Source organism: Sardina pilchardus, chromosome 12 (genome assembly GCF_963854185.1).
Source record: "Sardina pilchardus chromosome 12, fSarPil1.1, whole genome shotgun sequence".
In the NCBI taxonomy this organism is placed as follows: Eukaryota; Metazoa; Chordata; class Actinopteri; order Clupeiformes; family Clupeidae; genus Sardina; species Sardina pilchardus.
Genome location: NC_085005.1, coordinates 1,280,180 through 1,393,479, shown reverse-complemented (window position 1 = coordinate 1,393,479; position 113,300 = coordinate 1,280,180). Strand labels below are relative to the sequence as shown.

The 113,300-nt window shown below is 40.6% G+C and overlaps 1 protein-coding gene and 1 long non-coding RNA gene across 2 annotated transcripts; one reads left to right on the top strand and one right to left on the bottom strand.

Annotated features, from left to right (window-relative positions):
- Positions 1–16,111: 16,111 nt before the first annotated feature.
- ptchd4 (patched domain containing 4) lies at positions 16,112–56,384 on the bottom strand. Its single transcript, XM_062551579.1, has 3 exons — positions 55,959–56,384; positions 30,742–31,219; positions 16,112–18,055 (listed from the first exon to the last, which is right to left on the bottom strand). Exons 1-3 carry the CDS (start codon positions 56,382–56,384, stop codon positions 16,392–16,394), a joined length of 2,568 nt encoding a protein of 855 aa, XP_062407563.1. The 3' UTR covers positions 16,112–16,391.
- Positions 19,691–24,228, top strand: LOC134097889 (uncharacterized). Its single transcript, XR_009940959.1, has 3 exons — positions 19,691–20,335; positions 21,368–21,514; positions 21,673–24,228. It is a non-coding gene; the product is annotated as an uncharacterized LOC134097889 (long non-coding RNA).
- Positions 56,385–113,300: the final 56,916 nt, after the last annotated feature.

Sequence of the window (113,300 nt, the reverse complement as noted above, 5' to 3'; positions counted from 1 at the left end):
GTTCAGCAATGACAATGTAGGACCTCGTAAGCACCTCATAAGCAGTAAATTAACTTATAACTCACCTGTTTACTTCGATAGAGGTGTCGAAGTGTGGAACATAGGAGGATGTGCTTTGGGAGTTTCCACTTGCTGTTAGTTGCTGCTCGACACACATCTTGTGTAATCGAATAGACCAGCCTCTGTGTCTTCTCACACTTGTCGCCATCAAGTGTCCCAGTCACTCCTGAGCTCAGAAATTGTACAAGATGTTCTGGAAGAAGCACGTCCATCTTCACAGCATCTAGTTCCTGTGCTGCAGGGGGCCATGGCAGCTCCTTTGACTCTTTGAATGCCTTTATAATGTGAGAATGGAGGGTGAGTGCTGCTTCATCTACAGTAATAATGCTAGAGCTGTATATGAGGTTCGACTCAATACACCCATGGTGTTGTACCTTGGAGAATGTGAGTTCATGAGAGCTGTCTTTGTCTCCTTGTAAGTGTCTTGCCAATTTCTCACTGCGGAATTCAGGATTAGGAAAACCTTGATTTTTCAGTGTCTTCATGTACAAGTTGCACATGGATCTTAGCTGGACAACCTCTTTGCGTTCGATCACATTCCTAATAATGTAATCCTTTACCACACAATATGACTTCTTGAGTCAATATCACCATAAGGTGCCTTTGAGACTTCCCTATTTCACCAAAAAAAGCTGAGTTTTTCCATTGAACTTCATATTCATTGTATTAAGTACATGTTATGCTGTTAGAAATGCATATTGGTCAAGCTCCCACACTTTTTTATAAATTAATTGCAAGCAGACAATTTACATGCAAACCGCAAAATATGTCCACCCTGTCATGGACAATTTCAAAGCAGAGCAAGTACACATTGTAATTACATAGTGATTGTAAAATGTACATTTTCAGCAAGCTATTTAGTCCCTTTCTCAAAAATATATTTTAGTTAGTGGGAAAAATATTCAGATAATATTGAAATTATGGCAAACTACTTGTTTTTCTATAAAATCTACGAAATTTGCACTTTCTTTTCTAAATAAAATCTAACAACAGAGATATCTGGTCAAACTTTCAAGCAATACTATTTGGCCCTCATTTGTTTATAAAGGAATCACACAAAAGACTTTGTTAACTTTTGAAAATAATTTGTTTATTTTCATAAAACATGAACATGACAGGGTGGACAGTGACATGACATGGTGGACCCTGGGCATGGCAGGGTAGAAATGTGAAATGTCATACACTGTAAAAGGTTGTTTAGTGCTATTGTCCATATGACTTAATTTTAAATGTTTGAGTTAACAATAAGTAAAAAGTGTGAATATACTCATAACTTAATATTGTCTATAATAAAATTAATTAAATTGACTTACACCATACTTCACCATAAATTGATTTTACAAAACTCATTTTAATGGCCTCATAAATGCAAGGAACAATGCAAGAAAATTATCCCATGTAGAGGAAATTCCCAGTTGAACAGACTGGTTTTGATCCACTCAACCTGCATGCAGCCACTGAATAAAGATGCCCAAAATGAGACATTAATGTGGCCTTCTAGCGTTAAACTTTGTACATCACTCTGCACATTGAAAGTAAAACATTTAACTGTAGAACAAGAAGACGTTTTTAAGTGAACAGTTGATTTGAAAAAAGTAGAAAGATCACTTGGACACATCTCCAAACAGTCTCCCTTTCTGGAGAGACATGGCTCATTTCTGCAGTTGCTGTTCCACATACTTCCATGCAGACACTTCAATCTGTACAGAGCGCTTATTCAGAGCCTGTGGTTCTGGTATTAGGCAAAGTACCTGCCAGTCATGGTACCAACAGATGTCGTCCCGAAGACTTGGCCAGCGGAACTTGTTTATGCCATGGCGTTGCATGCACTTAACTTTCACACTGTGTCCTTCTGCATCCATGATGACACCTGGGTATGCTTCATTGTCATAATTAACGACGCACCAGTGTGCTTCACCTCGATCATTTCTGGTCTCCTCGGATTATCTTGTGTCTTTCCACATGCTGAGGACGTGTCAGATGAAACAGGAATATCTACTAGAGTGACCTCTTGAAGGTTAAAGCAGGGGCAGTCCAAAACACCTTCCTCCCTTTTACACAGACATGAAATGTCTCTGTATTTCATCTGGCCGGGTGTCACACTGATAGCTTGGTGGATTCTCATGGTGCCTTTTATGGCAGCTATTGCAGGTACCTCAGGCTTTGACTCAATATCCCCCTCTGGGATGAAGAACAGCTCAACAGATGTGTCCAGGCTTTTCAGCTTGTTATACAAGCTCTGCGCATCAGGAATGTCTTCTCCATGGGCTACGATCCGGTCTGCTGACCTCTTGAGGGCCCCACCCACACCATCTGGTGCCCCCTTCCCATGATTAGCCTCAAAGAAATTCCACGTTATTTCTTTGAAGCCATACTTGTAGGGTTCTGTTGAGAGGTAGAAGAAGTTTCCCTTTTGACGGTACTGCGTTGCAGGCCCATCGCTGAAAAAATGAAGTGTGCTGACTTGAGGGTGTCGTTCTCTCACTACCTTCAGAACAGGATCAAGGTGGGCCCATATGGCCACAGGGTCATGTCTTCTGGAGGGTGATATGGAGCAGAAGGTGTGTGGTGCTTGTTCACCAGTGGTGTAGAGCACTCCAGTGTGCAGACTGGCCTGCTTGTGTGAGCCTCCAAAATGCACAGATAGAATTTCTTCACCGTACTTACATGAGTAATTCTCACTGAAGTCTATATGGATGAGGGATTCATTGTCCTTCAGACTCCTCCTGAGCACCCTGTAGGCCTCAAACTGCCATTTGATGTTGAAGACATGGCTCCTAAAATGGAGAAGCCTCTCTTGAAAATCTGTGTTGAGTTCACTCTCTGTTGTTTCTATCTCCCTCTTTACTGTTATTGTTGAGACCTTCTCATCTTTTTTGATTTTCTCTTGTCATCCACTGAGATAAACGAATGTTCTCTTCCCCAGGGGTTTTCTGCATCAGGTGACACGTTAGGAGGCATTCACGGCACTCACCATACGCACAGACCTTGGCTTTTGGGTCACACATCGTTGCTTTGGACATTTCCTCAATGCTTCTTGAGGAGAGTAAAACCTTGGCTCTGCAAGGCATTGGCAATGAATTGCAAATTCTCATGTTTTTTGCAAAGACATGTGTCACGGTCAGAGGCAGAGGGGGTTACCACCCAAAAGGGTTTGAGACGGCAAAAGGAGGTGTATGACATGTGGCCAATGTGCTCAGAGAGAAACCTCCTATGCAAGTTCTTCATTGTGTCACTAAGCAACCTCTTTTGCATCTTTTTCTTCAGCCGTGTGACTGTTTGTTTGTGGCCAGTTGTCATTCGACTAACATCATCCCGTAGAAAAAATGATGTAACTTTCTTCCTAATCTCATTTCGACTGACACACTTCCTCCCACAGTAGGTCAGATCCACAGGATACTTTGCTGTCTTCTTAGAATAGCCAAAAGCAGTCTGGGCATGCTTTTGGAGCTTATACTTCTTTAGAATGTTTCCACTGACCACTTTTGCTATCAGCTGCTTCTCTCTGTTTGTTTTTGCATTTTCATATTTTCTTCTAATATCTTCAACCAGGGATGTATGGAATAGAAGAGCCCTTTTGATGGGAGAATTCACTTTTTGACCAGCCAACAAAGCATTGACTTTTGTACGTGGTGATTTGGACGCACTTTCTTTCTTGGCCCGCTGGTACCTCTTCCTGTATTTCTCAGTTTTACTTTTCTCTTTTGTGAGCTGTGCCTCTAATATTTTGATATGGTTTTTCAGTTTTCTCTTCGAACTTCTTTGAATGCTTTCCCCGTGACGCCGTTGCCTGAAACACAACATATTTGTAAGGATTTTCTAAAAGATTTTAATTTCTTTAATTTTTTCAAATGCACTATATTGCCAAAAGTATTGGGTCACCTGCCTTGACCCCATATGAACTCCAGTCACATACTATTCTTAATCCATAGGGCTTAATATGACATTGGTCCACCCTTTGCAGCTATAACAGCTTCAACTATTCTGGAAAGGCTTTCCACAAGGTTTAGGAGTGCTTTATGGGCATTTTTGACCATTCTTCTAGAAGCACATTTGTGAGGTCACACACTGATGTTGGACGAGGCGACTGGCTCTCACAGGGGGGCTACACCAGATGCGTAACTGAAGCGTTCCGTTCGCGACGCGTATGTTGCAGCCGGTCGTAGCAGTTAATAATCACTGTAGTCAATGGAAGTAGCTACACCAGACACGACAGTGGGACGTAAGTGCCGCGTAAAAACACGCTGAAAACGCAGAAATAGACTAGTCTTCTCTTTTTTTTTTACGCGAGGTATGCACAGTTCTTTCACAGTAGGCCTAGGCTACTAGTTTTAGGCCTACATAAAATAAATTAGCAAGAATTAGATTAGTTTGAAGCATAGATAGCGAGCGCTCGTTGATTTAAGGACTTGTTGCCATGGCGATACAATCTTTCAGTTGGTGTTACAGTTGGTGTTTCATTTATCAGCCTGACGTTAAAGATGGATGAACATACTGTACATTAATTGGCGAAGTGGAACAAAATCCTTTGTTGTATGACCCAAGTGACTCATTATACAAGGACAACCTAAAAAAAGACGCAGTATGGAGGAAAATTTCACTGGTGGTCGGAGCTTCAGGTGAGTGACAATTTCAACATGTCTTTAATTAACGTTATGTATGCTAATGTTCGCATAGAAGCTAGCGGTCAGTTTTTTTGAGATGGGAAGCAAGGAACATTACCTCGAAGATAATAGCTCTTCATATATATGTTTAACTTGTTGTTAACACTGTGCCTCCACAACAAAAGCAGTTACATTGTGATTGTGTACAGGGAAACCAGCCATGAACCTAAGCTATTTATTGTAATTGTTCACTGTTAATTTAATTTGTCCTGTTATTTATTTGTGTCGCTTTGGACAAAGGCGTCTGCTAAATAACCATAACCATAACCAACCATAACCATTTACAACGGCAGATCAATAAATAACTTATCGCCAAAGAGAGCCTACCTGCAGCGTCACCGCGTCTCCCCAGAAATGCTACAGTTACAGTTATGATGATTAGCAGACGCCTTTGTCCAAAGCGAGTGAACAAGACAACACAATTTCAATAAACTTTAGCAGTTGATCAGACTACAGAGTCATCTAAAGAGAATAACAACATAAACAATAAACAGTGTCAATAAGGAAAGCTAATGAAACAATGACTAAAAGGGAGAAAAGCCTATATGAGAAATACACGAGACACTAAACCTTTCGGTTAACAGGGTGTTTTTTTTATTCCATATGATGCAAGAAAACGATCTGGTGATAATTTGATATTTACATGTCATTGGTTATGTGCTGACTATACAGGCCTACACACTTCCCTCAGGGGAGTTGACGAATTGACACAGCAGCTCTCATGAGATGCTTCCCTAGATCCTCTATTTCCTCCCATGTTCCTCACACCTTCCAAACTCTCCCTGTTTCCCTGTCTCTCTGTCTGCTGTCTTGTCTTTGCGTACCACCGCCGGTCAGTTGGTTTTAGGAGGTAGTTATGGAGAATACATGCTGCCATCACTACAATGTCGATGTGACATGGCAGCATACAAATTCTGGTGTAGAACACCCTCCACCATGCGGCAAGAATGCCAAAAGCACACTCAACCGTCATCCTTGCGCTTGACAGTCTATAATTGAAGTGTTGCTTGGGCTGGGACAGATTGCGGCCAGGATAGGGTCTCATCAAGTAGCGTCTTAGAGGAAAGGCAGCATCCCCCACCATAGTGAACGGCACATCACCATACTGAACAGTTCCAGGCAAGGGTCCGTCCTTCGGTACATGCAGAGTGTGATCATCCATTTTCCTCCCCAGTGCTGAATTGGCAAATACGCCACCATCACTGGTTCGGCCAAAATCCCCAACCTGAATCACCCTGAAGCGTGAATCAGCATCTACCAGAGCCAATAAAACAATTGAAAAGTTTTTCTTGTAGTTGAAAAACTGGCTACCGGAGTGCATTGGTGCCTGTATGGTTACATGTTTGCCATCTATGGCCCCAATGCAGTTTGGAAATCTCCATTTTTCCCAAAAACCTGCTGCGATCTCCCGCCATGCTTCCTCTGTTGGCACTGGAATGCAGATCTCCATCATTTGAGTGATTATTGCTCTAAGTCATGTAGACTGAGTCTGCCACAGTTTTCCGTCCAAGCCGGAAGGCAAAAGCCAGGCTATTGAATGACTCTCCAGTAGCTAGGAATCTGTAAGAAAAGTGCTAAATCTTTAACAGGTGTACACATACAAAACTACTATTAATTATTTTAAGTCTGTGTTGATAAAAACAACAACAACAACAACAACAACAACAACAACAAAACAACCAATTTTGTCTCAACAGCTGAGGACTGCCAAAAACGGTGGAAATACTTAAGAGACCGATACGTTCGGGAGAGGAAAAAGACACCAAAAAGTGGATCAGCAGGAGGCTCCCAACGAGAATGGAAATATGCTCAGGCAATGTCATTCTTGCTTCCCCATATACAGCCGAGAAGGTAAGTTTGTCAGTACTAAATTAATGATGGCTCACAGAAAACGACACACCATTTTACATTCAACCTCTTCAAGTTTTAGGCCTAATGAAATGGTTGTCTGATCCAAGATTTTAGAACTGTTGTGAATTAATGTACATTTCATTAACTTCATTAATTAACTTAGATTTACCATAACAGTCTCATTAATTGCATATTTCATTTTATGTTATAGCTCCTGAAGTAGCCTGGATGCTGTCAGTGATGACTGGGAAGTGATGGACTTGAGCATCGGGATGGAGGATGTTGAAGAGACATCACCAGATTTAGTGCCATATCAGTGCCCCCGATCCGACACTTCCAGCACCCGACCAAACACTTCTAGTAGTACCCAATCTGATAAGCCAACCAGTAGAGAGAAAACACGTAGGGGGCCTTCGGTGACCTTCGAAGACAGGCTTCTAGCTTTGGTCCAGGAGCCTCCGGCCCAACCAGCACAAACTCAAATACCGAAGGAGGAGGATGAAATGTATTATTTCGCCCTGAGCTTAGTCCCTACTTTGAATAAGCTACGCAGTAGGGGAAGGTTAAGGGCTAAACTTTCCCTTTTAGAGGCATTAGAGAATGTTTCTGAGCAGGACCAAGTAAGTCAGCACAAACAGCCTTCCTTCAATGCTCAGGGGCCAGGTCCAGTGATAAGGCAGTGGGACCAACAACCATACCACCACAACCAAGCCTTCCATCCCATGACTTCGCCCTTATCTGCCCCTCGCTACACTGAGTTGTAGTAGTGTAACAGAGTGCAATTGTATTCCTCTATTGTTTATAATTACACAAATATGATTTTATTTTGACACACCGAATATGTACATAGTCTTCTTCTTCTTCTTCTGGGTATCTATTCAGCTTCCTGCCCCCTATCCCCCTCTAATATTTCCTTCGGTTACATAGGCCTACTACTTCCCCAAACCTTATAGTAATATGATATAGACTATAGCAGTTTAAATGTGTCTATTTATTAATATTTTATCATTATTACTATTGCTACTATTACATTAATGCTACTCTTGTTGTTGTTGTTGTTGTTATTTGTATTACTGTTGTTATCTGTTATAAATAAACATGTATTCATCACGGCTATACATTTTATTTGAAATATTTAGGTAAATATATTAGAAATGCATAAATCATGTCGATTTCTGGACACTTCAAAGTGACTTACCTCAATGTTATGGTAAGCCGTTGTTTAGGCTCAATAGAGTTCCTGTAGTTAGTGTTTTGCCTCTGGAGTTTTGAGCCAATGAGCGATAGGATGTGGTCCATTTGTTGTGGGGTCATTCTAAAAAACCTCCGATGAAGCTCGCTGTCTAACTGCAACTCTGCAGCCAATTGGTAATATACTCCTTGTTGTTTCCTCCGTTGATTTATCTGAAGGACCCACATTCGCTTCTTCCTCTTTTTCATTCTGTTCAAGAGCAGTAGTAGGGCGAGTGCCTTCCTTCTGTTTATAGCAGGCACTGCAAATAATAATTTCGCTAACGTTAGCTAGAATCTACATGAGAAAAAGTAGGCTAACATAAGCATATCAACTTCGAAATAACATCTAGCTTCTATACAGCATTAACCTGATACAGAACTGTGTAATAAAGTAACATTAAGCTAGCCTCCAATGTGACATTGCTAACTGAAGTTCTTAACGATAAGTTACTTATTGCTACTTATTTCTCAATGAATGGCAATTTGTTAACTCACTTGTGTAGACTTCTAGGCAGCGTTTCTTTGTATCAATTAACTGTCAGTTGATGGTTGCTTAGCAATGATCAGTGTTGGGCAAGTTACTGAAAATTAGTATTCAGTTACAGTTACTAGTTACTTGTTTTTGAAAGTAATTGAATTACTTGCCCAGTTACTGTATATCAAAAGTAATTAGTTATTAAGAAAAGTAACTTTTAAGTTACTTTTATGTCTGCGCTTTAGATGTTAATACGAACAGTACTGAACAGTCAAACACAATAAACATATTTGTTTAGACCTAGTGGGTCGTCAAACACAATAAACATATTTTTTTAGACCTAGTGGGTCACTGACTCAACAGTTGACAGAGGATGCATGTCATCGATAACATACCTAACGGTATGGACACGGTTATAGTGACCTATCATTCACAGCAGTGGCAATCCTAGTCTGCTCAACCCACAGAAAATGGCTCATCTTGTTTCTATTTCATATTTTGAATTCATAATCATAAACTATATATATTTTGTTAACAGTTAATAGTACTTTAGCATCTGCATAATTACTTATAGCTAAAAATAATCAGTAATTTGAATAGGCCACTTCATGTTGATTACACTTGTCTTTAATGACATTAGCCTACAGGAGTGGTGTGTACAGTAGGTCTCATTGAGTGACTGTCACTTTAAGAGGTACGTGAATGTAATTAGGTTTCATTCGGTTTTAACGGGGAAAGTCATGCATAGTTCACTGACATGTTTTCATTAAATAAAATGAATGTTAAAAAAATGAACATGGTAAAGAGGATATTTCTGGCGTCATAGAAAAGATAAGTGTCTTGCTTCTATGATTTAGGTAGGTTGAACTCTTAGATGTGGGGTCTTTGCACCTGCACATAGGCTATTTTACAACTCACCACTACGTTTCTGCCTTTGATTTCGACGAGCGAAAATGAATGTCCATACTTCCAGGAGAGAAAGCTCATCTTATTCGCACTGTCGGCCATGATGTGGTTTAATGCTCATTGATTGATTCGATTGGTGTGTGTGCCACCCTGCGACGTCAGGTCAGAAGTGAGCCTCTTGTCTTCTTGTCTGCAAGTGTTCGATTTTCACAAAAGAGAGTAACACGAGTAACGAACTCATTTAAATTTCAGTAATTGTAATTGCGTTACCTGATTTTAAAAAAATACTTAGTTACTTGCTCGTTACCGCTAAAAGTAGTGGAATTACAGTAATACGTTACTTTGTAACGCGTTACTCCCAACACTGGTGGCCACCATGGATACCCCACCTTGTTAGCATAGTTAGCATTTTTATCATTGCTGCTAGAAATCATTAGCTAAGTTAACCAATCGATCTGGTTATCATTTTTAGCATAGTTAACATTTTAACATACCTGTTAGAAATCATTAGTTAAGTTAGAACTGGAATGTGTAAGCTTTAAACTGTCTACCTTCACATTATCAACTCTCTTTAAATTATGCAACCACCATGTTTACCCTAGCTACACCTTAGTAGCCATATCTACATTATCTATCTATTTTTGCATTTTCATGCACTGGTAATTCCTTGGAATTGCATTTCTAGTTTAAGTTCATATGTGAGTCAAGCTTTATATGACAACTGTTTGCTCATTTGTCACCAGAGGCACGCTAGAAGTTTGCCATTACTGACTGTGGCGGTCACAGTTGCAAACTTGTCATTGTTGCCAGAAGTTTGCCTCTAGTGGTCAATATTTTCTAGTGAACTCATTTGTTTGCCACAAATCACCCACAAACTTGCCGCTTGTTTTTTTTTAAGGAAATGAACATATACAAATGAAATAGACACAAAATACCTTTTTCTTTCAATCAGGATTTTTATTTTTTTTTATTTTACAAATCTACAGTAACAGCACAATAGTGCAAACAGAAATTCACAGTAAATACATAGCAATTGTTTATGTTCTGAGTACATCATTTGATTGAATCTGGTATTTGCATTATTATAGTGCTATATTTTTTATGAGATTGATATTTTGGCCCAATTTGTCTGATTAATATTATAAATAAGTGAAGAATTTAACCATCCACACAAACTACACCAGATTTAACAGGGTGTATGTCTAATAACTGATGTTTACCTATCGTTGTATATCTCTAAAATGGCAGAATATATCCTCACTCATAATAACAGCTATTTCCTCTTCAGTGCACATCTTATTCTCCATCAGAACTTTGGCATTTCTTAGCTTCTAGAGGACCCTTTGTGGTTTCTTATGGTCAGCATGTTCCTTCTATACATGCATGTGTGCACTAACTGGCAAGTTCTAACATTTCAGATAAACCATTTATTTGTATCTTAAACTGTAATGTTAGCTCAAACCTACTGGTGGCTACTGGATGAGATTAACCTGGATAGAGTACAATGGATTTAGAAAAAATCTGATATCAGAATTGGAATAGAAGGGTTATGGTTGTCTGTGGGTAAAAAAAATGCCACTGAGATCATAACTACTTGAAATTGCATAATATTATTGCACAGCAACATGGAAGACTAGAACAAGCAAACATAAGCATGCTGGTGTATGTTTCTGACATGAATTCTCCTTCAAAAAAGTCTCCTCTTTCCCATACTGATTCCGTTTTACATTAGGCTATGCTTCTACTAATTTCTTCAAATGACCTTGAATAGAATGTGATTCAAACTCAATGCATAACACAAGTCTTTTTTTGTTTAACTACAGTATATTACTGTTTCATTTTGTAAGTTACTTTGGACAAAAGTGTCTGCTCAATTCCATAACTGTTACCATAAAGAAATAATGAAATCAAATTTCCTGATGACATTACATATCAGAAGTAACCTTATACATTTCTTATGTGAAATTCATATATCTGTACCTAAGCACTTTGTATTTTGCTGAATTTATAGTTTCATTATGGGCATCAGATGTCATCAATATCTATAGGTTAATTTGTATGCTTATATGATACTATTCATGTAAACAGTGAAAAGACAGCATTGGATGAGTAAATTCACTGCACATACAGCCACTACTGTATTGACATTCTTGCAGTGTCAGAGCCACTGTCATGGGATAGTGTCATGAGTTGTTCCCCTCTAATCACCTCATGGAACCAGAAGGGACACTGGGGAAGGTCAGTGTGCTATAATGATTGATAAACATGTTAGAACTGCACTGCCAGATACACTCTTTAAAGGTCAGGTTTCTCCACAGTGAGGCACCTCTTGAATTTTTTCCAACCAGTTTTCGCCCTGGATGCATGGTCACGAAATGTAGACGTGTTGATGTGGACACTAACAACACTTTTTAATCACATAATTGTTTTCTGTTATATTCTCTACTATCTTGGTCAGAGTTTTTGTTACAGTACTCTTGCCTCTCTTTAGATTGACTTGTACTAACACACATGCTGAACTGACTCGTTCTCTTATGGTCCTCTCTTTTTTTTTTTTTTTTAACTCATTTTGACTTGCCTCAACAGATTCTTTCTGATTTTACCCAGGAAGAACAAATTTGCCCAACATACAACCGGAATGAAGGAGAAGTGAAATCTGCTACAATGGATTCTGTTCAGTAGCATTCATTTTAATGAAATACACATATTGGGCCAATACGATCGTGTCTGATATATGCTGATATTATCTTTTGTGCATTTTTTTAAAAAAAAAAACATGTTCCATGAAAAATGCACAAACAAACACACATCTCTGTGTGCATATGTATAATATTAGTTGTCCAAAGTGTTTGTATTAGAATGGTCCATCGAATGTTATTGAATAGAGGGTAGTGTAATTACTTCATACATTTGAGCATGCCCTTAAATCAATCATACACATTTAAGGTGTGTACACATTTGATTTTAACCACAATTGGCTCAGACTGTCACAGTATTGCAGGTTGCTCAAATTGAATAGTTTCTATTCAATTTGCCATTTACTGTAAAGTAAATCATAATTTGTTTGGTATCTTTGTAGAAACAGCATTGCATGTAGTTTACATGAGGATGTACATTTTAGGACTCATAGTGGAAAAGCTGTGCGAAAAAAAAAAAAAAAAATCCTCTTGTAAGAAGGCGCTGCAGCTTTACACATAAGGTTAATATCAATGTACACTTATACAGAAGATGTACTGGGAGTCTGTATCACTCTTTTATTATGTTTTGTTAATCATGTTCTTGGTAACTATTTTTGGTCTTTATTGCCTTTCTAGTAAACATTTTCTACAAAAGTTTTTTTTTTTTGCCTTAAAAACAAATACAAAATAATAAGAACAATTATTCTACGAACTATAATGCCATAACAAACAAAATTATACCAGTTATGCACAGACATCATATAAGCAACCTTGCAAAGTAAAAAACAAAACTTGATGCATACATACAATATGTGGCATGCATAAACAGTCATTTTGGAAAATATCTGACCTTGCAGTTTATTTCTCAATGAAGTATACTTTCATGCTGTATACACAAATGACATCACAAATTGTGAGGATAAATTTAAGTGTCATCACATAAATTGTGTCTCACAGATTCTGCTACAATGTCTAGATAAAAAGGTGTTCATATGAAAGGTCTTCTTTGCTGTTAAGATTATGATATTTGTCTGATTTATATACAAATAAAATAGGAAGCTTTCACCAACTCTGACCATTTAGCCTGAAAAATCCTGAATTTTCAATATTCTTGAAATATATCTGGTGTTGTACCTCATACAATTCCTCTGCTTGAAAATGCTGCCCCACAATATATTTTTTTTCTCATACTGTGACACCATAAACACGATTAAACTTGTTATAGCATAATACTGTAAACAAGGTGAATTATAGTTTTGGATGATTTCTCGAGACAGCAATTAAACGAAGTAAGTGATCACTCTATTTTTCAAAACATTAGCAGTTACTTTCTATCGGTTTTTCATTTCCTTTAGCAATCTGAACATGCAGTCATTGCAGAATACCCTTTTGAACCTGACAAATCTCCATTGCTCAGCAGTGTGAAACAAGACTTTAAGATGACCAGCTGTACCACTAGAATGAGAGCAGTAAACTCTTAGGAATTTTAAACGTATATGCAATACAGTAAATGGTCTCAATTCTGACATTTAAAATGCCATTTGTCTTATCACTCAGACATAGAGCATCGTGCTTCACACATAACAAGCCGCTATTTCTAAGAATAACTTATAAGGAAATAAAAATGAATTGGACCAACCAAATTGCTATTTTTTTCAACCAATGGCTAGATTGCTGATTTGTCCTCTTCCAAATGTGTCAGATCCATTGAAGGAAGTTGTGTGTATGTCCCTTTTTAGAAATGTATTGTTCTCCTTTTTGTGATACACTCATTTCAATTTTAGGCCTTTTGTGATACACACAGTTATATTATCAGGCTTATGCCCTTGTTTGTTGTAACTACACTCTCAAATTCAGTTTTATATTGTGTAATATGGTGTAATAATGAGTGACACACTGATACTTTGATTTATCGAATTCTAAGTTTAGGGTAAGAGCTGTCACATACTAATAATGCACATTTTAATTAATTAACTACGATTAGTACCTAATGAATACACTGATCTAACCAAGTGTAATTTATCTTATATTAAGACAATTGTTTTCAGTACAATGAGACATACCTAGTGCTTTCTCATGAGATCATTTTGACTGTGTTTAATAAGAGTTTTACTTATTTTAGAACAACTTATCAAGACAAATTTGCTTAAAGGAGAAATCAGGCGATTTTTCACATACATCTCCATTTCTGAAGGTCACTGAGTAATGTCGGTATGAAAAAAAACAACAACAAAAAAAAACTATCGGTTTGAGCTAGTTGCTGCAGGCAACAGTGGCACTTCCAGGCAGCTACAGTGCTACATTCTGGGGGCATTCTCATGATCATGCCCCCAGAGTGCAGTGCTATAGCTGTCTGGCAGCTTTGGCTGTTGGCTGTAGCAACTCGACTAATTGTTTTCTTTTTTCCCTAATGACAGTACTCTGTGAACTCGAGAAACGGAGATCCATATGAAAAAACGTGGTCTTTAATGCCCTGGCAGCTAAATCTGCTTGTTTTCTTGATAAGATGTTAAAAATAGTCAAACTCTTATTCAATTAAGTCAGATTACTTTACGAGAAATGTCAGTGTCCTTATACTAAGTCTTTTTTTATTATTATTTTTTTTATTATTATTTATTTTAATGTAAAATTAACTCTTGGTTAGACAAGCAGTTTTGCAGTGTACGTTGTAATTACAATGGGCTCTGTAAAACAAAATGGTTCCCAATTCTTCGACATAATGAATATGCATAAAATATAACATAATAAAAGTGTGGACGAACTTCATGCCAAATAGCTACAGCTCATATTTCACAGTAGAATTTGTTCTTTACTCTATTGCATTGTATCCTACCTCTCAAGAACTTCAAGCCATAAGTTAGGCAGTTTTTATTTTCCATTGTACACTCACACACTGCTCCATAGTCAGTGTTTTGACACATTACTGCGATAATAGTGCTATATATGTTGATCCTAAATTTGAGTTATACCAGCAGTTATGGGACATAATATGCTATACTCCTTAGATCTTAAGACAATACTTGCAAATATGATATCAAACACGTGCAAGTACTCTTTAAATACTAATATACCTAGTTATGAGGGGCATGGAAAGCTACAACACAAAGCAGGTTCATTCGGATCCCTCTCAAATTATTCTTGGTGTTCAGAATTTGTATTAATTATCTACTCAGTTTTAAAAAGTACCAATCATAATTGATTTTATCACACTCCCTTCTTGACTTGCATGTCTGCCAAAATGACTACATACTATGAAACTTTCTATTATGACCTGAACATTTGTTTGCCTTAATTTCACCCTTTTTGAGGGCACCAGATGTTGTTTTGAGTTTAAAAATATCAAGCAAATGGTCAAAAGCAGGATTTAGAAGATCAGCATTGTTTTACTGATTTCTCTGCTATTAACCAAACTATTGCTTGCTACCAACTGCTGCAAATCTACAAACAACTGCTGCAAGTCATATTTCAGCGATAATTAGTTGAGACACTCTTCCATTATTTGATAGTATCAAAACCAGATGGGCTACAGTCTGATGTGATGCAGAGGCAGTGTGGGACATTGAGCAATTCCCCTGCTTCCATGACTATGTATTAGAAAACTTACCAACATACCAACAAAAGGGAAACAAACAGAAAGGCATCAGGCCGACCACACAAAATGTTTGACTTGCAATAGTAGGGCAATATTTTTGATGTAATAGCTTTGTCATCCTCACTCATATATAAGCACACTGTCCCAATGTGCTACATTAAGTAAGCCTACTGTTACAGACATATATCTGCAGGTTGTTAGCCATAATGGCCAAATCCAGGATTCGTTGCACATGAGATGCAATTAAGCCTTCATACAGGACACTATTTATGCATGAATTCCTGCTGGTATCACCAATGCTAACATCATATTTATCTATAAAATTCAAGGCAAGGCCACACTTTATTTCCCTTTTTGGCTTCAACCAAGCTGAACAATTACCTGAAATGATGTCATCCTTGCTTGTTAAAGGAAAATGTGACCAATGGTAGTGAAACCTTTCTTATTGGTTGATCGATTGAGTGTGTAACTGTGTAGGACATTCAGCTATCAGAGTTACAATATTATTAGAGACTCAATCATTGTTGGAATTTAACAACACTTTCTTTACATACTACAATTGTTAACCCTTCAGTGTGAGGAGGCACAATAACATTGAATAATTTGATATCTGCCTCATACACAATTCTGAATAGTTAGGACCATGAAGTACTATACTAAATATTGCTTTTAAACAAGTTCCAAGAGGACAGCAGTACAGCTACATTACATTCACTATGCAGAACAGGAACTAGAATGTGTCTAGACATTATACACTGCTCTGGAGAATGTAGTGCACAATGGAAAACGTCTGTATTCAGGTCAGCGTCGCTGTTTTTGCATGATGAGTCATCTTTCTCTTACAGACCAAGCTCTAGCAACTATGGACTTATGGAGCTTTAGGCATCTTGTTGTACCGAACATGGCCCCTGTCATTCATCTGTCCTAAACCTTCAGACATTAGTCACATGGTCAGGGTTCTCCCTGACTTCGATGCATTCCATTTCTTCCCGTTCCCTTTCCCTCTCCCTTTCCCGTTCTCGCTCTTTTCGTTTTGCACGTTTCTTTTTCTTATGTCTTTTTTTTGATGGAGGAAAAAATGTCAAAAACACAGGCAATATGACAAAACAATGCAGCACTGTACAACCAGCAGTCAGCAGAGAGCACTTGAACAGTGTGTAGGTCAGATTTGAAGGCACAAACAGCAGGGGCAACATCCCAATTACAAAACACGAGGCATTTTGCAAAATGGCTGCTCCATGCTCCTCTAGTGAGATCTTGATACACTGAGTCCTTGTATGCTCAGTGGCAAGTACAAAAGTGTAAAGATGGGGCGCACAGTGATCCATTGCAAAGTTGAGAGTGTAAATAAGGCACAGTATAGATATGCTGTCCATGTCTACATTCCATAAAGTCATCAGACCAAGCACTCCCAACTCGACAGAAGTGACGGTCAAAATCAACCAAAAATTGCCTAATGGATTGATGACGAGGAAGAACGTGAGGATGAGAATGGTTAAAACACTAAAACCTGATGTCAAGATGGGAGAGATGACAGAAGAACTGTAGCGGTCCATGAACACAAATGTGGGATTGAACACAATGAACTTGATGCTGTTGATAAGAGAGAGTGGGCGTAGTCTCTCAAGAAGTTCCACAACTTCCTCCCGGGTCTTTTCTGTTGTCCGTGCCACCAGATACATTCTGGACGCAATTATATCATACTCATCCCCATTTTTAGAAAAAATTATATCATCAGTGAAATGCTTATATTCTGGACTCCTAAGAAAAGAACTTTTAAGGATGTTGATGAAATCACTTTTGGTTGACGCACTCACATTCACCACCCTCAAATAATGAAAGTAATTGTCAATCCATGAAATCTTATTGAAACCATGGCCCAGGGTTTTGAGGTGCTCTTGAACAGTAGCGTTCCAGTATTCTATGGGCTCATAAATGTAGAATCCTATCACTGGGCTGTAATTGCTGAAATACTTCTGCTGTGTAAGAGCGTATGACACACTTGGTGAATTACTGGCTAGAAGGTTTACAATGTTAGATCCATCACTGATTTGTAAGCATCCCATAAAAGAAAAAGAGGCATAAATTAGGTAGAGGATGACTACAAATGGTTTTACATAGGTATTAGTTATCCACTCTGTGTAGTGCTCTCGCAGAAAGTGCTGAATGAAATGGTTCTGATAGGGTACACTGTCATGGTGTGTAGAGAGGTCGTGTCCATCACTCATCATGGTCTTGAACCACGCAGGCTGTCGGTCTAAGTACTCTACTGATGGTATCTTGCAGCAAAACACGCTGTGGTATCGGTTCTGCTCCAGCTGTCCTGCGAACACTAAGCAAGACCCATAAAAGGAGAACACGTAGAAGTAGTTCACCAAAATGGCCACACACATACTCTGGCAAAAAATCTTCACAGACTCAATATTGGTAAAAGGACTGGCACCCATTCCAAATGTGATAATATAGAGAGAACTTGTCATGGTATAGCACACCATAACATCAGCAAAGGCATCAGCAACTCTCTCCTTGAATGGCAGATTCTCTCTAGTTCTTCTCCAGCCAGCCAGGAGCTCAAATACTCCTTTTGTTCCATGCCCTGAAAAAAAAAAACAGAAAGACGAATCTTAGGCAGGAGTTCAGAAAAATAACTTTTACAGCATGATGGTTCTTTGCTTTGACATGTTAAGTAACACCCCGAGGGTTCTTTGCAGCAGTGGTTTTATTCTCCATATGTGCTTTTGGGCCAAACAATTCTAGGGAGTCACTACTAGGACAATATCAATGTCCATGTAAACGTAGCCTATTCACTGAGAGGAACAGATCACTTAAGGGCTCTTCCAAGAAAACTCAATTTCTCAATTCGGTAGCACTTTATAATAACCATCCGTTATAAATGGTTAATTGATGCTTTATTTTGCAACTATAATTAAACATTTAATAACTTAATAATCATAAATTAATCATTTGTAGATGACAATCAATGATTACTAAACACATAACTTACACATACTTTTTTATCAGCTTATGAAAAAAGAAACAATTTATTTATATATAACATACTAAAAGATATCTGTTTAGTGATAACTTGATTTCAGTTTATTTTATATTAGTAAGTTACATTATTATTGCAAATATCATATTATTAATAATGATATATTGAGTTATTGTTAATGATTATAATGTTGATTGTAGGCCTTTCCATAGCCATATACACAACACCTATGCTTATTACATAGGTCGATTAACTATTGAACTATAAATGATGTTCTATGGATTAACAGCTAGTTAGAAAAACAATTACAATATCTGTTTTTCAGATGGCTATGATAAAGTTGGGTCTTAGTTTTTTACTTGTTAGTAAATCATTTGTAAACTATCTAAAAATGTAAATATCATTCATTGATGGGAAATGACTTGCATCAAACCTTTTTTGGAGAAGAATTTGGATGGCTATTATAAAGTTGCATCTTAGTCTTTTACATGTTAATAAACAATTTGTAAATGATCTAAAAATGGCAATCAATAACTCGAATGCAAACCATCTATGAATACAATGTTTATTTGAAGTTTCACCAAAACATTTATGAAAGTTGACAAAACAATGATCATGAATCAAATCAAAATGGACCATTTCTGTTTACATTTCTTGGCAATGTTGTGGAGTAGGCGACCCATTGCTATGTTTTCTGGCTAGCCATTCATTCAGGCTAACAAGTCTTCTCCTCTGCAACCGCAATCGTCGTCGATAGGGTTACAGGCGATTTAGTTTCACCATCTAGTTTCCTGATCTTCCCCCGACCTTGTAAAATGTCTACTTTTTCTTTTTGATATTTCGTGTCTGAGATAAATGACAATGAAATGTAATTATATTCTTATTTTCTTCTTATAAGTCCACATACTTCGAGATCATATCACTAGCAACTTGTTAACAACATAACCTGACGAAAAAAGAAAGTTTAGTCACCCTCGGACGTAGTTTCCTGAATTCATTGACTTCAAAATAAGAGTTTGAGATCCCTCTCTTTGGGCTTGCAACTTGCTAGGTTGATTTATAATTTGTACATTTTATAATTCATAGCATATTACTGGAAACCAACCATGGTAAATGGAGGCTGATAAAATTATGGCAAGACAGTGTAATCGGTCAATGCTTGTATTTTATATATTGACGTTTCCCTCCACCCCATTGCTGCTAGCTTCACAGCTACCAATGCACTTCTGTTCTGGCGCGTATTTTATGGCGCAAACTGGACAGAGAAATGATATTTCCTTATGGAATCAAAATGCCTGGTTTAGCAAGGGAGGTGCAACTAATTGAAAGTAAAAAGAATTTAAAGAAGCTTATGAAATAGCTGCAGAGGAGAAGACTGATTTAGAAAGATTAAATGCAACTGGCTGGTGCGTGTTTTGGATGCTCGGTGTGAAGCACAAAATATGTCGTCTGTTCTAGTGGCAAGAAGGACAAGACAAGCTGGTAACTCTCATCGTCCACAACATTAGAACAGGGACCTCAGTTTTAAGTGATGAATGGCGGTGAGCCTATCGTCAGCTAGGCTACTGCCTGCATTTGGGTAGAAGTAGGCTATGTGAATCTGGCACACAGTCAAGCATTCGTCAATGCAGATAGGCTACAGGTTTCCACACAGCACATCGAGAAGGCCTGGCGGAGTTAGCCTACATGTGGCGCCTTTCCACTACGGGGTAAAACCCCGGTGTTTGGGGTAAAGCCTCGGGCTTGACGTCTTTCCATGATCGGGGCCGGCCCAGGGCCGGGGCTGAAACGGCCTCAGTCCGGCCCCGGAGTTGGGCAGGGCCAGCCGAGGCCAGACCGAGGACTTCGAACGGGAGTGGAAATGGAATCAAACGTAATAATAAGGTAAGTAAAGAAAAGAATTTAGCCTAGCCAGCTACCGTTATTTCAGTTATTTATTTCGAGAAAACAAAAAGGGAGATAAAAATGGACGCTAGTTTTCATTGGAGTGAGGAAGAGGTGCAAGCTTTGTTAGCCGTGTGGTCCGATGAAAACATACAGGGTGCATTTGGCTCTTCGGTTTATACAAATGCAGCAGTGTATAACGATATTAGCAGCCGTCTGGCTGAGCTAGGTTATAGGCGGTCGGTCAAACAGTGTCGGGAGAAGCTAAAGAAGCTAAAATCCCAGTACAAGGAAGCGAAGGACCACAACAAGAAAAGTGGCAATAATAGAAAAAACTTTAAGTGGTTCGACACTATCGATATTGTCCTAGGAGATCGACCTGCCACCCAAGGGGGTGTCACTCTGAGCTCAGTGGAGCTTCTTGAAGCAATGGTGTCTGGTACTACTCAGGGTAGGCGGAGCTTTTTTTTAATATAGGCCAATAAGCTGTGAAGGGCACTTAATATGGTTGTTTGTCTGTTCTGCATAAGCTATTATGTAGTCGATGTTAATGTCATAAGTATGAGAGAACCGGAGCGATTTCAACTGCATGGACTAGGCTACATAGAAAAATGAAAGTTATGCTTAACTGTGCTCACATGAACGGCCATAAACTAAGCTTTCCAACTATATGTATATAGAAGGTAGCCTATTACAGAAACTATCGCTAGAGAACTGCATCCAAAGTTGACATGGTTCTCCTGTCACGATATGTCAGAAGATAAATCAACTTTTAAAGCGGCGTGGACAACGGGAATGACACGCGACTGATTGTACTTTGCAGGGTAACATTTTGGATAGGCTATGAACTGCAGTAGCCCAGCCTATTAAGAGATATAGCCTACATCTATCTACCAAATAGTTTGATTAGGCTATGTCTTCTCAGCACAGACTTAAAATAGCCTATTCGACATCACAGAGATGCATGCATGGTTGCACCATAGGAGAGTGAACTACATAGCATGACCTAAAGTGTTATATGTCCTATTGCAGGTTCAGATTGTGAATCTCAGAACTCTTCACTTCAAGAGAGTGACATTTCTGGAGTCCTGGACCTTGACACCATCGAACCTCAATCTAGGCCTTCATCTACCCCTGCCCCCAGCACATCCACCCCTGGCCCATCTTTCTCTTTGCCAAGTAAGATGTTCAGAACGGTCTTATAGCTGTTTTCAATTAAAACCTCTCTCCATTTCATAGGATAGGATGAATATCATCAGATTTTGAATGTACTTTGGCACATGCATAATCCCGAAATTGTCCTGTAATAAAATAATTTAAAAATCTTTTTTTTTCAGAGAAAAGGCGAAGGGGGTCGGACGGAGTTGCTGATGTGCTGCGAGAGGTGGAGGAGAAAAATCGAGAGGCTAATGAAAAGCTGCTTGAGGCCCAACTCCTCCAGAGAGAGAGGCAGCTGGAGTTTTTAAAGGAGTGTGACGTTGCTGAAAGAGCGGAGAGGGCAGCTGAGAGAGCAGCAGAGTTGGAGGAGAGACGTGCAAGGGAGGCAGCAGAAAGGGAGGACAGAGAGGAGAGGGCCAGATTCAATGCCAGTTTTTTGGACATTTTTGCCAAATTAGTTGACAAATTGCACAAATGAATCAAGAGGGCATTATTTACAATTTTAACTGTATTTATTGATGTTTTTATTTGTGTTGTCTTTAATTAATTAAAATGTGTGTTGAGAAACAAACACAGCTCAAAGATGTTATGGTGTGGTAAAATATTGCAATAGGCAATCACGGACAGCCCTTCCACCCTGTCCCTCCCCTTGGCAGTTCAGGTTACCATTTTCTCTGTTGTCTGCTATGGCATCGGTCCACTCCTCACTGAATGGCTCTCCATGTTGCTCACAAAGATTATGAAGTATGCAACAAGCCATGACCATGTGATTGATTTTGTCCAGATGGCAATCATTTCTTTTTAGAAGACAACGCCACCTTCCCTTCAGTCTCCCAAAGGCATTCTCAACAACACAGCGTGCCCTGCTGACAATTCTGTTAAATCTTTGTTGATTACCATTAAGGTGACCATTATCCTTGAACGGTTTGATTAGCCAGGACTGCAGTGGATAGGCCCCATCCCCCAATAGGTAATAGCCTATTTCTTTCCCACAGATGTGTTGTGTGTGTGTGTTAAAGTAGTGGTTTTCAGCCAGGTTCCAAACATTGGACTGCCGTAGCACTCGTGCATCATGGAGGCTACCTGGTGCTCCCACATGCACATCCCAAAACATCCCCCTCCCATCCACAACTGCTTGAAGGACCACAGAATGCCACCCCTTTCTGTTGAAGTAGTCTTGATGGTACTGACTTGGTGCAATAATGGGAATGTGTGAGCCATCAATTGCGCCCACACACTGCCTCATGCCCCATCTCTGTTCAAAAAACTGAGTGATGTCATACAGTTTTGCAGGGGTGGGTGTTGCTAGGAGATCTTTACCTAACAACTCGCATACAGCAATACAAAATTCATGTGTGCAGCGGCAGACTGTAGCTGTGCTGACACCAAACAATTGTCCGATACTTCGGTATTCTGAGTTTGTGGCCAGCTTCCACAGAGCTATTCCTACTCGTTTGGGTAGAGGAACACACTCCCGAAAACTTGTGTTTTGACGCTGCAACCTCCGGCCAAGCCTATTGCACAAGAATTGAAAGGTTTCAGCACTCATCCTAAAATTGGCAATCCATTGTGCTTCAGTGTAGAGTGGCACTATGTTCTCCCACCAATAGGCATTTTGTGGATAGGCCCATACAGCTGGTGACAACCGCTGACGATACACTGTGATTATCTGAAGTTGAAATGTAAAAAAAAGGAGGAAAAAAAAAGATAATTTCTGCTCTTCAATCAGTCTGATCATTTTTGTTAAATAACATAGCCTACACCTACAACTATACATCTCTATGATAATATCAATGTACAGTAGCTCATACACTTTAGGCTACTGTAGTGAATAACCTGCTTTGTTAAGGCTTATACTGCCACCTACTGTAGGCTAGCGTATATAACAAGCGCTATATTTCATTGTCTTGCCTTTTTTATCGATGAATTTCTATTTGTGAGTTGATGCTGAAACCAATCAAGATCGCAGTCGTCACATTCGTCGAGTAGAGCCATCACTCTGCGTTTTCTTGCGACCCTACGCATCCTCCTCTTTTGCCTGCGAGAGGCCAACATTATTTGATACCGCTTGGCACGTTTTGTTCGTCTCTCCTCATTTTCGCGGAGAAAACAAAGACACTTGTGTATGAACACGAACAACATGAAAAAGTTTTCCACGTCCATCTTTCAGCAGTAGGCTAGGTTAAGGTTATTTCACCAACGTTTTTAACGTATTTTGTCTTTGTATTTTTACAGAATGTTATGGGATTGTCAGCCTTTATGACAATGTTATGCAGAACCATGTAGGCTACCGTTGATATTAGGCATAGGCAGGCTACGTTTTAGTTTCAGCACCAATGTCGGAAGTTACTTCTGCTATGATAGACGGCGATATGCATCTCTCCCGGGAAATTAACGTAGGCTATTACGTTTGTATAGTAAACATTCCAAGTTCACGTAAAACCCCGGTGTTTAACTCGGTAGTGGAAATACAACACTGGGGCTAAGCACCGGTGTTTAAGACCGGGGTAAAGCCTGGGGCCGGCCCGGGGCCGTAGTGGAAATGACCCAAAGGAGAACATCTCAAGACGCAGGGGGAATCGGACAGCTGACTTGCTAAAGATCACCTTAATTGAGTGGAATGATCACAATGGTCCACTCTGGGTCGCCTACTCCACGACATTGCCAAGAAATTTAAAAAGAAATTGTTCATTTTGATGTAGGCTAATGCTTTCCATTATCAAATTGTCATGATCATTTTGTTTTGTCAACTTTCAAAACTGTTTTGGTGAAACTTCAAATAAACATTATGTTCATAGATGGTTTTCTCTCATTGATTGTCATTTTTAGATAATTTACTAATTGTTTATTAACATGTAAAAGACTAAGATGCAACTTTATAATAGCCATCCAAAAAAGGTTTGATGCCGTCATTTCCCATCCATTAGGCTAATGATATTGACATTTTTAGACAGTTTACAAATGATTTACTAACAAATAACAGACTAAGGCCCAACTTTATCATAGCCATCTGAAAAAACAAATATTGTAATTGTGTATCTAACTAACTGTTAATCAATAGAACATCATTTATAGTTCAATAGTTAATCAATCTATGTAATAAGCATAGGCGATGAGGATATGGCTATGTAAAGGCCTACAATCAACATTATAATCATTAATAATAACTCAATATGGCATTATAAATAATACAATATTTGCAGTAATAATGTAGTTTATTGATATAAAATATATTGAAATCAAGTTATCACTAAACAGATATTTTTCTGTATGTTATATATAAATAAATTGTTTCTTATTTCATAAGCTGATAATAACGTATTTGTAAGTTATGTGTTTAGTAATCATTCATTGTTATCTACAAATTATTAATTTATGATTATTAAGTTATTAAATGTTTAATTATAGTTGCAAAATAAAGCATCAATTAACCATTTATAACGGATGGTTATTATAAAGTGCTACCCTCAATTCTCAACTCAATTTCTGTTTAGCCAATAGCAATGCTGATGTAATATTTAGCCAGTTCATGACAAGAGCTGTTGTTTGGGGGCCTTTGTGGATAGTTAGCTTTGGTTAACATACTAACAGACCACAAGACTAAAATTACTCTGAGAATGATACAATTTAGAAAGAAGATACTTCCATCTCTAATGTGTGATCAGAAGGCCAAATGGGAGTATATCAGGAATTTTCTGTTGTTCTTAAAACAAGACTTCCACTTACTGTATTCACAGTGCCCCCATGCATAGAATGGTATTAGGCATACCATGGAATAGTCACAGTTTAATTGACCTGCATTCCTTAGTACCTTGTTACTTGCTTCAAACTCGCTCCATTGTCATAACAGCACCAGGGGCCTATGTTGAAAATGGCTGGAGATCTCCTTTCAGCTTTATGTATCAGACTGATATTATTATAGACCTGTTTTTAAATATATCATACTAACAATATATTTTATCTTTGTTTTTATTGCTATTAAACAGCAAACATATAGATAGGAAAAAAACAAATAAACATAGACAAAAAATACACTGCTCATGAACACTTGTTCATAGGAGTATAGCATCAATCCAGTAACACTTGTGGAATATTGATCTGGCCAGTTATGTAACAATTTCAATTTCAATTTAATTTTACTTATAGAGCGCCACAACATTACACATGTCTCATGGCGCTTTACAGAGTGTTAAACATTCAAAGAGAGCCCATGAGTAACAGGGGCAAGGAAAAACTCCCTAGAATTGGAGATACATATAGGAAGAAACCTCAGACAGATCCACGACTCAGAGGTGGTTGTGAATCAGGTTCACCTACTTTGATGTCAACACAATTTACTACAGGTGTACTAGAGGGCCAACTATGAGACGACCCCCAAAACAGGAATGGCTTTACAGGCGGTGGCAACTGGTAATTCTTCCATCTTTATCCTTCTTGACTGATTTTTCACTAGTTTTGCATTTGGATAGGGTCAGTGTTGCTACTGGTAGCATAAGCCAGTATCTGGAGCCTAGAGAAGTTGCACAGGTAGTCTCCTCCAAAATGGAACACCAATACATTCCATTGCCAGAAAGACTGCTGTGTCTCCCAGCGCAGTCTCAAGAGCATGGAGGAAATTCCAGGTCACAGGCAGTTGCTCTAGGAGAGATGGGTAGGGTCCGACTCCTTACCCCAGCAGCAGGACCAGTATCTGCTCATTTATGCAACGATGAACAGTAGGAGCCCTGCTAGAGCCCTACAGAATGACCTCTAGCAGGTCACTGGTGTGAATGTCTCTGGCCATACCGTCAGAAACTGTCTTCATGAGAGTGGCCTGAGGGCCCAATGGCCTCTAGAGGGACCTGTGCTCACTGCCCAGCACCATGGAGCTCAAGACATTATTTCACAGATGAGAGTAGGTTCACCCTGAGCACATGTGACAGACATGAAAGGGTCTGGAGATGTTGCAGAGAACATGATGCTGCCTGGAATATCATTCAGCATGACCGGTTTGGTGGTAGGTCAGAGATGGTCTGGGGAGGCATACCCTTGGAGGGATGCACAGACCTATGTGGGCAAGACAACGCCACCCTCACTGCTCTAAGGTATCGGAATGAAATGTTCTGACCCTGTACTGGTGGAGTGGGCCTTGGGTTTCTCCTGGTGCACAACAATGGCCACATGTGGTGAAATTGTGCAGGCAGTTCCTGAAGGATGACAGACAACAGCTGCAGTGCTTTGCAAGACAAACAGCCAGACATCTAGAAATTCTACCTAGCCTTTCCAATTCACTAGAATTGGACTGTCGTCGTTTGAAAACAGCTGAGAGGGGAAGGACATTTAAAACTGCAAGTTTCGTTCGGTGTGAGCAAGCGGAATTAACAGTAAAAGTGTTTCACACCCTTTTGAACAATCAAGCTGCGCCGACGAGAGGGGGTGGGATCAGAACGAGTGGAGCTCCTTATAACAGCGAAGCACCTCTGAGTTAATCCGAGAGTGAGGTAGGAGTGAGGTCCTGACATGCAGCCGTCCTACCACATGCGCGTTGGACCTTACCGACGAACCTGCTTCTGTCCATCAGCCCGACCATCACACCAGCTATCACATGTGTGATCAATGCCTCCCTAACATCCGGCACGTTCCCAGCAGCGTTCAAAGCGCCCAAGGTTATACCTCTATTTAACACTAGAAGCGCTGTGCCGTTCTGACCCACTTATACCTAGAAGCGCCGCGCACCGGTCATTTGACCGTTTTGACGACCTACTAGAAGCGCCGTGCTGGTGTGAACTACTTAAAGCGCGGCGAGGCGGTCAAAAGACCGCTGAGTCCTTAGACTGGGAGGCTGTTACTTACACATAATGGTAGCTAGATGGCGCTTCGTGCACGAATCAAATCGTTTGGTCATACATTTGTCAGACCGTGTTGTTGCTAGTCTGTGGTTGTTTCATTACATACAGCACGTTTGAGTTATCTGTTCATTTATTTGTGTTGATTTGTGTTGTTTGAGGTAAAAACTCTGGAAGAGTTCTTGAACAAACCTTGAGCAAACTTGACTTTCAACTTTTTCATAGTATTTCATTTTTTATATTTCGTTTTTACATTTTGTATGCTACTTAGAAATGTTGCCTATTTTACAACGGAGGCATACGCGTTCTGTGATTAGGAGCCTGACCCGACGGGAGGGGAAAGATGAAAAATGTCGACCCAACACCGGTGTTGTTGGATCTCGAGATCCGTAACCCGCAGTTCGGGTTTGGGCAGATAATCTAAGCTCTAAAATGAATGGGTGGCTAGTTCTAATTCACTCCCCAAATTCACTTCTATTCATTTAATAGGTAGCCTATAGGCTATGCTCGCACCGCCGAAAATGACGGACCTGGAACAAAGAGCCTAACCTAGTCTGGTTTCAATTACACAGTAGCCAGGATTTCATGCCGCATTTTACAGGCTACCGCGGCTACTTTCTAAAACAATGTTCATTCATTTAGGGAGAAGCATCTTGTAGGGTCTAGCTACCTCGGAGGGAGGGAGATACAGAGAGTAGAAATGCTGTGCAGGCATAGGCGCGAGAAGTAGGCTAATTAAAAATGATGAGTGAAAAAGATATTCTCCGTTTTGCGAATGTGTAGGCTATGTTTCAATGTCTGCTGAAAAAAAGCTATAGGCCTATTGTTTCTACAATTTAAGCTAACTTCTATGTGAATTTGTGATTGAGGATTGTCACACACATTGTCATCGTGGGGAGGCAGAGCCGTAGCCCACTGGTTAGAGCTTCAGTCCCTACGCCCAAGAGTTGCTGGTTCGATCCCCGACCTGTGTATGGCAGAAGTTCTTTTGAGCAAGGCATCAATAAAGTATATTCTATTATATTATTTTCTATTCACACAACTACACGCACACTGGCGAATTCGAACATTCTAAAACGCGCATATGCGATGAAACATGATTGCGCATTCTTCCACGAGTTGCATGTAAACAACAAACAGCCAGCCTACAGCCTATGCAGGAGGAGGCAGAGAGAGAGGTGGTGGTGGGGAGGCAGTTGTCAATGCAGCAGTGATGTCTGTAGCCTAAGATCATGTCCACACGTAGCAAAACGACCCCCCCCCTTACCCCCCTCCGTGAACTGGTTAGACGTGTATGGGGGAGGGAATGATCGGTTTCAAATAGGCTATGTTTGCAATGGATAGTGTCTTATGTATAGACCCCGAAGCCATTTGCTTTGAGACTAACGGCTGGCTGATGAAGTTAGTGGCTGGCTAGCTGGCTCAGCCAAAAGCTATATGCTGCTGCAGCCGCCAAAGTTTTCATGGCTGAATGATAATGGCTTTAGTTGCCACTTCATGTCTACAGAACATGCAACTGAGTCCTGTGTAGCCTATCGTAGCAACGAGCACAATACTGATGTGGTATATCCAGTGGGAATCGTTTATAAGCTATCGTTTATTTTATTTATCGCGTGTCTCTATGATATAATTATTTTTAGATGCAAAAAGTCTAACTGGCTTAGCCAAAGTTTATCAGATGGCGGCTCAATTTGGCTTAGAAAATTATTGGCTGGCGAAATTATTTTTCGTTAATGGTAATCAGTATTGTGATTCATCCGTTTCTTTCAGATAGTTTGTTATTAAAAACCATGAACAAAAAAATAATTGTTCGTCGACGTTGAAAAATAGTCAAAGAATTCAGTCAATGTGAGATACAACGTGTCGCTCGTGCTGAGTTGCGAACCCAGGTCTCCTGCGTAGCCGTCAAGGGAGTTAACGCTGCGCCATTACACATTACATACACTGCCGATTTGGAAATAGCATAGCTCTTTGACGCGATGTAACTCAGTCAGTCCAGCATGTAAGAAAATGCTTATACATTAGTCTGAGCTTTAAAAGATAGCCTACAAATAGAAGATAAGATATACAACTATGAATGTACGTAGGCATACGCGCCCTACGTACATAAATAGGCTAGGCTATGACGAATTTCAGCTGAAAATATTTTTTATACATGTAGGCCCGCGCCTAATAGAACAACGTCGTAACGTTTTCAAAACAAACTCGCATTTTACCACTGTAAATCGCCTCCATGGACTATGCCATGTAAATGAAAAATAGTTATTAAAATAAATCACATACATAATACATATCGCACATATATAAACTATATATTTTATGGTAAAATATTATTCTCATGCCCGACTGACAGGAAACCCTTGCGACCTCTGCTGTGAGAAAAGAGAATAGCAGCCTGGACAAACATGGCCGAACGCGAGACAACATAGTGTTGTCACATAAGTGAGCGCAAAATAGCTCTAAACTAGCTTGTACCGGTGTGCTTTCGATCATGTAAAAATTCTGGGTGACAAAACACGCGTATTTAGGAAAAGTCGTGAACGTAGGGGTCCTGGAATTTAATCGAGTGAAAATTTTTTGTTTGTTTTTTGTAGTTCTAGGTATATCTAGGTCAAACCCACACGGCGCTTCTAGTAATACGCGTCAGCGGTCAAATGACCGGCGCTTGGCGCTTCTAGTGTTAAGAAACTTTCATTCAACCTGGCTAGAGTTGAGAACTACCGTCCTGTCTTGCTACTGCCTTTCCTATCCAAAGGTATAGAACGAGCAGTTTCCAAACAAGTCTCTGAATTCCTTTCACAGAACAATAATCTGGATCCAAATCAATCTGGGTTCAAAACCGCCCACTCCACTGAAACAGCTCTGCTGCCTGTAACAGGCTTGACTTATCGGCTGCCTTTGACACGGTAAATCACAGCATCCTTCTCTCTTTACTCTCAAACATGGGCATCTCTGGCTCAGCTCTTTCCTGGTTTTTCCTCACAAGTCTTACCTAGAGTAGGTTAGGGAAAATGGTAAACAAACCCTGCATTCATATTGTGATGTCAAAGACATTGAGTCAAGAGTTCATGCAATGAAAGAAGTGGCATTTAGCAAAGACATTTAAAGGGATATTCCACCATTTTTGGAAATAAGCTCATTTTCCACCTCCCCTCGAGCAAAACAATTGGTATTTACCTTTTTCCCGTTCATCCAGCCATTTTGTGAGTCTGGCAATACAACTTTGCACCGCCAGACTCACAGAATGGCTGGATGAACGGGAAAAAGGTAAATATCAATTGTTTCGCTCGAGGGGAGGTGGAAAATGGGCTTATTTCCAAAAATGCCGTAATATCCCTTTAACACAAAAACATGCAAATGCAAAAGGCTCATCCTCTTTGATCAGTGTTAAATAATAGCACTATAGAATTTGGAGACACTTACCCATGGCAAAGAATGGGATCCCAATAAGTGTAGAATTAAACTTTCCATCAGAAATAAAAAAAATCCCTGCTGCAGTCACATTGGCAATGCAAATAGTCAAGACTCCAAGGAGACCTAGGAAGGGTTTTCCTCTCAGGCAGTCTCTCATGGAGCTGGAGATGGTGGCTGCCAAAAGCACCAGGACAAGGCTGACCAGTACCTCACTCTTGGCAAGTACTCCTGTTTTTTGGAAGTCCCTCAAAAGGCTATAGGATGTGAGTGACTGGACGTGCAGATCCTCACTCATAGTGGACAATCGATGGATGAGTTTGCAGAATTCATTTTCCCACTTTTCAGCTATAACATCCTGTACTGTTGGCCCATTGTTGCGGAGGTAGTAAGTTATCTGTATAGCTCTGGCAAACTTCACCTGCTGGTCTCGGCTGTTGGAAATTGATACACCACCAAGCTGATGTCCGATGAACGACACCCTACCATCCTGGAATGCAAACAATAGACTAAAGTAAATGTCACTCAAGTAAAAATTTGTGAAACTGTTAGACAACATTTTTTTGTTACTTGAAAATTCCCACTGTGAAGGTAGACCTGCTTTAAAAATATGATGATAATAGGGAAATACATACATTTTTCAGCTATGCATTCAATAATGCTTTTAATAAACATACAATGAGCATAATTTCACACAGTTCAGCATAAACACTTCTTATAGATCAAAAGTTTTGAGTTAGGAATTTAAATTATAAAATGATTACTGACAACCACATAGATGTAATGTGCTTCACTGAAACTTGACTTACACCTCCTTCCTACAGTATAACACGCCACACTGGCAGGGGAGGTGGGGTAGCTACAATTTATTACTCTATTCTTCTCATATCCCCCAAACCCACACATCAGTTTAAATCTTTTGAAGTCCTAGTTCTCAATCTTATACATCCAGATTGGAAAACTAATCCGCCTGTAACTGTGGTCACACTGTGTAGACCCCCAGGCCCCTACACTGATTTCCTAGAGGAATTTTCTGGTTTCCTTTCCACTTTAGTGGTCCAAACAGATATTGGGTGATTTTAATATCCATATGGATAATGTGAATGATAGTCTCACAATTGCATTTCAATGTCTAATTGACCATGTTGACAAAATGTTCACTCATCCACATATCGTCATAACCATACTATTGATGTAGTCTTGTCATATGGCATAAACATAGAGCAGTTAACAATCTTACCACAACACCCCACCCTAACTGACCACCATCTACTCGGAGATGCAATTCTAGTTACTTTTGAAATTACACTGAATTCTGTAGTACCTACCTCCAGTTACTACTTTAGTCGCGGCCTGTCTGAAATTAATGCAGGCTTTTTAGAAAATAATCCATTTACCCTTTCCACATTCTTGCCTCGGGATGTATCAGAGGGTCCTTCTCTTAAACCAGAAGGCCCTTCCCTTAACCCAACAGAGGTCGATTTGCTAACTGATAATGTAATGAACACACTACACTCAACCCTAGACTCTGTAGCACCACTCAAAAAGAAAATAATAAATCAAACAAGATGTGCTCCATGGTATACCACCCAGACTAAAACCCTCAAACAAAATACACATAAACTGGAGACCGGAGTGTACTACAGAATGGAGAAGATTTGGAGTTCACACACTGCATGACTGACTATCTGAACTTCTGTATGGACGTTGTTGTTCCCACAAGAACTGTGCGCTGCTTTCCAAACAACAAGCCTTGGATATCCAGCAATGTCAAGACCCTTCTAAATAGGAAAAAGATGGCGTTCAGGGAGGGGAACCAGGCAGAGCTGAGGCGCGTACAGGGGGAACTCAAAGTCAGACTGAAAGAGGCCAAGGAAGATTACAGGAAGAAGGTGGAACAGAAGCTGCAGGAGAACACTGAAGGAGATCTGGGATGGAAAGAAGACCATCACTGGCCTGGGGAAGAGTAGAAGCTCTGTGGAGGGATATCTGGACAGGGTAAACCAGTTAAACCGCTTCTACAACAGGTTTGACTGCCCTGCCCCAGCTTCAATGGACGTGGTCTGTCGATCACCCCCGGACACTGCTTGCTTCACTGCCCAAATCACACCTCCCCTCTCACTCTCAGTGCAACAAGTACCCCCACCAGGTGTATCCCTCCCCCACAGGAACAATGGTAACCCCACACAGATGCTCCCCTCCCCCCTCTCCTCCTCCCCTCCCCCTCAGGGTGACCAAGACTAGCCTGGCACGCCCTCCCAGTGACGTAACACCTTCGGCTTTTCTTGTCTCTGGTCTGGTCAACTGCTAATCGGGAAGGATTTCTGAGTTCTTGAAAACTGCGGAACTGCCCCCTTTTGGTCGAGAACCAATCAACTTTGAGCAGCCCCAACTGCTCTGGGTAGAGGCGTGTTCAAGGCAGAGGAAAGAGTGTTGTTATTGGTTTAAACTCGGCAAACCGCTTTCTGACATCGACCAGTAGCAAATTGAGGCACTTAAAGGAGGCGGGTCAACCAGCGCTTGGAGAAACCGTGTTAGCACAGGCTCTTGGTCAGACTAAAGTCTCGCAGAGCCTTTGAAAGTCAATGGTAATCAGGCTAGACCAAGACCATATTAACTCCACATCCCCTCCCCTCCCCACTCATCATCACGGCAGATCAAGTTAGAGGACAGCTGAAGAAACTCCATCCCAGGAAAGCAGCCGGGCCTGATGGACTGTGTCCAAGACTGCTCAAGGCCTGTGCTGCTGAACTGGGAGAGCCACTGGAGTACATCTTCAACCAAAGTCTACGTCTCAGGAGAGTCCCAACACTGTGGAAGACATCATGTCTCATCCCGTCCCCAAGAAACCACACCCAAGTGAGCTGAATGACTTCAAGCCAGTCACTCCAACATCACACCTGGGCCCGTATTCACAAAGAATTTTAAGGCTAAAAGTAGCTCCTAACTGGCGAATTTAGGAAAAACTCCTAATAATAATAATGGGCGTGTCACTCCTAACTGTAGGACTCCTCATTTTTTCACTAAAAGTTATTCACAAAGCATTTTAAGCCTAAAAGTGGCTCCCAAGTCTAGGAAAGCTTAAAAGAACTCGAGAGGACTTCTTACTCACTAACGGTACAGACACACTTGTTCGCCACTTCACTCTGTCGTGTCGTAACCCGCTATTTCCCTATGGGTGACGTCAAGCGACTATAACGGACCCGCAAAGCATTCCGGGAAGGCAGCGCTGCATTTGAAAACCTGTCGCGCGACAGAAAAGCTGGCCGATGCCCAGCTCTATGCAAATGAGTCCGTTGAACGCGAGGCGTCTGTCCAATGAAAGCACGAGGTAGTAGGTCCGTTTTTGTACCACATCAGTGCCTGTGAAACTTGGTTCCGTATACAAGACAAATGCATGTTTTAACAAACTCCTCCATGACCAGCTAGTAGTCCATAAAATAAACGAAACTTGGATTTGGAGAAATACATTGACTGTTGGTGTTTCTGATGAGGATTTGAAATTGCATTGAGTAGTTTAAATAAAACAAGATTTCAAAATGGCTTGCATAGTTTGTGTAGGCTATTAATATTTTCGTATGCTGTTAAATACATGCCTAAAATGGTGGTCTATTTGTGAAAAACACTTGAGACAAGTTAAAACATACTGCTTATGAACTGCTAACTGACCATTCAAACGAAACGCCCACTCACGACAAACGTGGGGAAGACGTGCGACACGTTCCGACACATATGTCGCGCAAGTGTGTCCGTACCGTAAGACCTATTCACAAACTGCTTATAGTGGCATTTCACGTCGCAATGTTTTGAAATAAATGCGTGGTTAGCTGTCATGCAAGGGAATAATTGTGCATTGCAACTAAGGATTTGAATGCAATAATGGCGACAACCAAAACCACCATTGCATGTAAACTAAATGTAACGTCTCATTGTGCCTAAATTAAATCGTTTCTCCTCTTTGCAAATATAGGCTACGTGTTTTCATACAGATTAATTTAAAACATGTTGCAAAGATACTGCTCCAGTCCGTAGTGTTTCATTATGCCTAGGCTATTTGCTTTACTCTTTATTCATTTAGGCTATGTCTATTTATTCATCATCTTCCATCTTTCACAGTCCGACATAGCGCACGCATTCTCACCAGCTAAGACCTGACACCTGTCACTCAACTCGTCATCGTAGGGGAGGTTTTTGCCATCATTCCCGCGTTATCATCATCAGCCAATCAAGGTGGTCACTAGGTCTGAGAGGCTTTGCGAATAACTTTTAAGAGTCATTGCATGAGAAAACCAGGCAGAGGTCGTAAGATGGGGGTCGGCCAAATCGGCTCATACTTTGTATGTGATAAGTATGTGGAACAATGAACAGCCATATAATTAAAACCCTCCAGCTTTGTTTTGTTATGGAGTTCTGGAACCCCTCTCAGAGACCCTCAAAAATCCAACAATGAGAGGGGTCCCAGAACTCCATAACAAAATAAAGCTGGAGGGTTTTAATTATTATTAAAAAAATGTAATCGCATACTTATCACATATATAAAGTATGAGCCGATTTGGCTGACCCCCATCTTACGACCTCTTGCTGGTTTTGCCTGGTTTTCTCATGCAATGACTCTTAAGAGAAAACTCCTAGCTAAAATCTTTTAGGGCGATTTAGGAGTACTCTTATACCTCTTTGCCACCAGGGCCGTGCCGGTTCTGGCGCCGGTGCTGACGTTGAGCTGGTTCTAGTAAAGCACCGGCACCAGCACCGGCACGCATTTCCATAGGGTTCAGTACTGAACAGAATGTTAATTGTGTTACTAAGCCGACGTAGCATACACTTCAAGCTGCCTTCTACCCATAATCCTTTGCGGCCACGTCTGAATCAGCTGTGAAAACAAAACAAACATGGCTGCCGATATCGGTAAATGACTGCTGAATCGGTTGAAATGTCATTTGTGTGACGTTATTTAGCCTGGATTTGTTGAAAGTAGATTGAAAATAAACGATTTACTATCTGGTTATAGCATTGTTTTACCCACTAATAATGTCTGGTCTGATATATTAGCGGTCAGTGAAACTATTTTACCGTTAGCCTGCTAGCTTACATAGGCTAATTTAGTTTAACGTCAGGCTTTTGCAAGTTTACGTCATACCGTAGTGTTAACCAAAGATTCTAGAGTGCTACGCTCATTTTTAAACGACAGTTCAGTATATTTACTGTTGGCATGGTGCCACGACCCTTATTACGTAACGGCCCCAACTCTGGGACCAGAGTTGTTCGGTCGAAACACGCAGAACTAGTTTGAGATTGGGCACCGGCACGGCACCAGCACCGGCACCGCTGCGGTGGAAACGAGGTATTAGTGCTAAGATAAAAATCTTTGTGAACACGGGCCCAGATGAAGACCTTGGAGAGACTGGTTCTGGGGATACTTAGGCCACAGGTGTGCCATGCACTAGACCCGTTACAGTTTGCATACCAGGAGAAAGGGGGCATTGACGATGCCATCTCATACCTCCTACACAGGACACACTCTCACCTGGACAAGGGGAAAAGTGCTGTGAGAATCATGTTTTTTGACTTCTCCAGTGCTTTTAACACCATCCAACCCCCCAGACTGAGTGACAAGCTCCTGCAGATGGGTGTGGATGTTCACCTAGTATCCTGGATTAGAGACTACCTGACAGAGCAGCCACAGTTTGTCAGACTGAAGGACTGCCTCTCTGACACTGTCATCAGCAGCACCGGAACTCCACAGGGAACAGTGCTCTCTCCAGTCCTGTTCACCCTGTACACGTCTGACTTCGGCTACAACAAGGAGTCATGCCACATGCAGAAGTTTTCAGACTACCTGACAGAGCAGCCACAGTTCGTCAGACTGAAGGACTGCCTCTCTGACACTGTCATCAGCAGCACCGGAACTCCACAGGGAACAGTGCTCTCTCCAGTCCTGTTCACCCAGTACACGTCTGACTTCGGCTACAACAAGGAGTCATGCCACATGCAGAAGTTTTCAGACAGAGGGGTGTGTGTGGGGTTTTTTTTTTACTTCAGTATCAGACAAAAGGACCCTGAACAAGCTAGTCAACATCCTGGACTGTCAATGGACTGGAATGACTGTCATCCACTCCACAGCACTATCATACAGCAGAACGGCTTGATCAGTTGGAGACTGCGCTTCCTGACATGCACAACAGACAGACTGAGGAAGTCATTTGTACCCAGGGCCATACACTGCAAAAAACTGCTTGTCTAATAAAATCTAACCAAGTGTTTTAATCTTATATCAAGATAAACTAGAAATGCAATTCCAAGGAATTACCAGTGCATGAAAATGCAAAAAAGTACAGATAGATAATGTAGATGGGTGGTTGTCATGACATGGCCTTTTTTTGGTCCAGAGTGTCAAACTGAAGTAAAGAAATGTCTAATCTGCAAATAAATGTGGTTATATTGTTCAGAAAAACCTGCTTTATATGAACATATGGACCATTCATGCCAGTCATATTCCTATTTCTCAAAATTTTCAGCCAAACCAGGAAAAGCTCATATGGCGTGACTGTCCCGAGCCCATTTCATAAAGTTTGATTTTGAATAAAAAAAAATCTAATTAATATATTTTCCCATTACTTAAATACAATGAATACTAAAGATGTCTACTTGTAAGTCTGTAGTGTTTAAAGTCCAGGCATAATATTTTTGAACAAGCCATAAACAAAAACATTTTGTCCCAAAAATCTATATCATATGGTGTGACCCTAAATTATGTTTTTTAAATGTGCAATTGTGTGGAGACCTTTAGGGATAGGGGGTCCTTCCTCATTCAGGAAGTATAATAACTTCTCAGAAGGACATTGAAAGTTTACGTGTTGAGTTATCTCTCTTATTTCTTTCAATAAATCAAGTATTTCCAGCACTCCTATCTCAGTTCCACTTTTCGCTGTCTTTTGGTGTGACCCATTTTTCAGGAAAATTTCAAAAGTAAATAGTTTTTTGGTCAAAATTACCTTTACATCTATGTTACCATGTTAAAGTGAGCATATGATTTTGGTCCTAGCATGTAGCCTCAAGACTCATTGTTCTGCTAAGTACATGAAACCTCATATGGAGTGACCCCATATCATATGGTGTGATGGGGTTTTTCTGTCACACCATATGATTTATTTGTCACACTATATGATATAATCTGTATTTTCCTACATAAATAATGTTTTTTTCAAACATATGTTTAATTAATAGTTTAGTGTTATACATATTTTAACATATTTAACATTTTGTTAACATTTATTATTTAATATGTGGCACCTATTACCCAAGTGCTATACAATATCTGGTGGAATTCTGTTTTACAAAGTTCTGAGTTTTTAACAGTGATCCTTTATGTGATATATTTGTCTTAAACTGTGATTTATTGTTTGTGAAATGCATATATTCACATTTTTGCGTTAACAGATTGTTATTTGGTGTAATTTATCATATGGTGTGACACCATATCATTTGGTGTGACATCAAGAAACATCAAGAAATTATGAAAATAAAAAGGCTTTCGGAGTCTAAATCATACAAATCTGAATGTAACAGATAGGAAATAGGGTCAGCAAACATTGTATGCATTTAATTTCTTTTGTATCAAGATATGTCCAAATTAATATGAAGTTTATTGAAAGATTAGGGACAAATGCCTTACTTTGTGTATTGATGAATAAATATACTGTAAAATATAATACTTTTCCACAAGGAAATGCTAGATCTTGATGAAGTAAAGATAGAAGATTATGATACACTGACTCACATAAAAAAATATATACCCCATCATAGTTTTACACACAATAACTTTCATGTCACACCATATGATAATTTTAGTCACTAACACAAGACATTAGTGAATAAATATGAATTCCAATACAAATTCTAAAAGATCATACATATTTTGGGAATGGGAGAGTTAGTACAACAGGGCTATTCAATTAGTTTGTAATAGGGGCCAGTTCATGAAAAGTATCACAACTGAGGGGCCGGAGAAATACCGCTTGAAATATGAGTAATCACGTACAAATGATACAATAAACTACAACAGCACATGGGTGTTCAAATGTTACATTTTGTAAATGCATAATATCATTTTTTGTTGGTTATTTGTGTTTTGGGAATATTTCTGCCACAGGCCCAGCCTACCACAGTGGTTGGCCAACATTGGGAAGGTGACACTGGATCTATACTTCATATATCTATACTTGCATTTTGTAAAAGCATAATAGCGTTTTTTGGTGGTTATTTGTTCTATTTGTGTTTTGGGAATATTTCTGCCACAGGCCCAGACTACCACAGTGGTAGGTCAACATTGGGAAGGTGACACTGGATCTATATTGCTAATATGTTGCATTTTGTAAATAATAATCTAGTTTTTTTGGTGGCTATTTTGTTGTATTTGTGTTTTGGGAATATTTCTGCCACAGGCCACTACCAGCATTGGGAAGGTGACACTGGATCTACAGTACATTGCTAATATGGCTAATATGAAATCTGTGATAACATTAACAGCAATGATATCTGAGCTTTGCGCAGTAACTGCTAAGTCCATACAATTTCCAATGGGTACAAACAGGTTTCAAACGGTGCTCAAAAGAAATGAATGTGCGTAATCGGTCGCATATTTAACTCTTCTCAACATACGTGTACATTTAACGTTCCCACCATTTAAATTGGATGAACGTGTTCACAAATCAATGTTACTTACAGTGGACTTGACATCAACCCAGCTAACAATTTCTGGTTAGGAGAACGTTTTTAGAACGTTTTTTTCCTGGTTAGGAAAACGTTGCCTGAAAGTTGCGAAAGTTGCCACAAGGTTCCCCAGGAAAGTTTTCTTGACGAAAATACTACGTTTTTTTCTGGTTGTTTATTTTGGTTAGCAGAACGTTCTCCTACCCTTTAGGGAACTTTACTATATTTGGTTGCATTAACGTTCCCCTAACCTCCCAGCAACAAAGTGTAAAGGGGGAAAAAATATGTAGAATTATCGTGACATCCTTGCATGGCTCGCTGCACGGCTCGCTGCACACTCGCCGTCTGCGACGACAGCCTATCTGTAACCTGGGAGAGCGAACATCTCTGATGGCTAAGGCAATGACTAGTATATGAATCTTCACTTACCATTAGCTGCTTGCTGAACTGCGACGAATACGACCCGTTTATATAACAATGTGTCAGCTAAGTCTTTAAATGCGGTTAGGTCTAATACTTTCTTGTCTACGGTGTCTTTTCCTATAGGCTAATAAACGATTAGTCAGATCAAAACATAAGCAGAGCAGGCGCTAGCCTAACACACTGTTTCAACATTCAAAACTGGCTGTTTTTATTGCATCGTATGCCATTAAAAGTCCTCGGTTCAGAATTATGATGGATTTTGGTTTATTTTGTTTTAAATTGGGACTGGGAATTGTGGGATAGGCTGAGTGAACAGCACAATAACATAGGCTATAACTTGGACTACGTGAACATTGTGCTGTTTAAGATGCAGTCTCAACGTTTGAGAAATAATTCATTGGAGTCCTCATCATCATATTTTCATAAAGCTTTAAAAACATGAATGCATTTCAGGTGCCACTCTAATCGATTATGGATTAATCCAAAACTATTCGTCAGATTAGTTAGCATGAAATCGTTGTGTGCCTGCCTGGGACTATGGCTAGCTAGCTCTTCCACCCGGTTTACCCTGTACAGTGTTTTTTAAAAGCCTGTTGGACTTAATGGAACAAGTGCAAGGAGAACGATGTGAAGAATGTGATCGATACCTATACAGCCAGCCTACGTGAGTAACTTTATCTCTGTGTTATCCAAATGTCTTAAAGTTAGCGAGGTTGAGTCTGCTGAAACACCAACACCCCAGAACTCACGGAGATGAAAGTTTCTCAACATAGCTTCTCGCGCTGGTCCCTTTAGCTGACGGGCTGGCTTTGGTCGGCCGAATATCAATCCAACAGAGGGGGGAAGAATAGAATAGGGCTATATGTCGATTTTGCAACAAATTATTCCGACTTTGCAGTGTGGCTGCTGGCCGTGTTCAATTGGAAACTCATAGAAACTCTGGGGCGATTTTCATCAATCAACCCCACGCACATAACCAGAGAATACCGATATGGTTATACAAATAAGATACCTAAAAACAACTAAGTAGCAACGTTGTGTGAAAAGTGAAATGCAACCAGAATATAACGTTTTTTTCTTTAGTTGTAATAACGTTCGGGTAACCTGGAGCTAACGTTCTCTCCAGGGTATTAGAAGGTTACTGATAAACTAACCACAGGAGAACCAGCGGCTAACGTTATTTGCTTGCTGGGATTCAACCAGAATATAACGTTTTTTTCTTTAGTTGTAAAAACGTTAGGGGAACGTTATTTGTTTTGACAACCTGGAGATAACGTTCTCTAAACGTTATTAGTAGGTTGCTGAAAAACGAACCATAGGGGAACCAAAAGCTAACGTTAGTGAAAGTTAGCAGAACGTTAATTGTTTGCTGGGAAGGCGATGGATGTGTATTAGTTTCACAGATTCACACTGAATATTTGCGTGGTCAAACCCGTTAAAATGTTTGTAGCTTATATACTCCAACGTAGTGGCAATTTACCTTGAAACTAAGCTAAAATGGAACTTATATTCAACTCGTTCTAAACATTACGTGCAATTGGCTGAGGTGCAGTGGCTGCAGGACTTCCGAGCGAGTGAGCCAGGGCTGTACGCTTAGCTTTTTCACTAGGAGCATAGGTGCTCCTAAATGAAAAAATTTAGGAGCACAGAAAAAAATTTAGGAGCACTATGAAATTTCCTTGAAAACCTTATTGCCTTAAGCAGGATACAGATCATTCACAGCAGTGGCAATCCTAATCTCTGCTCAAACCCTGCACACACACAGAAAATGGGTTGTCTGGTTTCTATTTCATATTTTGAATTCAGAATTTGTATACATTTTGTTAACAATTCATAGCATTAAAGGTTCTGCATAATTACTTATAGCTTAAAATTCAAAGTAATTTGAATACTTCATATTGATTACACTAACACAAGTTGTCTTTAATGATATTACAGGGGTGGTGTGTAGGTCTAATTGAGTGCCTGTCACTTTAAGCAGTACCGTAGCCTACGTGGACATAATTAGATTTCATTCGGTTTTAGGAAAATATAAACGCATAGTTCAAGGATAGCCTACATGTTTTCATTCAATAACATGAATGTTATATATTCAAAAATTCAAAATACTTACAACGGGAAAGACAAATATTTCCGGTGTAATAGAAAAGATGAGTGTCCAGCAATGTGAACTTCGATGATTTAGGTAGCCACCGTAGCATGGCATTATGAGTTGTCCGTTCACTTTTTTTTTGGTCATCTTTAATTGGCTGGGTGCTTAACTTACTCTACCATCACTTGTCTTGGAGTCTGGTAGCCTTTATATGTTATAGGCTATCCAATGAGTGACAACCAGTGCTGAAAATAAAACGTTACGGTATTCTCCTCCTGATAACGTTAGTGGAATGGATTTAATGTGAATGTAGCCATAAAAAGACGCAGAGTGGCTATATATGATACAGCGCATATTTGCGATGAATATGTTCCGCCTTTTTAAAGCTTTTAGACAACTGAATCAGGATACCATCTTTGTTTCATAGAAGTCTACTAGGCCTATGTCAAATGCAGGCTTGGGTGAAGCTGGGAGGAATTTAACGCACGGTTTCCACACCATGTTTAGCTATATCAACCGTGATAATAATAGCCTATTTGAAATGAACACGGTAATTGTTACACTCAACATTATTTATCATTTATAGCATTTTTACCGTTTCACCGGTAATCGCATAGTCACCAACTGATTACGAACAGATTGAAGAAAAAAGAAGACTGGATTTGGTGTGACATTTCTTGCGAGGTTGATGCTGAAAGCATGAGTGTCTAGCCAGGTGCGTAAGAGTTGTCAACTCTGAAATTAGATGCGCGAAAATTGTACTATACTTTCATCCACTTGGTGTGGATTCATTTTAGGAGCAAAATGCGAATGAAAGGGTTGAAATCAGTACTCGCACGTGTGCGAGCATTTTAAATTTTATATTCGCACTAATATATATTTACGCGCAAATGCGACGACCTGCTCGCAGTGTACAGCCCTGGAGTGAGCGCATGAAACAGTAGCCTACTGATGCCACCAAAGTTAAACTTTTAAACCGACTCCTATTTGCCTCAATAGCTACATTACGAGTGGCGAATGCTTTCGCGAGGATATGCTTGGACTGGAGAGGCACACTATACCGGTGAGATTTCATGCACCAAAAATGCTTCATGCTTTGAGGAAAACAACTTGGATTTGGCGCGCGTCAACATGTTGGTGACGCTGCGTAAAAACGAAGCAAGGTACAAGTAACGTCTTTGAATAATACCCAGAAACACAGCCTACAACGGCAACGCACCACACAGAACATTATTTATAGGCGCAGTGTAGCCTATCGCTGTACCTCGTTGTGTTTTCCACCAGCTTTTTACGTCTCTACCGAATATGGATTTGCTTATAACATCAGCCAACACTTCAAGGGCCACTACAAAGTATCTCGGGGGCCGGATTCGGCCCGTGGGCCGCTAATTGAAGAGCCCTGTAGTACAACATAACTAAGTGATTTCCATGCATAATATCTGAATTTTTTTTCAAAACCTTTTTTTCGGCCTAAAACGTCAACCACCCAGATATGGTTACTAAGGTGTAGCTAGGGTAAACATGGTGGTTGCATAGTTTAATGAAAGTTCACAGTGTGAAGGTAGACCGTTTAAAATTTTAATGTGTACAGCTTAAACGTTCAACTTCTAACTTAACTAATGATTTCTAACAGGTATGTTAACAATGTTAACTATGATAACAGTGATAATCAGATTGATTGGCTAACTTAGCATTTTTAACGTAGCTGCTAGAAATTATTAGCTAACAATGTTGAAAATGCTAACCAGGTTGATCAGCTAACTTTGCTAATGATTTCTAGCAGTTGTGCTAAACACACTAATTATGCTAGCAATGTTAAATGCTAACTATGTTAACAATGCTAAAAATGCTAACTAGGTTGACTCGCTAACTTAGCTGATGATTTCTAGAAGTTATGCCAAAAATGCTAGCTATGCTAACAATGCTAACTAGCTAACTTGCTAGTGAGGACTTTTATTTTGAAACAGTAGTTGCTAGGGTATCCATGGTGTCCACTATCAGGAACTAGATGTACCGCAAAGCGATACACAATATGACCGCCGCTCAGTCCTGCACATTCTCTCCGCAAATATCAATCACGCTTGTGTTTCCATCGCCTACTCCATCCCTACTGCAACTTTTATGTATGTAAATGAGTGTGTGCATGTGTGCGCTTGCTTTTGTGTATGAGTGCTTCTCTGTCTAGTGTGAGTGTGTGTCTGCTTGTGTGTGTGTTTAATGTGTCTCTGAGTATATGTTCACTGTGTTCTCTGCCGTCACTGTCACTCCAATATCAGATAACACACACACACACACACTCACATGCGCGCGTGTGCACACACACACACACACACACACACACACACACACACACACTCGCACACACACACACACACACACACACACACACACACAAACACACACACACACACACACAGAGAGAGAGAGAGAGAAAGAGAGAACACACACAGAATACACACAGATAACACAGACACAGAGAGAGAGAGAGAGAGAGAAAGAAAGAGAACACACACAGAACATGCACATACACACATATACACACATGCAAACACACAGATGGGCACACAGAAACGCACCCACACACTATAGTACATCACACACACACTCACTTCTCAGCTCCGGTGGTCTCACAAAATGTACTCAAAGATGTGTGTGTGCATGAGTGTGTGTGTGTGTGTGTAGGTGTGTGTGTGTGTGTGTGTAAGGGTGTATGTGTGCATGCGTGTGGGCGTGTTTGTGCATGTGTTTGTATAATGTTTTATGTACATGTGTGTATGTAGTGGTGCGTGTGTGTGTAGGTATGTGTGTGTGTGTGTGTATTTATGTGTGTGTGTGTGTGTGTGTGTGTGTGTGTGTGTGTGTGTGTGTGTGTGTGTGTGTGTGTGTGTGTTCCTGCATGTTTGTTGCACCCAGAGCAACCATTCTCTTTTAAAACATATTTGGAAACTAGTTGATTAAAGGTTTCTAATGGTGTCACTTATATGTTTCTAGGACAAAAACTAGCAGAGATTGAGATGTTTGGAACAGTTTTTGAAATCCCCAGGGGGGGATTTAGACTCCAGATAATACCACCATCTACTGGCCGATGGGTATACAGTCCTGAATGTACACATAAATCCATTTATTTTATAGCCCCCCATGGATGAAATTCCACAAAACTTGGCTTACTCCCAGAGGGTGTCAGGTTAATCATACACATGAAATTTGGTGCAGTTCATAACATCTCATCTGAAGATATGGGCAATTAAAGCAATATTACATTGCATTTTCAATTTTTACGATGGGGGGGCAAATCACAAATGACTGGTTATAAGCTAAGTTGATGCAAGCTCTAGAGAACAACATACCATAAACATTTTGTCATCCTCGGTGCCACGGTTCAGGTAGTTATGTAGGAAAAACTGTCATTTTTGGGCTTCGGGCGGGGGCAGCGCGGGGGTGGAGTGACCCCCGGGGACGAAACGAAAATTTTCCATAGAACTCTACTGGGGCTACATGCCCACCAAGTTTCATGCGCTCCGGTGTTACGGTGTCCCGGGAATCGTTGACGAAAAATGACGGGAAAAAAGAAAAAAAAAAAAACTTTGACAACAACTATATGACCGCTTCGCTAGCTACGCTAGCGGCGGTCATAATAAAGAAGTTACTGTAGTATAATCATGTTGGTTGCAATTGAAACTCATAAACGCTTAACACTAGAAGCGCCAAGCGCCGGTCATTTGACCGCTGACGCGTATTACTAAAAGCACCGTGTAGGTTTGACCTAGATATACCTAGAACTGCCGGGCTGCGGTCTTTTGACCTCAGTGATTACAAAAAAAAAATTAATCTTTTCCCTCGATTAAATTCCAGGACCCTACGTTCACCACTTTTCCTAAATATTTGTGTTTTGTCACCCAGAATTTTTACATGATCAAAAGCACACCGGTACAAGCTAGTTTAGAGCTATTTTGCGCTCATTTATGTGACAACACTATGTTGTCTCGCGTTCGGCCATGTTTGTCCAGGCTGCTATTCTCTTTTCTCTCAGCAGATGTCGCAAGGGTTTCCTGTCAGTCGGGCATGAGAATAATATTTTTACCATAAAACATAGTTTCTATATGTGCATTATGTCATATATATGTGATTTATTGTAATAACTATTTTTTATTTACATGGCATAGTCTATGGAGGCGATTTACAGTGGTAAAACGCGAGTTTGTTTTGAAAACGTTGCGACGTTGTTCTATTAGGCAGGCCTACATGTGTAAAACATATTTTCAGTTGAAATTCGTCGTAACCTATTTATGTACGTAGGGCGCGTATGCCTACGTACATTCATAGTTGTATATCTTACCTTCTATTTGTAGGCTATCTTTTAAAGCTCAGACTAATGTATAAGCATTTTCTTACATATTTGCTGGACTGACTGAGTTACGTCGCGTCAAAGACCTATTCTATTACCAATTCTAAAAGGTAGTCTACAAACCGTAAAGTGGCGCAGCATTAACTCCCTTGTCTGCTACGCAGGGGGCCCTGGTTCACAACTCGGCAGGAGCGAAATTTTGTAGCTCATATTGACTGAATTCACTGACCGTTTTTCAACGTCGACGAACAATTATTTTTTGTTAATGGTTTTTAATAACAAACTTTCTGAAATAAACGGATGAATCACAATACTGTTTACCATGAACAAAAAATTATTTCGCCAGACAATAATTTTCTAAGCCAAATTGAGCCGCCTCTGACAAACTTTGGCTAAGCCAGTTAGACTTTTTGCATCTAAAAATAATTATATCATAGAGTCACACGCGAAAAATAAACGATAGCCTATAAACGATTCCCACTGGATACACCACATCAGTATTGTGCTCGTTGCTACGATAGGCTACACAGGACTCAGTTGCATGTTCTGTAGACATGAAGTGGCAACTAAAGCCATTATTAGCCATGAAAACTTTGGCGGCTGCAGCAGTATTTAGATTTTGGCTGAGCCAGCTAGCCAGCCACTAACTTCATCAGCCAGCCGATATTCTCAAAGCAAATGGCTTCGGGGTCTATACATAACACACTATCCATTGCAAACATAGCCTATTTGAAACTGATCATTCCCCCTCCCCCATACACGTCTAACCAGTTCACGGAGGGAGGGGGGAGATCGTTTTGCTACGTGTGGACATGATCTTAGGCTACAGACATCACTGCGGCATTGACAACTGCCTCCCCCACCCCCTCTCTCTGCCCCCTGCATAGGCTGTAGGCTGGCTGTTTGTTGTTTACATGCAACTCTTGGAAGAATGCGCAATCATGTTTCATCGCATATGCGTGTTTCAGAATGTTCGAATTCGCCAGCGTGCGTGTAGTTGTGTGAAAAGAATAGAATAGAATATACTTTGCCTTGCTCAAAGAACTTCTGCCATACACAGGTCAGGGATCGAACTAGCATCTCTTGGACTTAGGGGCTAAAGCTCTACCCAGTGGGCTACAGCGCTGGCTCCCCAAGACTTTAAAACGTGTCTCAATGCTAAATCACGAATTCACATAGAAGTTAGCTTAAATTGTAGAAAAAATAGGCCTATACCTTTTTTTCAGCAGACATCGAAACATAGCCTACACATTCACAAAATGGAGAATATCTTTCACTCATCATTTTTAATTTGTTATGGCCAAAACATTCACGGCAAGCGAAACTTCAGTGGGGGCAGGGAGGTAGACTTTGTTGTTAGACTCCCCTAAAAGGAGTGTCTAAAGGTCTAAAGCTGCCGTTCAAAAACAATTTACGATTAGATAGTTGTTTTATTAAACTGCATCATGTGTAAAGCTTGATATTATTGGGAGGAATTATTAACCTTATTATTAGCCTTCCAAAGCACTCTTCCCTCGGAAAACATCGCAGAAGCCCGCTACTTCTCTCTCCCATGACTCCAAAACAAAACTGTTATCTGTCACAGCAATAGGCAAGTCAATTTTGAATCACAATGGTCAACGTTTCAGCACTTTTTTGGATAGTTCTGACACATCTGGTACATTTATGACTAGGTGCAACGACTTGATTATTTTCAGCCGATAACTGAATGTTATAGACTATTCGTAGATTAACTGCACTCAAACTACCGTGTGTGACATTGATTTGATCATCTTTATAACAATCTCCAAAATATTGAAAACTAATATTCATATTTATTAAAAAACTAAATATATATAAAAAAAATACTACGAAAAAGTTGAAAGTCAAGTTTGCTTAAAGGAATATTTCGGTATTTTACACTTTAAGCCCGTTTTCTGCATTGCCTAGCATGAACACGAGTGTTTGACACCGAAATATCGACGATTGAGCCTGTTTGTGCATTTCGGCACCTTTAGAATGTTCTCTGTATGGCGTTAACATTGCTCCCTATGTGCATAAACGATTCTGTCCTTAAAACACCCCTAAACGTTCGTTTTTAAAAATGTGCAGCTCACCGAGTGGTTACTGGTCTTCAATGATCTTCTATAGCAAGTTTCGCAGTGAAATTCAAATTCTGTTGTGTTATATTAGGCAAACACGGTTGTGAGTTATCTGAAAAATTACTTCCGGGATTTCGAAAATCCCTGATAAACTATGACTGAAGCTACATTTCGCTGTCAAACTTGCTATAGAAGATCGTTGAAGACCAGTAACCACTCGGTGAGCTGCACATTTTAAAAAACGAACGTTTAGGGGTGTTTTAAGGACAGAATAGTTTATGCACATAGGGAGCAATGTTAAGGCCATACAGAGAACATTCTAAAGGTGCCGAAATGCACACACAGGCTCAATCGTCGAGATTTCGGAGTCAAACACTCGTTTTCATGCTAGGCAATACAGAAAACGGGCTTAAAGTGTAAAATACTGAAATATTCCTTTAAGGTTTGTTCAAGAACTCTTCCAGAGTTTTTACCTCAAACAACACAAATAAATGAACAGATAGCCTACCTCAAACTTGCTGTATGTCATAATGAAACAACCACAGACTATCAACACGGTTTGACACGAATGAGACATGGCTTAGTGCAAACGGAATCTATGACCAAACGATTTGATTTGTGCACAAAGCGCCATCTAGCTATCATTATGTATAAGTGACAGCGTCCCAGTACTCAGCGGTCATTTGACCGTCTCACCGCGCTTTAAGTAGTTCATACCAGCACGGCGCTTCTAGTAGGTCGTCAAAGCGGTCAAATGACCGGGGCGCGGCGCTTCTAGGTATAAGTGGGTCAGAACGGCCCGGCGCTTCTAGTGTTAATTATAATGGTTGCTATGTTGGTTGCTAGGTACATGGAGGTTTCATATAGTTGACTGGAGGCATAGTTGATGATAACTGACAGGTAGAATGGTTAAACTGTTAAACTGTTTCCTCTTTCCACGACCGTTTCAAAATTAAAGTCCTCACTGCAATAATACACTATTAAATCATTTAACCATTGAAACTACTCAACTATTTAACTGTTCAATCATTCCAACTGTCAGTTATCATCAACTATGCCTCCAGTCAACTACATGAGACCTCCATGTACCTAGCAACCAACATAGAAACCATCAAAATGAAGCGTTTATGAACGTTTCCATAGCAACCAACATGATTTTACTACAGTAACTTCTTTATTCCTGATAGTGGCAGCCATGGATACCCTATCAACAAATGTTTCATAATAAAAGTCCTCAGTAGCAAGTTGGCTAGTTAGCATTGTTAGCATTTTTAGCATAACTATTAAAAATATTAGCTAAGTTAGCTAATCAACCTGGTTAGCATTGTTAGCATAGTTAGCATTTTTAGCATAACTGTTAAAAATGATTAGCTAAGTTAGCTAATCAACGTGGTTAGCATTGTTAACATAGTTAGCATTGTTAGCATAGTTAGCATTTTTAGCATTACTGCTAGAAATCATTAGCCAAGTAAACCAATCAACCTGGTTATCATTGTTAACATAGTTAACATTTTAGAATACCTGTTAACTAATGATTTCTAAGTTAGAACAGGAATGTTTAAGCTTTAAAATGTCTACCTTAACACTATCAACTCTCTTTAAACTATGCAACCACCATGTTTACCCTAGCTACACCTTAGTAACCATATCTACATTATCTATCTATAATTTGTTTTGCATTTTCATGCACTGGTAATTCCTTGGAATTGCATTTCTAGTTATTATTCTCCTAACCAGCTCTTATTCAGCTTCAACCGTTTAACGTAGAAACTTGGTTCAAACTTTATTACGTAGGTCTTGAAAATAAGACTAAGTCTATGTATATTTCAGTTCTGTAAACGTGATACTTTTTGAGATATTAGCAAAATATTTTTCCCCATTGACTTTTCATAGACCTCTGAAGTTCGCCTAAAAAGGATCCAAACCCATATAAGGAGATCCGGGAGTTAATTGAAGCCAACTGCCTATGGCAAGCTTTTTTGTAGGCGAACTTCAGAGGTCTATCGCCATGGAGGTATTATAAGAACTGGAGAAAGTGAACAAGTCCCGCCCCCATTCATTTCAATGGGAATGCTAGGCTAGTGAAAATTGCCAAAATTGAACGATTTTTTCAGGCTTCAACATGGCGTTTCAAGGGGCTTGTTTCCGGTGCCGTTTTACTTAGCCAATTAAGTGCCAGGTTACCGATTGACGTAAGGTACAGAAGGAGAGCTCGTGCCCACACTAAGCTCGTGCATGAGCTGAGAGTGGAACAGCCACCAATCAGCATGAGGAAAACACAGGAAAAACGGCACCGGACATGATGTATTTCTGGAAAATGGCGACGAGGAAGTGCTTTGCTAATCGGCGAAGCTAATCAGTCAAATCCTGACCCCCTGTCTATCGCGCTGCACAGCTGTGACATCACATGCTGATTAAGCTGATTTGCACCTGTGTCAAGAGCCAGCTGCTCAAGGCCCTATCAAGTTTAATTGACAGCCAGTTAAATTGAACCTGCATTATACAGCTCTCTGCTCAGACCTACCCATTCACTCATCCACACACACACACACACACACACCTCTGACTGCAGCACTTCATATACCACACTTCTCCATGCACTCCACAACATTCTCACCTTAACCTAACTCCCCCATTTCACTGCATCATAGAAAGCCACACTCCTTACATCCACTTACATCCACTCACACACACACACACGCACGCACACTCAGAGGTGGAAAAGTCAAGCTTCAGAGAGTAACCCCGCATTCACACTGTCTCCGTCCGTCAACGGATCTCATTCACTTTGCATGGGGCGGACTCGAAATGCATTGTGGGTCCGTCCGTCGCTTCAGCTCCGTTGCCTCCGTCAAGAAAGTTGAGAAATGTTCAACTTTTCAGGCAGCGACGGATCCGTCAGCCAATCAGATCACGTGTATGCAAATACACATACGGCAGATCCAACCTCCGTGATCCGTTGACGGACGGAGACAGTGTGTACGCGGGGTAAAAGTCCAGTCACGTATAGACCTCTGAAGTTCGCCGACAAATAGGATCCAAAGCTGCCATCTTTGCCCATATAAGGAGTTCCGGGTGTTAATTGACGCTAACTGCCTATGGCAAGTTGCATTGTAAGTTAGCTCTGGGGTAGCAAAGACCAAAGTGTGCCATTTTCACCTACCAAAGACCACAGTATCCACTTGAAGGCAGAGGACAAAACTTTGTAGCGCAAAACGTCTGCATGTCCAATTTGTTCATCCCCGTGAGAGTTTAACAGGTGCGAAAATTCAAAATCCCCATGTTATTTTCCCATAGAAAAAATCTCAAGATACCGGATCTCCTTATTTGGGCAAAGATGGTGGCATTTTTGTAGGCGAACTTCAGAGGTCAATAGACCTCTGAAGTTCGCCTACAAAAAGGATCCAAAGCTGCCATCTTTGCCCATATAAGGAGATCCGGGAGTTAATTGAAGCTAACTGCCTATGGCAAGTTGCATGGTAAGTTAGCTCTGGGGTAGCAAAGATCAAAGTGTGCCGTCTTCACCTACCGAAGATCACAGTATCCACTAGACGGCAGTGGACAAAACTGTGTAGTGAAAAACGTCTGCATTTCCAATGTCATCATCCCCGTGAGAGTTTAACAGGTGCGATAATTGAAAATCCCCATGTTATTTTCCCATAGAAAAAATCTCAAGATACCGGATCTCCTTATTTGGGCAAAGATGGTGGCTTTTTTGTAGGCGAACTTCAGAGGTCTATTGGTTCTATCTGTGCACTTAACACAGGTGATATCACCAATTAGCTGCTCTGCCTGGCTGAAGAGTTGTACTAATTAGAATCAGCTGGTTGGTTGGACTTTTCCACCTCTGCACACACAGCCCTTTAAGCCACATACATACAACACACTGCCTTGTCCTGTCCTGTTCACCTTCCTCTGTCCACAATAAAATCTATCTATTTTTTATTTTTCGATAAGTCAATGTAAAACAGCAAATAATCAAAATTGTGGTTTATATTAAAGGGATAATCCGGAGTGAAATGCACTTTAGATAAATTTTTCGACTATTGGGAGTACATACGTTGAGTTGACACCAAAATCATGTCATTCGGATGTATTTTGAGAAAGTTCGAGTTCACCGTTTTTAGCCAAAACTCGTTAGCCTGTAAGTGACCGGGGCAGGTCCTTTCGCCACTACAAAACGCTATTTTTATACCTCTTCTACTGTTCCAAACAACACTACATTTACGTGGTAGTGAGTAGAGGGTCCCTAAAGCCAAACCGAAGTATCCCCATGTCTTTATGTGGTCGGATAGAGAGTCCAGAATGAATTTAATCGAGTCAGTACCTTTCCGGAAATGTTAGTAAAGTGTTGTTGAAGCGTTGCGCAGCTGCCGCAGCGACATTTCCGGAAGGTACTGACTCGATTAAGAGTCATTGCACGAGAAAACCAGGCAGAACAAGCAGGAGGTGGGAAGAAGGGGGTCGGCCAAATCGGCTCATACTTTGTATATGTGATAAGTATGTGGAACTATGAACAGCTAAGAACAAAAATTAAGAACAAAAATTGATCTAAAGTGCATTTCACTCCGGATTATCCCTTTAATGGGAGAATTTAAAAAATAATAATAATAATTTACAATAAAGTTTGTTTGTGTAGCTTGGACGAATCATTTTAGCCCCTTGTAATATCGTCACAGGCAAGCGTCAATATGAGTCTTTCCCTCAAGCATTGAGTGTAGCCGTTGGTAGCTCAGTAATGGAAAGTTAGTTTAAACAGTATCCTACGTTTTTAAGATAGAATGGCACAACAGTCTATGTTTAAATACTTTAAACGAGTCAGCAACGAGTCACTGCCTCAACAAGAAGAGGACGATGACCCAGGCGAAGGTCCATCTTCTTTGCGCTTATCACCTCGCTGTAATGAGAAATAGTTTTGTAGTGCGGTTTGCTGATGCATTCAGCCTGTTTAATAGGCTTATATATTTTTTTTTAGCATGACCGTAAACCGAGTCGAGTTCAGTCTGCATTTGAAGTGAAAAGAAAATCAGTACCCTGTTGGTGTGTCATGGCAATGTTCTTGTCAGTAGCTAATGACACAGTATTCACGAAATAGCCTTTGACATGATTTGAAACAAATAAAAACATAGGCTCCATGTTCATTAAAGGTATACTATGCAACGTTTTTCAGTTAATCAATTCGTTCCATACTGTTATATATGATTAAATGAGTCATTACCGGTCGAACAGTGTTTTTTTTTGGCCGCTCTAGTGGTCTGTAGCGGTAGAACCACACTTGCAACTTCAGGAGACACCGGGCAAATATACACGCTAAAGCTGTAGGGGAAGCTCTGCAGAGAAATATGCAAGCATAAAACGAGCGAAAATGAAAAGTGAAAGCGAAACCGGCGATGAAATCGCCAATCCTGCATAGTATACCTTTAATCTTTGTCTTTCTTGTCGAGGAATGTTGGGCTTATAGCTATTTTGCGCAAATTCTTATGACACTGGGACACAGAAAAAAGAATTGAAATTAGATAAGCCTCTCCTATTTTTATGTAAAGTAGCCATCTGTAAAAACCAAAACATTATGGCTTTAGTTGTAAATACAGAAATAGATTAAAAATTCTAGACTGTTCAGATGGAGCTCATGCTGCATGAACCAACATTAATAACGAAAGAGATGGGACGCAAGGAAGAAATAGGCAGGTAATTCTGACAGAATTTCTAAAGTAGCCTTTGCTTATATAGGCATGCAAATCATCGCCAGGTTATTCAAACGCATAACATTTAGCTGCGACATAGTTCACAGATTACTTACGATATCAGGTTTGTCTTGCATCATTCGCGCTGAACGATTACGCTATTATAAAGGGGCGGATGTGTTTGATAGGCCGTCCAAACTCCTGCCAGTAAGATGCCTCTGTGCGTAAAAACGCACGACAGGTTTTCTCATTACCTGGCCCAGCCATATTTGGTCAGGCCCACCCAAAATGAAAATCCTGGCGCCGTGGCTGCTCTGGGTTAGAATGAGCTGAAGACTCGGAATACGATTGCATGGTCATTCCGTTTGCAACCTCTTGTTTGTAACTCAGTAACAAATTGAGAAAAACGACTTTAAGCAGAAATGGAACCATAACTGTCTTGAATTATGCTTAGCTAGGCCAACAGTGTCAAACTGGGTTATTGCACACACAGAGGGCAAATTAGTTCATTTCCCAAAGTTTTGATTTAAGAGGATGCTATCAGGGTGCCCCAATACTTCCCATAAAAGGCCAAAATTAACCTGATGGGCGGGTCAAAAATAAATGTGTTGTGTCACAAATAGCCTACCATATTTGTATCAGTAGGCCTAGGCCTATGCCACTGCCTCAGATTCATGGTGACCCTGTCCACTCACTTTGGTCATGGGCCTGTTATCTGCTGACAGGAAATCCACAACCACCCAGCCCACCCCCATTGCTCCGTTTAAAACTGTGGTCAGATAATGAACTGCAGCTAACCCTTCAAAAGCCATTTTGACAAAAATGTCCAGTGGCTGACATATGTTTAGGACAAACGAGGCGGTCCAAAAAACAGAAAACGGGCCAAATGTGGCTGCAGCCCCCATATTGGGCACCCTAGTTTGGAGTGATGGTTTGGCTGAGACACAAACTCTCAACCTGATAGACAGTATCAGTAGGCTATCAGTATCAGTGACACCAATATTCTTAAATTAAAAACTAAGACGGTGTCCTAAGAACAGACAACTGGTAGGCCTATTGCTTTTTAAACAACCTAATAGGCAACACTAACAAGTAGGCTAATTTGGTAGTGTGATGTTCTGCAATATGTGTTCAGTCCGCCTGTAGCCTAGGCTGTGTCCCAAAATACAACACGATTCCAATATCGTATTCCTATCGATTAGCCTACTAACATGTTGTTTCCTAAAATATTAGATTCCCTATTTTTAGCAAGGACACCACTTCAGCAGGCAATTTCATTATTCAGTAACTTGCGTTAGTGCAACGCGTCGGCCTACATTAGATCCGGCAAAAACAGCCTGTCGTCTACAGTCCGAAATAGAGCACGCATCTGACAGCATCCGCTGTGCTACACCTCTGTGCGCTTCGGTAGCTTCGCTGTTTCTGTGTTAGGAGAGCATACATCAATAAAGCAACCTTAGCGTGAACTCGAGAGTAGCCAAGGCTATGTTGATCACTCGAGTTGTCATTCATCGACAACTTTCGCTGACGTATTCTCTTTAAAATGACAGGTTTAATTGTATGAATTGAAAGGAGGCAAATGATGTTTCCTCAACCCATCCATTCACAGCCTACAGCACCAAAACCTGAATAGCCTACCTTGCTGCCCCGTGGTAGCTCAACCTAGTCAGGGTGTTTTATAAGTAGCCTAGGCTATCCATGGGTTACTTGACATGTCTTACCTTTAATGTTGTATTTGGATAACTCAATGACACCTTGGACAATGTGCTATTTGATAGAATAGCTAATCGGATATCTTCGAGTATTGCAATTACATCATCCAAAACACATCTCTTGTCCCGATGGCTCATGACACAAAGATGAGCGAAAGAATAGTTAAAACCCTTATAATTAACTCGCAAATCCAGCACTTCCTTATGGACTTGAAGGACTTGGTCGGCCAATTCCAGAACGCTTCCGCTAGATTTTGGATGCAGGATAATCCTGCCATATCTGCCGGGAGTGTGTAGGTCAGAATATAGCTTGTTCTTGGACTGGTCGATCGGGAAAAGACTGTTAGCGAGACTCCGTTCTATTTTAGCAAGACTGTGCGTTGGAGCAACCAGGATCTCGAGGTCTTTTTCTGGTTTAAATCTGCTCAGTACAGTGGATCCAAATATGATCGTTAAGACTGCAGGGACGGTGAGGAAAAAGACAGGGTGCCTGCTGACAAATAATCCAAGCCAGTAGAAAGAAGCTTTGAGCCCTCTGTGTATCACTTGCCGCAGCATCCTCCTCCAGATCCAGCTTGCAGATGCCCCGTTTTGTCCTGAGAAGCACATGTGACACGTGGCTCCGATGCCCAGTCCATATGAGAATAGGATACAATGAATAGGAAATTCGCAACTAATTTATCGAGGGATTTTCTTCTCGTCAATTTGACTTCAACCTTCCTCTCCTCTATGTAGACACGAAAGTCTCACTAGTTAGGCTATACTGCAATGGCATATGATATTTTCCCAGGAGACTGTAGTGCTAACTGCTCCTACGCTTGCGTCGGATTTATGACCATAATCATGTGCAGCATTAAGGAAGGACTAGAAAATGCTGATGTGGGCTAAGGCTCTGATCAGGTGCTCCATGGTTGTAAGTGCAATATTAAGCATTTTCATATTGAATTCATATAGGAAAGCCAATTACAAATTTGCTAGCATGGCCTTTCAAATTCTAGCATTGTCTTTAATAGCCCAGGCCTAAATAATATGAGAATAAGCATTTTATGTTTAGGATGCGCTTTTGTCCAAAAGAGACTTCTACCAATAGGCGCTACTATCAATAGGCTACATTACAGGCTAGGCCCACTATTAATACATTAACATTACAAAATTATCAGTTTAATCAAATAGCCAAAGAAATACTATTTTATTGTGATTCTATTCATTCCTTTTTTTATTATTGGATTTGTTTTTTAGTCAAGTCAAGTCAAGTCATTTTATTTGTATAGGACTAATAGTGGATGTAGCCACCTTCTACACAGTTGAAGAAATTAATTCACTATTCTCTCAAATAAGCAGGGTGTCCGCGGGGTCTTAAAAAGTCAAAAAAAAGTCTAAGATGACACATTTTCAATTTTAGGCCTAAAAAAGTCTAAAATATAGAGATATTTTGCACTGTAAGTCTAAAATTGAGTTTGAGTAATTTAAGACCTACGTTTTTTGTTTTGTTTTACGTCGTTTTCCACGCCGTTCTGTTTTTTTCTTTTTCTGTTGTGCCAGTTATGGTCCGTGTAGTTCTACATGACATGTTGCTGTTAGTGGAATGTAATAATACAACTCTACAGATGTGAAACAGAAATGTAATGTCGTCACAGGATGCAGTAGTAAGTATTTTGATTCTCTGTGTGCGAGCAAGGCGGGAATAGTTATGAAGCGTCTGAATGGCAGGGGATGTATACATGTTTGTTTCATTGACAATAAATGTCAATTGACCGCAATCTGGCTTCGTTATGTCTTTTTTCAATACTTCGTGAAGGTCTTAAATTTAACCCAGGATGGTCTAAAAAAGTCTAAAATTGCACTTGTTAAAACCTGCAGACACCCTGAATAAGGCTAGTCTATTTGTATATATACGTGACAGGACTGTTGGTGGTTAGGAATTAGCATGCAGTATAATAATAAACAAATGTAAAACTGCCTAAAGACTGTACACATGCTTCAAAACCTTTTTGTAGGCTACACTAGTGTAGGCTATTTAGTGTGACAAGTGTGGCAAAAAAAATGACAAAAGATGACCAGTTTAAATCATGACAGAAATCAATAAAAATCACTTGTGTTAAATGGACACTTTTTATGTGGTGTTTTATGTAGAACCCCTATTAGATCAGATTAAAACATGGGGCCTCTTGAATTTTGCCCAAAATCATATGACCAAACCAAATCTAGACATAAACTTGTCCCGCTACTGCCCATGTAACCTGCATTGTGTTGAACCAATCGGTTTAGCCCTAACACCCGGACTTGAACCCGCAACCAGCAGCCGGCAGCAGCTAAAAGCCCAGGCTGCTAGCTTTCATGCCAGCACTACTCTTAAAGCGTCAGGAGAGTGATTTACCAATGTTCATCATGCACAGTTATGCTAGCTGACATTCATTCTTTATACTCAACCCCCTAAATCTCACTTCTGGACTTTTATCAACAAATTTAATGACTTTTAAGACCTTTTTAAGACCTCTAAGAATAAAAATTAAAGGGATAGTTCGGGTTTTAAGACACAAAGTTATATGGGTTCCCTGTCAGCAACGTTGTGCATCAGCACTGACTTACCCCCCGACAGCGTCCTGTGAGCCGAGATCCAGCCGGTTTTTGATCGTTTTTGATGCCGGACTATTTTCTTCAGCAAGTTTCTGGGGTCACGAAAGTAAAGTGTTTTTCTTCTCAAAACCATATGCGTTCAACAGAGTGATATATTTGCACCACAAAAACGTTGTCCAGCTGTCAGTAGCGCGCAGTGATAGGAATCGCGAAAAATAAGTAAGTGATAACGAGGTTTGAATTTTTCCTGGACAACGTTTTTGTGGTGCAAATATATCACTCTTTTGAACGCATATGGTTTTGAGAAGAAAAACACTTTACTTTCGTGACCCCAGAAACTTGCCGGACTACTTTCTTCAGCATCAAAAACCGGCTGGATCTCGGCTCACAGGACGCTGTTGCGGGGTAAGTCAGTGCTGATGCACAACGTTGCTGACGGGGAACCCATTAAACTTTGTGTCTTAAAACCCGAACTATCCCTTTAAGACTATTACCATGGCAAAAATATATATAAAAACTACATTCTAAGCTGTTCAGTTTAACAAAGCACATATGTATTTGATAAACAGTGCAAATAGTCGGTACATATTTACCAACAAAGTGCATGCCAGGCAACTGCCTTCTTACTACAACAATACTGCTGTAAATAACGTACAGCACATAGTGCATAAACAAATCAAATTGCAAATGACAAGTTAAACACAGTTAAAAAAATGGTTGGAGTCAGGGCTCCAGACTAACTTTTTGCATTGGTTGCACTGGTGCGCCAGCCATCGGCGTAATTTGCGGGGGGGTTACAGGGGTCATGACCCCCCCCCCCCCCCCCAAAAAAAAAAAAAAAAATCATATCAGCTAATATAACCCCCTCAATATCATCACATAATTCAGATTACACTGAATATGAAATATTCTGGATGAATATTTTTTTGTTCGTTTTCTTTATTCATTTCATTTTCCAGCAAGATAGTATCATGTTTTAAATATTCTGAAATGTACCCCCCTGCTCACCGACTACTTGGTATTACCCAACCTGCGTTCTCTACCGAAAGTTTGTTTACTATTTTGCGCATTCGCTGGGATGAATGGTTGGAGAAAGCTCTCAACTCAGGTGGGAAGATGAAAAAGACATTGAAAGGCAGCCAGACAGCATTTTTTCCATTGTTGGTTGACGCCAACCAAAAATAGGAAAAATCCTGACCAAATGGAGGTATGCCCCTATTGCTAAGTTTGCTGTTAAATTAGCTGATGATTTGTTGACTGGAGTTGGCTGGCTAGCCCTATGAGCCCGACGGACGCAAAGTGCGTCAAAAACACACCCATTCTTCTCTGTTACTGTACATTGCTCAGGGATAATTAATCACAGCGAGATGAGACCTATATTGCACGAAAGAGCAAAACCGGAGCTTACCAACGAGACTAGACACTTGTCTGTACGATCAAGTTTGAAACTAAAATAAAATCATGTTAAATCAAAGTATATCATATTTACAGTCTATATTGCTCTGCATTCACCAAGGCATTCAGCACTCTCGCTTGAATTACTCACGCACCCGGCATCGCACAGACACGGCACGCATATCAAATGAAAGAGGAGAAACAGAGCTTTCCATTAATACCAAAGACATCGATCCTTTTGTGTTATGAAAACAGACAAAGTGACAAACAAATCATAATGTCATATAGCTTCGGCTACCATTACTCTCGTTTGATTTACTGAGTAAATCAGAAATTAGTGTTAATTTCGTCAGACGAGACTAGACTAAATATGTTCGTCAACGACCTTTTTTTCCGTGACGAAGACGAGACGATGACGAGACTGAACCAATTTCCTGAAACACTGACTAAGACTATAATAAAATGCATTACTGTTGACGAAAAAAGACGAGACTAAAATGTTTTGCATGATATAAAAAATAAGATAAAATCTCTCTTCGTTTTCGTCCACAAAATGAGAAGACAGAATATCTACCTGTTAAGCGTTCAAAATAGTCCAAATTGAGTTCATGCACAGAAGCTTTCCTGTAGGCTACGCACTGTTGCTGCAACAACAAACTACATGCAAGCACACCGGAGATTTCTGCCAGAGTTAGCAAGCTAACTACAATGCCACAACACGACATATTCATAAGTTGCAGCTTCTCTCATACATATACAAATCAACATCCCTACGAATATCCATACGAATATATTCAGCAAGTAATGTAAACTATTTAACTAGTTACACTGATGATGCAAAGTTCGCTAGCAAGAAAGCTAATGAAACTAATATGGAAATGTTTGGGGCTGATGCAAAGTTCGCTAGCAAGAAAGCTAATGAAACTAATATGGAAATGTTTGGGGCTGTATGCTATGGCGTTTAGGCTTTATATAGGCTATCTATGGGCATCCCACCGAGGGCTGCAACAAACTTTCAGTTTTGCACCTGTGGGCTGCGGGACTGCCATCAGGGGTGTCCAAACTACGGCCCCCGTTGCACTTCAATACGGGCCGCCGAGCATGCAAGTTTATCATAAATCCGGCCGGCCACGCATCATTGTCTGTTCGTTATTTTTTTCCCAGCAACGATGTTGTGGTTAACATAAAGTAATGCTTTACACTATTCTTAGAGAACGTTTACATTTACAATGTCAATATCAAAACAGCATGTTACAGAGCTGATAGGCTACTCTTTGAAATCTCTGCAGCAAATCTAATTTGAGTTAGGCTACTAATAACATAACTCATAACGTATTTGGGAACGTGTTTGAATGCGCATGAAAGGGAGAGAGAGCACTAGCTGGCTTGTCATTGTGATAACTGATATCTCCTTTTTATAAGAAACGTAAAAGAAAAACGCAGAGACAACAGTAGTTAGGCCTACACTACTGAAAGGTAAACTCAGAGTCTGAGTAACTGTCAGAGTCTTAAAGTGACAGTGCACCATTATAAATGAATTAAACAGCATCATATTAACCGTATTTCTTAACAAATGTATTTTCTACAACAAAATAACTTTCTCATTATTATCATTTAAATAATTCTATATGTTAATAGATTAATATTTAATGGGTGTGGAGAACGGGGAAAAAAAAGAATGTGGTGGTGGTTGGGAGGTTCGGGGTATTTGAGTGGTAGGCTAATGTTATGGGCATGTCTAATTTTGGTTAGAATGGCTAGTTGAATTTCTGATTGGCTAGTAAGAAAAAATATCTACTAGCCAAGTTGGCTGGTGATGAAAAAAGTTAATTTAGAGCCCTGTAGTAGCCTATTTAAAAGTAATTTGTTATACAAAAAAGACTCAAATGTTTTGACTAAAACTTGACTAAGATACCTTGAGTTTTCTTTCGACTAAAACGAGACTAAAATTATGAGACTTTTAGTCGACTAGAACTAGACTGACAAAAAATGATATTTAAATGACTAAATATGACTAAGACTAAAAAGAACATTTCGTCACATGACTAAGACTACGACTAAATTAAAAATAGGTGACAAAATTAACACTAATTTACTCATGAAACCGCTATCAGAACGATATGGCACACATGTCAGATGAAAGAGGAGAGCTAGAGCTATCCACAGATACCACATACAACCGTCTAGGCCATAAAACAGACGAAGTGACAGCAAAATAATAACTTCATTTAGCTCCACTTACCCCATGTTTTTGTGTGACATAATAGCCTATGTTCATAATCCAACGTTATCATGTGTTTCAGTTTCTCTATGGCAAGTCACGTTCATAATACGGTTTTGAGATCCTAGCAAACTCCTGTATGGTATCCAATTCAAGACTCATATTGCATCCAAATTTGTTTGACAAATAAACACTTTTTTTGCCTTTACTTTGTTCATTACAATGCAGTAAAAAATATTATAGAGAATCATCATCTGTGCACGTCATGTGTGCTACCACGCGAAAAAGTCAGGTCAGATCAGCTAGTGTCACAAATCTGGAGCACAAAAAGTGTCAAAAAGTCATTTCTCATCACTAAATAAAAATTGCCATTTATTTCTGGAAGGCACACACCACATATTTCTGTAAATTGCTCAGCCCCAAAGTATACCTCCACCATGGTTCTTATATTGTAATGGTGGTGAGATACATGTGGTGAGATACATGTCAAAATGTAAGAATTTGTATAGTATGCTTTTTAAATTTGTATTAATTCAATGCAAGTATTAATACATGTGGTAGATCTGGGTAGCCTAGACTGTGCTGAAAAAAAACAATATGTAGCATGTGTGAATGGCACTTACAATGACCAGGATAAATGCTTCTAACTAGAGGTAGTGAAAATGCCCTTAAAACAGCCTAGGGCTCATAGGGCTAGTGCAGGCGCGCACTTTATACATAGGCCTACACACAAGACGGTCCATGTGAGCACACTGAATTTAACTACTGTGTCATTATGGCACAAACAGTCAAGTGAACAGCTGCATTCACGTTAAGTAGCCTATATAGCCTAAATCATCATGATGTATTTCTAATAAAGGAACGGCAAATTAGCATGTTACCTTTTGCACAAGAAAATTATTCAATAAATTAATAAATTGATAAATATGCCGCAAGTTTAACCCCCCCAATAGTAGACCCAAAGTTACGCCCTTGGCGCCAGCACAAAATGTAGGTGCACCCACGTTTTTCATTGCAATGCCTTTAATGGCAAAAGGTCACCTTTTTATCTCTCTCCTTTCATATAATGTGAATTATTTTTTAACAATAAGGTGTAGGACAACAACTTTGAAACACAATATATAAAGAATATATATATTCTATATACTGAAATTTCGGATATTCATGACAGCACACTTTATGCAGATTATAGCCAATTATTCATATTTCAACTCCACAAAAGCCTGTCGGGATGCTAATATGTCCCGGTTTTCACCAACCACTATTGAAATGTGGTATAGTCCGATCACTACCTAAACCCATGTAGATACTAGCATAAAGCGTCCGACGTATGATTTGTGTGTGTGTGATCGTGTGCCAGCCATTCGCAACAGTCTGCACAATCTTTGCAGTCAACGTTACATTGTTTCATTGCCTCGTTTTAATGGCTAGCAGGTTATGCTACGACAATGCTGAAGAGCAAGTCATCATTCTCAATAACCTATTAGTCCGTGAGCCAGAGGGGTTGGTCGTTACCAAAAAGGTGGCAAACCATACCTTTTCTGAAAGCCTGGAATCTCAACTTTTCAATTATGTATAACGGCCATCTGACAAGAGTAGCTGTTTAGAGTTATCACACATAATGTAAACTAAGGTTGAGAAAATAATATGGCTGGTTGGATGGATGGTTTCGTTTTCAAAAAATGTTTTCATGCATAGGCTATCTGGGTAATAGATGAGGAATGTTTAGGAGTCAGACAGTGCAGGCCCTAATCTCTGACTGAAAGTGCACAGAATTTGTGCATTTACGCAGCAATATTTAAGAAATCTTCTCGAAGACTGTTGCGAATGACTGGCACACGATCACACACACACACACAGAAAAAACCCCACTACCGTTTGGGCTTAAGCTATGGAGGACGGCTATGAAAAAAAAGTTGAACCTGTCGCATGTTGATGTTACATTTAATTACGCACAAAGTGTCCCGGTTTTACTTCAGAGAGATCTGGTCACCCTACCATTGAGTGCGCATGAGAGGGAGAGGGTCTACAATGAAAACTTGCGAAAGAAATGTATGCTTTCACCTAGATTTTTTTCAGTCAGCCCTGGTAGTAAGAGTCCAAAAAACAGCAAAGAAAGTCATTACTTACACGGGTGTAACATTAGCGTTTGTATTTGCAGTAGAGACCGATGCTGCAAACTTCTGAATTGTTGCTTGACTGTCGGCATAGCGCTCGTATTCCGTCTATCTCATCCTCTTGTCCAGTCAGTTATCATTATGACCGCCGCCATAGCTAGCGTAGAGGTCATATAGTGATTGTCAAAGTTTTTTTTTCTCGTCATCTACTTCCTGAATTTTTGGTCAACAATTCCGGGGAAACCGTAACACCGGGGCATATGAAACTTGGTAGGCATGGAGCTCCAGTAAACTTTTACAGAAAAATGCAGTTTTTGCTAAATAACTACCTGAACCGTGGCACCTAAGATGACAAAATATTTATGGTATATTGGTCTCAAGAGCTTGCATCAACTTGGCTTATAAACAGTTTGTGATTTGCAACCCCTGGTAAAAAAATAAAATGCAATATTATTGTGAAGTCTGTGTACGTTACTACGCTGGCGCCACCCAAACTGGCTATGCACTCCGGCAAGAGAGTCGCTGCAACTTGGTTTAGTTTGACAGATTTATTGGTTTCAGGTCCAACAGAGGATTGTTGCTTCAATAACATGTGTGTGAATGTACTGGAGTGTAGATGTATATGTTTGTGTTTGAGTATGAGTGTGTGTGGTTTTCTGTAAATAAAGGAAATACAGAATATCAATATGAATTGTACTGTACATACATAAATAATATAACATAAATATACATGAATATATAAATATGTATGCATGCAGTACAGGCCAAGAGCATGTAACAATAATAGCTCTGAAGTTTAAGTGATTACTTTGCAACAACACAATGCTGAGTAACAATGAGTATTAATAGAACCCAATACAAAAGAAGTCAGCAGTTACACCGTGTTATACCAACGTTGACCACTAGATGGCGCTCTAAGACCACAAATGAAACATGTCACTAGCATTAGTATCTAGTAATCACGTGATAGACTAGTGGCGCGAATGAAACCACGAAATGTGTTTAATTAAGTTAGCAACAGCAACGATGGATTATTATTCAGACTGTACTTCACAAATTACAACAAAGTAATGTCTTACTATATGTCAATTGTCCCATTGGTGTACTTACATGGTCGGTAACGCACACAGCAACACAATATGAAAGTAAAACCGAACGGGAGATATTAACAACTCTACAGCTGCTGGACTCGTGTCGGCAGTGAACTAAGCTCCTAGAAAAAGGACGTAATTGCGCATGTGCGCGAATAGGTGAATCAACTGCGTGACGTATGCCCTCGTCCAGCAGGGAGTTTTCCACAGCCGCCCCCGGATTCGTAGGACGAATGCGCAGTCACAGGAAGGTCGCTGCTGGGCTAGGGAGCGCTGATATCTCCGTCGTCGGGCATCCTCGGGAGCTCTATCAGTTTGGCCACGGGTCGTGTGTAGGATTTGCCCTTGATGTCGATCTCTGCAGTGCGGACCTTGCCATCGTCGCTGTGGATGATCCGGGTGATGCGTCCGACAGGCCACAGCGCTCTCGGGAGCTGTGGGTCAACCACCAGGACGACGGCGTCCACGGCTAAGTCTGATGTTGGGTTCCGCCACTTCTGGCGTGGTTGGAGACCAGGGAGGTACTTGCGGGTGAACTGACCCCAGAAATGGTCAGTACCTGACTGTGTCTCCAGCGACGGCGTCCTAGCAGGTCACTGGAGCCGTACACAGCTTGAGGCAGCGAAGCATCCCGCCGCCCCATGAGCAGAAGGTTAGGCGTCACGGGATCAGGATCTGCAAGATCCGATGACGCATAGCCTAACGGCTTGGAATTGAGAATTCCCTCAATTTCAATGAGGACGGTCAGTAGGACCTCCTCAGGGAGGGACTGGTCTTTCAGGATGGTTTGGAGAGATGCCTTGACAGATTTAATTTCCCTCTCCCACGTTCCACCAAAGTGCGGAGCCAGAGGGGGGTTAAATCTGAAGGTGATGCACTGTGTTGCTAGCTGTTCCTGTAGCGATGGTTCAAGTGCCTCAAACGCCTCTTGAAGCTCCTTGTCCCCACCGCGGAAGTTGGTGCCTCTGTCGCATAAGATCTCGTAGGGTTTCCCTCTTCGCGGGATGAAGCGACGGAGAGACAAGAGAAATGAATCAGTGTCCATACTAGGCAGTAGGTCGAGATGAACACACCTGGTAGTGAGACACTTAAACACAATGCCCCATCGTTTCTCCTGACGCCGTCCTATCTTGACCATATACGGGCCGAAACAGTCCACACCAGTCGACCAGAAAGGGGGCTTGTTGAGTCGGAGTCGAGCAGCTGGGAGGTCTGCCATTTTAGGGATCACCGGTTTGCTGCGCCACTTGCGACACTCCACACACTGCCGCTGGTGTTTCTTGATGGCTTGGCGGCCTCTGAGGATCCAATAGGTCCTTCTGATCTCTGCGAAGACTCGCTCAGGACCTGGATGAAGCAGATGATCGTCATAGTCTTTCACCAACAGCTGTGTTATAGGGTGATCAGGTGCAAGAACAATAGGATGAACAGTATCCTCAGGCAGATCTTCAGCTTTTCGGAGACGACCCCCAACTCGGATAAGGCCCAGAGTCTGGTCGTACTCTGGCGAGAGTGGACTGAGACGGCTGGTAGGCCGAACAGGGTGAGAATGCTGCAGGGCGTTGAGTTCTTCTGGGAAGCTCTCGCTCTGTGCTCGCCTGAGAAGGACTACCTCTGTGTCTAGTCGGTCGGAAGCAGACATAGGGAGCGCTGCCGCCCCATGAAGGGACTGGTGAGTAGCCTGTAATAGGTCAGACCAGGTGTTGTACTGTGTTGGATCAGGAGCAGATGCATCGGGGAAGGTGAGCTGACCACAGAATGTAGATTTCCTGCGCTCATCTGCGTCTTCTGAGGTTACTATGTGAGTAGCTGGCCATTGAGCAGGATTGTCGGACAGGAAATCAGGTCCGTTCTTCCAGCGAGTAGGTTGAGTCAGCTGCTGTAGTGACTTCCCTCGCGTGATGTCATCTGCCGGGTTCTGCTCAGAAGGGACGTACCTCCAGCTAGCAGTATCTGTGAGCTCCTGTATTTCGCCTATACGCGTCCCAACAAACACCTTATACTGAGACGAATCAGACTGGATCCAGCTGAGTACGGTCGTAGAATCTGACCACATTGTTGTCTGCCTTATAGATATGGTGAGCTCAGTCTGTAGCAGTTTGACCAGTTGAGCTCCAGTCAGTGCAGCACTGAGCTCCAAGCGAGGCATGGAGAGCTGTCTCCGTGGAGCAACGCGAGATCTGGACATAACGAATGACACATGACCGTGTCCTTCATTGTCTTCAACACGCAGATAGGCTACAGATCCGTACGCCTTCTCCGAGGCGTCACAGAAGACATGCAGGTCCACAGGAGAGTGATCGGGATTGACACCAGCTGGCATGTAACACCGTGGCATGTTAATGTGATGGAGGTGAGATAGCTCGTTCTCCCATGCTTGCCATACGGAGAGGAGTTCGCCTGTGATAGGCTCATCCCAGCCTTGCTCGTTCCTCCAAAGAGCCTGGATCAAGACCTTAGCCCGCGTGGTGTAGGGGATAATGTATCCGAGTGGGTCGTATTGAGATGCCAGCACTCTGTATACATTCCTCAGTGTGGACTCCATGGCTACTGATTGGCGATGCTTGTAGCCGAGGGTGTCAGATGGGCAGTGCCAACGGAGGCCTAGAGTTGACTCCTGGGGATCAGCTCTGTCTGCGGTCAGCCACAGCTCGCAGCCCTCTGACCTTGCCTCTGGGGGGAGATGAGCGATAACCTCTGGTTGGTTGCTCGCCCACTGTCTCATATCAAATCCACCAGCAGCGAGCAGGACTCTCATCCTGTCAATAAGCTGTTTTGCCTGTGATGGGGAACGAAGAGACTGCAGGCAGTTATCTACGTAAAAGGCGTTGATGACGGAGTCCAGTACCTCTTGGTTGTCAGAGCTGTTATCCTTGGCATGCCGTTGCAGTGCGTATATAGCACAGCATGGACTGCAGGCAGTGCCAAAGGGTAGCACACGCCATTCGTAGATATCAGGGCTACGCTCTCTGTCCATGTCCCGCCAGAGGAAGCGGAGAAGTGGTTGATCCTCAGGGAGGAGCCTGATCTGATGGAACATCCCACGGATGTCCCCGCTTATGGCAACTGGATACTCCCTGAACCTGAGGAGCACACCCAGTAGTAGTGAACCAAGGTTAGGCCCAGGAAGCAGGATGTCATTGAGGGCAAGTTGCTGGTATTTAAATGAGCAGTTAAATACCACTCTGGCCTTTCCGTTGTGGTGAACGATGTGGTGAGGAATATACCACGATTCATCGGATTGGTTTGCCTCTTCACTACTGATCTTCACAACGTACCCAGCCTTCACCAACTTGTGTATCTCCTCATTGTAGACCCTGGCTAGATCTGGCCTGCTGGCCAAGCGCCGCTCGGTAGCTCTTAGGAGAGGCATCACTGCAGCTGGAGGAGCATGTAGCCTGGGTGCTGCAGCTTTGCGTAGAAGAGGTGTAGCGTAGCGATCTACTCCGTCTACTGTGACCCGACTGGTTTGCTTCTCCAGTGTGTTGATGGCTACCTGGTCCTGCTTGGAACGCGTAGCCTCCTTTTCAGATCTGTATGGCAGGGTGTCGATTTGCCACAGTCTTTCGACGTGCTGATACAGGTCGTGAGCAGGAGACAGGAATGCTGTGTGCAGGCAAGAGGCCGCTCTTGTGGGGTTCTGGAGGAAGTTGGTAGGTCCCTGAATGGCCCAGCCTAACAGTGTGGATATGGCCACTGGGCCACCTGGTGGTCCCATCTGCACAGGGCACACTGGAGTGATCAAATGAGGATGGTCGGAACCAATGAGGAGCATAGGCTGTACTCTATTGAATCCATGAATGGGTACTCCACTCAGATGGTCGTACCTCTTCTTGAGGGACTCCACTGGACATGACTGGTCAGCAAGACTCAGTTCATCTGCAGTGAAGGCATGGTGGATATGATATTTCACCTGTGTGTTGGCCTGGGACGACACCTCAAACGATACAGAGGCACCTTTCAGCTTCACAACATCCTGTCTGATGGTCCTCAGAGGCAGTACTTCCTCTTCCTTGTAGAGACCAAGATGTTTGGCAGCAGCTGGCAGGATAATGGTTCGTTCAGAGCCGTCATCCAGTACGGCGTGTGTATCCAAGGTCTTGCCTCCATTGTGTAGCTGAACGGGAACGACTTTCAGCAGTACACGACTGGACTGGCTAGCTTGGCCTACGTACACCATGCTGGAGGAAGTGCTAACTGTGAGGACGCTCTGATTGGCTTTGAGTGCAACCTCATGTAGGACAATGAGGTGTTGCTCGTTACAGGTGGAGCATGGCTTTTTTAGGGTACATGTCTCTGGTTTGTGTCCACGGCCACATCTCCAGCATTTGTCCTTCTCCTTTATCCAGTTAGCCTTCTCAGCTGTGTTGAGCTTGGCAAATTCAGCACAGGCACTGAGGTAGTGTTCCTGATTGGAGCAGTAGGGACAGTATGGCTTAAAGCGCTCTCGCTTCTTTGTAGAGAACTGGCCTGGCTTGGGATTGGCTGTGGAGGTGTCAGGGCTATGAAGGGGCTCAGAAGTCTCCGGTCTGTTGGTGATGTAGACACTGGCAGACTTAGACTTCTGCGGCCTTGTTGCTTTGTCCTTACGCTCCACCTGAGCAGATTCCGTCCTGGCTGATTCAGTAGCTCTCCTCGCCACCTGTATGGCTTGTGCCTTTCTCTCCAACCACACAGCGAAGTCGGGAAGTGTGTATGTACGATCAGTGCCACTTCGGATGATCCCCTGAGATATGCAGTACTCAGCGAAGCGGTCCCTGTAGTTGGCAGGCAGCTTGCTCAGCAGAGTGTCTACGTGAGAGCCACATCTTAGCTCGGCTCTGGAGGGACCATCCATAGTGCCCAGCAGGCCCACCAAGGTACTAACAGCTGATGAGAAATCCTCAAAGGCTTGTGCATCACTTGGCTTGATAGGAGGAGAGTTGAGAATGGCCTTCAGCTCTCCCTGAACAAGCTGGCGTGGCTGGCCATATCGCTGTTCTAGGGCTTGCATGGCGCTAGTGTATGGGGTTGGATCGTTCACATACCTCTTCGCCACCTGATAGGCATTTGGCAGTTTGAGGAGATCAAGTAGCACCTGGTACTTATAATCTTCTGATAAATGCTTGTGTGGTCCAAGAACACTGTCTAATCCTTTCTTCAGCATTATGAAGTCGCTCTCCTTACCAGTACTGAATGGGGTCAGTTTAGGCTTTGGAATGCCATATGAAGAGGCGATGGCCATTTCCAGGATGCCTGGGACTGTAGGACCTGCTGGTGGCATGGCTGGCGCATAAGGCGCAGCTGGCTGCATCGGCAGTGGTTGCCCTGGCGGAGGTGGCACATACGGTGGATAATACAACCCAGCTGGATAAGGAGGATAGGCAGAGTAGGGTTGGTACTGTAGCGGTGGAGGAAGAGGATACTGATGATGCTGAGGGGGAGGATTAGGAGCCTGGAGATGAGGCCGAAGCATGTCGGGCTGGGCAAGCGGAGCCTGATGTAGAGCAGGCTGTGGCACAGGCCGTGGATGCAGAGCAGGATCCTGGACAGGATGAAACGAATGCAGAGAGGTGGGGGGAGCAGGTGCAGCATGATCAACAGCTACCCGTGGCCTGGCCGTAAAGGCTGGCAGAGTATAAGTGGATTGGCCTTGTCCGTGCTGTTCTCCCACCTGTGCTGGAACATGGTCAGGCTGCTGTGACAGGAGACCCAGCAGGGGTTCTGACTGCTGAAGGGGCTCTTGGACGCCTGAGGTCGTGTTCCGCAGGGGGCTGTGAACTGGACTACCAACAGGGCTGCCTAACTCTAGCCGAGGCAAGCTGGAGTACTGTTGAGGGTACTGAGGGTAATGTGGAGGATAAGATGGGCAGCTTTGAGGGTAAGGCATGTGTTTAGCACTGTCCATCGTGATCTGCAGTTCCTCCAGCTGTTTACTCATGTCCTTGTAGCGGGCTTCAAGGCGCTGCCAACGTTCATCTTCGCTAATCCTACGTGGACTGTGGTCAGGTGTGGCGAGGTCGGCCTGGGCTTGGTCACCACTCAAAAGGCTCGCAGTAACCTGCTGGAGGGGTCCCTTGAATGGATGAGGCTGTTTGGCTGGATAGCCAAGCTCGAAGTCCGCAAGGTACCCTGGGAACTGCCTGAGTCTGCTGGGACGAGCTCGGACATCTAGCTCTCTGTCATAATCCTTGGAAGTTGCCATAGCGCAGCGGGGGGCGACTCCGGCTCGAAGGACCACTTGTGAAGTCTGTGTACGTTACTACGCTGGCGCCACCCAAACTGGCTATGCACTCCGGCAAGAGAGTCGCTGCAACTTGGTTTAGTTTGACAGATTTATTGGTTTCAGGTCCAACAGAGGATTGTTGCTTCAATAACATGTGTGTGAATGTACTGGAGTGTAGATGTATATGTTTGTGTTTGAGTATGAGTGTGTGTGGTTTTCTGTAAATAAAGGAAATACAGAATATCAATATGAATTGTACTGTACATACATAAATAATATAACATAAATATACATGAATATATAAATATGTATGCATGCAGTACAGGCCAAGAGCATGTAACAATAATAGCTCTGAAGTTTAAGTGATTACTTTGCAACAACACAATGCTGAGTAACAATGAGTATTAATAGAACCCAATACAAAAGAAGTCAGCAGTTACACCGTGTTATACCAACGTTGACCACTAGATGGCGCTCTAAGACCACAAATGAAACATGTCACTAGCATTAGTATCTAGTAATCACGTGATAGACTAGTGGCGCGAATGAAACCACGAAATGTGTTTAATTAAGTTAGCAACAGCAACGATGGATTATTATTCAGACTGTACTTCACAAATTACAACAAAGTAATGTCTTACTATATGTCAATTGTCCCATTGGTGTACTTACATGGTCGGTAACGCACACAGCAACACAATATGAAAGTAAAACCGAACGGGAGATATTAACAACTCTACAGCTGCTGGACTCGTGTCGGCAGTGAACTAAGCTCCTAGAAAAAGGACGTAATTGCGCATGTGCGCGAATAGGTGAATCAACTGCGTGACGTATGCCCTCGTCCAGCAGGGAGTTTTCCACAATTATATTGCTTTAATCGCCCGTATCTTTATGTTATGAACTGCACCTAATTTCATGTGTATGATTAACTCTGGCAGCATGCCAAGTTTTGTGGAATTTCATTCATGGGGGGCTATGAAATAAATTAATTTATGTGTACATTTACTGACTGTACACCCATCGGCCTGCAGATGGTGCTATTGAGCGAATGGTTGCTGGTTAAGAATGATACTGTCACACTCAGACACACGCACAGACACACACAAACACACACAAGATATTGGAAAGTTAACAAGCGTAATTTACAGCATTTTTGTGGAGAGAATGTGCAGAACTGAGCGGCGGTCATATTGTGTACCGCTATGCGGTACATCTAGTTAAACCTACACTTGCCTCTTGGCTCACGTCTGCCACTCTGAAACACTTTCTTCGTCTGTTTCTATGACAGGCCTACGGGGAAAATACTGCCCCCCTAAATATGTGATGCCTGTGCTCTGGGCTGTACGCTTAGCTTTTTCATTAGGAGCACAGGTGCTCCTAATTGAAAAAATTTAGGAGCACAGAGAAAAATTTAGGAGCACTAAGAAATTTCCTTGAAAACCTCATGCCTTAAGCAGGATACAGATCATTCACAGCAGTGGCAATCTCTGCTCAAACCCTCCACACACACAGAAAATGGCTTGTCTTGTTTCTATTTCATATTTTGAATTCAGAATTTGTATACATTTTGTTTACAATTTATAGCATTTGCAATATCTTGAATACTTCATATTGATTACACTTGTCTTTAATGATATTACAGTGGTGGTGTGTAGGTCTAATTGAATGTCTGTCACTTTAAGTACGGTACTGAACATAATTAGGTATCATTCGGTTTTAGGAAAATACTAGTCACACATAGTTCAAGGATACATATTTTCATTAAAGAACATGAATGTTAAAAACATATAAAAAACTAATAAAGGTAAAGACAAATATTTCTGGTGTAATAGAAAAGATGAGTGTCCAGCAATGTTAACTTCTATGATTTAGGTAGCCTACCGTGGCATGGCATTGTGAGTTGTCCCGTTCACTTTTTCCTTGGTCATGTTGGCTGGGTGCTTAACCTACTCTTACTTAACTTACCATGACTTGTCTTGGAGTTTGGTATAGGCTATCTGTTATATCCAATGAGTGACAACCAGTGCAAAAAAAAAAACCTTTACGGTATTCTCCTGATAACTTTAGTGGAATGGATTTAATGTGAACGTAACCTACAAAGACACAGAGTGGCTATATGATACAGCGCACATTTGCGATGAAAATGTTCCGCCTTTTTGAAGCAGGTGTAGCATCGAATTGTGGTTAAATCCTTCATTTAGACGACAGAATCAGTAGGATACCATTTTTGTTTCAAGTCTACCAGGCCTATACTATGTCAAATGCAGGCTCGGGTGAAGCTGGGAGGAATTTAACATAGCCTACGGTTTCCACACCGTGTTTATCAACTGTGATAATAATAATATTTTAAATGAACACGGTAATATAGTCAACATTTGTATCATAGTTCACCGTTTCACCGGTAATCGCTACATATAGTCACCAACTGATAACGAACAGATTGAAGAAAAAGAAGAATGGATTTGGAGTGACATTTCTTGCGTGAGTGTGAGAGCGCGAGGTTGATGCTGAAAGCCTGAGTGTCCAGCCAGGTGCAAGAGTTGTCAACTCCAGAGCTGTCAACTCTGAAAGATGCGCGAAAATTGTACTATACTTTGATCCACTTGGTGTTGATTCATTTTAGGAGCAAAATGCGAATGAAAGGGTTGAAATCAGTATTCGCACGTGTGCGACAATTTATTTTTTTCAATTCGCACTAATTACTCGCATTTGCGACGAGCTGCTCGCAGTGTACAGCCCTGCCTGTGCTATAGGCATATATTACACAGGGAAGTGCTGGTTAGTGCCCTGTGTGGGCCTATTATCTGGGCCTGAGCCCGGCCCTGGACCGAGGGGGTGGAGCGCCTGCCCGGCCCGGACCGATAGGTTTTCAGAATTCTCAGGCCCGAACCCGTATCAAGCCCGATACGGCGTCGTGGGGTGGCCCTCACCTCCTAGTCTCTGCCGGGGTCGACGTCCGTGGGCCCTCTCCTCCCTGTGGTCGTCAGGCGCAGGCGAGGAAGGGTTTGGCCAGCACGAGCCCAAACCTGGTTGATCCTGGGTGTCTCCAGGTCCACCTGACGCTGCTTGTTCAGCTCCTTCAGGTGTTCCTGGAAAACTCCCAGGGACCAGGGAAAGGGAGTTATAGTCCTCGCCCTCCTCTAGGGTTCCCCACCCATCCCCTGGCGCTGCGTGTCCAGCTCCTCCAGGGTCAAGGCAGTTCGCCCCAGGGGAACGATGCGGACTGCTATGGAAGGGATTGCGATCACCTCGATAAGGAGCGAGCCTATCACGGTGGAGGACCACACACCGCGCTCCAGGTCTTCTACGGATGCGATACGTCACTTCCCCAACTCTCTCCACCACGTAAGCGGGCCCGTCCCCTGCCGAGTCGAGCTTGGGTGACCGTCCTTTTTTTCGTTTTGGCCCATACACCCAGACCAACTCACCCACAGTGAAGTCCCGCCCTGCACTATGATGGTCATATGCTCTCTTTTGACGAATTCCAGCTTGAATGGCTTGGTGACACGCAAAATCATGAGCTAGCTGAAGTCGGTCCTGCAGTTGGTGGGCATACTCAAGCCCTGGTGGAGCATCTGGAGCATCAGGGGGTAGGCCCATGAGGAGTGAGGGTGGGGTCCGCAGCTCTCTACCAAGCATCAGTAGCGCTGGAGTGCAACCTGTGGACTCTTGGACTGCAGTACGGCTTGCCATGAGGACCAGGGGAATCTGCAGGTCCCAATCTCTCTGATCCTGCTGCACACACAAGGCCAGCTGCTCGGCAAGGGTGCGGTTGTACCTCTCGACAAGGCCATCACTTTGAGGGTGGAGAGCAGTGGTCCGAGTCTTTCGAATGCCCAGCTGCTGACAGAAATCTGCAAAGGTGCGTGACTCAAAGTTCCGCCCTTGATCGGTATGGAGTTCTGCCGGCACACCAAACCGAGCAAACATGCCTCCAAGGAGCACCTCAGTGGTAGTACACACATCTTGACTCGACACCGCATACGCCTCGTGTCACTTGGTGAAATAGTCCACAGCCACAATGATGTAACGGTTTCCCCGGGGTGTCAAGGGTAAGGGCCCCATCACGTCCACAGCTATACGGCCCATCGGATAGCCTACCCTCCTCTGTTGAAGTGGAGCATGGGAACAGCCCATGGGTCCCTTACGGGCAGTGCATGCGTCACACTGGCGGCAGTAGAATTCCACATCTCTCCTGCACGTGCTCCAGTAGAACTGTTGCCTCACACGCTTCAGTGTCTTATTCACCCCAAAGTGACCCACTCCAGGCTGTCCATGCATGGCTGCGAGGACCAATCCGCAGCTAAACTTTGGGACAACAGTCTGCCATGTAGGTAAACCCGTTGCAGGCTCCACCCAGCGTCTCTTCAGCACCCCGTCATGTAGGGCCAGCCCATCCCGCATGGACCACAGGCCCCTCACTGTGAGTCCATAAGCAGCTATATCTTCTAGGGGTGTCAACAATAATCGATTCGGCGATGCATCGCAATGCGGGGCATGCACGATTCAGCATCGATGCGGCAACGTGCCATAATCGATTATGTAAGGGATAATCAACGACGCGCCGTGCGTTTATAGGAAAATAATGCACGTTCGAAGTGGTAATAAGGACCCGACGCCGCAGGCGGAGGGGACTTTACACTTCGATAAGTGCATTATTTTCCTATAAACGCACAGGGCGCGGAGTTGATTATCCCGCTTATACCACTGCTACTATCATTTTCGTTTATATTGCCGCCGTCTTAGATACAACATTGCTGTTTTTACCGTTACATTCACATTGGCGAATTAATATTCAAGTGTAATAAGCCCAAAAGAAGGGAACTACTTCATAGCCGTGCGGTATATAGAAAAATAATGCACGTTCCAAATAGCGCATCACAATAGGAAATTTGACCAAGCAGTGGTATAAGTCACTATTTATTTTCTGGCCTCGAGTACAGTATAAAGTTGACGTTTCCATTCATTCCGGTGGCATTTCCAGAGCAATGTTGCAATGACATGCGCCGCCTGGACAGTGTTTCCCCACACATAGACTAATTTGTGGCAGTGCACCACAGATTCAACACAGCCGCCACATATGCGTTCTGTTATTCATTATGTTTTTAACGCAATTTAAAACACGCATCGTATTAGTAAAGCTGCATTTCTTTCCCCTACTCCCCCTTCCTCTCTTGCTCACACACACAACCACAGCCCCCCCTCTCCGTGCACAACGTGTCTGTCTCCATGAACGATTTCCATTGTAGACTATGCGTGCAACTTTACCGAACAGTATAAGTAAAGCCCCTCTCCGCACTTTTTTGGTAAACAAGCCTAGGTTACTCATAGCGCTTTAATGTAGTCAGATCTTTCCATAACACTTGTTGCAACGCTAATAAGACTAGCCTAAGCTAGGCCTACATAATGTCAACATTATTTTTTATTTAAGCCTATAGGTCAATAAGAAAACCTAACAAATGTGTTGTTGTTTGTGTAACCCAGACATCAGCAACTTTCATTTTACGACCAATCACTTCTCGTGGCAGCTCCCTCACGGCTGCAACTTGTGCACTCGCTTGTGATTTTTAGCGGTATGTTCATCAGGTCACAGAGCTGCCTGAGCCTCTACGTCAACAATGAATGAGAAAGTATTATCGCGCAAGTAGGCTATGCTACACACAATTCCCCCCTAAACACACAGGCAATGAGAAGCCTTGAATTAATAGTTTTTAATCCCCTAAACATACAGGCAATGAGAAGCCTTGAATTAATAGTTTCTTAATGTATCAGACAATTTTTCGGGACAATTAGGGCAGGATTAGGGATCGGGACAATTGCTTGTATTTCATGACTGTCCCGATTTTTTTGGTCACCCTAAGGAAACTGAACAGTCCAACCAGTAGACTGTGGTAAGCTAGCCAACTATGCTACTGTTTACAATATTATTTTAAGGCTTTAAGCAGACAGCTGAATTAAAGAGGTGTAGTTGTAATATGAACATAGGCTAAAATATGCATAACGTGAGCTGTCATGAATATCAGAATTTCAGTATTTTCTCTTTATATCAGGATATGGGTTAATATAATACTCCAAGGTTTAAAATGTTATTTCATACAATTTCAAGGTCCACCGTCCCCCCCACATAACAGCCAATACAATCTTTAGTTCAATATGACTGCTTGAATTGCCTGTCTGATGACAAATTTGCCTTGTTGTGTGCAGTAGAATTTTGATGCATTGCAATGCATCGCAATGCATCGTAGAATCGAATTGAATCGAATCGTTACCTGGTGAATCGTAATCGAATCGAATCGTGAGGGCAGTGCCAATGCACACCCCTAATATCTTCCCAGGATGGACGCTGTCCGGCTTACACCCAGCTGATTGCAACCTGGAGCATGTTGGAGGCCGGTAGTATGGCTTGGCACTGCACAACTAGCCTTTCCTCTGCCAACCTGTCAGGCAACATGCTCTCAGCACTGCCAGGCAGACAGCTGCACTGCAGACATGAAGCTGAACAGCTCCTCCTGGACAGCCCATCAGCATTCTGGTGGTTTTCTCCCTTCCGGTGCTGAATCTCGAACTGAAACTCTTGTAGCTGTTCTATCCAATGGGCGACTTGACCCTTCCGGTGCTCCGTAGCAACCCCCTCTCCAGATGGGCTGGGCGATATGGAAAAAAAATGTATCACAATATATTTTTCCATATTGAACGATCTCGATTCTTATCACGATATGTAGTTTTTGCAGATACTGCCAGTGTGAGGGACACCCTGAAGCTTGAAGAAACAAGAGATTCACTAAAACTTTATAATAAAGGTTAATAACATAAAAATTAAATAATATTCCTTCCAATAATGAGCACAAAATGCTTTCGCTCATACAGAGTTTTATATTCTTTCAAGTGCAAACTAGTAAGTGACTTTTCACAATATTTATTTTTTTTTTGATTTTGTAAACAACTTATTTAAACAACTTAAAAAATATATATTAAATAATAATAATTTCAAATGTTTGTCGAGGCAGCATAAAACCAAACTAAGTAAACATGTGGGTCAGACCTCTGACACATTAAAGTGCTGAACAAAGGCAAAATAAATGTAAAAACTAAACCACTATAATACTATTATACTGGTTTCCCTCCCAGAGATTTGTTTGAGGTATTGAAAAATGGAAAAATAAAAGGTTGTGCACATAATTTGTAGTTGAGTCATCTTCCTTTACACAATAATACAAGCGTTTACTTATTGAAACATTGTATATAACAGCTGTGACAACTATCACATCAAATTGCTCTGGCTGGACAGTGAACATCTCAAGAACAAAAAGAGTAAACATGGCCCTGGCACAAATACTACCTGAACGATTAAGCTAGATCTCTAGAAATGTTTTATAAGTAGAACGAAATCTGAGCCAATATTGCACAATAGTAAACCACAAGTCACAGTTATTTTACATCTTGTGCACTAGTGAACATCATTTCCCCTAATCTAGGTTTTTTGCAAGAAAGACAAGTCTGTCCACCACATCTGGCTTTAAAGCTGCCCTATGGCAGGACACAATATTGCCACTTGTACTAAACACACGCTCCGAGGGTGAGCTGGTGGCAGGAATACATAGATACCGCTTTGCCAGGACGCTCACTCTGGGGTATGTTGCGCAGTGGGTTTTCCACCATGCCAGGGGGTTGGTCTCACCGTCTGCTTCTGGAGCTAGCAGGTAATAGTTCAGTTCAGCCTCAACATCCTGCTCATCTGTTAGACCAGAGGTAGAAACAGAGTAGGACTGCCCAGTGTCTTCTTCTGCATTTTGGCTGGTGGAGCTGAAGCTGTAGCAGTAGCTGTAGCTGTAGGTGTGAGAGTAGACTGTGGTGTGCTCTGACAGTCAGCCAGAATCTGTGCCACAGCTCTGGATTTCACAGCCTCTACCTTGTCATCTTGGATATAGCGGGTCTTGAACCGAGGATCAACAAGGGATGCCATGTTGAGAAGGTCATCAGTGGCAGCATCATCATACTTTTCATTCAAATATGTGGTGATGGTAGTTTTGATGGCCTTCGTTAGCTCTGTCTCATCCTCTTCTGGCTTCAGGACCTCTGTATTGAACAGCTGTAGGACAGGTTTCACACAAGAGACACTGACATGTGTTTCACCAGAGAGGGCATCAGTGAACTCAACAATTGGATTAAGGGCCTTGTGTACGGACTCCAAGACCTCAATGTCTTGCCATGAGGGAGCCAGGTGCCTTGTTTTTCTATCAGCAGATAAAACCTGTGAAACGGCCTTCTCCTGCTCCAGTAATCGTGCGTTCATTGCATAGCGAGAACCCCACCTGGTAGATGATTCTGTTATCAACCGGTGATTAGGTAGGTCGAGCTCCTTTTGTGCAGCTGCTAGTTGTTTTTTCTTCTTCCATGAGTATGAGAAAGCACTAACCACTTTTTTGCTCACACCCATGGCTCTCTCTATTCTCTTGTCTTTCACACTTCGCTCTGTAGATGACAAAAAGGTAAGCATAAATCATAATTCATAATATTGTCATGACATCCTTGATATGAAAATCAATTAGACTACACAGTACACACATAAAAATATTTCTCCTCAATTTAAGTTGAGTACAGTGATACAATAAACTCTTAATTCAAATACATCTTAGATGCAAAATGTTAGTAGGCCTAATAATCGAATTATCACCTATCTAGTTGTTATAAAGTGATAGCCTGTACATTGGTTTATTGAGGCATATAGGCTAGAATGTAGGCTACACTGTTACCATTAACGTTGAAATAATTTTGTTTTCAGATTCCTATTTTTATTCCAATTTATACACATCACCAGGAGCAATAATTACATAGGCTACTGAGTCCCAGTTACCAGTTTTGAGATACTATCAAGAACATATCACATTGTCACTATCATTTCATGAGAAGAGGTAAAAATACACATTTTATTCCAACTTATGGACAACAGTGTATAATACGAATCATTATACTGAGCTACTAGCCTATTAGAGCTAAAAATGTAGTGTTGGCATACGTCTTTTAACCCTCTAACCGCCCAGGTTTTTTTGGGATTTTTGCATAAAAATTTCAAAAGGCCATGGCTTGAAAGTGGTCAGAGATAAAGTCCTACTGTAAATGTGAAAATCATTGAGTATGAACTAAAGTTTATGAAGGGGGTCAATTTACTCATCTAATTTGCATATTATGACATCACATGATGGCAATAACGTCAAATTATGCACCTTTTAGCAAATACTGGTGAGCAAACACATTTGAGCAGTTTTACTTTGATTTTTGTAATTTCTCCTACATAAAAACAGGACCACAGTCACATGTAAACCAACAATAGTAAACTATTAGTATTACCACAATCCCTATGTTACTATACAATAAAGTAGCCTGGTCAAATCAGTTCCTATTGCGGGTGACTTTGTAGTTCTCAAGAGCCCTATTTTTACTAGCCCTGCTGTCTGTACCATGTCAATTACAGACACTATCATCATGATTATCACTGGCACCTAGCACACCATGCGTATTTGAACCTTCTGGCCGATATTGCTGCAGGCAGACACTGACGTACACACGCAAAGACGCACCTCCATTCACAGACGCATCTTCACTGTCACTGCAAATGGACGACCGATCATAATCTCCAAAAGGCAGATATTCTCCTTCAGAATCAGAGTAGGTGAATGGCAGACCCAAGACTTCATAACACATGAGTTTGTTTTTTAACATTTGCCGTTTTTCTGCCGTTTTTCTGCTTCAATATGTGCATCACGATCGCGAATTTTACTTCCGCGTTATAAACAGGAAATGAGTCTTCTTCTTGTGTTTCTCGCGAGTAATACAGGCACTTTCTGAAAACTTTGTTACTCAAGTTTGGGCTTGAATCGAAGTTCTGGATGTCTGCCAACTAGTGGAGAGTACAAAGGAGATTTGTCACCCTACTCGGATCTACCGGCTGTTTTAATCAGTGACGTTGCTTGTCGCCGTACGGCGCCTTGGGCGGTTAGAGGGTTAAGTCTTTCCTTTGATATCATCATGAACTTTTAAAATATATATCATCATGAACTTACCAATGGCCAGGTGCAGCCGATGACCAAAGCATTGCAGCCGGGACCAGCCTTTGAGGGAAACAGCCTTGACAATGTTTGCCCCGTTGTCTGTTGTGATGCAGGTCTGTCGGTCCTCCCTAAGGCCCCATGATTTGAGTGCATCCTCCAGCCCCTGGCTGATGATTTCCCCAGTATGATCCTCTGGAAAGTATGCTGTCTGTAAACATTTGCTTTGTAGAGCCCACTCCTCGTCAATGAAATGAATCGTGAGACTCATATAAGGCTCAGTTGTGCGGCTAGACCAAAGATCGGTGGTGGTGGCGGCAAAGTATTTTATATCATTCAAATGCATTTCCACCTTACGACGGCATTCATCATAGACCTGTGGTAGCGCCGTCTTAGAAAAGTATTTTCTACCAGGGAGCGAGTACCTGGGGTCTAACACTTTGATCAGATGCCTGAAGCCTGCGTTTTCCACTGTGTTCAGGGGCATCATATCTTTGGCGAGGCAATACGTGACAGCGCTCGTTATCGTTTTGCTCCGCTTTGAGTGTTTTTCATACGGGGCAATGGCTGCAAAGCAGGACTGAATGGATTGCTGTTTGCTAACGGGCGGCGTTTGTGGTGTTGTGCCAGCTTGAGCCCGAAGTGTCACACTCTCGGCGTAATCACTGGGGTGGTGCCGTTTCAGGTGAAGGAACAGATTTGTTGTGTTTCCCGTCCTGACAGGTACTACTCGCCGGCATATTTTGCAGACGGGCTTCTCTTGCTCCTGGTCGCTTTTGGCATATCCAAACCATGTCCACACAACTGACGTCGTGTGACCATTTCTATCCACAATCTCTTCGAGTGAGGTAGTGATGTCGCTTTCACGTTCGCCACTAATTTCACTGTCTTCAGTTTCGCTCATTTTGCTAACTACTTCCACTTTCTTCCTCTTTCTCATTCTCACTCTAGTTGCAGCCATGCTGCTTGCTCGTGGGCGTGTCCTTCCGGCATACGGCAGCCGGAAGGACACGCCCACGCCTACTGGTGTTGTTGCGCCAAGGCCTACTTTTCAAATGTAATATCGAATAATGTGTCCCACGCATATTATCAAAATCGATAAAAAATGTATCGCGATCCCGATTCGAGATCGAATTATCGCCCAGCCCTACTCTCTAGTCATGTCGTGTCCAAGGAAGGTGACCGCGTGTTGCATCAGGTGCCATTTCTCTGGGTGTAGCTTCAGGCCAGCTTGATCTATTCTTGTGATGACTATATCCAGATTACGCAACGCAGACTCAAAGTCCTTGCCGTGTACGAGCAGGTCATCAAGATAAACTAGACACCTTTCTTTGGGAATTCCCTGCAGCACACACTCCATCAGGCGCTCGAATGTGGCGGGCGCATTGCAAAGCCCAAATGGCATGGTGGTGAACTGCCACAACCCTGTCCCCGTAGTGAATGCTGTCTTGGGTCTGGCATCAGCAGCGAGGGGCACCTGCCAGTAACCAGATAGGAGGTCCAAAGAAGAGAACCACTTCGACCCACCCACCTGATCCAGGGACTCGTCAATCCGGGGTAATGGATAGGAGCCCTTAACAGTCACCTCGTTGAGTCGCCGAAAGTCAACACAAAACCACCAGCTGCCATCTTTCTTTGGGACCAATACAACGGGAGAAGCCCAGGGGCTGTCAGAGGGCTCAATGAGTTCAGCGGCCTTCATCTCCTCCAGTCACTGTTCTGCAGCCAGCTGTCGAGAATACGGCAAACGACGGGCACGTTGACGAATAGGGGCTGCATCACCAGTGTCAATGCTGTGTTGAATCAAGGGAGTCCTGCCAACATCACCTGGGGTTGCAGCAAAAACAGCACAATGACGGTCCAGTACAGCCCATAGCATCTCCTACTTTTGAAAATATATACAGTGGGATGAAGTTCCAAAAAGAGGATGAGTTATTTATAAATTGCCTAAGCCAGTTCATTTTAAATGTGTTGTTTAGAGACATGAAGTCAAGCAAGTTCATACCTCCACATGCATTGGTGTTCATCAGGACAGTCTTTTTAATATAATGTGTTCTATTTCTCCATAAGAAGTCAAGTAACATCTTGTCAATTTTCTTGGCTAGAGGGTTATCAACATATATAGAGAGGGCAAGATATGTTAGCCTAGAGATCCCTTCAGCTTTTGTTAGCAGAACCTACCTCCCTCCTACAGTTTTTTTTACAATCGCTTTGCTACTATTTTCAGAACCTTGATGTCATTTTTCACAACTCTAGACACAAAACTCACAACCAATGATCAAAATGCACAGTTTTCAAAACTCTAACCCTTTTCTCAATTGCTTGGATACAATATACATACAACTTAGATCATTTGTTCATTCAACAAACTCACCTGTTCAATATGATACAACTTAACATCAAAGTACTACTATTTCAAAAGGCAATTCACAGTGGTTGATTCGCTGTGGTCCATTTGGTTCGGGCCAGAAACGATATTCGCCTCACGGAAATTCGCCAGCATATCTTGAACAATGAAGACCTGTTCAATAATGTGGACTCCATTAGTTTGCCAACTATTGCTCGCACACTGAAAAGACACCAGGGGCCTCATGTACAAAGCTTGCGTACGCACAAAAATGCTGCGTATGCTAACTCTCACGCTCACGTCCGGATGTACAAACACTGACTTGAACGTGAGAATGTGCGGTCTAAGCATTCACATTATTGTTGTCACACTTGTGCAAAATATAGGAATATGATCCAGAAATCATCGCGGCAAAGCCTGGATCAACTTCTACTATGGGTGCGCGATGCGTGTTCTTACTCGGACACGAGTGATTTAATGACCTTTTAATTATTGCAGTTATTTTGTAATGCTTGAAATGCCCACCAAACCGCGTTATGTGAACCTAGTCACTTGCAGACTGACCAATGACTCTGCCACGGTCTCTGACCCTTGTGGCCACTGCCACGCTCTGCCTCTACTGTTTTTTTTGTTATTAATTACAGATGATAAAGACTTAAGTTACTGTGTCTTTACCGTGTTGTCTGATATGAGCACTTCTACCTCGCAATCGCTGGTAATACACTTTGAAAACTTTTTCGATTTGATTATATAAATTATTACATTTTGTAGCAGGTTCAAAAACGGATGGATCCACAAATGATTTTTTACTCTTATTAATATTGTGGGATAAGCCATTTTGCCTTCGCGGAGGTCTGAGTTTTCGAGTGGCCTTCTAGTTAGCATATTAAAATGAGTGTGATTGAGGGAGGAGAGAGGGTGGAGTATAATGCTTGTGCATGTGCGCTTACTTTAACGTTATTTGGGATGTACAAAGGAAAGCTGCGTGGATTGCTGCGTACGCATGGTTTCATACATCTGATTTTTTTTGTGCGTACGCTTCTTTCCAGATTTTCGCGTACGCAATGCTTTAGTAAGTATTCCACTCAAGTCTTTGTACATGAGGCCCCAGGTGTCTATGAAGCAACTAGACCGTGTGCCTTTCGAAAGAAATGCTGACAGAGTGAAGCAAATGAGGACTGAGTATGTTCAGGTCAGTTCAGTTTCAATATGGCTGTTGTAATAACATTCCCAAAAGTTCTACATTGTACAGTAATCTCAATCTCTTTCCAAAATGTATTTTTAGAGGGTGATGGAGCTGGATGCTGATGACGACCATCACAAATACATATATTTGGATGAGGCAGGTTTTAATCTGGCCAAAACAAGGAGGAGAGGTCGGAATTTCATTGCGCAGCGGGCAACCATACAAGTGCCTGTACAACGTGGGGCCAACATTACCATGTGCGCGGCCATATCAGAAGATGGTGTGGTGGGACGCAGACCTCATATTGGACCTTATAATGCAGCTCTCCTCGTCACCTTCCTAGATGAGCTAGATCAGGTTTGCAGAGCTGAAGGTGTGACCTATGTCATTGTGTGGGACGCTAGGCGCGTTCAAGATGGCTGCACAGCACAAAAACTGCGCAGCACAAGATGCACGTGGTTAAAAATCTGTCCACGATGGTCTAGATGGGTGTGTTTTCGACTCGGCAGTCGGTATCACATGTCCTCAACTTATCGCGGGAGCAAGGCGTGGCCAGGCGGCTGCTCAGCAGCGGAGCAGCCGCTCTAGAGGTACTGCGGAGCGCAGCGGAGCCTAGACCCTGCCTTCATGACGTCAGGACTTTGCCCTAATTGGCTTTTACATCCCTGACGTATGTGCAGGTGTTTAGATGCCTCTTCATATCCACAAGGGTCCGTGCGGGTCCGTGCCTCATGTTTCGTCACATGGTCACATCTAGACCACGGGAAGTAGAGAGTGTACAACTTCATAGCAGCGTTTGTATCTCCGCCCCTGCTGCCGCCGGCAGATCTCGCTGGAGGTCAACTTGAACGCGCCAAATGTCAGGTTCCATCATGCTCATGTGGTGCAAGCATGGTTTCAGGCCCATGCACAATTTACCACCCTGTATTTACCCCCATACTCTCCCTTCCTTAACCCTATCGAGGAATTTTTCTCCTCATGGAGATGGAAGGTTCATGATAGGCGCCCTCATCAACAAGTCACTCTTCTCCAGGCCATGGATGACGCCTGCAATGACATCACAGCAGACCAGTGTCAGGCCTGGATTCGCCATGCCCGAAGGTTTTTTCCAAGATGTTTGGCTAATGAAAACATCCATTGTGATGTAGATGAGAACCTGTGGCCAAATCCACAACACAGAGTTGATGAAAATGTATAAGTACAGTAATCACTCCTGTTTTGTGTCTTACAGTACAGTACAAGCAAGCAAGTTGAGGAACACTGCATTTGATGTTTTACAGTAGCCTTGTGTCTTTTCTTTTCTATTTGTATAGTACAAGCAAGTTGAGGAACACGGCATTTGATATTTTACAGTAGCCTAGTGTCTTTTCTATTTGTATAGTACAAGCAAGTTGAGGAACACTGCATTTGATGTTTTACAGTACCATCTTTTCTTTTCTATTTCATAACTAATTACTACTGTATTTTTGCTTTGATTCAAATAAACCTATGTTGTGATCATACTGTGGTGTTTCGCATCAATATACAAACTTTGTTCAATGATTCCACTGTGTCTGCAGTATTCTCTCTACTACTACAGTACTTTTACAGAGATGTATTTACTGTACTGTTCATGTAGTACCATAATGAAACCTGTATCACCTATTTTGTTCTACAATATCTACTGATTGTACGAACAATGACACAATCTATCTATCTATCTATCTAACGTTAGGTTTCACAAAAGACGAGCATGAACTTTGCAAGATTGGTTCCCATTGTCAACTCAAATTGGTGAGGGTTCTGTTACATCTGCGATCAAGTGATTTGAAACAGAGAAATTATTATAACGATTAGTCTAGTCTAGTCTTTGACTTTTGAGTCGTTTTCCAAGCATCTATGCCGTGCCGACTAAGGCATTCCATTCAGATGGCTACCACAAAGGGCTCCGAAATGGGCAGCAGCAGCACTGGGTGAGAGCCATTAAGTGTTGGAAGCGAACTGTACCATCCCCCCTCTGTGAGCTGACCTCTGTGCCTTAGAACACGAATTAAAAAATCCCCCACCCCCCCAAGAGCAGTTTCACACATCATTAGCAATCTTTTGTTGAGTGTGCGTCTGCAACAGTGAGCCTACTCCTTTTCGGCTTTCGGAAACAGCAGCATCATTTTCGCCGGGGACCGGGTAGCATACATGTCTCCACCACTTTTTATGACAAACTTTTTTGTCCCCACCACTTTTTAAATGTTTACCAATTCATCAAAAAAGTTAGTGCCCACCAGTGATGCGCGGGTACGTGTCTGAACGGCCCGCCCCGCCCCGCCCCGCCGTTTACAACTAACTCGACCGCAACTCGGACCGCAAAAAACAACTAGAAATGCAATTCCAAGGAATTACCAGTGCATGAAAATGCAAAAATAGATAGATAATGTAGATATGGTTACTAAGGTGTAGCTAGGGTAAACATGGTGGTTGCATAGTTTACAGAGAGTTGATAGTGTGAAGGTAGACAGTTTAAAGATGAAACGTTCCAGTTCTAACTTAACTAATGATTTCTATTCATGTTAAAATGTTGATTAGCTAACTTAGCTAATGATTTCTAGCAGTTACGCTAAAAATGCTTATTATGCTAGCAATGCTAACTTTACTAAAAATGCTAACCAGGTTGATTAGCTAACTTAACCGATGATTTCTAGCAGTAATGCTAAAAATGCTAACTATGCTAACAATGCTAAATTTGCTAACAATGTTAACCAGGTTGATTAGCTAACTTAGTTTATGATTTTTTGCAGTTATGCTAAAAATGCTAACAATGCTAACTATGCTAACCATGCTAACTAGCTAACTTGCTAGTGAGGACTTTTATTTTGAAACATTTGTTGCTAGGGTATCCATGGTGGCCACTATCAGGAAACAAGAAGTTACTGCAGTATAATCATGTTGGTTGCTATGGAAACGGTCATAAACACTTAATTTTAATGGTTGCTATGTTGGTTGCTAGGTACATGGAGGTTTCATGTAGTTGACTGGAGGCATAGTGGATGATAACTGACAGTTGGAATGGTTGAACAGTTCAATAGTTGAGTAGTTTCAGTGGTTAAATGATTTAATAGTGTATTATTGCAGTGAGGACCTTTATTTTGAAACAGTTGTGGACAGAGGAAGTAGTGAAACAGGATCTGTAGTCTTAATGAGATTGTATGCTTAAAGCCTGAGACAGAAGGTGCCTCTCATATATAGCGTTTACGCGTCCTCTCTCGCTCCTCACTGATCTACATAAAGAATGATGGAGCGGCAACAATGGGATAGTCTAGCCCTTCTTCTATCTTTCTTTATGTAGATCATTGAGGATCGAGGAGCGAGGGAGGACATATAAACGCTGCTTGAGAGGGACCCACAGTAAATACTTTAAAAGTTGTATATAGTCTAATTAATGTTGATAGACAGAATGTTTAATGGATGTTGATAGGCAGATTGTTTAATAGATATTGATTGACAGTTTAATGGGTGGATGAGTGAATGGTCTGAAGAAGATGAATGGATAGAAGGTTGGATGGAATGTGCCTTATATTCTTGTTCTGATACAGCTCTCTGAGAGTAGTTGACACAGGTGTAATCAATTTAACTGGCTAGTCTTAAGAGAGCCAGAGTGTACTCTTAAAGCCTGAGACAGAGTAAATAATTTAAAAGTTGAATGTAGATAGTCTAATTAATGTTGATAGACAGAGAGTTTAATGGATGTTGATAGACAGATTGTTTAATAGATGTTGATAGACAGTTTAATGGGTGGATGAGTGAATGGTCTGAAGAAGATGAATGGATAGAAAGTTGGATGGAATGTGCCTTATATTCTTGTAGAATGGAGAGACACAGCTCTCTACTGAGAGTAGTGGATACAGATACAGGTGTAATCAATTTAACTGGCTAGTCTTAAGAGAGCCAGCCTGAGACAAAGTAGATTGTTTAAAAGTTGAATGTAGAGCGTCTAATTGATGTTGATAGGCAGACTGTTTAGAATGGGTGGATGAGTGATTGGTTTGAAGAAGATGAATGGATATAAAGTTGGATGGAATTAGGAGGACTTATTTTGATACTGTTGTGCGCAGAGGATACAGGGGAACAGAATATGTAGTCTTCAGAGAGATTGTATGCACTTGTATGAGATTGTATGCTCTAGCCTGAGAGAAACTGACAGTTGGTGCCCAGGTGGCTGACCAGCTGGAGTAAGATTCTAATTGCTGCCGTGATGTCATAATGAGCAATGTTAAGTCTATGGGGGAAATTGTAATAGTTTTTAACTAATAGTTTAAAAAGTGTAAAAGTTACAAAGTTGAAAAATACAAAGCCCACATCGCGTAAGTAAGACCTACGCGTCAAAATTTGAATGGAGTTTCTACGTTAAGCGGTTGAAGCTGAATTGCGTGCGTTAGAAGAAGAACTAGAAATGCAATTCCAAGGAATTACCAGTGCATGAAAATGCAAAAATAGATAGATAATGTAGATATGGTTACTAAGGTGTAGCTAGGGTAAACATGGTGGTTGCATAGTTTACAGAGAGTTGATAGTGTGAAGGTAGACAGTTTAAAGATGAAACATTCCAGTTCTAACTTAACTAATGATTTCTATTCATGTTAAAATGTTGATTAGCTAACTTAGCTAATGATTTCTAGCAGTTATGTTAAAAATGTTAATTATGCTAGCAATGCTAACTTTACTAACAATGCTATCCAGGTTGATTAGCTAACTTAACCGATGATTTCTAGCAGTAATGTTAAAAATGCTAACTATGCTAACAATGTTAAATTTGCTAACAATGCTAACCAGGTTGATTAGCTAACTTAATTGATGATTTTTTGCAGTTATGCTAAAAATGCTAACTATGCTAACAATGCTAACCATGCTAACTAGCTAACTTGCTAGTGAGGACTTTTATTTTGAAACATTTGTTGCTAGGGTATCCATGGTGGCCACTATCAGGAAACAAGAAGTTAGTGCAGTATATTCATGTTGGTTGCTATGGAAACGGTCATAAACACTTAATTTTAATGGTTGCTATGTTGGTTGCTAGGTACATGGAGGTTTCATGTAGTTGACTGGAGGCATAGTGGATGATAACTGACAGTTGGAATGGTTGAACAGTTCAATAGTTGAGTAGTTTCAATGGTTAAATGATTTAATAGTGTATTATTGCAGTGAGGACTTTTATTTTGAAACAATTGTGGACATAGGAAACAGTTAACAGGATATGTAGTCTTCTAAGAGACTGTATGCTTAAAGCCAGAGAAACTGACAGTTGGTGCCCAGGTGGCCGGCCACCTGGCGTAAGATTCTAATTGCTGCCGTGATGTCATAATGAGCAATGTTAAGTCTATGGGGGAAATTGTAATAGTTTTTAACTAATAGTTTAAAAAGTATAAAAGTTACAAAGTTGAAAAATACAAAGCACACATCGCGTAAGTAAGACCTACGCGACATAGTTTGAATGGAGTTTCTACGTTAAGTGGTTGAAGCTGAATTGCGTGCGTTAGAAGAAGAACTAGAAATGCAATTCCAAGGAATTACCAGTGCATGAAAATGCAAAAATAGATAGATAATGTAGATATGGTTACTAAGGTGTAGCTAGGGTAAACATGGTGGTTGCATAGTTTACAGAGAGTTGATAGTGTGAAGGTAGACAGTTTAAAGATGAAACATTCCAGTTCTAACTTAACTAATGATTTCTATTCATGTTAAAATGTTGATTAGCTTACTTAGCTAATGATTTCTAGCAGTTACGCTAAAAATGCTAATTATGCTAGCAATGCTAACTTTACGAACAATGCTAACCAGGTTGATTAGCTAACTTAACCGATGATTTCTAGCAGTAATGCTAAAAATGCTAACTATGCCAACAATGCTAAATTTGCTAACAATGCTAACCAGGTTGATTAGCTAACTTAATTGATGATTTTTTGCAGTTATGCTAAAAATGCCAACAATGCTAACTAGCTAACTTGCTAGTGAGGACTTTTATTTTGAAACATTTGTTGCTAGGGTATCCATGGTGGCCACTATCAGGAAACAAGAAGTTACTGCAGTATAATCATGTTGGTTGCTATGGAAACAGTCATAAACACTTAATTTTAATGGTTGCTATGTTGGTTGCTAGGTACATGGAGGTTTCATGTAGTTGACTGGAGGCATAGTGGGTGATAACTGACAGTTGGAATGGTTGAACAGTTCAATAGTTGAGTAGTTTCAATGGTTAAATTATTTAATAGTGTATTATTGCAGTGAGGACCTTTATTTTGAAACAGTTGTGGACAGAGGAAGTAGTGAAACAGGATCTGTAGTCTTAATGAGATTGTATGCTTAAAGCCTGAGACAGAAGGTGCCTCTCATAGCGTTTACGCGTCCTCTCTCACTCCTCACTGATCTACATAAAGAATGATGGAGCGGCAACAATGGGATAGTCTAGCCCTTCTTCTATCTTTCTTTATGTAGATCATTGAGGAGCGAGGGAGGACATATAAACGCTGCTTGAGAGGGACCCACAGTAAATACTTTAAAAGTTGTATGTAGATAGTCTAATTAATGTTGATAGACAGAATGTTTAATGGATGTTGATAGGCAGATTGTTTAATAGATATTGATTGACAGTTTAATGGGTGGATGAGTGAATGGTCTGAAGAAGATGAATGGATAGAAGGTTGGATGGAATGTGCCTTATATTCTTGTTAAGAGAGACACTGATACAGCTCTCTGAGAGTAGTTGATACAGGTGTAATCAATTTAACTGGCTAGTCTTAAGAGAGCCAGAGTACTCTTAAAGCCTGAGACAGAGTAAATAATTTAAAAGTTGAATGTAGATAGTCTAATTAATGTTGATAGACAGAGAGTTTAATGGATGTTGATAGACAGATTGTTTAATAGATGTTGATAGACAGTTTAATGGGTGGATGAGTGAATGGTCTGAAGAAGATGAATGGATAGAATGTTAGATGGAATGTGCCTTATATTCTTGTAGAATGGAGAGACACAGCTCTCTACTGAGAGTAGTGGATACAGATACAGGTGTAATCAATTTAACTGGCTAGTCTTAAGAGAGCCAGCCTGAGACAGAGTAGATTGTTTAAAAGTTCAATGTAGAGCGTCTAATTGATGTTGTTGATAGGCAGACTGTTTAGAATGGGTGGATGAGTGAATGGTTTGAAGAAGATGAATGGATATAAAGTTGGATGGAATTAGGAGGACTTATTTTGATACTGTTGTGCGCAGAGGATACAGGGGAACAGAATATGTAGTCTTCAGAGAGGAGCCTGAGAGAAACTGACAGTTGGTGCCCAGGTGGCTGACCAGCTGGGGTAACATTCTAATTGCTGCCGTGATGTCATAATGAGCAATGTTAAGTCTATGGGGAAATTGTTAATAGTTTTTAATTTATAGTTTAAAAAGTATAAAAGTTACAAAGTTAAAAAATACATTGCGCTGATGTCCTAAGCAAGACCTTCGTAACACAGTTTGAATGAAGTTTCTACGTTAAACGGTTCAAGCTGAATTGCGTGCGTTATAAGAAGAACTAGAAATGCAATTCCAAGGAATTACCAGTGCATGAAAATGCAAAAATAGATAGATAATGTAGATATGGTTACTAAGGTGTAGCTAGGGTAAACATGGTGGTTGCATAGTTTACAGAGAGTTGATAGTGTGAAGGTAGACAGTTAAAAGATGAAACATTCCAGTTCTAACTTAACTTATGATTTCTATTCATGTTAAAATGTTGATTAGCTAACTTAGCTAATGATTTCTAGCAGTTATGCTAAAAATGCTAGTTATGCTAGCAATGCTAACTTTACTAACAATGCTAACCAGGTTGATTAGCTAACTTAACCGATGATTTCTAGCAGTAATGCTAAAAATGCTAACTATGCTAACAATGCTAAATTTGCTAACCATGCTTACCAGGTTGATTAGCTAACTTAGTTGATGATTTTTTGCAGTTATGTTAAAAATGCTAACTATGCTAACAATGCTAACTATGCTAACCATGCTAACTAGCTAACTTGCTAGTGAGGACTTTTATTTTGAAACATGTGTTGCTAGGGTATCCATGGTGGCCACTATCAGGAAACAAGAAGTTACTGCAGTATAATCATGTTGGTTGCTATGGAAACGGTCATTAACACTTAATTTTAATGGTTGCTATGTTGGTTGCTAGGTACATGGAGGTTTCATGTAGTTGACTGGAGGCATAGTGGATGATAACTGACAGTTGGAATGGTTGAACAGTTCAATAGTTGAGTAGTTTCAATGGTTAAATGATTTAATAGTGTATTATTGCAGTGAGGACTTTTATTTTGAAACAGTTGTGGACAGAGGAAACAGCTTAACAGGATATGTGTAGTCTTCAGAGAGATTGTATGCTTAAAGCCTGAGAGAAACTGACAGTTGGTGCCCAGGTGGCCGGCCACCTGGCGTAAGATTCTAATTGCTGCCGTGATGTCATAATGAGCAATGTTAAGTCTATGGGGGAAATTGTAATAGTTTTTAACTAATAGTTTAAAAAGTATAAAAGTTACAAAGTTGAAAAATACAAAGCACATATGGCATAAGAAAGACCTACGCAACAAAGTTTGAATGAAGTTTCTACGTTAAACGGTTGAAGCTGAATTGCGAGCGTTAGAAGAAGAAGTTTAACTAGAAATGCAATTCCAAGGAATTACCAGTGCATGAAAATGCAGAAATAGATAGATAATGTAGATATGGTTACTAAGGTGTAGCTAGGGTAAACATGGTGGTTGCATAGTTTACAGAGAGTTGATAGAGTGAAGGTAGACTGTTTAAAGATGAAACATTCCAGTTCTAACTTAACTAATGATTTCTATTCATGTTAAAATGTTGATTAGCTAACTTAGCTAATGATTTCTAGCAGTTACGCTAAAAATGCTAATTATGCTAGCAATGCTAACTTTACTAACAATGCTAACCAGGTTGATTAGCTAACTTAGTTGATGATTTTTTGCAGTTATGCTAAAAATGCTAACTATGCTAACAATGCTAACAATGCTAACTTGCTAGTGAGGACTTTTATTTTGAAACATTTGTTGCTAGGGTATCCATGGTGGCCACTATCAGGAAACAAGAAGTTACTGCAGTAAAATCATGTTGGTTGCTATGGAAACGGTCATAAACGCTTAATTTTAATGGTTGCTATGTTGGTTGCTAGGTACATGGAGGTTTCATGTAGTTGACTGGAGGCATAGTGGATGATAACTGACAGTTGGAATGGTTGAACAGTTCAATAGTTGAGTAGTTTCAATGGTTAAATGATTTAATAGTGTATTATTGCAGTGAGGACTTTTATTTTGAAACAGTTGTGGACAGAGGAAACAGTTAACAGGATATGTAGTCTTCTGAGAGACTGTATGCTTAAAGCCAGAGAAACTGACAGTTGGTGCCCAGGTGGCCGGCCACCTGGCTTAAGATTCTAATTGCTGCCGTGATGTCATAATGAGCAATGTTAAGTCTATGGGGGAAATTGTAATAGTTTTTAACTAATAGTTTAAAAAGTATAAAAGTTACAAAGTTGAAAAATACAAAGCAGGCATGGCATAAGCAAGACCTACGCAACAACGTTTGAATGAAGTTTCTACGTTAAACGGTTGAAGCTGAATTGGCTGCGTTAGAAGAAGAAGTTTAATAATAAGAAGACTTGGAATAACAGTACAGTGCATTTTCATGCACTGTAATAATAACTAGAAATGCAATTCCAAGGAATTACCAGTGCATGAAAATGCAAAAAAAGATAGATAATGTAGATATGGTTACTAAGGTGTAGCTAGGGTAAACATGGTGGTTGCGTAGTTTACAGAGAGTTGATAGTGTGAAGGTAGACAGTTTAAAGCTGAAACATTCCAGTTCTAACTTAACTAATGATTTCTATTCATGTTAAAATGTTGATAAGCTAACTTAACCGATGATTACTAGCAATAATGCTAAAAATGCTAACTATGCTAACAATGCTAAATTTGCTAACAATGCTAACCAGGTTGAATAGCTAACTTAGTTGATGATTTTTTGCAGTTATGCTAAAAATGCTAACTATGCTAACAATGCTAACCATGCTAACTAGCTAACTTGCTAGTGGGGACTTTTATTTTGAAACATTTGTTGCTAGGGTATCCATGGTGGCCACTATCAAGAAACAAGAAGTTACTGCAGTATAATCATGTTGGTTGCTATGGAAACGGTCATAAACACTTAATTTTAATGGTTGCTATGTTGGTTGCTAGGTACATGGAGGTTTCATGTAGTTGACTGGAGAAATAGTGGATGATAACTGACAGTTGGAATGGTTGAACAGTTCAATAGTTGAGTAGTTTCAATGGTTAAATGATTTAATAGTGTATTATTGCATTGAGGACTTTTATTTTGAAACAGTTGTGGACAGAGGAAACAGTTTAACAGGATATGTGTAGTCTTCTGAGAGACTGTATGCTTAAAGCCAGAGAAACTGACAGTTGGTGCCCAGGTGGCCGGCCACCTGGCGTAAGATTCTAATTGCTGCCGTGATGTCATAATGAGCAATGTTAAGTCTATGGGGGGAATTGTAATAGTTTTTAACTAATAGTTTAAAAAGTATAAAAGTTACAAAGTTGAAAAATACAAAGCAGGCATGGCATAAGCAAGACCTACGCAACAACGTTTGAATGAAGTTTCTACGTTAAACGGTTGAAGCTGAATTGCGTGCGTTAGAAGAAGAACTAGAAATGCAATTCCAAGGAATTACCAGTGCATGAAAATGCAGAAATAGATAGATAATGTAGATATGGTTACTAAGGTGTAGCTAGGGTAAACATGGTGGTTGCATAGTTTACAGAGAGTTGATAGAGTGAAGGTAGACTGTTTAAAGATGAAACATTCCAGTTCTAACTTAACTAATGATTTCTATTCATGTTAAAATGTTGATTAGCTAACTTAGCTAATGATTTCTAGCAGTTACGCTAAAAATGCTAATTATGCTAGCAATGCTAACTTTACTAACAATGCTAACCAGGTTGATTAGCTAACTTAGTTGATGATTTTTTGCAGTTATGCTAAAAATGCTAACTATGCTAACAATGCTAACAATGTTAACTATGCTAACAATGCTAACTAGCTAACTTGCTAGTGAGGACTTTTATTTTGAAACATTTGTTGCTAGGGTATCCATGGTGGCCACTATCAGGAAACAAGAAGTTACTGCAGTAAAATCATGTTGGTTGCTATGGAAACGGTCATAAACGCTTAATTTTAATGGTTGCTATGTTGGTTGCTAGGTACATGGAGGTTTCATGTAGTTGACTGGAGGCATAGTGGATGATAACTGACAGTTGGAATGGTTGAACAGTTCAATAGTTGAGTAGTTTCAATGGTTAAATGATTTAATATTGTATTATTGCAGTGAGGACTTTTATTTTGAAACAGTTGTGGACAGAGGAAACAGTTAACAGGATATGTAGTCTTCTGAGAGACTGTATGCTTAAAGCCAGAGAAACTGACAGTTGGTGCCCAGGTGGCCGGCCACCTGGCCTAAGATTCTAATTGCTGCCGTGATGTCATAATGAGCAATGTTAAGTCTATGGGGGAAATTGTAATAGTTTTTAACTAATAGTTTAAAAAGTATAAAAGTTACAAAGTTGAAAAATACAAAGCAGGCATGGCATAAGCAAGACCTACGCAACAACGTTTGAATGAAGTTTCTACGTTAAACGGTTGAAGCTGAATTGGCTGCGTTAGAAGAAGAAGTTTAATAACTAGAAATGCAATTCCAAGGAATTACCAGTGCATGAAAATGCAAAAATAGATAGATAATGTAGATATGGTTACTAAGGTGTAGCTAGGGTAAACATGGTGGTTGCATAGTTTACAGAGAGTTGATAGTGTGAAGGTAGACAGTTTAAAGATTAAACATTCCAGTTCTAACTTAGCTAATGATTTCTATTCATGTTAAAATGTTGATTAGCTAACTTAGCTAATGATTTCTAGCAGTTACGCTAAAAATGCTAATTATGCTAGCAATGCTAACTTTACTAACAATGCTAACCAGGTTGATTAGCTAACTTAACCGATGATTTCTAGCAGTAATGCTAAAAATGCTAACTATGCTAACAATGCTAAATTTGCTAACAATGCTAACCAGGTTGATTAGCTAACTTAGTTGATGATTTTTTGCAGTTATGCTAAAAATGCTAACAATGCTAACTATGCTAACCATGCTAACTAGCTAACTTGCTAGTGAGGACTTTTATTTTGAAACATTTGTTGCTAGGGTATCCATGGTGGCCACTATCAGGAAACAAGAAGTTACTGCAGTAAAATTATGTTGGTTGCTATGGAAACAGTCATAAACACTTAATGGTTGCTATGTTGGTTGCTAGGTACATGGAGGTTTCATGTAGTTGACTGGAGGCATAGTGGATGATAACTGACAGTTGGAATGATTGAACAGTTCAATAGTTAAGTAGTTTCAATGGTTAAATGATTTAATAGTGTATTATTGCAGTGAGGACCTTTATTTTGAAACAGTTGTGGACAGAGGAAGTAGTGAAACAGGATCTGTAGTCTTAATGAGATTGTATGTTAAGCCTGAGACAGAAGGTGCCTCTCATAGCGTTTACGCGTCCTCTCTCGCTCCTCACTGATCTACATAAAGAATGATGGAGCGGCAACAATGGGATAGTCTAGCCCTTCTTCTATCTTTCTTTATGTAGATCATTGAGGATCGAGGAGCGAGGGAGGACATATAAACGCTGCATGAGAGGGACCCACAGTAAATACTTTAAAAGTTGTATGTAGATAGTTTAATTAATGTTGATAGACAGAATGTTTAATGGATGTTGATAGGCAGATTGTTTAATAGATATTGATTGACAGTTTAATGGGTGGATGAGTGAATGGTCTGAAGAAGATGAATGGATAGAAGGATGGATGGAATGTGCCTTATATTCTTGTTAAGAGAGACACTGATACAGCTCTCTGAGAGTAGTTGACACAGGTGTAATCAATTTAACTGGCTAGTCTTAAGAGAGCCAGAGTAGGCTACTCTTAAAGCCTGAGACAGAGTAAATAATTTAAAAGTTGAATGTAGATAGTCTAATTAATGTTGATAGACAGAGAGTTTAATGGATGTTGATAGACAGATTGTTTAATAGATGTTGATAGACAGTTTAATGGGTGGATGAGTGAATGGTCTGAAGAAGATGAATGGATAGAATGTTAGATGGAATGTGTCTTATGTTCTTGTAGAATGGAGAGACACAGCTCTCTACTGAGAGTAGTGGATACAGATACAGGTGTAATCAATTTAACTGGCTAGTCTTAAGAGAGCCAGCCTGAGACAGAGTAGATTGTTTAAAAGTTCAATGTAGAGCGTCTAATTGATGTTGTTGATAGGCAGACTGTTTAGAATGGGTGGATGAGTGAATGGTTTGAAGAAGATGAATGGATATAAAGTTGGATGGAATTAGGAGGACTTATTTTGATATTGTTGTGCGCAGAGGATACAGGGGAACAGAATATGTAGTCTTCAGAGAGGAGCCTGAGAGAAACTGACAGTTGGTGCCCAGGTGGCTGACCAGCTGGGGTAACATTCTAATTGCTGCCGTGATGTCATAATGAGCAATGTTAAGTCTATGGGGAAATTGTTAATAGTTTTTAATTTATAATTTAAAAAGTATAAAAGTTACAAAGTAAAAAAATACATTGCGCTGATGTCCTAAGCAAGACCTTCGTAACACAGTTTGAATGAAGTTTCTACGTTAAACGGTTCAAGCTGAATTGCGTGCGTTAGAAGAAGAACTAGAAATGCAATTCCAAGGAATTACCAGTGCATGAAAATGCAAAAATAGATAGATAATGTAGATATGGTTACTAAGGTGTAGCTAGGGTAAACATGGTGGTTGCATAGTTTACAGAGAGTTGATAGTGTGAAGGTAGACAGTTTAAAGATGAAACATTCCAGTTCTAACTTAACTAATGATTTCTATTCATGTTAAAATGTTGATTAGCTAACTTAGCTAATGATTTCTAGCAGTTACGCTAAAAATGCTAATTATGCTAGCAATGCTAACTTTACTAACAATGCTAACCAGGTTGATTAGCTAACTTAACCGATGATTTCTAGCAGTTATGCTAAAAATGCTAACTATGCTAACAATGCTAAATTTGCTAACAATGCTAACCAGGTTGATTAGCTAACTTAGTTGATGATTTTTTGCAGTTATGGTAAAAATGCTAACAATGCTAACTATGCTAACAATGCTAACTAGCTAACTTGCTAGTGAGGACTTTTATTTTGAAACATTTGTTGCTAGGGTATCCATGGTGGCCACTATCAGGAAACAAGAAGTTACTGCAGTATAATCATATTGGTTGCTATGGAAACAGTCATAAACACTTCATTTTAATGGTTGCTATGTTGGTTGCTTGGTACATGGAGGTTTCATGTAGTTGACTGGAGGCATAGTGGATGATAACTGACAGTTGGAATGGTTGAACAGTTCAATAGTTGAGTAGTTTCAATGGTTAAATGATTTAATAGTGTATTATTGCAGTGAGGACCTTTATTTTGAAACAGTTGTGGACAGAGGAAGTAGTGAAACAGGATCTGTAGTCTTAATGAGATTGTATGCTTAAAGCCTGAGACAGAAGGTGCCTCTCATGGCGTTTCCGTGTCCTCTCTCGCTCCTCACTGATCTACATAAAGAATGATGGAGCGGCAACAATGGGATAGTCTAGCCCTTCTTCTATCTTTCTTTATGTAGATCATTGAGGATCGAGGAGCGAGGGAGGACATATAAACGCTGCTTGAGAGGGGCCCACAGTAAATACTTTAAAAGTTGTATGTAGATAGTCTAATTAATGTTGATAGACAGAATGTTTAATGGATGTTGATAGGCAGATTGTTTAATAGATATTGATTGACAGTTTAATGGGTGGATGAGTGAATGGTCTGAAGAAGATGAATGGATAGAAGGTTGGATGGAAAGAGCCTTATATTCTTGTTAAGAGAGACACTGATACAGCTCTCTGAGAGTAGTTGACACAGGTGTAATCAATTTAACTGGCTAGTCTTAAGCGAGCCAGAGTATACTCTTAAAGCCTGAGACAGAGTAAATAATTTAAAAGTTGAATGTAGATAGTCTAATTAATGTTGATAGACAGAGAGTTTAATGGATGTTGATAGACAGATTGTTTAATAGATGTTGATAGACAGTTTAATGGGTGGATGAGTGAATGGTCTGAAGAAGATGAATGGATAGAATGTTGGATGGAATGTGCCTTATATTCTTGTAGAATGGAGAGACACAGAGAGTAGTGGATACAGATACAGGTGTAATCAATTTAACTGGCTAAAGAGAGCCAGCCTGAGACAGAGTAGATTGTTTAAAAGTTCAATGTAGAGCGTCTAATTGATGTTGTTGATAGGCAGACTGTTTAGAATGGGTGGATGAGTGAATGGTTTGAAGAAGATGAATGGATATAAAGTTGGATGGAATTAGGAGGACTTATTTTGATACTGTTGTGCGCAGAGGATACAGGGGAACAGAATATGTAGTCTTCAGAGAGGAGCCTGAGAGAAACTGACAGTTGGTGCCCAGGTGGCTGACCAGCTGGGGTAACATTCTAATTGCTGCCGTGATGTCATAATGAGCAATGTTAAGTCTATGGGGAAATTGTTAATAGTTTTTAAGTAATAGTTTAAAAAGTATAAAAGTTACAAAGTTAAAAAAAACAAAGCAGGCATGGCATAAGCAAGACCTACGCAACAACGTTTGAATGAAGTTTCTACGTTAAACGGTTGAAGCTGAATTGGCTGCGTTAGAAGAAGAAGTTTAATAATAACTAGAAATGCAATTCCAAGGAATTACCAGTGCATGAAATGCAAAAATAGATAGATAATGTAGATATGGTTACTAAGCTGTAGCTAGGGTAAATATGGTGGTTGCATAGTTTACAGAGAGTTGATAGTGTGAAGGTAGACAGTTTAAAGCTGAAACATTTTGATTTGCTGATTTCTATTCATGTTAAAATGTTAACTATGGTAACAATGATAACCAGGTTGATTGGTTAACTTAGCTACTGATTTCATGCAGTAATGGTAAAAAGGTTAACTATGCTAACTATGCTCACAGTGTTAACCAGGTTGATTAGCTAACTTAGCTAATGATTTCTAGCAGTTATGCTAAAAATGCTAACTATGCTAGCAATGCTAACTATGGTAACAATGCTAACTTAAACTAACAATGCTAACCAGGTTGATTAGCTAACTTAACTGATGATTTCTAGCAATAATGCTAAAAATGCTAACTATGTTAACAATGCTAAAATTGCTAACAATGCTAACCAGGTTGATTAGCTAACTTAGTTAGATGTTTTTTGCAGTTATGCTAAAAATGCTAACTATGCTAACAATGTTAACTATGCTAACCATGCTAACTAGCTAACTTGCTAGTGAGGACTTTTATTTTGAAACATTTGTTGCTAGGGTATCCATGGTGGCCACTATCAGGAAGCAAGAAGTTACTGCAGCATAATCATGTTGGTTGCTATGGAAACGGTCATAAACGCTTAATTTTAATGGTTGGTATGTTGATTGCTAGGTACATGGAGGTTTCGTGTAGTTGACTGGAGGCATAGTTGATAACTGACAGTTGGAATGGTTGAACAGTTAAATAGTTGAGTAGTTACAATGGTTAAATGATTTAATAGTGTATTATTGCAGTGAGGACCTTTATTTTGAAACAGTTGTGGACAGAGGAAGTAGTGAAACAGAATCTGTAGTCTAAATGAGATTGTATGCTTAAAGCCTGAGACAGAAGGTGCCTCTCATATAGCGTTTACGCGTCCTCTCTCGCTCCTCGATCCTCACTGATCTACATAAAGAATGATGGAGCGGCAACAATGGGATAGTCTAGCCCTTCTTCTATCTTTCTTTATGTAGATCATTGAGGATCGAGGAGCGAGGGAGGACATATAAACGCTGCTTGAGAGGCACCCACAGTAAATACTTTGAAAGTTGTATGTAGATAGTCTAATTAATGTTGATAGACAGAATGTTTAATGGATGTTGATAGGCAGATTGTTTAATAGATATTGATTGACAGTTTAATGGGTGGATGAGTGAATGGTCTGAAGAAGATGAATGGATAGAAGGTTGGATGGAATGTGCCTTATATTCTTGTTAAGAGAGACACTGATACAGCTCTCTGAGAGTAGTTGATACAGGTGTAATCAATTTAACTGGCTAGTCTTAAGAGAGAGTGTGCTTAAAGCCTGAGACAGAGTAAATCATTTAAAAGTTGAATGTAGATAGTCTAATTAATGTTGATAGACAGAGAGTTTAATGGATGTTGATAGACAGTTTAATGGGTGGATGAGTGAATGGTCTGAAGAAGATGAATGGATAGAAAGTTGGATGGAATGTGCCTTATATTCTTGTAGACTGGAGAGACACAGCTCTCTACTGAGAGTAGTGGATACAGATACAGGTGTAATCAATTTAACTGGCTAGTCTTAAGAGAGCCAGTGTATGTAGCCTGAGAGAGAGAGAGAGCTGCTGCACCTGGACTGGCCACCTGGCGTAACATTCTAATTGCTGCCGTGATGTCATAATGAGCAATGTTAAGTCTATGGGGAAATGTTTAATAGTTTTTAATTTACAGTTTAAAAAGTATAAAAGTTACAAAGTTGAAAAATATATTGCACAGGTCTCCTTAGTAAGACCTACGTAGCAAAGTTTGAATCAAGTTTCTACGTTAAACGGTTCAAGCTGAATTGCGAGCGTTAGAAGAAAAAGAATTATAACTAGAAATGCAATTCCAAGGAATTACCAGTGCATGAAAATGCAAAAATAGATAGATAATGTAGATATGGTTACTAAGGTGTAGCTAGGGTAAACATGGTGGTTGCATAGTTTACAGAGAGTTGATAGTGTGAAGGTAGACAGTTTAAAGATGAAACATTCCAGTTCTAACTTAACTAATGATTTCTATTCATGTTAAAATGTTGATTAGCTAACTTAGCTAATGATTTCTAGCAGTTACGCTAAAAATGCTTATTATGCTAGCAATGCTAACTTTACTAACAATGCTAACCAGGTTGATTAGCTAACTTAACCGATGATTTCTAGCAGTTATGCTAAAAATGCTAACTATGTTAACAATGCTAACTATGCTAACTAGCTAACTTGCTAGTGAGGACTTTTATTTTGAAACATTTGTTGCTAGGGTATCCATGGTGGCCACTATCAGGAAACAAGAAGTTACTGCAGTATAATCATGTTGGTTGCTATGGAAACGGTCATAAACGCTTAATTTTAATGGTTGCTATGTTGGTTGCTAGGTACATGGAGGTTTCATGTAGTTGACTGGAGGCATAGTGGATGATAACTGACAGTTGGAATGGTTGAACAGTTCAATAGTTGAGTAGTTTCAATGGTTAAATGATTTAATAGTGTATTATTGCAGTGAGGACCTTTATTTTGAAACAGTTGTGGACAGAGGAAGTAGTGAAACAGGATCTGTAGTCTTAATGAGATTGTATGCTTAAAGCCTGAGACAGAAGGTGCCTCTCATAGCGTTTACGCGTCCTCTCTCGCTCCTCACTGATCTACATAAAGAATGATGGAGCGGCAACAATGGGATAGTCTAGCCCTTCTTCTATCTTTCTTTATGTAGATCATTGAGGATCGAGGAGCGAGGGAGGACATATAAACGCTGCTTGAGAGGGACCCACAGTAAATACTTTAAAAGTTGTATGTAGATAGTCTAATTAATGTTGATAGATAGAATGTTTAATGGATGTTGATAGGCAGATTGTTTTATATTGATTGACAGTTTAATGGGTGGATGAGTGAATGGTCTGAAGAAGATGAATGGATAGAAGGTTGGATGGAATGTGCCTTATATTCTTGTTAAGAGAGACACTGATACAGCTCTCTGAGAGTAGTTGACACAGGTGTAATCAATTTAACTGGCTAGTCTTAAGAGAGCCAGAGTAGGCTACTCTTAAAGCCTGAGACAGAGTAAATAATTTAAAAGTTGAATGTAGATAGTCTAATTAATGTTGATAGACAGAGAGTTTAATGGATGTTGATAGACAGATTGTTTAATAGATGTTGATAGACAGTTTAATGGGTGGATGAGTGAATGGTCTGAAGAAGATGAATGGATAGAATGTTGGATGGAATGTGCCTTATATTCTTGTAGAATGGAGAGACACAGCTCTCTACTGAGAGTAGTGGATACAGATACAGGTGTAATCAATTTAACTGGCTAGTCTTAAGAGAGCCAGCCTGAGACAGAGTAGATTGTTTAAAAGTTCAATGTAGAGCGTCTAATTGATGTTGTTGATAGGCAGACTGTTTAGAATGGGTGGATGAGTGAATGGTTTGAAGAAGATGAATGGATATAAAGTTGGATGGAATTAGGAGGACTTATTTTGATACTGTTGTGCACAGAGGATACAGGGGAACAGAATATGTAGTCTTCAGAGAGGAGCCTGAGAGAAACTGACAGTTGGTGCCCAGGTGGCTGACCAGCTGGGGTAACATTCTAATTGCTGCCGTGATGTCATAATGAGCAATGTTAAGTCTATGGGGGAAATGGTGATAGTTTTTAACTAATAGTTTAAAAAGTATAAAAGTTTCAAAGTTGAAAAATACAAAGCACATATGGCATAAGCAAGACCTACGCAACAAAGTTTGAATGAAGTTTCTACGTTAAACGGTTGAAGCTGAATTGCGAGCGTTAGAAGAAGAAGTTTAATAACTAGAAATGCAATTCCAAGGAATTACCAGTGCATGAAAATGCAAAAATAGATAGATAATGTAGATATGGTTACTAAGGTGTAGCTAGGGTAAACATGGTGGTTGCATAGTTTACAGAGAGTTGATAGTGTGAAGGTAGACAGTTTAAAGATGAAACATTCCAGTTCTAACTTAACTAATGATTTCTATTCATGTTAAAATGTTGATTAGCTAACTTAGCTAATGATTTCTAGCAGTTACGCTAAAAATGCTTATTATGCTAGCAATGCTAACTTTACTAACAATGCTAACCAGGTTGATTAGCTAACTTAACAGATGATTTCTAGCAGTTATGCTAAAAATGCTAACTATGTTAACAATGCTAACTATGCTAACTAGCTAACTTGCTAGTGAGGACTTTTATTTTGAAACATTTGTTGCTAGGGTATCCATGGTGGCCACTATCAGGAAACAAGAAGTTACTGCAGTATAATCATGTTGGTTGCTATGGAAACGGTCATAAACGCTTAATTTTAATGGTTGCTATGTTGGTTGCTAGGTACATGGAGGTTTCATGTAGTTGACTGGAGGCATAGTGGATGATAACTGACAGTTGGAATGGTTGAACAGTTCAATAGTTGAGTAGTTTCAATGGTTAAATGATTTAACCCTTAGATGCATAAGTGGGGTCAAAAATGACCCCAGAGGTTGTTTTCTTGCAGTATCTTCTTCATTTTAATTTTTTTTCATTTAACCTTCTATGTATTCCTCAAATAGGTTGTCTTTGACATGAGGCCATTTGGATTTGTGTCTAACTGTTATATTTTTAAAGTAATTTAATGTTTTGTATCAGTACCACCGATCCGCATAGGTGGGGTCAAAAATGACCCCAAGCATTTTCTATGGAATTTCAAAAGTTAACCCTAGGATCTTTTGATTTTTATCAACTGTGGCAGTCAGGTATACATTTACTGTTGATTATCACATCTCATGTCAGCAGTTTCACCATCCTGAAGGCTATTTTTACACAACAACAAAAATCTAAGTATCATCATATAATGTGGCGGCCAAGCGTTCATAGCGACGTCGCTTTTTGATCCTTCGATGTCCGCTCTTCCTATAATTGTGAAGCAGAATTCACCAAGCAATATTTACAGAGGGATTTGTTGATATAGCGTTCTTGGCCTGATTTGTATGACTTTTTATGCCTAAAAATAGGGCAAAAATCAATTTTTTTAAGCCAATTGGCAGTACCTTCTGATTTACTGGATAACAAAAGAAGATATTCATAATCACCTCTGTAAATGTTTTTTTATTTGATATATTAACACTACAAAAAAAAAAAATTCAACCTGGCTTTTTCCAATGGTCAGATTCTTTGCATCAAAACATATATGCAAATTAGCGCATATTTAATTAGACATGACCTAATTAGCATATTTAAACATAAATACAGAAAACTTGCAATACGTTTTTTTGTCCTATTTATGTGAGTATTCAACTGGTAAAGTTTCATGAAGATATCTCTAAGTTAAAAATTTTACCCTATTCACCTATGTTGAGATAATTTTAGGATGTTTACCTTTTTTGCCTATCTAAAAGCTGTTTTGTAATAAAATGTTAATAAAAAGTGATGCATCAATGTCCAACATGAAATAAAAACATTTTAGACAAATATATAATAAAAATCATCATCTTTAACCAAAATGAGAGACATTATTTGAGTTTACAGCAAAAAAACGCATGCATTCTAATTGGGGTCATTTTTGACCCCACTCATGGAAGAGTGTAGGTATTGGTAGCCTATGCATCTAAGGGTTAATAGTGTATTATTGCAGTGAGGACCTTTATTTTGAAACAGTTGTGGACAGAGGAAGTAGTGAAACAGGATCTGTAGTCTTAATGAGATTGTATGCTTAAAGCCTGAGACAGAAGGTGCCTCTCATAGCGTTTACGCGTCCTCTCTCGCTCCTCACTGATCTACATAAAGAATGATGGAGCGGCAACAATGGGATAGTCTAGCCCTTCTTCTATCTTTCTTTATGTAGATCATTGAGGATCGAGGAGCGAGGGAGGACATATAAACGCTGCTTGAGAGGGACCCACAGTAAATACTTTAAAAGTTGTATGTAGATAGTCTAATTAATGTTGATAGATAGAATGTTTAATGGATGTTGATAGGCAGATTGTTTTATATTGATTGACAGTTTAATGGGTGGATGAGTGAATGGTCTGAAGAAGATGAATGGATAGAAGGTTGGATGGAATGTGCCTTATATTCTTGTTAAGAGAGACACTGATACAGCTCTCTGAGAGTAGTTGACACAGGTGTAATCAATTTAACTGGCTAGTCTTAAGACAGCCAGAGTACTCTTAAAGCCTGAGACAGAGTAAATAATTTAAAAGTTGAATGTAGATAGTCTAATTAATGTTGATAGACAGAGAGTTTAATGGATGTTGATAGACAGATTGTTTAATAGATGTTGATAGACAGTTTAATGGGTGGATGAGTGAATGGTCTGAAGAAGATGAATGGATAGAATGTTGGATGGAATGTGCCTTATATTCTTGTAGAATGGAGAGACACAGCTCTCTACTGAGAGTAGTGGATACAGATACAGGTGTAATCAATTTAACTGGCTAGTCTTAAGAGAGCCAGCCTGAGACAGAGTAGATTGTTTAAAAGTTCAATGTAGAGCGTCTAATTGATGTTGTTGATAGGCAGACTGTTTAGAATGGGTGGATGAGTGAATGGTTTGAAGAAGATGAATGGATATAAAGTTGGATGGAATTAGGAGGACTTATTTTGATACTGTTGTGCACAGAGGATACAGGGGAACAGAATATGTAGTCTTCAGAGAGGAGCCTGAGAGAAACTGACAGTTGGTGCCCAGGTGGCTGACCAGCTGGGGTAACATTCTAATTGCTGCCGTGATGTCATAATGAGCAATGTTAAGTCTATGGGGGAAATGGTGATAGTTTTTAACTAATAGTTTAAAAAGTATAAAAGTTACAAAGTTGAAAAATACAAAGCACATATGGCATAAGCAAGACCTACGCAACAAAGTTTGAATGAAGTTTCTACGTTAAACGGTTGAAGCTGAATTGCGAGCGTTAGAAGAAGAAGTTTAATAATAAGAAGCCTAGGAAGAACAGTACAGTGCATTTTCATGCACTGTAATAAGAAGCCTAGGAAGAACAGTACAGTGCATTTTCATGCACTGTAATAATAAGAAACCTAGGAAGAACAATATAGTGCATTTTCATGCACTATAATAAGAAGACTTGGAATAACAGTACAGTGCATTTTCATGCACTGTAATAAGAAGACTTGGAATAACAGTACAGTGCATTTTCATGCACTGTAATAAGAAGAAGAAGAAGAAGAAGACCGAGGAAGAACAGTACAGTGCATTTTCATGCACTGTAATAAGAAGAATAGGAAGAACAGTACAGTGCATTTTCATGCACTGTAATAATAAGAAGTAGTAGAAGAAGAAGAAGAAGCCTAGGGATAACAGTACAGTGCATTTTCATGCACTGTAATAATAAGAAGAAGACCGAGGAAGAACAGTACAGTGCATTTTCATGCACTGTAATAAGAAAAAGCCTAGGAAGAACAGTACAGTGCATTTTCATGCACTGTAATTATTGAAATAGCCTACTGTACCAGACCCGCTTCCCGACCCGCTTATTGTAAAAATTAGTCTAACTTAGTCGTAGCGTCATTGAGCTACGCAAAACTGGTATCTCACATGCATGTAAAACAATATAGCCTAGGCCTAATTATATATAGCCTGATTGCTCAGAATTTGGGAAACATGCATTTAGTCTACCTTTTTTTGTTCCGTGTCAGCATTCATCCAAAAATTAGGCTATTTGACTCAACATTGAACATAATTAGCCTAAGGATTTTCCTATAAGCCTACAAATTCTGTTTCAGCCGTTCCTCACATGAATGCGTTGAGGCTCCCAAGCATGAAATGCAGGCATAGAATATTACAGTATTACTATTAAGAAACTCTTTATTAACGATAAATGCCTTGATGGCATTACATTAAAGAGTCACTTCACCCCATAACTCCACCCACTTCACATTTCTGAAAACGGCTCTCAAAATGGGCGAGACGTTCTGAAATTTGTAGAGAGAGTGCAGCACAGTTGCAACCAATCAACCATGGTGATTTCGTGTCAATCTGGGAATGAGTGCTGCAGACATGGCTTATCACAGGTAGGCTAATCAGGGCAGCAGGTGTTGGGGCGTTTCAGTCCTAATTTGTAACGACCCGGTGACGTAGTGTCGGACTAGAAGTGCAGGACAACGTCAGCATTCCAATAGTATTTTGGACCAACATGCCATGGCATGTTTTCAAACGGTAGTATGCGCGAGAGAGCAATATCTCCAATACAAAATCAGACGAAATGTGACTTTTGTCGAGAAACACGATTTTTGTCAATATTAACCCTGGTAATAGTACAGTTCACCACTTATGAGTATTTTCAATCAATCAACAGCTTAAAAAAACTATTTTAGGGTGCAGTGACCCTTTAAGAAATATTTCCTGATTGGGGAAACTTTTAGTTTATTTTACTTTCAGTCCATGGTTCCACCATTCGATCTTGCTGCAGATTATCAGACTTGAGAAGCACGCATCGCATCGGCAACTTCGCTGCTCAGTAGCCGAATTTTCTGTCGAGGAGGCCAGCAGTTAGAGAAAAAAGTTGCAGATCATAGACAAAGAAAGCATAGGCCTATGCTCTGAGAACAGAACACAACTGAATGTCAAGTGTAGCCGAGGGTCCGTCTACGCAGAAACAAGTGCATTTCTACATGTTCGTGACAAAATGTGGGGAATAGAATCGCGTTTCAGTGAGAATGCTGCAAATTATGTTTTTCTCTTCTAAAGACAATTATGTACGATAGGCCTATAAATTACAATAAAATTAACGGCATATTTTTTTTTACCGACCTGACCAAACATGACCCGAATATGATATCATTAAAAATATTTTGTCTTGACCCATAACCAAGCAGAGTCGAGAAAAAGAAGACTAGCCTATATGCAAACATGTTATGTGCAAATCTAACAACTGAGATGCATCCCCTAATCATAATAGGTCAAAAAAGACAAGTAGAAAACACAAACAACCATAGGATTCACAAGGTCATATCCTTTTGAAATAAATTAAGTCACAGTTAATGCTACGGGGCAAACATGTGTCAAAGGCAGTCCATAATTCAAATGAAATTGTTTTCTAACGAAAAATTCCTAACTTTTATAATAGGCCCAAATAATAGAATATTTAAATAGACAAGATGTGTGTGGTGTGTCGGAAAATGGGACATTTTATTTTTAATTGTTTCCTGCCTGATCAAAACCGTTCAGGAATTATTTATTCAAAAGAGAAACGTTCGTAATTCATTCTCCCTCCTTCGCTTTCGGTTCGGAATGAAACAGCGTAAGAGAGCATAAACCATTATAGTTTCTCCTGTAGGCCTATTTTATTTTAGAAAATTTGACAACAGCCAGCTTACATTTCAAATAAACATATAGCCTAATGTATACATAGGCAAGAGGTTTGTGGTGCGTTGGAAAATGGGACATTTTATTTTTAATTGTTTCCCGCATTTAGAGTCAAGAATAACATTTGTGAACCATTTTGTTTTGTTGCCAGCATAAAAACAAGCGTGCCATCGGCCTATCCACACATTTGAAATAAAATATATGAATTGACCCAAAAACGAGAACACAAGTTGTGCTTTGGACATATGTGGAATTTAGTGGAAACTGGCCTCGTGACCTCATGAAACCATTAGTGACAGCAAAACAAACCTAAACGAAACTGCCAGATGCATCTTCATAAAATGGGCTAACAGAAGACACCTTCATAAACAATAACAAGTTTCATAGTGAGACTGCTAGGCTATTAAAAGCAGAAAAGATATTCAGCTTGCTTCGGGATTTAATTCACTTTTGGTTTGTTTGGCTAGTGGTAAATGTCGACATTCCTAACCCTGCTCACAAGTGCCACCTGGTGGTTGTTTGGGTCATTGCAGCTTCACTTGGGAAAAATAAATAAAATACACGTGATTCACGTGTGAGGTCTCATGAGAATCTCACGTGAAAGCGGCCAATGTCAACCAACTCCCACTGTATGTCGAGGGTATTACACAAACTATCGCTAAGCTAACTGCATCCAAAGTTGACATGGTTCTCCTGCCATGATATGCCAGAAGAGGAGAAATCACCTTTTTGAGCAGCGCGTGGACAACTGGAATGACTGCAAATGTGTTGAATCTTCGCCGGGTTTAACAGTCAAAACGTATGTTTTTCCGTGAAATTAGTTCACTATATGAAACTGTAGACTGTATACTGTCGAATTATGCGAAAACGTGAAATTCAACATTTTAACCTGGAAGTTTGTTTATTGTGGATTTTCTCAAAATAACGTTGTGTGCAAAGCGACTGATTTCGCTTTGAATGGTCACATTTTACGTAACATATGGTATAATGTCAAAATAAAGGTTCACTGAAAATGCCTTCATGAATATTATATTATGGATCAAGATTTACACATGAAACTGAAGTCTTGCTATCTTCTCACTCATTTTGTTGACGTCCTCTTACCCTCACCTAGTCTGCAGTGTCCGCTGGATATAAACCGCTCACAAAAAGTAAGGAAACTTGACTTTGGCCCATTATATCTCCACTTTAATAATACCAATCACTAAAGTGTTTTATGTCATTTTCATCGTTTATTAGTCACCTTTACAATGAGGTACAGCTTGTGAGCATTGAGCTCCCATGGAATGAGTAACACAAGCAAACGTGTAAGTAGTGCCAACGAAAAATGTGCCAAAATGGCCTGTTATGCTGTTGGAATTCACCTTTGTTACTTCAAGCATTGACGATTGCACTCTCCCATAGAAATGAGGAAAACAAAACATGTTAGGCATACATTCGTTCATTTTATACTCAGTGTCAGGGTCCTCAGTAGCGTGTAGAGGATCCATATGCAGCCACAACAGCTTGGCACCTTCTTCTCATGCTGGTCACCAGCTGGGCGCAACCCTAAACGCAACAGGTTTTCGTCATGTAACTGTCGTCACAACACGTTTTCGTTAACTACTTGATCAATGACAATGTTTTAACTTTGTTTACAGTAGCCGTTTACAGTAGTAAATCAATGGAAGCAACTCGCGTTCTGCCACCCGGAAGTATTTTTGGCCCATTCAGGCCATTGTTTACCAACATTCTGAAATCACGTATTGGCTACTCTAGGAACGCCATAGATATATATATTGACTAGATGTCGCCTTGACTGTTGTAGTTCATAGGAAGGAATGCGTCAATAGAGACGCCATCGTACAGCGGGGTTCTACTCCACTTAAATGCAATGTCGTCAATACAGGCAAAGATCTATCGAACATTAAATCACTGTAAATCGTCAAAATCTCAAGCGATTTCGTAATGTTTTGGTTTGTTTCAACTGACAAACGTGTATTTACGTCGAGTCCAGAGAAAAACTAAGCTTTTTAAAATGACGAAGATAAACTTACCCGTCTAGCCCCATTGACTCCCATTCATGCTGCGCTAGCTCACGACCGCCGCTAAACGAACTCTGAGTGAACTCAACCAGGTTTGATACAATGGCGGGCTCTGATTGAGGCTGCTGCTTGTCTCGTTGACTCAGGTTGTAATCTCACCAGAAGTTGCTGTTAGATGGTAAGTTGTTTGAACATTTACTTCTGTGCCTTAACACGGTCTGATACTACATAGGCCAATCATTACTTTTATAATCATGTGGCGATGCGTTTGGCGAATGCGATGCTGTTTAGGCCTACTCCAATTCACAAATGGAAAAGCCACTATAACGGTGATTTTCTGACGTTTCAACTGAGAAACGGAGTTTGACATCATTGTGAGAAGTCGCTAGTCAATAAATAAGATTTTAATCACTCGGGATGCCCAAAAGTAGCTAAATATGTAACACTGGACAACACGGGTGAACTAGCTTAGAGCTTCAGAATCCCCGCTCCAAGATGGCGCCGGTGTTGACGTATGCTTAGAAGCTCAAGGCCCCACCAAGCAAATAACGTTCTGCTAACTTTAAGTAACGTTAGCTTTTGGTTCCCCTATGGTTCGTTTTTCAGCAACCTACTAATAACGTTTAGAGAACGTTATCTCCAGGTTGTCAAAACAAATAACGTTCCCCTAACGTTTTTACAACTAAAAAAAGAAACGTTATATTTTGGTTGAATCCCAGCAAGCAAATAACGTTAGCCGTTGGTTCTCCTGTGGTTAGTTTATCAGTAACCTTCTAATACCCTGGAGAGAACGTTAGCTCCAGGTTATCAAAGTTCCCCGAACGTTATTACAACTAAAGAAAAAAACGTTATATTCTGGTTGCATTTCTCTTTTCACACAACGTTGAAAACACTACTTAGTTGTTTTTTGGTATCTTATTTGTATAACCATATTGGTATTTTCTGGTTATGTGCGTGGGGTTGATTATTGTTGATGAAAATCGCCCCAGAGTTTCTATGAGTTTCCAATTGAACACGGCCAGCAGCCACACTGCAACTTATAGT

What these genes read in the sequence shown, in the direction of transcription:
- ptchd4 (XM_062551579.1), bottom strand. Translation starts at nt 56,384, where the DNA reads ATGTGCTTCTCAGGACAAAACGGGGCATCTGCAAGCTGGATCTGGAGG. An exon ending in AGGAAGTGCTGGATTTGCGA is followed by an intron (nt 31,220 to 55,958) that starts GTTAATTATAAG and finishes TTTGCATTCCAG; the next exon opens with GATGGTAGGGTGTCGTTCAT. An exon ending in GATCCCATTCTTTGCCATGG is followed by an intron (nt 18,056 to 30,741) that starts GTAAGTGTCTCC and finishes TTTTTTTTTCAG; the next exon opens with GGCATGGAACAAAAGGAGTA.